Source organism: Poecilia reticulata, chromosome 16, assembly GCF_904066995.2.
Source record: "Poecilia reticulata chromosome 16, P_reticulata-male-v2, whole genome shotgun sequence".
Classification (NCBI taxonomy): domain Eukaryota; kingdom Metazoa; phylum Chordata; class Actinopteri; order Cyprinodontiformes; family Poeciliidae; genus Poecilia; species Poecilia reticulata.
Window position 1 is genome coordinate 25,528,262 of NC_088845.1, and position 142,567 is coordinate 25,670,828.

General features: G+C 39.4%; 9 protein-coding genes across 14 annotated transcripts; 5 read left to right on the forward strand and 4 right to left on the reverse strand.

Moving 5' to 3' along the window:
- Positions 1–19,127: 19,127 nt before the first annotated feature.
- Positions 19,128–56,449, reverse strand: LOC103478308 (basic helix-loop-helix transcription factor scleraxis). Of its 2 annotated transcripts, none has more exons than XM_008432055.3 (5): positions 56,322–56,449; positions 55,266–55,359; positions 34,308–35,486; positions 34,010–34,226; positions 19,128–19,880 (listed from the first exon to the last, which is right to left on the reverse strand). In XM_008432055.3, the coding sequence occupies exons 3-5, from the start codon at positions 34,697–34,699 to the stop codon at positions 19,842–19,844; spliced, it is 648 nt and encodes a 215-aa protein (XP_008430277.1). In that variant the 5' UTR covers positions 34,700–35,486; positions 55,266–55,359; positions 56,322–56,449; the 3' UTR covers positions 19,128–19,841. The 2 variants fall into 2 exon arrangements, with proteins under 2 accessions (XP_008430277.1, XP_081453686.1); XM_081597560.1 differs by lacking the exon at positions 56,322–56,449 and adding an exon at positions 55,568–55,701.
- A 1,567-nt stretch (positions 56,450–58,016) lies between these two features.
- si:dkey-33i11.1 (B-cell receptor CD22) lies at positions 58,017–70,807 on the forward strand. Of its 2 annotated transcripts, XM_008432052.3 has the most exons (21): positions 58,017–58,648; positions 61,621–61,741; positions 61,937–62,179; positions 62,274–62,339; positions 63,044–63,142; positions 63,302–63,413; positions 63,484–63,629; positions 63,715–63,835; positions 64,435–64,568; positions 64,847–64,969; positions 65,560–65,706; positions 65,875–65,980; positions 66,260–66,423; positions 67,108–67,257; positions 67,366–67,500; positions 68,281–68,362; positions 68,474–68,522; positions 68,724–68,810; positions 68,892–69,025; positions 69,509–69,627; positions 70,541–70,807. In XM_008432052.3, exons 4-20 carry the CDS (start codon positions 62,291–62,293, stop codon positions 69,603–69,605), a joined length of 1,935 nt encoding a protein of 644 aa, XP_008430274.2. In that variant the 5' UTR covers positions 58,017–58,648; positions 61,621–61,741; positions 61,937–62,179; positions 62,274–62,290; the 3' UTR covers positions 69,606–69,627; positions 70,541–70,807. The 2 variants fall into 2 exon arrangements, with proteins under 2 accessions (XP_008430274.2, XP_081453688.1); XM_081597562.1 differs by having other exon boundaries at positions 58,019–58,648; positions 61,621–62,179; positions 67,369–67,500.
- A 1,813-nt stretch (positions 70,808–72,620) lies between these two features.
- Positions 72,621–77,802, forward strand: LOC103478305 (B-cell receptor CD22-like). The gene is made up of 10 exons (XM_081597353.1): positions 72,621–72,627; positions 73,166–73,567; positions 73,643–73,867; positions 74,790–75,068; positions 75,609–75,899; positions 75,976–76,054; positions 76,761–76,848; positions 76,966–77,109; positions 77,188–77,276; positions 77,453–77,802. Exons 1-10 carry the CDS (start codon positions 72,621–72,623, stop codon positions 77,514–77,516), a joined length of 1,668 nt encoding a protein of 555 aa, XP_081453479.1. The 3' UTR covers positions 77,517–77,802.
- Positions 77,775–91,609, reverse strand: hpn (hepsin). The gene is made up of 13 exons (XM_008432049.2): positions 91,396–91,609; positions 89,805–89,984; positions 82,652–82,759; positions 82,459–82,500; positions 82,147–82,276; positions 81,536–81,655; positions 81,332–81,372; positions 80,952–81,117; positions 80,600–80,790; positions 79,876–79,971; positions 79,617–79,759; positions 79,352–79,516; positions 77,775–79,125 (listed from the first exon to the last, which is right to left on the reverse strand). The coding sequence occupies exons 2-13, from the start codon at positions 89,839–89,841 to the stop codon at positions 79,081–79,083; spliced, it is 1,284 nt and encodes a 427-aa protein (XP_008430271.1). The 5' UTR covers positions 89,842–89,984; positions 91,396–91,609; the 3' UTR covers positions 77,775–79,080.
- A 250-nt stretch (positions 91,610–91,859) lies between these two features.
- Positions 91,860–98,139, forward strand: LOC103478303 (opioid-binding protein/cell adhesion molecule homolog). The gene is made up of 8 exons (XM_017309741.2): positions 91,860–92,366; positions 92,491–92,633; positions 92,813–92,883; positions 92,973–93,178; positions 94,624–94,887; positions 95,031–95,333; positions 96,408–96,510; positions 96,803–98,139. The coding sequence occupies exons 1-8, from the start codon at positions 92,315–92,317 to the stop codon at positions 96,861–96,863; spliced, it is 1,203 nt and encodes a 400-aa protein (XP_017165230.1). The 5' UTR covers positions 91,860–92,314; the 3' UTR covers positions 96,864–98,139.
- cd22 (cd22 molecule) lies at positions 98,126–105,232 on the reverse strand. 4 transcript variants are annotated; one of them, XM_081597564.1, is made up of 9 exons: positions 105,129–105,232; positions 103,101–103,226; positions 101,550–101,765; positions 101,418–101,465; positions 101,110–101,331; positions 99,806–100,087; positions 99,588–99,666; positions 99,445–99,481; positions 98,126–99,353 (listed from the first exon to the last, which is right to left on the reverse strand). In XM_081597564.1, the coding sequence occupies exons 2-9, from the start codon at positions 103,135–103,137 to the stop codon at positions 99,315–99,317; spliced, it is 960 nt and encodes a 319-aa protein (XP_081453690.1). In that variant the 5' UTR covers positions 103,138–103,226; positions 105,129–105,232; the 3' UTR covers positions 98,126–99,314. The 4 variants fall into 4 exon arrangements, with proteins under 4 accessions (XP_081453690.1, XP_081453689.1, XP_008430266.1 ...); XM_081597563.1 differs by having other exon boundaries at positions 101,418–101,762; XM_008432044.3 differs by having other exon boundaries at positions 101,418–101,765.
- Positions 105,169–108,277, forward strand: LOC103478301 (uncharacterized). Its single transcript, XM_008432042.3, has 6 exons — positions 105,169–105,279; positions 105,818–105,941; positions 106,754–106,980; positions 107,077–107,224; positions 107,319–107,441; positions 107,545–108,277. Exons 2-6 carry the CDS (start codon positions 105,866–105,868, stop codon positions 107,589–107,591), a joined length of 621 nt encoding a protein of 206 aa, XP_008430264.2. The 5' UTR covers positions 105,169–105,279; positions 105,818–105,865; the 3' UTR covers positions 107,592–108,277.
- An 8,422-nt stretch (positions 108,278–116,699) lies between these two features.
- Positions 116,700–129,430, forward strand: LOC103478300 (phospholemman-like). The gene is made up of 8 exons (XM_008432040.2): positions 116,700–116,856; positions 124,521–124,571; positions 125,695–125,736; positions 125,934–125,957; positions 126,125–126,199; positions 126,302–126,338; positions 126,415–126,458; positions 128,769–129,430. The coding sequence occupies exons 2-8, from the start codon at positions 124,538–124,540 to the stop codon at positions 128,786–128,788; spliced, it is 276 nt and encodes a 91-aa protein (XP_008430262.1). The 5' UTR covers positions 116,700–116,856; positions 124,521–124,537; the 3' UTR covers positions 128,789–129,430.
- A 652-nt stretch (positions 129,431–130,082) lies between these two features.
- On the reverse strand, positions 130,083–132,720 carry LOC103478299 (uncharacterized). The gene is made up of 5 exons (XM_008432039.3): positions 132,130–132,720; positions 131,903–131,932; positions 131,535–131,814; positions 131,261–131,397; positions 130,083–130,548 (listed from the first exon to the last, which is right to left on the reverse strand). The coding sequence occupies exons 1-5, from the start codon at positions 132,275–132,277 to the stop codon at positions 130,202–130,204; spliced, it is 942 nt and encodes a 313-aa protein (XP_008430261.2). The 5' UTR covers positions 132,278–132,720; the 3' UTR covers positions 130,083–130,201.
- Between the last annotated feature and the right edge of the window lie 9,847 nt (positions 132,721–142,567).

Genomic DNA, 142,567 nt, shown 5'->3' on the forward strand with positions numbered 1-142,567 from the left:
TTCTCAGCAAGGCTGAAACTGACTGTGGAGGCGCAGAAACCTTACAGATTTATAATGATGCTCCACGGATTCTGAAGAAACAATTAAAATATGATACGTGTGATGGCGCTTTGGTAAAATAGTTTAAAAAGCAGCAGCAAAAATTACATTTGGTGAGAACTAACAGTAGAGAAACATAATTATTGCCTTCATATTAGATTGTCAGATTTTTTTGCAATGCAGTATTAAGAGAGATAATGTGGCAGTCATACTAATGTGAAAATATCTCTAGTGAAGACAATATTCAGTATTTATTGTTTTTGGAATAGGGCAGTATATTTGTTAGCTTTGAAATCTGAGCACATCAGAAAATGGCTCATATTGCATAGGTAATGTGTTGTAAGGAAAAAAAAAAAGAATTAAAGTGCAGATGTTTTCATAAAATGATCACCTTCTCTAAAATCTTTGTTAGAATGTCTCCGGCTCAGGCCTGCTTATACTTGCCATTTTGTAGCAGAAATAGTGCTGCTTCAGTCATATTTTGTTTTTGTAAAAAAAAAAAAAAAAAAGAAAAAAAAAAGAAATAGTCATGCCTTGCTCGCTTTGTTTCCATAACACGAGTCAGCTGCAGCTGCCACTAAACCGTACATTTACCTCTCAAACATTCAGCAAAAAAAATTCCCGTCCCAAAGCCAGCGTGCTCCCAAATATGTCCCACAACAAACTTTCCTACCACTTATTTTTTCCATTTTCATCTTGATCTCGTCTCAGATTTTACAGCAGACTGTTTAGTGGAACCTCAGTGATAATCCTGTGAATTTTCACCATAAAAGTGTTACAGCAATATGGCAGGTTTTCGTCCCTTTTTTTTTTTATTTTTATCAAATTTGGTTCCAGTTGGACAGCTGAGTAAGTCCTTGGGCTGCAGCACACATGGCTAGAAAAGTAAATCTACTGATGCTTAATACTTGTCTACTTTTCTCTTCAGCGCTCCAAACGCAAAAAGTATAAGTATACATTTAAAAGGGTAACTTAAGTCAGACAAAGCAGCTTGAATCATACATAAAAGAAAAATGATTTACCTTGTATTCCTGCAAGTTAAAATGTTAAACACAAGAATGCCTCAGACAGCCAAGAGTCGACTGTACTCCCATAAGAGATGGTATATCAAGAGTACACTTGAAATGTTTTTTAAAGATGCTCTAAATGTCTCAACTCAAGATTTGTCTTTGGGACGTAAAAGGATGTTCTTTCATGAAAAGCTTTTAATTCTTGCTGATCAAAATATTAGCATTTGCTCTCCTTACCAACAGACAAGGGGATCCTCCTAAGCTGATTGATGTCTCACGCAGGACCGGAGATCTTATTCCTCCTTTCCTCTGAAAGCTTCCACATTTTTACTAAGATCTCCATCTCATCCATCTTTATTTCTGTTGGCGGGGACGTCTTGTTCTCCCTGAAGATCCGTCCTCGCTCACAAGGAGCCCCATTGTCTGCTTAGGAGAACGTGGGTTTATTGTCCATACCGACACAAGTGGCACAGGCGGATTGCGTTACTTATTGAGACCTGGAATCCCATCACTCCCCACCTGCCAGGCTGCGCTCGTACTATATACGCCGCCGGGTCTGATTTACTATAAATTCAGTCTGCTTGCTGTGTAAGAAGACCCCGATCGGCTCGTCTTGTATCACAATCGCATTGATGTAATGACAACATAAACTGAGGCCGAGATCTCCACTGTAGAGCCAAAACCTATCGAAACGTAAAGTGGAAGTGACTCGGGGCAGTCGTGGTTGTCAGTGTCTTTATTCATCAGTTTCATATAATAAGTAGAAGATCGCTTCCCTTCTGCGCGCTTTAGTGGAAGCATCTTCTTTTCATTATGTCTAATCCTTCTTTTTTCCCCTCCTGTCTTCTCTGTTTTGTCATTTGAGACTGTGCAGAGTTAGTTCCTGTTACTAAGCCAGGTTTCTGGGAAGGAGAGTTTTGAACAGTCTGAGCCTTCCTGCTCAGACGACTTCCTTGCTGTGGTGTACGGACACACCTGTGAGTGTCTTTGTTGACTGCGGGATCACCCACAGCGCCCTAGACGGAACGGGAAGCTTTGACAGATGCACAGAATCCTTCCTTGCAAAGAAGATCAAACTCAGTCGGATCAGATGAAGAGATTCTACGAACGTCGATTTTCAAGTCTCGCCCCAGATTCTCAATTTAATGAGTCTGAATTTTGACTGGGCCCTTGATTTGAATCATAAAGCTCTGTCTTTATGTTTATGATTATGATGTTTATGATATTTCTTATCTTGCCACAACATTAAGTGTGTTTAAATATTGTGTTAGCAATCAAATCAATGTAGTTGTTATTTGTTTACTGCCACATTATATCAATCAGTTCCTCCAGTTTCCTCAGAATAATCATGGAAATTCATTCAAAATCAACAAATCCCCACACTTTTTTGTGCTGTTGCATAATTGGGAGTTAATTGCAGATTTTTTCTCAAAAATTGTCAAAAACTTTCTTACATGTACTTTACAGCTTTTTATAGTAGGCTGAGGCAGCCAATTAAGGCTATCTCAGCCTTAATTGGTGTCAGATTATAGTCCATACATCTATACATATATATACATATCTATACATATATACACATATCCTGAAATCCTTGAGAGACTGTAGAAATGTTCAACAATATGATTTAATTTGAAGAATTCATTGATATTTAAACAGTATGTGAACAGGTTTTATTAAAATACATTCTGGCACCACTGGCCCTTTAAGTGCATTCATGATCTTGATTTGGACCAAGGCGAAAATGAGTTCAACCTCCCTATTAATCTATTAATGCCTTCAAGAGATACAAAATGATAAGCTGTGTGAATCTGAAACAAATCCAGGTAATCTGCTGTGTCATTTGTCAAGCATACAGTATGGGGAAATGAGTAAATCTTTGTTAGTGCAGACAAAGCATCTGGATAGCTGAAGCATTAAGTGATGTTATTGGTGGCACCTGTCTGTTGTACAGGTGAGCATTTAAACTCTCCCAGTTTAAATGTTCATCCCAGAAAACTTTGTAGCACATTTCAATAAGTGTCATCTATCCATCCATCTTCTTACACCCTTGTCCCTCAGTGGGGTCGGGAGGGTTGCTGGTGCCTATCTCCAGCTAGCGTTCCGGGTGAGAGGCGGGGTTCACCCTGGACAGGTTGCCAGTCTGTCGCAGGGCAACACAGAGACACACAGGACACACACTCACACCTAGGGACAATTTAGAGAGACCAATTAACCTGACAGTCATGTTTTTGGACTGTGGGAGGAAACCGGAGTACCCAGAGAAAACCCACGCATGCACAGGGAGAACATGCAAACTCCATGCAGAAAGACCGGGACTGGGAATCGAACCCAGAACCTTCTTGCTGCAAGGCAACAGCTCTACCAAGTGCGCCACTGTGCAGCCCTAAGTGTCATCTATTTAAGGTCAAATATTCTTAAACACAAGGCAGATACACTGCAGCGAGATGGAAGTATTTTTACTTCACTTTTATTTTATCGGTTTTTAGAATCGAAATCCTAAGAAGAATGTTAATAAGCACAGAGTGTCCTGAGAACCAGGGCTGGAGAACTGCTGTTTGCTTTGGTTCGATCCATGAACATTATTTCTAGGATGTCAAGTACTGTTTTTTGTTAACAGGCTTTAACTTTCTAAAAGGTTAAAATTTTAATATTTAGAACATATTTAGAGGTTCTGCATTCTTTATTGTTCTCTCCGTTGATCAAACTGATGAAACTCCACATTTATCTGTTCCTGCTTTTGCAATAAACCTGAACGTTCTCGCAGTTTGAGCAACGTTTACGTGTCGCGGAGCGTTATGGAAGACATATTGGAGGAGGAGATAAACACGCTGTTTGACGTTAATGTGAAACATTCTCTGTTATTTCAGACAATCGAAAACAGGCTCTAAAGGAGTCACATACAGTAGGGCTGCGTTTGTGGGGGTTCTTTGGAACATTTAGAGATAAAGTGATATGCTCTAGTGCTTATAGAGCCAGACCACTCTCAGCTGGATCACATTCCAATATTCAAGTATCTGAAATAAGATATTGCACTAACCTGAACCTTTTTGTCCCAATTGGCCAACAGTGTTGGCCAAATAAATCTCTGCAGTTTCTCTGGGATAAATTAATGCCATACAAATGCATACAAGAACCGAGCCATTAAACAATAGGCATAAAGGTGGGGAGGCTTCAAATCAAAAGCATACCACCATAACAGTAGGAGAAAGCACTAAAGGGACTGACACACAGCTAAGGTTTATTATTTTTGAACTACAAGCTTCTGCTAACAGCGCTAATACTTTATACCCAAGCTTAAACTCTGTAATTAAACTTGTTACATTTTCATGTACTGTAAAATTATAAGTGTTGCACAGTTTGGAGTTTGGAATGTGCCAAATTACAGAACACACAGTGCAGTCGCTTTTTAATCACATAAATGTGCTAAAGTCCTATTTTCCATTTAGCTCCTGCCAGCACAGGATGTCCATTTCAGTTCAACCTTTATATCAAAGATTAGATTTAAAATTTCCATCTAGGCGATTTTATGCGTAAATAAAATCTGTACTTCATGTGGTTTTGTAATAAATAAAGAAACTGATATTTCAGCTGATTTCATCCCAGTGGACTATTTACAAATGGCCTGAACTTTGCTTTCTCCATGTTGAGCTGCTTCCTATCTTTTCATATCTGTTTATCTGAAATGTGCTCTAATTATAAGGAAAATAAGCACATTTTATATGACAGTATATCTAGTAAAGTGTGTTTGCCCCCCTCTACTTATACAGTTAGTGTGTTTGAATGAAAGGTGTCTAATTTAGTGTGTAATGTGCTACGATTTATAGTTTTCACTTTTATGTATATCTAATTTCCCCAATCGCTCCGATATTTATTAGCCAAATAAACTAGGAAGTAGGTCAAGCGGCTGTTAGCTGGAGCTCCTCCAAGCATTCAGCATGCAGAGGTGAGTGAATTTTTATCAGAACGGACTTAACATTTCCACAGTGTTGCATGAGATTAATTGTTGTATAATAACCAGTTTCTTTAGAATATTTTTAAGTCTGCAACTACACCAGTCGCTCTGTTTATCAAATTTTAGTCTATCAATGAAATAACTTAATCAAAAGAGGAAGATGTTTCTTTAGCCTTATATTAATTCAAATAATAGACATGAAATATATAGCAGTTATCTGACAGATGATGGCTACCCTTTTATGCACAAAAATAATTATCTAAGCAATACAATAAAAAAGCATGGCTAAAAGACTAAATGGAGCAGAAAATAAAATAGTCATCAAGAGAATTATTAACTATTCAATGTCCAGACTAAGATTATTATTCTTTTTTTTTTTGTTTAATCTGGTGTTGATATAAACTAACACTGATTTTGAAGATCCTCATTATGACATGGGTTGAGCTCTGGTGCCCAGCGATATTTTTTGACTTAGACAGAATCTCACTCAGTAGTAAACATTAATGTGTTGCATACAAGAAAGAGACTAATACTAGTTGAAGAAAATAAAGACTTACCATGAATAAGTATTCATTTTTACCTCAAAAGAAGGTCCATTGCAGCTTCAGGTGGTTTTATATAGACAGCAACAGCGAGGAGTGCCAGAAAGACATCATGATATGAAAAACTAGTGTAATGTTTTGAGAAAAAGTATTTTGTTTGTCTAACAAAAATTAGCTGGCCAGCCAATTACCATAAGAACTTATTTGGAGCTGAAAAAGTCGAAGTTTAAGGGTTGATTTGCACAACGAAAGACATTTTGTTGGATCACAGAAATCAAGTTTTTGCTTGTTTATGGTGAGTTAACTGTATCACTACCATGTTTAATCAAAACCTCAAATCAGTTTCAATTTCACGTTGAGTTTAAGAAGAAACCTGATACCCTGAATGCATTTTCTGACATACCAGAAACCCCAAAACATGCAGGTCACTGGGAGACAACAGCAATCCTCAGCCGAGCTGAGAACTCAGTCAAGGCCTTGATAATTATGTTTCAGCCTGTTTTTCCCAACTGAATGGCATGGAACTTGAGCAAATTAGTCAGGAAAGACTGGAAAAAAGTGCAACATCCAGATGTGCAATGCTGAAATTATGCATTTCAGAGTCAGTAATTGGTTCCAAGGGGTCCTTCCAATTTTCACATTCTTAGATGGAATATTTTGTTGGCCATGGTGCTCATGCTACTGCTTTACCTAGTCTAAAAAGTGATTTACAAGTCTAAAAAGTTGTCCAAACCAAATGTTGTTGAAAGTACATAGAAAAGACAACACCGCTTTCCACTGAAATGAGACTAAAATGTGGTTGAAAGGCAACAAGACATCATCATAAAGATATCTCATGATATCTGTTCATTATCAAATTGCTGGTTGATCAAATAAGCTGAAAAAGCTTTGCTTAAAATAAAAATCTAATTTTAAACATACCTATCAATGTGGCCAAAGAACGAATAAACTGCAAAACGGGTGACAAGTGTTTGGAGCGTGTCTTCACGAATTGCTTTTGTACTTTTCCAGCACGCCAGAAGAGAACCAATCAATAACCTTGAACTGATTTTAAAATTTTACAACCAGACGTTTAACTCGGACAGGTGTATTGAAGCTGTGAATCAGCTAAAGGTAATAAAAACCAAACATCCATAAACACAAAAATGAAGAAAGTCAGGATGACACAGAGCTTAATGGAGAACAAAAATCCAATGACACAGGCAGTGTTACTGACATCAGTTCTTATCGATACGCAATGACCACAGCCCTCCATTCTTCTCGACAAACCGTCACTGCAGCAAACAGTAGCTTGTGTGCAGCTCTGGAGCTGCAGGCCAACTTTTTTATCATCTCCCTGAAGAATGCTTCCCTCAGTCGTCCCGCAGTGACTTGCCTTGACACTGATCATTTTCTCCTGTTCTTTTATTTTACTTATTTATTTTCTTTGCTGGCTCCAGATCAGTACCAGTCAAAGATTATATATTTTACAAATCTCTGCAGCCAGGTTTGCATTTGTAGTCAGGAGCTGGAGTCGGATGGAACATATTGTTGTTATTATGAGCAGTGGAAGGGGTCCAGCTGCCAGAAGAGGGAGAAAGGCACACAATCGTCTGGTCAGAGGAGGGGAAAAAAGCCACAGTGGTTACTATGCGCTGTTTAAATCTGCTCTCGTACTCTCAGTCTCCTACACACACACACACACACACACACACCCACACACACACACACACACACACACACACACACACACACACACACACCCCCACACACACACACACACACAGCCCAGAACTTTTACATAAACAAATGGATGCTCACAAGGACACCATGCAGGAACACGTACAAATCATCTAAATGCACAGCACACATCCACGGACAATTAATGCTGATATAAATCAGCTGCCCAATTTCTGGTTGGAGCGTAGAGCAATTTCTCCACCGCCCCCCCCTCAAATTCCACAAAATGATCTGCGGTAATTTATGGTGTGTTTTCCACCAAGGGGAGTGATACGGGGTTCTGGGCTGTAAACGTTGCGCTGCCATGTTTATTTTCATTTCATTTTGCTCTGCCTCTACTAACACTTTACCTTGGTGATTTAAGAAGGTTAAAAGTGGTTTTGGAATCCCACCAGCTGGATCAGTGTGTGTGTGGGTGTGTGTGTGTGTGTGTGTTCGTCCTTCATACCAACAGCAGAGTTTTTTTTGTTTTTTATGGTTCTTCCAGACTTAATTAGAAATATAATATTTTACACATTCAATTCTTGTGATATTCTGCTGTATTTTTCTGACGGATGCAGATGTATTATTTATTGCTACCCGTGTCCTGTCGTTTGCTTGCAGATGGATGGATAAATTTGATGTGACGATTCAAACACAAATTTATGGCTACTTAGTTGCAAATCATCAGTTAATCAGCTTTTTGATCGGGCATTGATATGTTCAGAGTTGTGCTTGACTCAGGCACAAATGAAATATTTTTATAATTGATGTATGCCTAAACAGGTACATAAAAATTGTGAAGAAAATGTTGAATTTGGAATTTCATTATAAAAATAACAAAAAGGAGACCATTTTTTCCAGTTGTCTTCTGATTTACACCTCCTTCACACTAAGATCGCCCCAAACGCTGAGAGACCTTAACACTCATTCGAACACGGCTGGTCTGCAGCAAATTTGAAAGATTTAACTTCAGTGTGAAAGGAAGGTTGGGGTGGAAGATCTCAGTGAATAGGTTTTTCACAAAGCAGCGACATGTTTTAATCGGAACTGTTTGCTCAAAATTTATGCAACGTGCAAGGAGATTTCTCATGCATATAAAAGGGAAGTTTCTGCAGCTATTTCTAGATTATACAACATACCCCATTTGCTGTCACTTTTAGTTTTTCCTCTTCTTAATCACTAAATACCTGGCGCCTATTTGGGTGAAGTGAATTTGATATTTAAACTACTGCCTGCAAACCTTCTTTGGTGTTCCACCAAGCAGCCAAACCTTGCTTATGGGCAACTTGGAGGAGTGTGCGCTTCTTGCTATGACAGTGTGCTACTTCAGCTGAGCTCCCACCACTTTCTATTGGCAATATAGCACTATCTGATAATAGCGCTAAATTAAGTGGAATCAGACTGGTGCTAAAGTTCTGCCAACAGTACAGAACGGGAAGTGGCTGTTGGCCTTGGCATGTAACACGTGTGTCCAACTTTATGCCTGATTTTCTGTTGGCCGATCGATTCAATTTCACACAGGTCACTTGTCATACTTACACATCGTTCTCACTACTGTGCTGCCTCGCGTTGCACCTGGGATATGCAACCATCATATATGCAATATGTACCTACGGACGTTTTGTGAACTTATACATTGCCAAGTGTGACTGTACTGCACCAGTCTGCAGCACAGCTACATTCTTATTCCATGCCAGAAAACTTTGCCAACACCTGGCAAAAAAAAAAAAAAATCCCAGTTTAGTCTGAATTTTTTATGTCACACTGCATTCTCAAAGGGGCCTGGGGCTAGCTTTTCTGATTTGACTGCCAAAGTTTCATCTAAAGTACCAAAGAAAATCTTACTAGATTTACAATGTCCTTCTGCTTTTATATTTCTTGTAACAGGCAAGAAATATGTGCTGCAAGAAACTCTTGAAGCATATTTAGTGCTTCTGTTTGGAGTTCTGAATCAAAGTGTAAGTGAAGGTCATAAGGAAAGCCTTACACCGGGGACACGCTATAGGATTGGCTGCCCAGTTTTACCGCCGATTCTGAGTCGGGGAAAGTTTGCGCCAGTCTGGAGTACAGACAGTACAATTCAGCTACGATCAAATGGCCAGTGAGTTGGCACATGAAATCTGTTAGTGAGATAAGAGGCAAAGACTGGAGTCTCTAAGCGTGTGAGGGGAACCGACCTGATCTCAGCTGCAGGCAATTGAACACGCTTACATTTTTATTTTAACAAAAATAAGACATTTAAGACTAAAATGCAGTAAATTACGAATTATTATCCTGATAATGTTATTTTAAGTATATGATATCAAAATTAATGGTAAAATTGCTCTGAATGTGAAAGATTTCAGTGGTTTAATTGGAGCTCAGTAAAAAAAACTAATTGCTCTGAATAAAGTACTTTTTAACTTTATTGTTATTTTATTTATTATAAATTCAATCATAAATACTTTTTTTCATACAATGCAGTCCAATCATGATAGCAATAACATTTTCAGAATAAAATCGACATTAAAATTAATGAAAAAACCAACATTAGGTGAAAAATTCAAAAAACGAGTCAAACTCTCAACACAAAAAACACAATCGACACTATCTGAATGAACTTTTCATTTAAGAAGTTTAACTATTGCTATTTATCAGATTTTATTTCTTTAACTTAATAGAGAAGTGAAACAGAACAAAAGCCAATCCAGATTCTCACATGTCATTGTTAACCCTTCAGAGTATTTCAGTCAATTCACTTTTTATCTTTTTTTATTCGGTTTTAAGTAGTTGAAAAACCTAACGCAATATTGATAATCCCTCAGCAGGTCTAATTATTAAGTGTGCAGTTCCTCCAGCTCTCTTCAAAATCTGTGAAGACCGTGACCGTTGTGTGCTGTGTTTTTCTCGTAATTTTTCAGGGAACGATTTTCTCCTTCTCATGCATTTCTGACTGACAAGGTTTTACAAGCCTCTCCTCACCAATAATAAAGTCGAAGGACGGAAACCACTGTTTACCTCCCACAGCCAATTACCAGTTTTTCGTGCAAAGCCTACTTTTCAGATTAAATAGACAAATGCTTCACACTGATCGGAGGTATGCGGTTATTTATTTAACCAGCTTGAAATGCAGCCTTTGCAATACCAATTTAACCTCAAGGAACATATATCAGACTATGTGCTGCAGCCTGCAAGCCGGCCACTGATTAACTCCAATAGTTTGGACATCTACTGAGTGACAGCGCAGTAGAAAGTCACATATTTATAGTCAGATGTTGGATTTTTGCTGACCCACTCTTTATTTTTAGGTTTGTGTAATTTATTTGAACTTTTTGCTTGCACAAGTTCATGAAACTCGACGAGGAGATGGAGGGGAAAGGTCCGTGGGATTCGGTTTCAGTCTTACTGGATGGCGCCAACCTAAAAAGATATTCTCTTTTCCAAGAGATTTTTTATTTTTCGCCTACAGAATATGTATCAGAAGAAAAACTGGACTGATCTGCCGGGTCAGAAACAGGTCCGCATCACGCTGGGTAGGTCTACCATATTATTGATGGCTTTAACGTCAGGGTTCATATCCTACAATGAGCACTGATGTAAAAATATTAAGCAGACATGGCTGTTGAATGACTTGCAGTCTGCTGAGGCCCAGAAACCAACATTTGAAGAAGTTTTCTTAGTTCAGCTGGTAGAAGAAAGAGTTCATTAATCTTACACGTGCGGTACGATGCCAGCTGCCACTCAGCTCGTCCGTAATCTTCACTCGTCAGTCAGCCGGTCAATCTTTCATTCTGTCAGCCGTCTTGGCCAGCTTGTCAGCACCCAACCGGTCCGTCAGCTAGTCAGTTAACCAAACAAATGAGCGAAAGAAAAAAAACACCCAACCAGCCAGTGAGTCAAATTGGATCCCATCGTGGACATTAGGAGTAGTTTTCCTCGAGCAAATCTGATTAAGCATGAAATAGAAATCGAGAGAAACAGGAAGATACATAAACCATGTCTGGAGCTCGCTCGCACACAAGTGAATGGAGGGAGATACGTATCTGTGTGCGCAGGCAGATCCTGGAGTTATTTTCTATAATACCCCCAAGTTTCATTTAAGGTTTGGTCAGGGTCCAGGTGGTTGGCTTTAATGCTGTCCAGATGGGAGACACGGAGCGGAGAGTGGCCAGATTTTTCCAACGTTTTTGTCGAAGCAGGATTCCTCTAATAAAAGCGGAGGAGATTTTCACAGTTCCGCAGACAAAACCTTACATTCTGAATCTCAAAGGGGAAGGGAGAGCAAGTAGGACCGCAATGTTATACTTTGTTTTTATTAAAGGGGCTGATTGACAGCTTGGAGAGAATTTTCCAGCATTAAACCAAGGGTCTTATTGGAGAGGACATAGCGGTGAGCAAAGGGACCTGGCAAAGCAAAGCAACTCTTTGGCAAGCTGCTACTGACTGAAGGCTTGGCGTCCTCTCTGATTCTCTTCTCCTACCATCTCATTCTCACTATAGTTGCTATCTATCGCCTAGGAGCAGATTGCTGTGGGGTGCCGCTGATCTTAACCTTTGACCCACCCAAATCTTTCCTCTCAAAGGCAAGATCTCCACTCGGTTTCAAACACCATCGTAATAATCCTCCACATTTCAGGAATATGATGTATCCTTATTTAACTTTATCCTCAAATTTAGGCACCTAATAACTGTCTGTGATGCTCAGAGAATCACTTTGGGAACTTCGGTGCAACAGCACGGTTTCATACTTGCCTGCTTAGAGCCTAATAAAACCCAGAGTGCCTCTTGATTCAAACAGCCTATAAAGGATAAAACACTTACTGTCCTTGCATTAGTGTCTGTGGATATGTGGGCGAGTCTCAGTCTCTGTCTTATCTCTGTTATGCATCTCTCAAAGCCTGGAACCAGTTAAAAAGACTGAACCAGTCACTCAGTGTGTCTCAGGGTCTGAAAATCACTATCAGAATGAAGGAACAGCAAACGGGCCGCATGTCGAAGAGCTATTGGATATGCTGTTTTCTTTTTGGTGCTAAGATTTCACACATTGTCCTGCAATTGTCGGCGGACTATCACTCAGCAGGCGCAGTGTCAACATTTGGCTCCGATTTTCATTTTCGACTTCAAAGTTATGTCATTGCAAATCTATTTGTACATCTTGGTGCGCAATACTTAATTGTGTATCCAAATAACTGGATGATAAGGTCTCTACACACACACACAATGACAAGAGACAGTCAAAAGCTGTCGGTAGCAGAGACGGCAGTTCAAGCTGCAACTTCCTTCCGTCGTGTCGCCAGAATGCGCACGTCTACGTCTACGAACTCGAAATTTCCCCTGCACCAATCTCACCGGTCACTTGGCTGTTGGAAGGCAAGTGTTTGTCGTCTCGTCACACAAGTTTCATCGGAAATTAATGGAGAGGGAGCAACGTTGCCTCTCGTGTCAAGCCCATTATTCTTTTCCAAACGGTGCATTGATGAAGGCTTAAAAAAAACCTCTAAAGACTTATAAAATGCATGTCAGTAAATCTTTTATGTTTTTGTACTGGATTTCTCTAAATGTGATCCTAACTAAGCCACTTTTTTTTTTAAACATAGTTTTCTGTTACTTTTGCAATTATTTGGAGTCTGATTATAATTGATGTGTGCACACTTAGCCATGATGCAATAATCACTGAGGCCTCCCTATAGCACGGCTCTGTGATTGCAAGGTTGTATCCTTGTCAGCGGGAAATGTCTTTTTAACAACCAATTAAAGATGAGCCAGGCTGCGTGCCTGCAAGGGGAATGTTTACGCAGTGGACCTCTCGGACGCAGAAAGAGGGAGGAAAGATTTATTGTCGGGGAAGGCAAGGAGAGAAAGAGAGACCAAAGGCAGGAGTGGGTGGGGGGGCGGAGGGAGGACGAATGCTGAACAGTCCGAGATTTGGCACTTTCACAGGTGTGCACAACAGGGGTTTTTAAGGCGGACGGAGTTTATGCGTGCATGCGTTTGTGTGTGTCCGTGTGTCCGAGTGTGCGTGTGCATGTGTGGAGCTGCCAAGCCGGCCACCTGTCTTTCCCTCGTTGTAGTTTTAGTGTTTCCTTTCATCCGGACCTCGGCAGCAGAGCTCCCACTTGGAGCAGTTAGCCTCCTGCATTGTGTGTGCGCGCGCGTGTGTGTTTGTGTAGCTCAGGCCTCAGGTGGATTGAAAAGACTAATGTTCCTAAAGGTGCATTTCGCTCTTTCCTCCACCTTTTTATATCTTTTCTTCTTTATATTTTATAGAGACAGCTCGGGTGGAAGCAGGAAGTTGGCCTACAGGGCCGCAGAGCAGAGGAGGACACCAGAGGAAACTTCTGCTCCAAAGTCAACAGGAGGTCATGCTTCAGGAAAAGTACTGCTACTGATCCATCTTTAATTAATAGGCCTTATTCAGCTGGGTGCCATCAGAGAGCAAGAACATGGATGAGTTGGAAAAAGAGCAGGAAGTGCTTCTGTCTCCTTCACTGATTCTCGTGTTTTGACAGTTGAGAAATGGTGAAATAACCAGTTTATGTTTTTGAGATGTGATCCAAAGGCCCGTCTGGCCACTTATTCCTGAATAATTTGCTTATTTATAAAAGCTGTGGAGGGCGGTTTGAGAAATTCCAGGCTTTATTTTCAGTTTCCGACTCGGCGGTTTATGGGTCTGCAGCGTGAGAGGGATAACCGAGATGGATGCTCCGCGAAGCCAAGCAGTGTGGAGGGGTGAATGTTTCAGCTATTTCAGAAGTGACCCATAAAGTGCTGCATTCATCAATATTTTCACACACGTAGTGATTTAACAATGGCTCAGATGATTCTGCGTGACGTGGAAAAAAAACAAAGGGAATCCAGAAGACTCTTTGGCTCAAACAGCAAATCAACATGAGAGACGAAGAGGCAGAGAGCGCTCTGAGCTGCCCTGTGTCTGTCTGTCTGTCTGTCTGTCTGTCTGTCTGTCATCACGGCAACGTTATACGCAGTCAAACAGATGGAACCTAATAGAGAATCGCTCTTTGGACAAAAAATAAATAAACCCATAAATAATATTTGCTTTAAAATGACACATTTTTGTAGCTGCACCTACGAGCCAGTTAAGTCTTAAACCTCTGAAAAATAATCAGTTATTTAACTACACTATCTAATAATTATTATTAACTATTTTTGTCTTAATATATAAATGAGTAAATAGTGAGAAGGGGTTCACTGATACAAATCAGCCACAATTTTTTTACTTTTGTGAAATCGGCGACAGGTTGACACTGAGATGTGAAGCTGATCTCTTATTTCCTCGGTACAGGTTTAAAAATCAACCACTGTCCTTTTTTGTTCTGCCGTCAGAGAGGTTTGACTGAAAGCCCCACCCACCATGGCATTCCTGCATGTTTGCACTTAACAGTAGTCACCCCACTGTTGCCAACTCAGTGACTTTCTTGCCATGTTTAGCAACAAAAATCAGATCAGGTCATGTCAGGTTTTTTAAAGATCAGCGGTCGGACATAAAACTACAATCGATGCGCCGCTCCAAAGTGACAGAGGCTTAGGTCAGAGCAGGGGTCACCAACTCCAGTCCTCGAAGGCTACAGTCCTGCAACTTTTAGATGTGTCTCTGCTCAAACACACTTGGATCAAATAAACTGCTCATTTCCAGCCTATTGCAGAGAGGAATGAATGCTGGTGAGGAAATTCAGACATTTTGGAGAAGAGGTGAATCTAAAAGTTGCAGGATGGTAGCCCTTGAGGACTGGATTTGGTGACCCCTGGATTAGAGTATTAATGTAATATGAAAACATATTGACTGTTTTTCCCATCAGGATGAGAGGGAAGTGTTCTTATTTCACATCCAACTCGATTCCATAAGTGAGGGTTATACAGACCTTTATAACCTCAGCCAAAGCTGACGCCCTGCCAGTCTCAGAGAGAGCGCTCTGATACCAGCGTGTTGGAGCAGAATCGGACTCTTCATATATATATATATATATATATATATATATATATATATATATATATATATATATATATATATATGAATTCTTGGCTTCAAACCAGAGACACGAGTTGGTTCTGTGGAAGTTGGACCAAAGTAAGGTCCTGTTTTCAGGTTCTATTGTGATGGTTCTGGTCCTGACAGATCAGCCTCCTGAGATTGATGAACTCTTGATAAATGTTAGATCTTTGGTTGAGACTTAACTATTTGCACATTCATTTCTTCAATTCGTTCTTCAATGAATTGGAGTTGTAATTTTCATTTTAGATGTCTGTCTATATAATCCACTGGCTAAGTTAATCATTTTGTGAAAATATCTTAGTTTTGAACTTAAACGCTTGATTACTAACCCTTCTTATAATTTTAAATTGGAGTATTTAACATACTTGTTGCAAATTTACAGAAGTCTCCTTCTGCTTCATTTCTATCAGATTTTGCTATGGAATGGAAAACTTTAGTTTTTGCTTTGAGATAAAAAAAACCCAAAAACAATCATTTTTGATGCAAGCATGTCTTCCACTTCCTGTGCTCACGTTCGGTCAACATTTTGCAAAAAAATTAATGGGCTTTATCAAATCCATGTTACTTTTATTTGTCCTCTAGATTACATGTTTGAAACCAAGCTGTCGATGTTTTGTTTTGTTTTTTTATCACGTTTTCCTTTAAACTTAATATCTAGTTTTGCAAAAGTTTAAGTTTTATGCCTTTTCCAATTCTTTTGCTAGTGTGAAAATCCTGTGACAAAAGCTGCTTTTTTGATAACTTTTGCTAACTCTATTAACATAAAATCCGTCACAGACAGCATCCTCGTCAGGCCATTACGTTGATAATTAGAACCAGTTGATTCTCCAACCTCCGCTTCACCTTCTAGTCCAAAACCTCCCACTTCAACGCACCGCAGCAGGCTGCGTACTCAGCTGATCTGCTTCATCGATGTGAAATACAGAGATCATTATACGGCTAAGCTATAGCACAGACTCCCCTGCTGCAGATGAGTGTGAGTGCATGCAAACGTGTGCACGTCCATTCATAAAGTGTGCTCATCTATTTGTGCATAAGTTCATTGGCTCACTAGTTGCATAAATGGTCATCTGTGTGTGTTCAAGATTATGTGAGTGTGGGCGTAAGGGGAACCTGATCTGATCTGTGTGGGAGGAACCGGTTCCTTTTTTCCCCCCACTCACAACTGTTCAGACAGACGGCCTGCTAGAGAGATCAGACTCTCAGACTAACCGGACCAGAAGCCATTAGGACACACTAGACACACTGCAATTTTTTTTATATTTTTCCCCCCAAAAAAGCTGATACTTTCTTCTTAAAAAAAATATTGAGCTCCTAAATTATGAGGGGGCAATAATAATAAGGAAAAGAAACATTTTAAAGTAAATTCACAACACTAATCAAATCATTTTCACGCGATCCGACGCACAGCATGGGCCAATAGAGGCCAAAGTGTCCTGAGATTTTGCGCTTTATTTTCCTATGTTCTGTCTTTTTGGGAAGGAAAACAGCTCTGGCACTTGAGTGTGAGGGTAGTTCAAGCATGACATGCCAGAACTACATTTTGTCTTTAAAATACAAGTGATTCTCCAGACCTCACAACTATCTTTAGCTCGGGTTTTCTCTGAAACTGCTTTTTCTAAAACTCTAAATATTGCCAGAAATGCTATTAGTATTAATGATATATTATTAGTTTCTTTTTTAGTATATAACTTCTTTTCCCCCTTCACTTCTATTACCTTTGTGAATCATATTATAATGGCTGATACGACGTCTGCGGTGTCCCCTCAGGCACTGTTTAAAGCTCTCAAAATGAATCTGTTTAGTTTCCTTCAGTATTTTTTTTTCTGATTCATGGTGTATTTATTTTTTTTTATTTGGCCTTTTTCACCCAACACATGTCACGTTGAAGAAAAAAGTCAATACAAACTCAAACAGATTCTTTGTTTTTAAGAAACCTTACCCACTGTCCGATATTATCCGTCGGTTAGGATTACACAAACTATTTCTGCTCGGATGCTATAAATGCTCGGATGACGAGAAAATATTTATTGAAAAAGTTTTTAAAGACAGCGCCTCAAATAGATTGTTTCCATGTACGAAATCGTAAGAAAATAAAAATAAATCGACCTAGTTATCAGGGAAGTAACGTGGACCTCTACAAGTCTGCTTCGCTCTTGAGTACAAAGTCCAGATACCTCAAAGTGCCACGTTCATTTGTTCAGACAGTTACATGCAAGTATAAGAGAACATCTTTGGTTGCAAAACGTGCGAGTCAACCATTAAATAAAGTAAAAAAAAAAAAAACCTTGTAGAAATGCTGACCAAACCGATGTGAGCTGAAAGGCCACTCAGAACGGAAGAAGTCATTATTAGAAAGCAGCATGAAAAGCCTTGTTATAGTTTGTAAGTGTAACAAGAATAGAACTTGTTACAATTCTTGTTACACTTAGGGATACAGAGAGAAGTCCTACGGTTTGATTAGACAAAAATGAAAATGTCTGAGCATAATGACCATTGTTATATTTGGAGGAGAAGCGGAATAGTGTTGCAAGCCTGAGAAAACAATCCCAGCTGTGGTGGCAACGTCGATTTGCTGCATAAGGAAACATTTCACACAACGCATGGCATCGCGACAAAACAGTCAGAGCAACACCCAGACATGCCGAATAACCAAAATGTTTGACCCGATCCACACTGCTTAAGGCAGTTCAACCAGACAGAAACTGTACGTAAACTTCTTAATACAAAGAAAGACTTTTTTCTTTTAAATCATGTAAGTGTAGTTTAATTGAATGTGTGACAGTGAAAATAACATGTTATTCTTGTTTCTTTCATTACAGTGTACGTAAACATGCGGTAAAGTGTATTGTCCATCGTAGTATTTATTTAGTTTACTTTAGTTATTTATGTTGACATTTTGAACTATTCACTCCATTGGTCCGACTCAAATTTATGCTAAATGCTTGAAAGTGAGCCTCGGTTAGCCCGTACGGTCAGCCCCGACCCGACGTCAGCGGACCTCTACATGTGGGCGTTTCTTCACCGTTCAATTTTCAACCATAGTTAGACGAGAGGCACCATCATGTTCTCTACGGTCATCAGACGAAGGTTTACTCAGATGAAAGCCTTTGTCTAAACAGAACAATTAAGAAAATGTAAAGAGCATCCTTTTTATTTTTCACAAAGCCAAAATCAAAAGAATGGAAAATAAAAAATAAAATACTGTTTCTCGTGTCGGAGAAGAGGCTGGAAAGATGGACAGACAAGGTTATGGGAAGGTAAGCGCGGTCAGGATGCACACACTGGAAAGCCATCACCAACCAGATTCTGGTCAGTGGCACTCCAGGGAGAAAAGAGGAAGAGCAGAGGAGGAGAAAAGAGAACAAGCATGTGGAAAGGTAAAGAAGAGGACAGCAAAGGGACAAAGGCAGATGTCCAAGTAGCCATACCTGCAGATGCAATTTTGCAGCCCACTTCAACCCTTCCTCCCACCCCAGCTCTTATGCGCGCCTGTTTCTCCGCTTCTTAATCTTGCTTCTTTTTTTTATTTCCTCTTTAGCCTTTCTTATTTATTTTTACTTCAACTTTTATTTAAAAAAAAAAAAAAAAAAGCAAATAATGCTTTTTCAAGATCATTTTGGCCAAGGCAAAGAGCGGCAACAAAAACATCCAACTTAACAGATTTCATCTGTTATGTTACAAACAAACCAGAAGCTTGAAATTAAAGAGAAATCTAAACTGAAATGTAAAAACAAAAGCATCGATTCTGTTTGTTTCAGATAATTATGCCTTAAATTTGCTCTCGTAAAAGACTTTCGTTGGTTTTCGTGTCTCCCGTAGCAGCGCAAGTATCCCCTAAAAAAAAATCCCCCACAATTTGGTTTCAGAAAACATCTGCGTGCCATCATAAATTCAAAATGGAAACTTTATAAGCTTTATTGGTTGGAACCAGCAATTACTGGGACAAGATTTGAAAATACAGTATGCTCAGAAAAATATGATTTACGCCCAGATTTACAAACATTTTATTGGTCAGCTCGAGTTATTTTCCACTTTCAGGGATGAATATTCGAAACAACCATTACCACCATAGTTCCAGCATGTTCTCTGTGATGCTACAAACTGAGTCAGAAACCAATGTCTGCACTTAAAAACAACATCAAAAATGCCATAAGTCTGTTAAATAACACAGTTTCATTATATATTGTTATGTTACATAAATATACATTTTTTTATATCAGTTTACATTTTAATAAGACAACTTTTAATGAATACAAATTCGTGGGTTTGATCATGTGCCGTATTTCTGTTTTTTTAGAAGTACTGTTTTTTTTTTTTTCCTCTATAGTCTTGATACGCTGGTGAAAATCCATGGAAAGTCTTGTTCACGATTCCTCACTGTAAAACAAAGAGTTCGCATAAAGTAATAGAAAAAGGAAACATTAAAAAGTTCCTTGTAAAAGGAAGTGGAAGTGCTACATAAATCCTTCAAAAGTCTTTAAAATGCATCACAAGTCTGGTTAGTCTTCAAGCTGCAGTGGTTGTAATAAAAAAAATGTAAAAAAATCACATGAAGCCCCGTCAGAGTCGTGAACATTTTGTCCGTGTGGTTTGTGCCCTCGGCGTTAGCTTCGGATGCTCGTCTTCCTGTCTCTGTCTTTGTTCTGCGACAGAAAAGAGAACACGGTGTCAGATCGTCAGGAACGTTCAGCTTGGACTTAATGATGCAACATTGAGAAGGCGACACCAGAAAAGGCAGGGATTTTTCACATTTCTGCCGTCGATGTTAACCTCCGGCGGCGGGACCGGGAGGGGGGGTGGGTCACGAACTTCCACTTCAGACAACTTCCCCGTCTGCTGTGGCAACAGAATCTGGTTTTCTGCAATCAGTGTGGTTTTGTAAGCATTTCGCCTCTGGTTGCCGAGAAAGTAAATTAGCCCTGACTGGCTGCAGTAAACTCACAAACACATTCCCACACAGTAGCAAGGCAACGTTAGCCGCCGCCGCGGCAGCATGGAGCAACACGTGTTTTGCTTAATTCGATCGCAGGCTGAACGATGACATCATGAGCTGATTTATAAGCGCAGCGTAAGACGATATATTCCTCATTTATCTGTGGTATCGGAACAGAGGAGCCCTGATTTCCTGGCTGGTGAGGAGCCTTTCTCTATCTGGCCAGGAAAATAACATCACTTTTTCCCTCCTCACCTAACCTCTCCCCTGCTCGCTGCGCCGGCCATCCGCCGCCGAGCCCGGCTCAAAGGTTTTTAATGAGGTTATTTTCTGAGTGATTTGCAGCGCAGTCAATCTTTGCCGTGTCTCAAAAATGAATGATATCTGATCTAATGCTGTTAAGACCTAATCCCTGGCTGTTGATAAATGTTTCCCAATCAGAAATCTGTTCTCATTCAAATTGAATTTGGATGAGTTTGTTGTATTTTCTGCCAAAAAAAAAGTTTGGGAGATTTTTTAAATCTTTTTTATTACTCCTTGCACTTTTTCCTTTCTCATATCATCTCAGCTAACCTTCTCCGACTCCCAGCTTGGCCTCCTGCTCAACACCTGTAACACATTTCCTTTATTTCAGACGGAGCACGAGGTGTAGGTGTTTGGAAAAGTCCATGTGACTGACATCAGCGACGGTGGGTAGGTGTTTGGACGGGTATCAGGTGGTAATCGGAGGATGAAATCACAGGATTTGGACAGGAATCGGTCCTCCCACTGATTGGGGCGCCGAAACGATTAGTGACGATCCGTCCTCCAGCTGGACAGAGATGAGCGTCGTTACTAGACTGGGATTGAACCACTTGTAGTTGGCTGCGAAAGCGAGCGTGAGCAAACACGCAAACATTTAGAGGTTGGTGCTTTGTGTGAAGGAATTTATGTTTCAAAAGAGCAGCTACTTCATGTGACCTTTACATGACAGTTTAATCTCAGTTGTTTTTTACACAAGTTCACTGCTCAAAATATCCCGCTAAAAAAACCCCCCCAAAAATAATTTTCATTTTCACCCTGAGGCTTTCGCAATATGCCGACGACCATTTTCTTTTTTACATACAATAAAATAATACAATCAAATTTTCTTAACTTAAATAGACAAGGAAGTCAATTTTTAAAGATTTTACAAACTTCGTTGCCTGAACTTCGTTGCCTGAACTTCATTCTGCGCTTGAGAGATCTTCAGGAAATACCTGAAGCTCAGATGCTGCACTTTCATCCTGTCTCATCTAGTCAATTCCTCACACAGGCCTCGTTAAAGTCGAGCCCCGGGAACCGGCTTTAGACAATAATTTGGTCAAGACAAACCCAAGGATGTTGCACAAGAAGCAGCATTAAGTTTCAATGCATCTGGCTTCTTGAGATTCAGATGGAAAAAGTTACCGTTTACTGCAGCTTAGCCGTAAAGGTCAAAGATCGCTTTATGCGTCCATTTCTGACATGTGTTAGCTTTGTTTGAATGTGTGTGTGTTTTTTTATGGGAGATTATTTTTACTACTAGTCTTTATTTAGGGTTTCTATTATCTCTGTTCTTTATTATTCTAGTGACTCTGCATAAATGAACCTGCTGCACCGGAGAAACTCTTACAGTTTGAGAGCATCAGATGTTTAATTTTACCACCAGCAGTATTTGCTCAGTGTTGAAGGCTTAATCTGAGTTTTATACATTTGATTAGATTAGTACTTATCCAATACCATTGAATGTAATGCATGGGGGCTACTTAAGTTACATCCTGAAGTGCAATAACTGGACTACCCCACCACATTGGTACTTTACGTATTGGTTAGAGACGGAGTGGTCCTTCAAGAAGCTGATGAATCTGCAGCTCTCACCGTTTCCTGATAGGTGAACATTTGTGATCTAATTTATCGCCTAATGTATCGTAAAAAATAAACATACTTCAATGTATGTGAAATTTATTAAGATTTTACTAAATAAAACTGCTGAAGCAAACAATATGCTCTGTGGTTGTTCTAAAATGGCACTCTTTATATATAAAAAATCTTTATACGTGTATGAAAAAATCTTTAAACGTGTATGAGTTATATTAGTCTGGCTGCACCTACACATACATACAACAAAATGTAATCTATATAACACATTTACTTTTCACCATGGTAACAGATCAATTAATTACAAATAATTTTTTTCAATGGATAACAAATAAAATACACACATGAAACTACAATAGTTCTTAAGACGGGAAACGTCCCAGTTAAACGACGTTTAACTGAAGTCCTAAAAGGGGTGCAGGTTTTAATGTTTTTATCTTTTTTAATCTTTTTCTAAATCTTTTTGTCTTTCTCACTGTTTATTCAATGTCACATGCTGTTTTTATTTTAATTATGTAAAGCACTTTGAAATGCCTTGCTGCTGAAATGTGCTATACAAATAAAATTTGATTGATTGATTGATTGATTGATTGATTGATTGATTGATTGATTGATTGATTGATTGATTGATTGATTGATTGATTGATTGATTGATTGATTGAGACGGCAAAATATTTTAAAATGAAACAAGTATTTAGTACTGATTTATTAAACACTAGTGATACCAAAAATACCAGCACATTTCAAACCAGACAGCAAATATGCTACCATTAAAAATAAGTTGAATAGATATTATAATAAGCTGAATAAAAAAAACAAAACAATGTGACGCTCTACCCCATAGAAATATAGAAACTAGAGCTAAGAAAGAGGGTTAAAGGGTAAAATGTGGTTCAGCTTTTAACTCTCAGACCTTACAGACTCCTTGAATTGTGGCGTAATCCAGCAATGCGCACTTCAAAACTAAGAGTAAGGCAGTGGGCGTCATGGGATTTTAGCCAAAAATGTTATAATTTTTTTTTTTTGTGAGAATGAATTTAACACAGCCTGGGAAACTGCGGCCAAACTGTAGCACTCCTGTTATCGTACTCGCTTTCCCAACACAAACCATCAAACCAACAGCTGCGAGACACAAGTGCAGCCCGCGCTCTCCGGTGTTTGCTGGAAAGCGCTGTGGAAAATTGCAGGCATTTATCAGTGGAAGGAAAAGTACTCTGGGTTGGAGAAAGAGGATACACCACGAATTTCTCTTAAAACCTGGGCGTTGAAATTAGCCAATTTACCAAAATTACATCAAATTAGTACGGAGTCATTAGACGAATCGTCCCGCGTCTCGTCGTGAGCAATCAGTGACAGCTTGGAAGCTGCATCTGTAGCTGCGGAGGCTGGACATGAACTGGTTCAGTCCAAACAGGAGGAGGGGGTCGCCTTCAGGCCGGCCTGGTAGTCAAAACAATCTGCTAAAGACTAATAGGTCACGGTCAGATGACGGTTCTGCTCTTTCTTCCCTCTTTCCACACACACATACCAGGAGCTTCCCCAGAGGGTGATTTGTCCGACCCTAATATGATTACCTGATGATGTTTGCTCAAGATACAATATGAAGATATCACCACCCTGAAACAATATTATTGTTCTATTAAGGTGAAAAGCAGCCTGTTGCAGTCTCGATGTGAAGAAACTAAGCACTTTCATTAAAGTATCTTAACTCACAAATTTAAACTTCAATATCTTTTTTTTTTTTTTGCGAAACTCAACCCTGCTGATTCTTTACCTATAATTGTGGATTTTCCATGCACTCTTTTTTTTCCCCCTGTCCTAAGCTTGGTCTGTCAAATAAAAACATCTTATTTAGTCCCTGGCTGCATAAGGACAGGACTGACTAGTTGGAAAAAATAATTCCACTTGGGCTCGGGCCTGCATTCATATAAGGACGTTGGTATTTAACCGTGTAATGAAAGCGGCTTATATCCTTTTAGATTATTAAGTGAAAATATTTAAGACTGTGTCACTGTCTCCAGTGGCTTATATAAGCCGTAGTTACCCTCATAAATGACAATCAATTAAAAAAAATCACACATCAGGCCTTTAAAGTGAGCTAACTAGCAGACCAAAATGTCCCAATTTGCCATTATGTGGCTTGGACCTAGACGTGTACCGATTATCGGTATCGAGGTTTTAAAAAGTTACAGTTTCAAAACCGCTGAAACGTTCCTTTGTAGCGTTTAAAGTCCTGTCAGTGAAATACCAAAGAAGAAGTGGAGTTTTCTCTGGCCGTGCAGAGGATGTAGTAATGCAGGGCCGCCCCTACCCCACATGTTGCTGCTCACTGCCAAACAGCTGACTTGTTATTGACTTCTAAGTTGTCCATGAAGTAAAATAAACACCAAACTTAAACAAAAACAAAGCTATAAAACTGACACAAAAACCAGCAGCTTGGAAAAGGGACATTTTTCCCTTTTTCTGTGTCTTTATTTAAACACAGGAGAGTTTAAATAAAGACATTTTAACAAAACAACAATCAGAAGAAAGTTTATTTGTAGCCATAAACAGATTTACTTTTGGATTGCACGACTGTTTGCTAAAATGCCAACATGAGCTTCCACTTTGCTAACAGACTGTCGGGTTAAATGTCTTTGCAGTGGATGCCCACAACTGGGCCAGAACGCAGCGCCCAAGATGCTTAAGGTCACAGAGTGTTGGAAGCGCAGCTGGAAAAGAGGAAAAATGTGGATCCATCACAAGTGATGTCACTGCAGTTTTCAACAATAATATCACCATTGCATCACTTTCTGATATCATGCAGCCCTATTTTTCACTCATTTTTGGCCTCCCGTGATGCTATTCCTCTGTTACGGTTAGAGCACATGAAAAATTAGTTGATGATTTGATTTGGCTACGTCAAGCAACTTGTAGGACCGCCTTGGCTGCTGGAGTTGACAGCACAGTGGTTTTTTTTCTACTTTGTGGCACTGGTGGCCTTTTAGGCCTTTATTATGCAGCAAAACATGGCTGCATTAAGGACCGACGGCCTCCAGGTCTCGGGCCTCCACTCCAACACCACACAATGTGACATCATGACAACTCAAGTTTTAAAGCCATAGTTACCAAGCTTTTCTCTACCTGGAGAAATACAACTGATTAACCAGCTAATGTCACTTTGTTATATTTGTGATGCTCTAGGAAAGGCAAAAGCGCAAAAAAGGAACAATATTCTCCATATTGAACAGTTCATATACTCATAATTTTATGTGCATGCTGTGAGCGCTTCAGAACAATACTTAATCATCAAAAAGTAAATAAAGCTTCAAAATAACATTACTAAGGGAGTAATATTTAATATGTTGTATTGTTTAGCAGCAGTAAGGATGACTGTAGCTGATCCTGTAACTTTAGACCGGTTACAGGTGGTCATGAGAATCCAATGCCAGTCTCTGTTTTTCTTGGATTAGAACACATTCATGTTACCTTACTATATCTTCTTGATGCATATCCTGACAAACAACTGATTGAGTTTAGATTGCCCAGTTTGCACGTGTATTTTATTACCACCATATTTTAATGCTTTAATGAGTAGAACAAGCTTGATTTCATTCCCACTTTGTTCTGCCCCATTATGCCGATAGCGTTACTTCATCATCGGCGCTAACATGTCCGCCCTCCAACAGCAAATTTGTCATTAGCTTCAGCAGATATTGTTTTAAGAAGCGGCCTAATTAAAAGCACAGACTTCTGCTTTCCTGTTCGCCATGTTGTATTTCTCCCTGCCAGGCTCGGAGCTCCGTGTTTGTGTTTTAATTTGCCCTCCGTCCCTGGAGGCCAAATGACAACAGAATGATAGTTTTGCTAATAGATTTTGTTATCGGACCCGACTTCTTCTGTTGGTGTTGAATTAGGGGGTTTAACTGCTTCCATGTGTGCCGCGAGCGGACAGACGGCTCTGCGTTTGACTGCTGAACGTGGGGGAGAATACATATAAAAAAAAAATAAAAAAACAGCCGCAGAATACGACCCTAGCCTGATGCACCTCATTAGCATAGGTTCAAACGAAACGCACGAAGGCAATGCTGCCGCTTATGAGGCACAAATCATTAACTCCCAGTCAACTCCGGCTCCATTGCTTTTCATCTATGACACTGAAACGTCAGCTTCATGCACGAGAGTGACGCAATGCTTTTTTCCAGCTAAAGCGGTCTAATATTCCAAATAGCTGTAAGAACCGCAGCCATCGGCGTGCTTTCTGAACACGTCCCAGCCACGCATTTAAGCCCTCTTTAGGCGCACGCTTGATTAGGCCTCCATAAAGACGCAAAGCGCGGTTTAAAAGCAAACGTCCAAACTGGAGGATAAATAGCAGAGTTGATTATCCCGGCTGACTCGTTGGCCACCTTCCTCCTCGTCTCCATCTCCGTTTCCAAAACTTCCTGCCCGCCATTAGTTTTAGAAAGCGTTGAAAGCGCAGCGGCGATCCAGAGCTCCTCAGCTATCATACATGGTTTGTTTATGCAGTCTAGATATACGCAAAGAGCTGCCATCTGGCTGACATGGAAAGGGAAATAGAAGTAAAACACTTTTATTAAAAAACTCTCAAGAAAGGTTGTGCACCCACGTGTGTGTGTGTGTGTGTGTGTGTGTGTGTGTGTGTGTGTGTGTGTGTGTGTGTGTGTATATAAATGTCTGTATGGGTGTGTGTGTGTCATTTGTGGAGGTGTGAGTGTAAGCAGAGAGGGCGTTCCACAGAGCGCGGTTTCCAGGCTCCTTTACCATCACCATCAAAGCTCAGCCTCAATGTGTTTCTAATAGCAGCCGCTGAATTAAACACTGGCTGCACTGCCTCAGCAGAGGATAAATCATTTACAGAACAATTAGCTCATTTGTTGCTCTGCTCCGTTCTGCCAATGACTTCCAGACACAGAGAGCCAGCCGAAGGAGGACGTGTCTGTGTGTTTGTGAGGTGACTGTGTGGGCAAAAAAAATATGCAAAAGTCACCCGATTCAACTGAGTCATTCACCAAATGACACGACCCGCTTTGATGCACGAGTCTCCGCAGCAAGTCTTTGCTTTCATCCTGAAGAGTAGCAAAACAGACAAAATGGAAATCAGCTGCTTTCTGAATTCACCGCAAAGATTTGGCCTTTTCTTTTCATACACCCACAGATAACTGTGCGTCCAAAAACGCTTCGGATCAGCCACTCCGAGCGGGAGTGGAGCGCACGCATCATGTTTTGTCTGCTGTGCCACTGACTTTGAACCTCAGTTTTTAATTTTAAGACATTCACTCAAATCATAAATAAATATGGGCTGCGCCCTAAAATGCCAATAAAATTGCCCATTTCAAAGGGAACAATGGTCTATTTACAGCAACCACACCATAAGTACCAAGATAATTGGATTTTTTCCAGCGTTTTTATGTTGTTTCCAAACATCTGACAGCTCTTTTATGCCATAAAAAAGAGCTGTAAAACCCCCGATATTGGGCAAATTGTCTCGACTTGTAATACAGGGATTAAAAGGAAAGAAGTTCTCAATTGCAGTCATTGGCAGACAAATTACCACTTTTATTTTCTTTTGCCATTAATTTGAGCTGACCCTCTTCCTAGTTTGAGCCAATAGAAATAGGCCACACTTGTGGAAAAAGCTGTAAAAATATACAGAGTTCTGTGCCCTTAAAACAGAAGTAGACAAATTAGCATGGTTAAAGTTGTTATGTACGGAAAGACCATCTTAACTACAAGCCATCACCTTGGGCTCACCTCGACCAGGAGCAAACAGGCCTCCAGAATCTGCTCCGGTAGAGCACGGCTGTGCCGACCAGGATTTCTACATGCTTATGCAGCCTCCACGCTCCCCACACATCAATCTGATGAGATCTGAAGGGAGCAAACCGAATTCATGGGGGCCCCACGCACCATCCACGGAGTCCAAAGGGTCTGCTAAACCTGACACTGTGAAGATCTATAAAGATCTTTTACTGCAGAACTATAATCGCACACTGAAAAATTTGCTACAGCTTTATTACTTGTGAGTTTTGAAAAAAATAAAAATAAAAAAATGTTCTGACGTCCTTTACCGTGCTCATCATTTCGAGATAAACCTCCCTGCTTTGTTTGTCCCTGCTCCTTTAAACCTGTAATAACTACTCTGATGGGTTAACAGCTCATTTTATTGTAATCGTTTTCTGGCTAATGACAGACAAAACACTTTGGTGCTATGCTTTTGTGTCTTACCCATTTTGAAAAAAGAGCAATTGAAAACATTGATCAACTTAAAAAAAGTAAAGTATAAATAAGAATAATGCTTTAGGGGTTCAAAATGACTGATGATGTAAAAACGCGCTTATGTTGTGTTATGGGATTTTCTTTCCATTTGTCCAACATATTAAAAAAATCTTTGCTAGGACCTCTGATGACTGCTCTGGTTATTGACTGTAAATCCTTAGTTAGCTGTGTGTTATATGTTGACTCCAGACACCTGAGAGTGAAGGTGGAGTGAGACATCCTTCACCAGATACGTGCATCAGACGTGACTCAAGAGGCAGGCCCAGTTCTGCTCATTCACCGCCTCCCCATTTTAGTGAAAACAACTATCAGAGGCATTAATACAGAAACTCTCTCATCATCGTTTTATTGTCGTCCTGTTCTGACAGTATGATTAAACAGCTTAAAATAGTTCCAATATTCCAATATTTTACACTTTGAAACAACAATGGTATTTTTACCAACTGGCATTGTAATCAATTGAACTTCATAATTGCATCATGCTTGAATTGCATATAATTAGGTCCAAATATGGGTAGTAATTAGCTACATTTACTTGAGTACGGTAACTTTTTGGACTACTCATGGTTTTACTTTTACTTCAGTAATTTTATTATTAAGAATCATTATTCTTACTGGCGTAAAACTTCTGGATACTTTACCCACTGAGAGTAAGGTCACTGAATAAGAGTTTATGTCAAAGTGAGGCTTCGTCTTTAATCACACAAGCTTTGTTCTTCTAATTATGTTAATGGAAGTTCACCTTATTCTACCATTATAAGTATTAGTTTAAAAGTTTTATATCAAAAAAATAAATTATATACTTTTTAGTCTTTAAAATACCAGAATTTGCACATAAAGTTTTTTTGTCTGTGAAGTCATCATTTTATAGTATTAAATCAGATGTTTTTATCAGTTTTTATGTTTTTATCAGTTACTCAGCACCTTTTAATCAAATACCATTTTACTTGAGTAAATACATGGGGAAATAGTGCTACTCTTACTTACAATTTTTCTACCCACATCTGACTAGATTTTATTGTAATGAAGTGGATTTGTCTGACAATTTGTATTCAGGCAGTTGTATTGAGCAAAACCGCACATAAATTGGAGCAATTTCTAAAGTAGAAAAACAAACAAAAACAAAAAGATCAAATGGGTTCCCAGTCTTAATGAGTTGCCAAACTGTTTCTAGAATCCAACTCGCATTCACCAATCTGCAGTCAAAAGGCTTCACAAAGACTGGTGAACAGCTTTAAGGTTTAAGTAGCAAAACGAAAGCTGAAATCAAATTTGCAACTTTTCCAGTTGACAGACTACACATCACACTGACCTGCATCCATCAAAGTGTGAAATAAAACTCAATTTCCTTTCTCCCTATGATACCGATATAAAAAAAATAATAATCATTGTATTTATCTTTGCTTTACTTCACAGCTTTCTTTGACCCTTGGATCAAGTGCAGCAGAGGAATAAATCACATTAGTATTCACCTCACTACCTGCCTGAATATGTCACATGTGACGCTGTGTGCGCAGCCGTCATTAGTAACAAGGCTGCTTGTTTTGAAACACTTACACCGTAGTCACCCATAATAAGAGGAAATGACTGTATACTTTTCTCACTTTCACCCTCTGCTGCGTTGGAAATGGGAGTAACTGAAGCGGCTGGTTTAAGCAGAGCTGACAGCGGTGATGAACCTCAATAACTATGAAAACATACGAAGAAAGAGCTGTGAACAGAAACTCCCCTTTTACCTCTTCTGGCTCGTTCTCTGTAATCACCAGCGCTAACTCTGCCCTTCAGCCCACTCCTACACACTCCTACACACTCCAGAAATTTGGCAAAGAAACGCTCCAAATTAGTGCTAATCACAGTTAATCGTTTACATTCCAGGACTAGATGGACTACTCGTTTTTTTTATTATTGTTAAAGTAATAAAATAAATTTGATCTCGAGAGTGTTAATAATATACACAGATATGAGATCTTATGCAAGCCGAAGAGAAACACGGTTAAACATTTGCAATCCATCATAAGGCTTATTACGAAGTCTCGTTCTGTGTGTATGAATGCAGATGACTTGTAATGATTTTAAAAACAGAAGTGATTCAGCATTTAAGCGTTTGAAACTGAAACTTTTTCTGCATTATTCCAGCTTACAGTCAATAATGACACATTCTCTCTGCAGTAAACATGAGTAATGTACTTTATTATGACTCCATCCCACAGACACCCTCCTTTTGTTACACTAAGCTTATTGCAACGCTAAAGTGAGCCAATGGTTATTTAAGCATAAACACAGACAGATACGAGACAAACACAACCACTTGCTCCTCTAAACAATTACTAATCTGGTATTAATCTGTGTAATAATGCACTTAGTTAATATCCATTTTAAGGAGTGTATTATTTTATGCAGGAAGCCCAAAACACATTCAGTCCATAGATATTATAAAAAGTGATAATATAAGAATTTAAGACTAATTTGTGCATTTTGTATTGGAGGATGAGCCTCTTCAGTTGAGTCTGACAGATGATTGGCTTATTCTGCAATTACAAAGGTAGATAAAAAAAAATGTTGTAAGTAAATACACTAAAATTATAACGAGGAATGGCTCCCATACCTCTAGTGGATGAACAACATAACAAAAAGTTTGTAGAAAATAAGGGAATAAATCCTCCAAGAGGGAGAGTGGACCTTCATCTTAAGCTGATTTTAGACACTTCAAACAACTCAAACTGAAAACATTCATATCCATGCGATGCAACAATAAAATGAAAATTATTTACAAAGTTTGTCGCCGTTTTTTTCAGCCGTGTCACTTTGCTACTTTTCCTTGCTGGAACTGAATCTATTCACCTCATCAACTACAAATCATCAGTCATCTCAAAGTTCAGGAGTAAACTTTGTGTTTTGAAGCTGTTATTTGTGCAGTGGCATTAAAATGCTACCTTACTGCAGTTTGCAGACTGATAAACTGATGAGTCGAGTTGATACAGCAAGCAGCCTCAGACAACAGAAGCTTAGAGTACAGACATGGATGTATTTTGACTGAGAGGAAGTTTTTGTGGGGAAATATTTGCACATATGGATATAAACTTTTTGACGTATTTTCCAAATGCTAAAATCTGGCATGAGAACAGAGAGTCTGTTAGCTGCACTCGTCCGTCTCATCGACTGTAACTTGACAGTAACTTTTTGGACGTCTCTATGTTCACTGAGTATGGAGTAAGCTTTTGGATTTGCAACAAGCTGCTGTGTTTACAATGGGACATACAGTCATTATGTTCCTGTGCTTTTCCAGAGCAACTAGTTGCTTAGGAATTAGCTAATGGGGTCTATTAGCTGATCAGGCAGACTGTTTCAGACAGCTCCAGTCTACATAACCTCTCTACTAACACAGAGGATGTTTGGCTGAGTAAACAGCGTCAAATTAATGTATGGGGAAAGAAGAGTCAATATTTCCTAATGCTTAATATGAATATCTGAACTTAAATGGTTAAAGTCCGCTAACGTCTAGCTGATCAGCTTTTAGCTTTTCACCGTTTTGAGGTTTTCCTCACATATTTAAAAAACATACTGCAATATAATCTCTGTCATCTAACCAATAAAAAGCACACTGACATACTTTTTTTTTTTTTTTTTAGAAATCTTATTTGAATACTATAATAGGTCAGGAGCAATTATAATAGCCTGCCTCACCCTGAACCAGCCTCCTTTAAATGAAGTAGTGCTTAACTTGTCATCGAGTTGTGGAAGAATCTGAACTGCAGATCTGAACAGATGGAGGTGAAGAAACATGTTTTCATATAAACCAGTGAGTCACACCACAGTATCTAGTAAGCTGCTGTTTTAGCCAATTGAGAAAAGTAGTTTTAAAATAATAGAGTATAAATTCTGTGTTGTGGACAACATTCCCAAAGCCTTTCCCGCTGTGACGGGATGAGCTGAGGGGTCTTTCAGCACAGCTTGCCCAGAGGTCTCTGCCTTTTTTAATCTAACACTGCTTCCAGAAACTTTGAAACACCCAAATGGCCTTAAGGCCTTACTGCTATATCATTTCCAAAATATCACCGGACCATATAACTTTCAAAACTTTGTCTCTAACTAATCTCATATCAGCCCTTATTTGTTTTTCTTCAAAACTTTGATAAAATAACCAAGAAATAAAAAAAAAAAATAGACGATGACTTTCATGTGTGCTCAAATCATCATTTGAATGCGTTTAGCTCAAAAAAGAGCAGTGGGGCTTTTAATCCGGCTGTAATGGGAACCAGTGTAATGTGACTGACAGCCGGTAATGAAGGACTTTATCAAAGTGTCCACGTTTGAGTGCTCTGACATCAGAAAGTTTCAAAACTGTTTTCCGCGCAGCATGCATTTACAGGTCGGTCATGCATCTGCATCTGCAGCTGCGTGTTGGCGGCCGCAGATAGTATTACACATTTCTGACTGACAGCCCCGACCTGCGCAGGCCTGATCGATATGCAAAGAAGTAGTTAAGGAGGGAAGGTTCAAACGAAAGGAGATGTGGATGAGAATAAAACGACAGGACAGACGGAAAACGATTGGTGGTGAAACCGAAACTGGTTTCAGGCCAGTTATCTCCCAGCTGAGAGCGTCTGGGTGTAGACACTCAGGACGTCTAGGCTTTCAGGCGCACAAGTTCAGAGGGTGAGGAGGAAGGGGGGGAGAGGGGAGAGACTTGTGCCGCTGAGACTCTGGTTATCCCTCAGCTAAAGGGTCTCTGGGTTTAGACACTGAGGAGGGTATTAGCTTTCACACACTGCTGGGGTAACTGGGGAGTCTGCCAGATGTCAGCTCCTTACCAATAAATCCTGCTAAATGGGCAGCCGGCTCGGTTATAGAGGAAGGCCTGACTGGACGTCAACTCTCTATCATTCTCCGCTCTGTTTGTCAAAACCCGAAGCGAGCTCGTAAATATTTGATTTCACTCAGCTGATGGCAATCCCTCATTCCCTGTAATTCCTCATCAGACCGATGGTTTCTTATGGCAGAGTGGTCTTGATTATGACAATTTCCTGTGCTGGATCAGACAAACCAAAACTCACACTTTTTAAAGTTTACCTCTGTTTTGTCTTTGAAAGGAAGGCAGTTTTTTGTTCTTCTTATTTTAGGTTTTATATCTGTATTAAATTTTGCAGCAGTTTTGATTAAAACCTTGTCAAATCCCGGCTGAAGAATTTACACACGATTGGACAGATTTTACGCACTCCCGGTAGTAAATCTCTCTGTATAAACACGTATAAACTTTAAATTCATATTTTTTTTGCTCATATTGACTGGAGTTCTGAGAAAAAAAAAAAATGACTCAGGTCTCCCGAGCTCTCGCTGAGCTCCTGTGACAGAGAAACACTCATGTATATGGAGTGCAGAGGATTTTTTTTAGGAACCACCTTGAACTTTCGAGCCAGCTGCTCCAGTAAAACCCAACCCCCAGCAGGACAATATTGCATGGTCGTTCACCCCAGAAAGTGGACTCTAAAAGAGGTGGCGCTTTTAAAGCCCCTTAGGGCCGGCGAGGTTTATGGGCACAGTTGCTGATCTCAGGTCAGGTATTTAACACAAAACTGACCCGACCCAACAGCCTGTCTCTACGACCACCCTGTCGCTGTTAACGCCTCTTGATTTGACCCTCGTACAGCTGATATCTCTCTGACTTGTTGTTTTTCTGCTCACCATTTTCCGCTGGTTGCTGAGGCAGAAGGTACAGATGTGCTTGGGCTGAGCCGATTGGTCGGATCCTCGGGTGGGGGAGGAGCTGACGTGGAAGAATGGAGGTGAGGGGGCGTGGCACGGCTGTCCGTCGTGAAGCCCTTCGCCCAGGAGCAAAACGTTCCCCAGATGGCTTATGTAGCTGCTGGCCAGACGTAGCGTCTCAATCTTTGACAGTTTCCTGCAGTCAGATGAGACGTGAGTTGCAAGAATAATATGAAACCTGCAGCGGAACGGTCGATAAAAAAATGTCGCTCCTTACCTGTCGGCCGGCTCAGTGGGGATGAGCGTGCGAAGCGCCGTGAACGCTGTGTTGACAGAATTGGTGCGATCTCTTTCCCGTGCGTTGGCCGCCGTCCTCTGGCGGACTTCGCCGGGAGGAGACGAGCCCGGGGGTCCGAGCCTGCCCGTCAAGTTTGTGACGCTCACCCCGGCGCCCCCGCACATCTTTCTCTTCCTGTTCACCTTGATGTGGAAGGCGGACTGGGACGACGAGGACAGGCGAAAGGACGCAGAGTTGGAGGAGCTGCTGGTGCGGTCCTCGGAGCCTGAGCCCTCGCTGCAGTTGTCGTCGTCGTCATCGGAGAGGAGGCCGATGTCTCCGTACAAGAAGCGGCCTGCTGGAGGTGGAGTGCGTAGCATGGCAAAAGTCATCTTTGATGGCTATTTGATCAGTCCCGTTCAGGAGCTCTTCCAAGCAGGCTTTGCTCTCTCGTTTGATAGGGTTGCAAAAACGTGTTGATGCTCCCAACGCGTGTTGACTGGTGGCGTTCGGCAAAGCAGACTTGATTTATAACCTCCTTTTACTCAAAGCAAAACATCAGCAGGTTGAGCTTAAGGTCAAGGGTGGAAAAAGTCGGGTCTACTGATCTATACCCACAGGTGCATTCAGACTCCAGCTCTGTCTTATTCTCTTCTGATCTGCTAAAAGAAAAACAGCAAAAAAAACCTCCACATTCCCAAAGTCTGCTTAATCTTCAGTTACTCTGTGAGAGCTCAAAATAGCATCTCAAGATTAAAAATCTCTGTCTTTCTTTGTGTGTCTTTACTTCTACTTTATCACTTGTTTCTACCTGCTTCCCTTCCAAAAGTCCAACTTGAGTCAACTGGTCTGTGCCGGCAGATTCATGCTCTTTTGCTTCCAGCTGGTTTCCCCCCCTTGTCCGTCTTCCTCTTTGCCTGTTTGCTCCACGTGTGCGTGCGGTCTGAGTGTTTCAGCCCGCCTCTGGTCTTATAGTCCGAGGGAGGGCCAAGAGGACTGTCGCGCTCCTCCTCCTCTGAGCGTTCAGAGTCCCCCGGCTGCCGTCTGAAAGCAGACCACAGAGACCGGAGGCAAGAGGCGAGCCATCAGCAGTAGTTTGTTTTGGCTGCATGCTGATGCTTTCCAGGGGAAATCCACCCAAAAACAGTGCTTGCATCATCCTCAGGGGCCACAGCAGCTCTTCAGACAGCCAAGATGAGTAAGGTTTACAGATAGGAAGAAGAGATAAAGCACTATCAGCTGGCAGCTAGAGGGGGCAATGAGATCAACTAACTCTCTACTAAGTTAGTTGTTACCAAAATCTTTTCAAGAAATCTTGAGTACCTTTTTAAGTTTATGTTCAAAAAATGATAGTTTTTGCTCTACATTGCTCCTCTTAAAACAACAGAACAGGCTTCCAGGAATGGGCCTAAAACGTTGTGTTTTGCTCTGCCACATCGTTGACAGTGATAAACTATCGACTGCGAGACGTCAAGAGAAACCTTTGCTTTTCTAATTGGTGTCTTTCATTCACAATGCCGTCCCCCTTGTATTTGTCCTCTGGTTGGGAAATCTGGACGCAGTGCAGCCACAGAGCTGGAAGATGGCCGGCCAGACTGAGCTTATAAATAAAAGCCACTAATGGTTTTACTGAGCCATGGCTGACGACTTTTCAACTTCACAGTTTTTGACACTAGAGGGCCCGAAGTTTCTAATCTTAAAACACATTTAATGTCTTGCAAAGGGATTCTTGCGGGGGAATTGAACTTAGAGCAGCGTACGTCTGTGGATTTTATTGAGACTGTGATACACCCACACAGAGCAGAACATAACTGTGGAAGGAAAATTATACAAGTTTTAAGATTGATTGATGTTTTTTCAACTCCCTTTACAATATTAACCTTGAGTATTGTAGTTTAATCCGATTATATATACACAAATGTCCTGTGAAGGCCTCAGAGTTTTGTTAGGGAGTATTTGTAGAAAAAAACAAAAAAAAACAAATAAAGGTTTGGAGCAGTTCAAAGCAGGGTCATTATATGGCTCAATGTCCTAAACTTAAAATTTACAGGCCAGACAAGGATAGCGTTAGTCCCAAGAGCACCGTACAAACACTGGAGGAGCTACAGAAAATCTCAGCTCAGGTGGAATCATCTGTAGGCAGTGCAACTCTTAAGTTCAGCGCTCTATAGAGTGGAGCCTTATTGGTAGAGAAGCAGGAAGTATGACATTGTTGAAAGAAAAGAATAACAAGTCCTATTGGAGGTGTTCTGGTCAGATGAGATCAATGTTAAACCTTTTGGACATGCAACACATTATGTATAGAGGAAAACTAACACTTCTCATTTCCCTGACCACACCATCCTAATGGTGAAGCATGTTGATGGCATCATTATGCTGTGGAAATGTGTTTTTGACAGCAGAGATGGGGAAGCTGGTCAGCATTGATGAGGAAATGAATGGAGCGAAATACAGGTAAAACCTAGAAGAGCACCTGTTGAAGGTACTCTTTGGTTTCTGACATGGTATAAGATAATTTTATTTTATGTCTTTGTCAGAGTTCATTGTGGTTACATTTGCTTGGATTTCTAACTTTTAGTCATGTCATTTCTCTTAAACTCATGTTTTGCTCATTTATCTTAATTCTCCTTTTTGGTCAGTATTTTAGTCAGTGTCTCCTGAGTTGTAACTCCTCTTTAAAGAAACTTGACTTGGCATATAGGAAAGACGCTATGCATGCAAATGTAACGAACTGATTCAGAACAAACCATATTCATGTGTTACATTGTGAGAATCTCTGGTCAGAATGGAAATGTGTCCATCCGTTCTAATTGATGTCCATCAAAAAATCTTAATCTGAAGAAATTTCAATCTGTGGACATGCAAAACTAGTAGAGACACAACCGAGAACCCAGATTAAACTTCCCTAAACAGACTGTATGAAGGAGTGATGCTACCGGGATAAATGCATATGCAATGTCACACTTTTCAGATTTTCATTTGTTGAAAATGTTGAAAACCATGTATCCTGTTTCTTCCATTACACAAAGCAAGCGCTATTTAATTTGTCTGGAAAAGTGAATAGAGGATCTCAAGAGGAGCATACAGAAACATATAAAAGGCAAGAGAGAAAATCTTAGGATTTTATTGATTATCATTGTGTAGCTGCTTAATCTCATCATGCTTTTCCGTCTTTAAATCAGCAGAAATTAAAGGATGAATGGCAATGCAAAACCTAGTTATGGAGTCCAGAATCCTCAGTGGTACCTTTGTGAAAACTCTAAACCAAGCAGCTATTGCTGGTATGCAACTTCTGTGTAGCTTGGCAGCACTAAGGTGCTGCTGAAAACTGATGGCATAATGAATAATACGCGAGTTTCACAATGTTACAGTCAGCATTCATCACTCTCAATTTCTCTGTCGATTTTTCCTCTTGCGTCCACACTTCCTCCCCCCTCCCCGCCTGTTTCTTTGTGTCTCAGGCGTACTGTTTATGCTGTGGTATTTAGTGAAGGAACAGAAGCCAATGTTGGTTGCAGTGGTTGATTTCAGCACATACACAAAGCGCTTGAAACACTGACAACGGAAACAGTATGTGGAAGTCAAAATGAAGAAAAAACAAAAACTAAATGTAACAAATTTGCTTAGTTTTTAACGAAAAAAAAGTATTACATTTGGAACCGTCCATCAGTCTTTTGTCACTCCAGACACATACTGTATTTGCCTCTTACAGAGCTTACAGAGCACTTGATGCGCATTTTACCATTTACCTGCAACAAACGAATCAGTCAAGAATTCTTCTGATAAAGTTACATTACACTGCAAAGTAATCAAATAATCTAAGCAAGCTGACCAGAAGGTATTGGAACGCTGCACTCCAATTTAATGGCCCACGGCTGTTGTATTGTGGAAATCAAAACTGCAACTAATCCAGTAAACAGTTGACTTTAGGTTCAGGATGCATGTTGGATTTGCTTCCAAATAATCTTCCCTCTTGGTATGTTTGAGATAAATTGATAGAGGCAGTAAAAGCAGATGTAATGTGATGCAGGATACGCCAAAGAATGGACTGCGTCAATGAGGTTCTTGAAAATACGGCAAGTGAAATTTAATATGAAGGTTTTCAGCTCTGGCTTGCAGACAACATACTGCAACACAAGCATGTTAAACAGTTTATTTGGATACTCCTAAAATATTTAGAGGGAAAATATCAAACCATCCGGTAGCCCATCGCCCACTCACCATGATTCAACTTCCCCAAACAGCCGTGTTATCTACGGACAATTTGGAGAAAACTCATTATATACGGACGCGGTTGGCCATATATATATTTTTGAAATATTTTTCCAGTCCAGCTACATCCACTGTGGTCCATTATTACATGCATTAGCATGATCTTCCTCGTATTTGCATCCCTCTAGAGAGTATGGCTGGTCTGACACAGCATCCATTTCACTCTGAATTACTGCCTCCAGGCTAAAACACGTTGGACTCAAAATAATGTCGACTGTGAGTCTTTTTAGAATAGCACATCTGTATTTGGGCGAGGAAGGTTGTATGAAAAGGAAGGAGCTATATTACAGAAAAATAATGGTGTAATTTACATAAAATTGTTGACTTAAGTTCGCAACACAGTCACAATGAAGAAGGACACACCTCTGTTGGAAAGGACTGGCTGTCAATCAGACTGCACTAACAGATTCTAGGGATAAGATGAAAGAAGAATGGTTGGAGTGTTTTTATTGCACATTTTGAAATTATACTTTGAAATGGGCTTTTGGAAAAGCTGGAGATATAAAAATAACCTCAAGAAAATATTGCTCAACACAGTCATGTTTGATTGGTCTGTGAATGGTACCTTAGATTTTTCCAAATCATGTCTTTACCTTAGTTCTTCGTAGGATGCATTTACACCAGCCCTGTCTAGTTTGCTTTGATCAAACTCTAGTTCGCTTGAATAGACGGTTCGGTTCATTTGGGGAAGTGGGAGTGCGCAATTCAACTCTGATGCTTCACAAAAAAGCGAACTCTGCTCTGCCTGAAAACCTAGAGCTTGGTTTGTTTGAAGTGAACTGTGTTGTGGTTCAAGTGCTTATGTGAATGCCAAAGGGACCAGAGACCAAAGACAGGGGGCAGACTGTTGCGTAGCACATATTGGTTAAATGCAACCAAAACAGATGAGCGTGTCTAGTGCAGGTGGAGCAATGGCTCATGGTCTTTTACCAAACGCAAAAGAGAAATCCTACAACCGTTAAAATTTGTCGTATTCCATTTCTGTTCATATTTTGTGAAAAAGGAAGTTGTTGTCAGTGTCACAGGTATTCATGTCGTTTCCTTCAGTGGTTCTTGGTGCGGCGCCACCAAGAATGAAGGGGCAACAGTTTGCTCAGAGGGCTTGTTTTATTTATTTAATTTCCCTTTGGGATCAATAAAGTATTTTTGTTTTGAATTGATTTGACACAGTTCAGTGTGAACACAAACCACCTCAGCTAAAAACGTAACAAATGTTGCAATGGACCATCATATTTTTGAGTTTATATCACACATAGCTAAAGACCTAACATACATGATATAATGTAGGATGTCTGCAGCTGAGATGGGTACTGTGAGCTTTCTTGTTCCAAGAAAAACAAATGTTCAAAGTAATATTATTCACAAAGAGATAATCTCTTGCTGCTGTAGGTAGAATTAAAAAGATCGCTTAGTACGTAAAGTAAGTGCTTTATAAAAGAGTTATGGAAGTAAACGGGCTTCTGAGAAAAAAAAAACACTTTCATTTTATTGTGATCATTCAAATTGGGCTTGAGAAAAATTGGATTCAGAAACATATCAGCTCATTTTTTGCAGATGCAGCTTTGTGTCATAAGTCTAAAAAAGTGTCTGATCTTCGGTATGGGATTGACTCTGTTCGGTCTACTCATTGAACTCTTTCTTCATTTGAGGCAGAGCTGTTCTTTCTCACGCCGGTCGTTCCACACTTCTGGGGTATAATGACAATATACTGTATATAAATTGTAAAACCGAGTGGTTTTCTCCCCTTAAAAGACGCAGCAGCAGTAGTGGTGGCAGCAGCACAGTAGTACTGGAACACCATCTGATAGTCATTACCCCACCCGTCTCCTCCCCCAACCTTTCCCTTCCTCTTCTCCGTTTGCTTTATACTCTTTTCTCAACTCAGACATATTATTCATTAGTCTGATGAAAAACACCCACCAGCTTAGCTGGGTCCAATCTCTCTGAGAGACATACACTCACACAAAAGCACAACTGACACAAAGACAGATATACAACACACACCCACAGTCTCAACCCAGTTGAACCATTCTGGCACGGGTCAGGGGCCTGTCAAAACTCCGATGCAGGGCTGGAGCAGAACACAGGCAAATAGATAGATGGGTAGAGATACCCCAAGCAACTGAGTTATTTATTATAGTTGTCAGATGTTCTTATTTTGCATGAAACGAGTCAGAAAGGAGGATTTGACATTGTTTTGATGCCGCTGAGCAGACGTCTGGAGTGGTTCTTTTCTAAAAGTAATTGTTGGTCTTCCGCAGCAGGGAGCATGGCATGATGACAGGAATAAGAACAGGAAGACAAGTCAAATAGAAAGATTTCGACTAAAAAGACGAATGGGAAAGAGATGGTGGCCGTCTGCCAGCGCTCCAGACTGCATGGTGTATTGCATCGGGAAACCGGTCGGAAGTGCTCGCCCCCCTATAACTTGCTCCCCACCCCAGCCCCAATTTCAACCTCATGCAGCCTCAGCGCCAGCCACACTCTACTGTGTTTCCCAAGAGAGCCAGACTCTACAGCTGGCCTTATTAAACCAAGAGAAGCAGAGAGACAGAAAAAAAAGAAGCAGAAGGAAAGAGAGGTCACACAACTGGAAGACATCAGTTGAAGCCGTGCTCGCTCTCTTAGGTTTTTCCATTCATATCCCGTTTTATGATGGAGTTTCTCACAAACACTCTTGCGGTGCAGCGAGTTCAGGCTCACAGTAAAAAGCTATTGTTTGATTCGACAACCCTCAGAATGCTGTAAAACAATGAGACGAATGCTGGAGAATTAAAAGTCTGTGTGACTTTTATCTCGTGTGTCTGAGTGTGTCTGAAGGCTGTCGTCATGCATGTGGCCCCCGCTGTACGAGCGTGCCTCATCCAGTTTGTGTGAATCTCGTCGCAGTTGTGAACATGGAGGAGCAATAAAAGAAACTCCGCAGGGTGGACGTCTGTTTCCAATCTGTTATCTGGAGCTCATTTAAAATTAGATTCATTTCTCCTGCATTTTGTCTGAGCTGACTTTTCACCTTGAAATGTTTTTTTTATTATTATTCCTAACGTGCTCTTTGTTTTACACAAACACAATTAGACAAATTCACACCTGTGCTCAGTGTCTGCTCAGACAGCTTCTGGCTGAGGACTGACTCGACAGGAGCAACTGGAGGAGAAGCATATTGCTCAAGGCTCTCCCGCCTCCAGTTCATATCAAGTGTCAGGAAGGCATTACACGCTCATTTTAGCGTTGAGGATTTAAATGAGCATCACGGTGATGGGCCTAAACTCTCCAAACTCCAATGATGCTATCCAACCCCATCCTTCAAGGGTTTTCTGTTCTTCCATCTCCTTATTGCTGCACGTACTGCCAAGGCTTTTCTCTAACATGTCTAATTCGTGCTACAATTAACTTCGAAAAACAGGCCACTTCTTCTGCTTTCCTGCAACCAGGCATCACCAAGCAAGGTGGAAATTCAAGATTTACACCATTCTCTTGCACATTGAGCACATACTGCATTGGGAAGGGGAAGACACAGCGCCTCCTACAGAATGAAAACTGAGAAGACAGTGTCTTCAGCTCTTCACGTGTATAAATCTAAAAATTACGGCCCTTTTCCAACAGCGTCTACTCAGCACGGTTTGACTTGGCTCTATGCGGTTTTCCACTAGTAACGGCCACGTGCTGTCAGCCCCTTTTCAGAACCTACTTTGCTGGTGGAAAAATGTGTGGAATTGGGTTAAAAACATGTCAAAAGACTGTAAGTCACTGATTGGCTCGGAGGTGGAGTCACTGGTTGCGTCACAAGAATAAATACACAACACTAATCCAACATGCTGTTTGAAAAAAACTCAGAAGAGCGACTGAGTGGATTTGGAGATTTAAACAACAGTGGCCGACTGAGCACAATCTTCAACATATCATCCATATCCTCCATTGTTGTGTTGTGTTTTTGTGGCCTATAGTTCATGTGGTGGTACTTTTTGGACCCTCGGATAGTCCCACCCACTAGTGCTGCTATTTAGTCCACTTTCTGGTCCAATCTCAAACAATCTGCTGCATTCATCCACCAGGACCATCTGATCTGATCTGATCTGATCAGTGAAAGTGAATTGAATTTCACTGAATTGAAATACAGTGAAAGTTATTTGCCGCAAGCATTAAACAGATAAAATCTGTTGCCAAAGCTTTAATTAAAATATCCCAGACATATCTCTTTAAAACCCATCGTGGATGGATCCGTCACTTGTGCAACACTCGTGTTGTTTCTCTGCGACCCAAATGGAAAGTTCTGTAACGATTAATATCAGGTACGCATTAAAGGAAAATTGTTAGAATCTAATTTTTAGTAAATTAGTTCTGGTAGTTCATTTCTGACCTGGCTAGTGAAATTACAACATAAAAAAGAAGAGTTGCTGTGATTAGCCTCCCTTTATTGGCAACATAAAAGCAATCCCCCAGACTCTGCTGCTCAATCTGGCCAGTAGCAGCTCCAGCTCTCCGTTACAGAGTGGCGGTGGAGCTCCAGCAGCGGTCTCAAAGAGAAATCAGCTGTGATGTCACTGCCACTAATGAGGTGGCGGGAACCGTTTGACCACCTGACTCAGTCCTCCTCACCTCTGCCTGTATTTTTAACTTTCTCTTAAAGTCCTCTCTCACTCACTTTTCATTCGCCCTGCTGTGTGCAACCATCGCTGCCCACCGCTCGTGTTTCATCCCCGGGTCATTCCCTCGGTGGTTACATGAGCTCAGCTGTCTTGGTCTTCTGGTCAACTCCAATCATTTCCAGAGCCAACCCTGGATGCATCAGTCGGGTTGTTGGAGCTGACAGAGATAAACTAATGGCTGCTTCAACCTTTAATCATTGGCAAATGATTTATGTTAACCGGGTCTGTCTACTGTAAAAGGCAACAATAAATAAAATCCTGCACACCACAGTTTTCCAAACTTTTAGGGCTTTGGTTGGCTCTGATATATTCCATGGTGTAATGACTGGCTGCCTCGGATGCCAGGGAGCTCACATCACCAGAGGACAGACAGGGGGGAACAAAAAGGGAGAGTTTACAGGGAAATGGAAATAGACATGGGTACAAAGTGATTATGATTCGACTGACTGAGACTTGCAAACCAAATTGCAGTTTTTATGATAGAGGAGGAGAGAGAGAGAATAAAGACATGAAGCACAAGAGAGGCACTAACTGTCAGTCCCTCTGGAAAAAAATTAAACGCAAATATTCACATCTAGACACCAAAAAAGTTATAGTTGTGAGATGCCAATACAAGCTATTTACAGAAAATATGTAAGCAACATAAATCTACAGTCTTCCTTATTTCCGCTCTAGAAATAAGCCAGTCAGCGCCGAGGAAAGCAAATACAAGTCCCTGATTGGCTGCTTCACAATCGCCAGCCAATAATGTGTAAAGGTGCATTGTGCATCAAAAGCTGCATGATACATATTTTATAAAAATATTTTTATTTTCAGACTCTATATTGTTTAGTTGAAAGTGAGGGATTAGGTTGACCCTACATTTTTATACAATCAACAATAAATACACTAATATGTTTTAGTAGTTCATTTTGTAAGGGTGCAAATCAAAACATAAAACACAAAATTGGCAACTCATAAAAGAAAATTTTGATTTCTGAATGGCGTACAGAATGAAACTGAGCATCGCCATCTGATCAAAGGATTCATTTCATCAAAAGTCCCATCAGTGTCTTTTATAGAGAAGAGAAAGTGTTAAAAACTTTCTTTTTGTATCACATCTCAATGATCTGTACTGGGTTATTTGACCTTCATATCGGTTTAGGTGGATTTCAGTCTGTCTGTGGTTTTACACTTGTGTTATACTATTTCCATTTGCTCACTGAATTGGATCTTCAAAGCTTGGAATATTGTTTCATAACCTAGCTCTGATTTAAAGTTCTTTGCAATTTTAACTTGGCCTTCATACAACACCAGCATTTAGTGCAAAGGTGGCTGAATACAAATGATACATTTTTCAGATTTTTGTTTAAAGCAGAATTACAAAAGCTATGCATCCTTTTTCTTCCACTTCACAATTATATTCAACGTTGTATTGGTCTAAAATGTGAAACCGATGCGTGTGAATACTTTTGCATGGCACTGTAAATGTAAGGTTCCACCAGCTACAAATATAAACAGTTGCTACATTCACTCAGATTGCCGAAGTCTGCATGTAGTTTTTTAATTGTATTTTATTTAATGGAGATGCATTTTATGCCAAAGTCAACACTTTCAAGATGGAGAAGAAAGACACTGTAAATGTCAGTCACCAAAGAAAGCTTTCGTTATGTTACAAAACTTAACGTGGATATGTATTACAAATATAAAGTGTGAAGGCAGTTTTAAGGCAGGTCAAGTGCAAACATTTCGTACTTCATACAGGGTTTTACGACGGTTCCACTGCTGCGCCTCAGTCAGGCGAGTTTCACAGAAACGTCCAGAGAGAGTGAAAAATAATCCTTCTTTAAAAGTGTCACTGACATCACCGGACTGCAGGAGGCTGAAGAGACAAGGTTTTCATTTCCTTATCAGCTGCACGCACGCACCTGCTGAGTCCACGCTGAATGACGGGGGTTTGTCTTAGATCGTCGCCCTGACTATAATCAGTCTGCATCGCTTTACTCACAAAAACAACAAATAAATCCTGTGAGCTACACTGGACATGACAAAAACTGTGTTTTAAACTGCTTCCGGAGAATAAATGGTATGCTAGGAATGGATGAAATAAGATGAGCTCGTTTGATGAACTTGTTAAGGGACTCTGAGGGACCAAGTAAAAGATGTGTCAGACCCGCGTGCTAAACGCGGGAGAATGCATGCGTTTGATGTTACACCCTTGTAAACCCGCAGCTGGAGAGGGCTGCACCCTCTGGACCACCGCAACCTTCTATTAAACCTTGCACACACGCGCACATACATGCACACACACACACACACGCACGCACGCACGCACGCACGCACACCCCCCCACACACACACACATACACACACACGCACACACATAAGCACAGACCTTAATAAAGTTGTTGCTTGGGGAACAGGCCCGGCACGTCCAACTTGTGGCAGAAGTGACGTGGCTGAAATTGAATCCATATCAGTACAAACGATTCTTCAGTTAGGACAAAAGAAATAAACAAAAAAAATAATAATTTATTCTAGCTTATTTGTGCTATTATAGCAATTTATCACTGGTTTAAGCGCATAAACCAGTACATTTCCTGCAAAGCTCCAGCATCCAGATGTGGAGTTAGAAATACAAGCCTCACCAGGAGGGGACACCAGTTTATGCCATGAAGTCAGTAGTTCACACACAGTCTTTAGAGAAGGGGAACACCTGGCAGACCACCTGAGCTGAGCGCCGCACTGTTCTACAGTGCAAAAGTATTCACACCCCTCGTACTTTTTCCACATTTGATTACAATGTAACCACAAAGTAAATGTTGGTTTAGTTACACCAACATAAGGTGGCAGGGAGGAGACATGTTTTGTTAGAATTTTCCACAAAAGTGTGAAAATTGTGACATGTATTTGTGTTCAGTCAACACCTTGGAGAACTTCCTTTTGCTGCAATTACAGCTGCAGGTTTTCTCGGGTATTTTCTCTGATTCTGATTCCAATTGGCTTAAGGCTTCGACTTTGACTAGACCTTGGCATACATGACCCTAAGAGTCATGTATGCCTTTAGTCCAGATAAGACTTCTTTAGAGATGTGAATGTTAGAGAAAAAAAGAGAGAAATGTCTACTTCAGGAAATGTTTTGTATTTTTTAAAGAAACCTATTTTATGTTTGATGTTTGAGGCTTTAAACTAGCATTTATTACTAAATCTATATATAAAACATAAGCTGATTATTTATGCTTTTAAGCCAACATTACTAAGAGCCATTGTGGAAGGCCTAAAGAGCCACTTGTGGCTCTGGAGCGTAAGGTTGCAAACCTCTGAACTAGACCATTCTAACACATACGTGCTTTGGTTTATGTAAACGTATTTTTCTGCCCATTAATTCTGACAAGTTTTCTTTTTAGAGAAAAGCTTCTCCACAACATGACGCTGCTGTGGCCATGTTTGTTTTGGTAGGTTAGATGTTGTGCCACACTCTGTCCATTTTATGTTGATAGAATAATAAACATCATGAGTCATTCAAAGAGTAGAGTAGCATGTGGCCTTAAAACCAAATCCTCCATTACGCTTCTCCACATCGTTTGCTCCGGCCTGTACGATGTCTTCCTTGGTCTTCATGATGCTGTTTGTTCACTGATGTTCACTAACTAACCTCTGAGGCCTTCAGGTGGGCTGTATTCACTAATTAGGCGCTCTTTGAACGCATTTGGTTGAGCTAGATTTTATTTAGGTGTATGAGAGTAAAGGGACTGAATACAAATACGCGTCACACTTTGGGGAGAATACCTGAACACCTTTTTATGCGTTTTAATTTTGGACTGTTTAAGATATTCTGTGGTTGAATAAGGGTAGGAAAACTAAGATGCTTATTTTGTTTTTGTAGCAGTTTATCCCACTCAGAACACAAAAGTCAGGTGCAAAGCAAATTTACAGCAAGTCTGTGTTTAGACAAATTTTAGCGGCTGACAAAGCTCTAAATCAGTCAGCACAACAAAAATCTAAGACATTAAGTAAACCGCTGTGCTTTGCAAATTCACCCATTAAATATCTTTTATTTCCCCTGATTGTAGAAATTATATTGGATGAGGTCATGCCGCAGCTGACTGCGAGCAAACACTCCTATTTTAAAGCAGTGGATTGTTTCCAGGGTGATGATATAACGCAGTCCAGATGAGTCCCCTTCAAGGATTGCCTCATTATCGCACATGCTGCAGCTGCACCCACTCTGTGTGTCTATGAGGAGCTATGTTTATGTGAGAGCACGTGCATGCATGCAAGCTGAGCTTGTGTGCATGTGTCTCTGACTATTTAAACTCTACTTGCAGTCAATTACCAGAAAATGGCTTGTGCGGTTCGTTTTTTCCCTCCATAAGAGCTAATTATAGGGTTTGGGTTAAGGTTAGAATTGGGGTTGGGATAGCAGGAAAGTCCTGGCTGGAGGAGCCTGGTCCATCCAGAGGACATGAAACCAGGGGGTGTAGCCGAAGGACCGCCAGGGAGTGACTAGGCACCAGACGAATCTGATAGCTGCCTCTATGTGGCACTTCAAAGTCTACTTTTAGCTTTGGTTAGGCTGTTGCCATGCTCGTGTTCTCAAAGCCAAGGAAACACAACTTCGTCCAGAATTTACATTGCTGAATCACAATAGTAATATCAGTTTGTCAAAATTAACGTCTAAAGATGAGATCAGAACTTTAAAATTGAGAAATCTCTTTTTCAGAATACAAAGCAAAAGAAGTAGCGCTTTATGCCTGTAGCTCTCATCTTATGACCTATGCAGCTCTAACTTTGTAAGGTAAAGCTTAAGAAGATGTCTATGAAATGTCTGCTGTTGCTGTCACCACCTTGTTATTGTGAGATGGTTGGTGATGCTAATGCCTAATTCGTACCTCCCAATTTATTTTGCTGTCTGCTCGACCACAAAGCCCAGTGTGACTTAAGCTACGTTATTTTCCCAGTGTGGATGATTCGTCCTTAAGGTACAGCGAGGACACTAATTATTCTGGTGAAAAATCATTTTATTCGACACGTTCTTTTATTTTTCTCCTCTTCCGAGTAGAGCGCTTATAAACCAGCGGATTAAGAGCCTGTAATAAAACATTTTATACAGTGGATTTCTTTTTATACGTTCAATTCCCAGATCCCGTCTGTGTTTTTTGCTGGGTGGAAATCATGATGCCCTAAAACTATGGTCTGGACTGGGTCCGGATCTGGACTTTCAGAACCGCTGAGTAAGTGAGTGTTTACAACTGTCTCTAAATGATGCAATTAAAACACACTATAATCAGCCGCATCATTACTGAGTCATACTTTCCTCTAATAAAGCGCTAACAATGATAATGTTGTTAGTGCAGTTTGTGTGAAACGCAAAGAAAAAAAATAAAGTCGACGGTACATAGGAGGGAAAAAAACGTAGATATACGCTATTTAATTATATTATTTAAGTTCCCTTTGGGATCGATAAAGTATTTTTGAATTTGAAGTTGAATTTCCTACTCAACTCAACATTTTCTCCCCTCATGGCGATTCTGGAGGGAGATTTTTAAAGTTTTTCGCCTGAAACTGGTCAGGTTGGGACCAAGTGATTAAATTACCAAAACCAGCGACTGGTAGGATGGCTGACCTTCCTCAATAAATACGACCGTATAACAACAACACTTAGCTTTAGGGCCTAGTTCAATTCCTTACCAATACAAATTTAATGGTAAAACAGTAAAAAATGAAGTCCTATGGCTATTCTGAAAGGATCCAAACTAAACAGCAAATCTATAAAAGAGTGGCTCAGAATGGAACGTGGCCACACTGTATTTAACGTACTGAAGCAGGGTGACCTCATTTTTTTATTTAGTGATAGTTTCAGAATGTGCAATGAGTATGAAACCTATTTATAAAGCCCAGAATGAGCGAGCAGAGGGAAAGGAGGACGTAGCGCTAGCAGAGGACGGATTTCCGACAGTAGCCTGGTCCTGACAGCTTCCGTCATATCCGACTATACTCAACCTCATGCAGGGACTCTGCACATGGTAAAACTATCACAGACAGAACACACACACACACACACACACATTGTCTCCCACATACAGTGAACACACATGTTCTCTCTCAGTCTCAGCCAGGAAACGGCTTTCATTCATATTTGAACACTGAAGAAATACAAACGGACAGCTTCAGAAACAGAAAGTCATTCGGCTCCCAGCAGAGAGTTTGTGCCACTGCAGGCCCGGGATCAGGATTCCCAGCTGGGAATATTTAGGAAGTAGACAGTAGATGTGAACAAGGTGAGCTGAGTTCTCCCGCACAACCATTTGTCACTGAACCTCAGCTTTTCCTGAGACAGCTTAATTTGTTTGTGGCTGCAGAAAGGCTTCTCAATAAAACACGTGGTTGGGAATTCATTGCCATCTCTGCTGAAAAAGTTCCCAAGCCGAACAGAAAAACCTAACTGACTCACATAATTACATTTTTATCTGGTTTTTTTTTTTGGTTTTTTTGCGCAGCTAATTATGGTGAGAATTTGATGAAAACTTTGCGTAATTTAAGCACCAGCTCAAAATCTTCCAAAGTATGTCAGTTTCTTTTGCTGCTGCTAAGAGGCACTCTGTGGAAACAAAGGCCGTCCTGCACAAATTAATATTATGTTTGGATTTGTTCGCGCTACCAAGAAATAACAGCCTGGGGTTAGTTTGTATTTCTTGGACAAGCACTACTGATGAATCAACCTGATGACAAGACCTTGGAAAGTTGAAATGTATCCAATATAATAACATAAAAATCATTTCAACAACTAATTAGGGAGATGACTGGGGTTGGTAATCATCCGTTGCCTCAGAACGCAGTAAGTACATCAATAAGTATATCAAAAATGTTTAACTAAACAACAGCTTAGCATTCACTAGAATGTTAAGACATTACTCTTTATTTTCATGTAAAACATTTCTTACTTTACCATAAAACCGATGATTGGACAATAATTCAGGGTTTCGATAAACAATCGCTGTTGAGCGATAACCGTTGAGCAGTTTTCTACTTCATACAGCGAAACCATTCAACAAAGTGGCTGCTAACGTTGGACCTAAAGGTATGGTATGGCTTCTAAAGAAGATCTTCAGAAAGAAAGCCAAGTTTCAAAATGACTGCTACTAGTTTTTCCTCACAATGTTACGAGAAATAAAGAGATATTATTAGCAGATTTGGGAGTTTCGACCCCCATAGGAAAGGCGTGGCTCCCCCTGAAAGAGGCGACAACAAGACTAAAGCATTTAAGCTTTTAATCTTCAATCTGCGGTAAAATTGAAATTTCAAATGACTATGGAAAAATCTTGTATTAGGTTTTCGGATAATCCATAAAGTGTCAACTCTGAAAACTATTGAAATTGTTTCCTGCAAAGTAATCAATAAACTTTGATTTTTTTTTTTATGAATACAAAAAAATCTTTAAAAAGAAAAAGACAAAACAGGAAAGGTTTAGTCTGGTTTGATATTAGGCAGACTTTTGATTCCTTTTCAGTTTTGCAGATCTCAGATGAGCAGTTCTTATGAATCTGTAAGAACTGCAGAATCAAATACAGTAAGTAGTTTGTTCTGTTATTGTGCTGTATTTTAATGTACAAGATTCCTTTTCATTTTAAATTTGTGGTGCCACAATAACAATAATAAGGGTCTGTGTGTTTCCTTTCCTTTCCTCCTTTTACAAACATAAGTAAGACATTATGATTCTTACCATCTAATAAAACATAAACTGTATTGTGGAAAGTATTAGACACGCTTATGATGCCTGTCTATTTGTCATTAGCCATTAAACTTTGTGTTTTTCAAAGACAAAAGGTTGTAATTTTAGCTTAAATTAGTTAAGAATTCAATAAAGTTCTGTGTTTTTGTTTAACAAATTGCTCACTTATAGGAAGCTCACTGTCAGCATTTCCTTTTTTAGAGCTTTCTTTGCCATCTTCTTCGATGCTGTCAGGTATTCTTACATCACAAAGCAAAAATGCGCCCTTAACTCGTCTTGCCCGGTTAAATGAGAACCGCTCTTCGTCAGCTTAACTGGACGAGGCTCAAAAAACATCATGTAATTTTTGTCTGCTGCCACTAGACGGGGTGAGAGTCGGGGGGTGAGCCAAACGCCTGCCCCATAATAACCACCAGACATGACTCATTCAGCGTGGAATACCACAGCAGCCACAAACAGGTCTCTGGCAGACAAGGAGCAGAAATCCAACCCCACAGCAGAGTTTGTGAATGGGACAGGAATGAGCAAAACCAGGCTAAATTTAATAGAGCTCCAATACGTTTCAGAGATTTAGGAGTTTTAAGAAATCACCAAATGTTTAGTTTGGCTTATTTGTAAAGTCAAGTGTGTAAGTGACTAAAGGCTGTGTGTTTTAGCTGTTGATATTAGTTTAACCAAGAGGAAACTCGGCCTTTCTCTCCACCTCACAGTTTCTCTTTATTTCCTCTCCTAAATTCCCCGGCCGGCTCCGTGATTCTTTTGGCAAAACGTCCTCTCATCGAGTCGTCACGCGCAGCTTTTTAAAAGACAGCGCGGGGACGACATATCACCTTGTCAGATATGATTGCAGCTCTGATCATCGTCATTCTGGCCCCCACCGAGTGCGCCGCTCAGTATATGAGGACTAACACATGTTGGACGGCCGAGTCGTTATTCGCGGCAGTGGAGCTCGTCCAAGCCTGGAAGGGCCTGGAGAGCTCCGAGTCCATTCCGCGGGCATAAGAAATAACGCAAAAATAACATATTGTTCAGCTTAAAGTATGGCGGCCCAGGAGGTGGTGGAGGGGGGAGAGCAAACTGTGAGTGGTCACATTACATGAAAACAGCAGGCAGGAAGTGTTTTGCAACAGCGGAAAATCTTCAGGTCCAGTCTGACCACCAGACGGTCACACTTCATCTGGCCTGCGGTCAGCGGATGGATATCATCCCTACTGTACAGAGCTGGAGACGCTGCCCGGCGTTCGTCTTTTACCCTTTTTGCACGCTTTTCAAAGTTTACGCCTTATCCTTCCATCTCTTTCTCTGCCTCTCCTGCTACATCTTTCTTCTTTTACAACTACGTCTGATCATGTTTAGCGCCCCCCCTTTACCTTTCACCTCAAGTTTCCCCCCCACGCACCCCCCTCTCTCTCTTTCTCTATCTTACCTTCTTTCTCTCTCTCTGTTTGTGGTCAGTCACACTTAATCTAGCTCCATCCATCTGTTTCTCTTCACTCATTTAGTCCGGCCTGCTTTCGATTAAGATTACATCAGGCTTTGACCTATTAGTGTGCCATGATCCTTTTGAAGTCATGCTGTGGTTACAGGTTAAGCTCAAAGCCCACCAATCTTCATACTCAGTCTAACACAGACAGCAATGGGAAAGTAAAGAGAGAAAAAATGAGCATAGGTTTGTAAAAGTTTTCAGCCAGGGACCAAAGTCATTGTTTTTTTTTTTTTTCTTTCCCTCTCTCTGGGATCTGGGATCATTAAACACTATAAGAGTCGTGGTAATACGGACACCCAATAGAGACCCATTTTGGACTCTAACCCATAATCCAACCAACCAAGCTGTGAACTGGAATATATTGTTCATTTAACCCCATATCCTGAGGATTTTTGAGACTTTCTGTTCCCTATTATGGTTCCTGTTTAAAATTGGACTCACAGTTTCCACTAAACATAATCCAGACCGCTTTCATAGCTTTAGGAGCCAAATGAGGAACATATTGAGGCCTATCTACTAGCCTAACCCTCCACTTATAAGTCATTTTAATAAAGCACTAATACTTTTATTTTAATGATACAAAGACCTATAAAAACCTGCAGATGTGAAGTTCTCTCAGATTAAATAATGTTTAAGTTGTGTCCCCTGCTCGTTCTCATGATTCACTTCTTACCTGATCTCTACGAAAGAGAATTGAATGTGAGGCGTTAAAATTATTTACATTTAAATGAGGAGTATTAGATTGCAGGCTGCACAGTCACATGGTTTTTAAAACTGGTGCCTAGCAGAAAGAAGGTTGTGGGTTTGAATCCTGGCATAAAGTCTTGATGGATATATGTTTAATTTTTTTTCCCAGGTAGCCTGGCTTCCTCCCACAGGAGGAAAAAGGGGGATAAGTACAGGAGAGAAAAAAAATCTCTGCAGTCGAACAAGAAAACGGAAGACTGTATGGTGTTTTTTATGACGTTGTATTTTTGTGTTCTTACGATGTAAAGCATTTTGAACTGCCTTGTTGCTGAGATGTGAAATTAAAATAAACTTTTTTGAAAAATGCTCTGGAAAACACTCAGTTTCGACGGATACGCTAAATAAAATAAAGAAATACTGCCTGCTGTACAAAAAAAGACAAGTAGCATTCTTGCTAGCATAGCTCTTTCTTATCCAGTGAGCCTTTTTCTTGACTGAATTTCCTGGAAATGTCAGGATTGTTAAACTGTGGTGTAGTGATTTAAGAAATATATGTATTTTAGTTTATTATAGTCAAATTAGTTAAATTAAGGTCAAATTCTTGAAAAATTAGCTTGTTCGTGCCAATTACTTTTTGAAAAATGCTCTGATAAACACTGTTTCCATGGATACGCTAAATAAAATACATTAGCCATTTAATGTTACTACAATTAAATGATAGTAGTGGTAAACTAAACAATAAGTTTAGTTTGCAGATTTGTACAACAGCGTGCGGATCTAGATTTTCTTCTGACGAAAAGAAGAAAACGGCCGAGTGTTTGTCCAAAATCCTTGCACGAAATCTCCAGTTTTAGTAAGAAGTGCACATTTCACCATTCACACCATGTTGAAACTCTTGAATGTAATTAAATAAAGCTTGCACAGTAAAATATCTGCTCCAATTTTACCTGCATCTCTCCTGTACGTAGACAAAATACTCAATCCCACACAGTCTGTGAGAAAATCCAACTTTTTTTTTCCACACCTTTTTACTTTTCCACAAATATCTGCTCAAGATATCTCTTTCAGAAAATAAAAATTGTGAGTCACTGCTGTATATTTTGGTCCTCTAAAACAGCACTATTCTGAGGGTTATGTGATTGGAACAAATCCATTCGTTCGTATGTGCCGCTGACTCATTTGACTTCACCAGGTTGACCATTACATGTTAATGATTCACTTTGTGTGCACATATGACACATAAGTGAGAAAAGACAGTCAGCCTCAGATGCTGACATACTACGATCAATAATAATAAGGGTTCTATAATAAAAATGCATATATGTAAATTTCCAGAATCCTCTTACACACACCTGAGTGTTTGCCTCTCGTGACGGCATCGCCGTCGTAGCACTAATCTAATCTGGAGTGGTCTTGAAAGCCACCTTTTTTACGCAAAGCTTTCTTCCAGTTGCACTTTCTGGACTGAAAAAACAGAGGATGCATCTTTTTTTTTAAATGCATTAGTTAGTCACAAGCCCTTAAATAAAATTTGTAGAAGTTACTTCATTTACATTGGTTTACATTGGGGCTGCACAGTAGCGCAGTTGGTAGAGCTGTTGCCTTGCAGCAAGAAGGTTCTGGGTTCGATTCCCGGCCCCGGTCTTTCTGCATGGAGCTTGCATGTTCTCCCTGTGCATGCGTGGGTTTTCTCCGGGTACTCTGGTTTCCTCCCACAGTCCAAAAACATGACTGTCAGGTTAATTGGCCTCTCCAAATTGCCCCTAGGTGTGAGTGTGTGTGTGCATGGTTGTGTGTCCTGTGTGTCTCTGTGTTGCCCTGCGACAGACTGGCGACCTGTCCAGGGTGACCCCACCTCGCTCCCGGCACGCCAGCTGGAGATGGGCACCAGCAACCCTCCCGACCCCACTGAGGGACAAGGGTGTAAGAAAATGGATGGATGGATGGTTTACATTGACAGCTTAATAAACATAATAAATGAACTTGGATAAACTTCTTCTTTTTTTTTTTTACTTGTGATCAATTAAAGCAATTTTCTTTTTAAGCTGGAGCTGGATTCCCTTTTTTCAGTGTGTTCTAAATACGTGGGATATGGAAGGGAGAAATGGCAGCCAGCATAACCAAATACAGAGTCTCTACTGATGAGGTACTCCAACCTGATGTAGCCGACTATTTGGGCGACCTCCTGCTCTTGCCATGTTGCATCTTGGACAGGCTGCACAAGACCCCCTGCTCTTGACTGGGGAATGTCTGGTGACAAGCACATCAAACAAAGTTGGAGTCAATTATGCATATCCCTCAAGTTTTCATTTTTAATGAATTAGTGAATAGTTCACTGAAATTTAAAGACAGTTTACACAAGGAAAAGCATATCACCAGCACAACATCCCTTGACGCCTGCACAGAACACCGTGGTTCATACTGGAAAATATTAAAATATATATGTATATATATTTACCGTAAGCCAAACGTAACATATATAAGCAGTTGTTATTATCATCTTAGGATTAGCACTGGGAGTTGCTCAACAGAACGGAGGTTTAAGTCCCCAGCTTCACTCAGGTTGTCACTGTCAAGAGATGCTCCTGTCCCAGTTTGTGGTAAGAGCAGAAATACGTGTCATAATAGATTCCAAGCATGTATTCAGTTGAACCAGGACCATATTGTTATTTATTTAAAGCTGAAGGAAATACTTAAAGGAAATATAAAAGTAGTTAGACATGAAAGTTACCATTTCTCTAATATAGCTCATGTTAAATCATATTTGTTTGTAAATTGTTCTGTGTGTCAATATTAACTCTAATGTTTGGCAGTGATAGAGAATATGCAAAGAAAGCGTGTCTTTGACTATCATGCGGGAATTAAGCAGTTTTAGCGCACTGCCAGCTCCTGAAAATGAGGTCGAGACAAAAAGTTGGTAAAGACCAGGTCAGAAATACCGGTAATAGCATTCAACGATGTAACTCTGAAATGTCACGCTGTAATCTTATGAAATGACACTGACGCTTAGTGAATTCTTACACCTCGTGTTGATAAGACCATATAGCTTTAACCTAATGGCTTTGATTTTAGTTTGCGCGCCACCAAATCTAACCACAAAAAGGGCCTCAATTAGCTTTACAGTTATTTAACGCTGGCTTTGCTTTTTATTTTTCTGTTTGTCAAACTTAAGCTTCATGAAAGCTGTTAGTAAACAGAGATTTATGACTTACCAACATAATATTCCTGTTGACTGGCATGAATTGGTTGAAAGACTTCCTCAGAGTGTCGTGAAACCATCCTACACTAACTATAGACGTGTGAAGCACTTTTTCTTCTTCTGTAAGCTTTAATGTCGTTGCTGGACATTCATATTTCCCTTATTAGCGCCACTAGCGTTTGGGCTTGGAATTACAGGCACCTATAATCTGAACACAGCTGTCGGTCAAAGGACTGGTGAGATGAGTGAGCCAGGACAGGCGAACTTTCAGGTGGGCATATGCTGGGCATTACTAGATCATAGATGTGGCAAAGTTTATGTGGTAACAAAGAACGGAAGCTACATTTACAACACCTTACAAAGGCTAAGATAACAATTCAGCAATAATATTAAAATATTAACGTTATAATCAGGAGCGCCGCTAGGAAACTTGGGTCCCATGACAAAAAATAAAATCCCCCCCAAGCTGCTGTTACAATTTCTTGAGTCTATCTGACCCATCAAAAGCTTCACAATTTTAAAGGTTTGCAACTGCTTTAGTCCAATACTGATACTAGCACAATATTGCTACTGCTGTCTAAAGAAATGCAATGTTCTGACCAAAAACAACCAATCAGAACCAGGAGGACGGTCTTAGTACTGTCAATCAACCTCATTCACTCACTGCTAAGTGTGCTAATGGGAAATTTTATAAAGATTGTTTGAATTTCTGTGAGTAATAAATACATTGTTTTTGTTGTGTAACTGTAAAAAGAGTAGACAGGAAAAATCCACAGTCTCCCTGTAATGATGCTAACTAGCTTATCATTGGACACAGTGTGACAGGGGTGAGTAGTTATGCTGGTATCGGGGGTTAGAGCTGCACCTGTTGTTGAGAATGGTAAGAGGTACAGGGACAATTTAAATGTGTTGTTAAATTATTTCCTTCATTCATTAAATGTTAGTGAAATGGAGGCAAACAGTAGTCTGTAGCTAAGCAGCTAATTATGGTAAATGGTAATCTTACACAGTCTACTCACCTCTCTTGGAGAAAAACTGGGCTATAAATTGAAACTCTTGTCTTTTTCTCTCTTTTTGAAAACCTGACTTTATTATTTTTCTAAGCAGCATAGTAACTGCCGCTAAACAGGAACCAACTATTTTATGTGGATCCAGGGGGGTGTTCAAGGCAAATATGGACTATGGATTTTGTCTGGGAGGAATAATTTTTTTTTAAAAAACAATTTTAAAAACACGATATGATTAATTTTGTAACTGATATGGCCCCCGATTTTTTTTAATATTTCTGTAAGACATAGAAACTATTTTTTGTGGGAGGGGACCCTTGAAAAATGTCATAACACTGAGGAAACGATTATGGGTCTTACTTCCGGCGTCCACCGAAAGTCGCAGTATTTCATTGTAATTTGTAGGGTTTTTGGTTAATCTATATTCATGAGAGAAGTTACATCTCTTTTTTCGGTTATTGTACAATATTTAGTAAAACTTATTTACGGACACACTGTCTGCTATCAGAGAGCTTCTCAGTACAGAGAATCGTAATTATAAGTTTAATCACGGAGAACAACAGGAACACAGCGTTACGTTTTGTAACGGAATGACCGTGAATTAGCAGCGCTGCTAGTTTCTCTGAAAAACTGACAGTAATAAAGAAGAGAAAAGCAGGAACGTTCTGAGCTGCAGATTTGTGCCGACAGTATAAAACAGCAGAACTACATAATATTAGCTTGGTGTGATGTGAATTAGATTTTTCATTTGAATTAAAAAAATTATTAAGTTCACGAAGTGGCTTCAGCAAGCGTGTTTTATCATTATGTTTGGGCCAGTAATGAATTTCTATAAGACAAAATAAAATATCTAGGTTTATTTAGTCCATCAGAACCAGAACCTCGAGGTTCTCCGTTGCTGAGTGACGCTGCAGTCAGCGGAGAAATTACCGCAGCTGCTGCGCTTCAGACCGTAATACGGATAATCTCCCCTCACTGGACTAGAACCGAACCGAATCACACATTAACACCGGAAAGTGTCGTAAGATGCCCTTGTGGAGCTCGGGTAACTGTTGTGCTGTTCGTGGCTGTACTAATCAGACCCAGTTTAATTTGTGGCTGCAGCAACACGTGTGTTTTGAACATCCTCCCGAAACAATAAGGCAGACTTTCTGTGATAAGCGGTAGCTGTCATCACCTAACGACAGATAAGGAAACAAAAAGAATCAGGAGAGAGAAGACACAGAGGACTGAGGAGACACAGAAAATCCTGCTGAAAGTCCATAGAAGTTTCCTGATGCAACAGGAGGGGGACACCTGAGGACACAGAAAAAAGAGACAGAGATCATGTGAAGTAGGTCCTTCAATTACAAACCAAGCATTGCCATAAAATCTTATGCTGAAATTTCACCATTTCATCAGTGAGACATTGAATATTAAACAATTTTAGAAACATTGTAGAGAATCCAGCGTTGGTTTCTGATCCCAGATTCAGATTCTGCAGATCAGTAATGTCTCTGATCATCCCAGGTTGGATCTCCTCAGCCTGTAAACCTCCATCTTCAACACCACCAGTCAGATGAAAATGACTGACAAAGAAAATGTTGTTAGAACGTAGAGAATGGGAATTAACAGATCTACTTAAACTCTCTTTTACATAGATCTGTTAATTCGCATTCTTTACGTTCTAACATTTTTCTTTTGCATGTTCCACGTTTCCGAATTGAAAAAGGGAATCAGCTCCAGTCTGAAATCAAGATGTCAGAATTGATTTCACTGGATTTATTTCGAGCGATTCTTAAAAACAGGCAATGTGATTCTTTTAAACAGTGTCACTGTTTTTTAATTGTTTTATACTGTTTTACACTTGAGCATATGTATTAATTCATTTTATTTTGTAACCAGGTTGCTGGATATTGCAGATTTCTGCCCAGGTCCCTCTTGAAAATGAGATCTGCATCAACGGGGTGGTTAAATGAAGGAAATAAAAAAAAAAATATGGAGGAAGCAAGTAACATCAAGTTTTGGAAAAAAGGGGAAAAAAACAGCAACATATTTTTACAGAAAACATCAAATATAGGCAAAAAGAAAGTAAAAACTTTTTGAGTCCTTCCATCTTAGGGTGTCTTATTTACACCAATCATGTTTGATTAGGCTAACAAGTAGCAGCTGGTTGACTTTTGATACTGTTGAAGAAGACTTTAGGTTATTAGGAATTTTGGAAATCTCTGGCTCTATCTTCTTCTCACGGATCCCAGGTTCTCCCGGCGGGCCGAAGTGAAGCCACACAGAAAACTACGATGAGTGTGGACGTCACAGAATTACAGAGTTTAATCCAATAGAAGACAACGTATGAAATTACAACATAAACTGCAGAACAACAGAGACATACATTAATTTACCTGAGACAAATGGAAAAGAAAAAGAAAGAAAGAAAGAAAGAAAGAAAGAAAGAAAGAAAGAAAGAAAGAAAGAAAGAAACAAAAGCAAAGACGTCTTTGGAGAATTGCAAGAGCAAAATCTAATTTGTTACTCATGTGTAGAAAGTTTTATAGTAAAGGCGTATTCTTGTCTTTAATTTATTCAAATAAGGCGTATCTTTGCTCATCCAACCAGGAGCTGTCTCTGACCCTCTCTAAAGTCAGAAACTCCCTGCAATGTTTCCACAATCAAAAGCCATTTGTCCCCTTTGTCTAAACAGAGTGGAAGCAGAGCTTCTCCTCTTCTAGCCTGGACTCCTGCTGTTTTATGGCTTTTCACAGATCAGTGTAAAAGCTAGAACTTCTCCTGATTGTTTCCCACACAGACAAAGGGCAGATCAGAAGATCTTAGCAAACAATCTGCTGTAACCACAGGTAAAATAAAGGTCAATAGGGAGGAATGTTATTAATTTTAAAACTATAACTAGGCTATTTCAATCAAGACATGTTAAGTTTTAAAACTGGCATATTCTAAATTTATTTTCTTAATAATACCTACCAGAAACTTTTAGGGTCATCCCTTCAAAATGATATTGGCACAAACGTTTGACACAAGTTTAGTTAGTTTTTGGCCAAATGAAATTATGACTAGCTAAATTCTACCAGGTTGCTTTATCTGTGCATCCACGGTTTCATTTCCGTGGAGGGCTTGCGAGCAGAGATTGACAGAAAAGTTAAACTGCACATCATCATTACTCCTGGGTCAGAGCTGGGCTAAGTAGCCTATTGGCTAAACCTGACATCTATTGGCCAAGCCACAGCAGGGTAGGATGTTAAAGTCATTTCGACTCATCAGGCTAAGTGGACACAGTTGACTGAAAGGTCTCGAACCTCCACACGTCTGGCTGCGGGTAGCTTTCATTGCCAACCGTTCTCAATTAGAGCAGAGGATAAGAGGACATCTGGGCGGCGGAGTCAACGTCTGTTTGACTTATGTATATTAATGTCCGCCCACAGGCCTGGTTTCATTTCATAAATAAACCTTACATGGAGCTACAAATGTCAGTCACTCTGTTTACAGCTTGGACTGATGCTGAGACAATATCCAAGCAGAGGGAGAACCTACCGACTTTTACTATGATAACGTGCCTCACTAACTCCTTTACATGAACAGAGTCAAAGTACTTTTGCATAATAAACTAAAACGAAAATACAAAGCCTGCCAAAAAAAGGCAGACGATCCAGTGGTCTCAGGTTTACACACCATCTGTTAGTACTAAATACAATTTTTACAACCTTAACTTTTCAGCCTTTTTATGGTTGAGATCATTTTCTTAATTACTCAAGAATTAAAACCTTGGTTTTTATTCCTATCAGATCATGTAAGCAAAAAAAAAAAAAAAGAATTTTAATATACAAAAAGTTTATTTACAGTGAGCAATGATGAAACACTTTTTTACATACAGTGCAGTAAACTCTCCTCTGTTTTGTTTTTTCTTTGCATTTTGTTTGTTAATCCTTGCTGTGTCATTTGCACATGACTCAAAGCATGTGCAAAAGATGCACAAGCTTTGAGTCATGTGCAAATGTACCTATGTGCAGGTACTATGCACATAGAAAGATGCATAGTACCTGCATCTTTCTATGTGCTTCTATAAAAAAATAGCTTTAGGTTTGTTTGGATTTTAACACATTTATTGGCAGCTTTAGTGCCAAAATAATTGTGAAAATTCTTTTATTTGTCAAATAATCATAATCACATAATAATCACATAATCACATAATGTGATAATCCAAAAGTTCCAAAAAGTTAGAAATTCTGTCTCACTTCGTACATAGTAAACTGATGTAGTATTGAATGATACTGTAAAATATTACTGAACCAATTTTTTATGCTTTACTTTAAGGTTGATCAGCATGTAGAAGCTTTTACTTTGGAAATTCCTATGAAGATTCCAGGCTGCCTGTAGCCCCTTCCTGTGAATATTGAGCCTTTTTTGGGTGAAATTACCTTTTAAAAAAGCCACTGTGAGTATGTTTTTCCCAACTAAGAGAGAAGGAGCAGAAGAAGAAGGAGGAGGAATGAATGCCTGTTACATAACAAGTGAATCGAACACATACAAGTCAAATGTTAATGGCATTTGACTTGTAGCACAGACACGTGTCTCTGAAACCGCTGCAGAAGTGATAAGATCACATGGATGTCACAATTTCTTCTTTTAGCTCATCTTTTGAGACAGATTCAGACGGAGAAGTGGAATCAAGAGCAACAGTGGAAATGGGTTAAACAATGACGGATGAGGAGTCGATCACCCGCCTCACCCCTCCTCCCATCTGACACACGCCAAACACTGAGCCTGTCTCATCGCTATAAAACCTCCTCACCTCCATCACTGTCAGGGACGCAAACATCCTGAAGTGTCTGTGTTTATCTGACTGGCTGAGGTGGATGCAGATACTCTGAGGGTGAGTTCTTGAGATTTAAATAGTTTGATGACGTCTTGTGTGATCGGCGAGTTCTTCTTCAGCTCTCACCCGGTTGTTTATTGTGACATAACAGAGCTCGTGTCAGCGGAGATGTTGGCAGGTGCGTTAGTTCTGGGCACCATCCTCACAGCTATACCAGGTATGAGAGAAATGGCAATATTCTTCTTTAAAGTTTAGTTTTTTCTAAAAACTGGAATCAAACAAGGTGTGTTGAGTGCACAGATTTAAATTTTGGGGGGGGATTGTTCAGTTACAGATTAATTTTTAAATCCAGGATTTATATTTTTTACTTTTAAGTTTTAAAATCAAGTGGTCGATTTTTGAGAGCCATTATGTCCACAATGTCCTGCAGCCAGGTGCCCTTCTCTTTACACTCCGGTTTATTTATAAGTATTGATTGTCTTTTGTGCAAGGTAGTCAGCCAGGCCCACAGTCAGCAGCACAGGTCGACGCCACAGCTGCACATCAAGGAGAACACTTCCTGCTTAACTTTGAAATGCTCACTCTCTGAGATTTCATGTTTGAAATACATTGGAAAAACAATTGGCCATGTACTTGTTGCATGTCACCACCCTGTTTACAGTCAAGAGATGGTAATTCAGGTGAGAACTGGAGAAAAAGTGGTGGAATGGATGCTGATTTTTGTGCATTTTTACCAGTGGCATGCACAGACATTTAGGGAAGAGGTACACAAGTGGACAAGAAGTTCACCTCATGCAACCATGGTTTTTACTGTAACATATGTATTTGTTTGCTTCAAATTGCTACTTGTATTTTTTGTGCTTAGATTCCTAAATTAAGAGCCCTGACAATTGAAAGATTCATAGCGTTTGTGTCACCTAGGTACTCAGAGTGGGTGGAGTGTGTCGTTTTCCAGAAGAGTGATCTGTGTGTGGGCAGGAACTACAGTCACTCTGCCCTGCCGTTATGACTACCCCTCAGGTTGATCATTTGCTCATTTTGCATTTTGAATTTTTTTTCCCACTTCACACTAATAGTATGATGTGTTGGTGTATCTCATTAAGTATCAGTAAAGTATGTTGTTGTTTATGGCTTTAGGATATGTTTAAGTGAACAACAACATTGTGCAAAACTCCCCAGGTCACACTGTGAGGCGCGTTATGTGGTTCCGTGTCTCTGTTGAGGGTCGCAGGGAGTTTGCTCACCACACCGACCCCAACCAGATCAGCCCGTCTTACCGTGGGCGCACGCGGTGAGAACAACTGCGAGTGCTGTGATTGTTACAGTAGAATTACGTTACTGAGCTGCTGCCTGGATTCTAGCTACGCCGGGGGAAGTTATTCCAGCTGCTCGGTTCAGATTCGGGGTGTGAAGCTGGGCGATGCGGGCCAGTATCACTTCAGGTTTGAGACAGACCAGCCGCTGGGGAGATGGACCTCACCTGACACCATTACTCTGGATGTCACAGGTAGGTGAGCAGAAGCTAAAGCTGCTGAGACATTTCAGAAAAATCTCAGTATTTAATGACGTGTGTTTGTCTCTGTGTTTCACAGACCTCCAGGTTCAGGTGCATCCAGCGAGGCCAGGCAACATGTTTGGATTTGGAGAAACTGTCTTTGTAGGTTGCCAAGCCAGAGGATGTGCTGCCCCAGGGAGAAGCCTGGCACTCTACAGGTAAGTCCCATTTTATTATTATGAGCAGCCATCTACTGTGACCAGATAGGGATGGACAGGACACGAAGGAGACGCGAAACACATTACCGAATAGTCACGGGGTCAGAATTACTTTTTAAAAGTAGAGTAAGAAGGCAAATGTAAATTATTAGCAATAGGTCAATCAATGGTTTTATCCAGGAAAGAAGATGGAGCAAAAGCAATAAAACAGAAGTACTTTCTGTGGGAAAAACAAAGAGAATACACACAGTTAATGGCAGCAATAGCTCTGTCAGTGAATGTGTACAGGAAAGAGGCACAACTAAACCCTGGTTAGGTGGATCTTTGGATGCAGAAATAAGAGAGAAAAAGGTGAGAGATCAGAGAAACGACATTTATTTGACATAGCTAAAAGTGGCACCTTTGAGTTAGTTCAGGCCATCCACTACAGCTGTGCTATCTGTCTAACTAGCCCAATGCTAACTGGCTAGCTAGCTGGCTAACTAGCCCAAAGTTGGCATTGTGTCGAGTTTTCTTTCCACCCCCCATCCCTATCTCTTACCAGCTAATGGAAAGAAATCATAGTTCACCATCAGCTCCATTATCATGTGATGTCTTAGGAACGGATTGAACCTCGGCTCGAATGAGAAAAAGATGATTAACCGCTTTGACCAGCAGCACGCAGGTTCATACACCTGCCGACCAATCCCACCGCAGAACGTCCAGTCACCATCCGTCTCTCTGACAATGGGGCGTAAGTAATGTCAGCCAAGAAAAACAGAAACTTTTATGATTTTTGAATGTTTTATACCGTGGACATGCATCTGGAAGTAATGGACAGGGGATAATATTTATTTTGCTCTCATTCTTAGACGAGGACAAATGTCTTACAATTTGAAGAAAGCATGAAGTCGAGATTTTAGGGAAAAATAATCAGACGCTTTACTTCACATAATAGGCTGGAATATTTGAATAAAAAAGCTGTTTATATTTTGTCCTAAAACATGATTTCTCCATTGTTTCTCACCATAGACAGTCCTCGCTCCACTTCCATTGCAGCGTTTCCTGCGGGAGAGTTGTCAGAGGGGGGTTCAGTCACTCTGACCTGCAGCAGCGATGCAGCCCCACCTGTTGAGAGCTTCGCATGGTTTAAAGGTACACAGCAGGGACTACCTGCTGAATGTTGGTCGGTTGTGAGCTTTGAAGATTGTTTTATAATCGCATGCTGTCCTCCTGACTCAACAAGATGTCCAGATCGATATGGTGTCCATCTAATCTAGTGGCCAGTCGCTGAAAGAAATAGGCCGCTGTGTCACATCATATTTATAACCACAAGGAAACTTATTAAGGATATAAAGAAAGAAAGTGCTTCAGTTGCATGTGTTTTGTATAGATAAATAGGAGGGACAACAAATGTACCACCAATAATCTTAAAGTAAAACAATTACTTCTTAGCATGTTATCACAAACAATATTAATTTCACTTTAACTTTAAATATTTTCTTCAGTCATTCTTTTAATAAATTACTTTTAACTTAACAGTGAGTAAATAGGTAAACGAACAATGTTCCAGTTTGTTTACCTACAAAGTGAAAGGGACAGGTGCGCTCGATTCTTTGCAAGTCACACGCCCATTGGGGTGGAGATAGTAAAACCTTTCAAACTGTCAGAATTTCTGGTTTTAAATGATAGTTGTCACTTTTTATGTCGGAGTGTAAATACACATTTTTCTCCTTTCTTTGCAGACATGGAGAGCGGCAGCATTCCAGACAGCTTCCGTCCTCAGCTCCACCTGTCCTACCTGAAGTACACAGACAGAGGAGAGTACTACTGCGTCGCTCGCAACTCACTGGGAACAGACCGCTCCGGATCACTTCTTCTCAACGTCAGCTGTGCGTCTTTTAGCCGTATCGTGGTCCAGATGCATCACAGAGATGCAGCAGGAATATTTATGATAATTAAGTATTCCGCTAACCAGTTATGCAGCAGGACGGCAAAGATTAACATCAGGGTCTTTATTGTTTAACTTTATGTTTTCTGCTCCTGTTCCTCCTGTGCAGACTCTCCCAAAAACACACACGTGTGGACGAGTCCTCAGAGAGACATCAGAGAGGGCTCGTCTGTAAACCTGAGCTGCAGCAGCCACGCCCAGCCTCCTCCCAGCAGGTAAGACATCACCTTGAATCAGACCCATACAACTTTCTTTACTTTCCCCATTTTTTTTTCTAATGATGTTTTTGTTACTTCATCATGTCATGCATTTGTTGTGGCCTTATTATTTTAATAATAATAATAATAATAATAATAATAATAATAATAATAATAATAATAATAATAATAATAAGGCCCTCGTGTCTTCTTGTTGATTTGATGATGTCAAAAATCTCTTGAAATAACTGGGCCCAGTGGTCACCGTCATCATCACTTCCCTGATTTTCTCTGCAGGTATGTTTGGTATCGAATCATAGGTGACCAGGTGGTGCCTAAAGGTCACAATCAGAACCTGACCTTTCCTTCTGTGGGGGCTCAACACGCGGGTCAGTACTACTGCATAGCATCAAACCGACTGGGTTCCCAATCCTCTCTTGTCTCTTCACTAACAGTCCTCTGTAAGTATAAGACGCATCCCTTCACCTTTTTCTTTTTTTATAACCCCCCTTTTTTTCAAACTAATTAACATTGTCCTGCAAACATATTCATACCTGGTGAACTGCTTAAAATCAGACATGTGGAAGAAGACTCCTCGGGTTCTCTGTGACGTTTTGGGTCAGTAATTCATGGAGCGTCCAGCAGGAGCTCTACGCTGGTTGTCCATAAAGTTTCTCTGGGTCAACATGTGGAAGTCCTTACCCACTGAACTAAAACTGAACTCTGACTGGGGTCATTTCAGATCAACCTGAAGAAGGAACTTGAGCTTTTTTTTTTGTAAAAAAAAAACAAAAAGCAAACAGTCTTTAGATGTACAACATGGCAGAGACAAACTAAATATTGATCTTTATATATTTTCAAATGTATCATTTCCATTCTTAGTCCTAAATCTATGTGCTACTTTGTCTTAGCTTTACATAAAATACTCAGCATTTTATGGTTATAACAAGACGAGATGTGACAAAGTTGGAGGGCTGTGATGGTCAAACTGCTGGTCTTTGCTTCACTCTCTGGCTTGACTTGTCTTTGATTTTAAACAGTAACAAGACCAAAATGATTAGAACTGCATGTTGAACTTCAGCTTGTCTTTATGAAAAAATGATTTATTATAACATCAATCTTCTTTTCTTCCCTCCTCTGCGCAGATCCCCCTAAGAACACCTCCATTCTGGCTCGCCCTTCCAGTGTGGTGGACGCGGGCCGACCACTGACCCTGACCTGCAGCAGTCAGGCCTACCCAGCCGTGGACAACTTCACCTGGCACAGACTCGCTCTGGATGGTGGCACTGTTCACTGTTAGCTCTGATTGTTTTTACTTTTTTTCTTTGTGGTGAATGTTTGCAGTCACCGTTTGACTTAAATGAAAACTGTAAAGCTTACCGTTTCCCCTGTTCTTGGTGAAGCAGCATGGGTCACCAAGTCTGGGCCCGTCTTCACCTTCTCAGAGGTCGGACCTGGTGAGAGCGGTCAGTATTACTGCGAGGCCAGGAACCGAATCGGGTCCCACAGCTCTCCAGTCCTGACAGTCAGAGTCAGAGGTACAAATCAGCTCTGATGGATCATCTTGAATGTTGCCATTTTCCTGAACATGTAATTTCGTCTCTTATGATCAGTCCTGTTTTATTTTGTTTAGTTCCTCTTTTTATTTTTTTATAACTATTATGGGCAATCTTTTTGCTTTAAATTACCAACATAATCTACTAAAGTGCAGCCATCTTAGCATTCAGCATTCAAGTGTTTACTTCTGTTAAGTGAGAATGGGAATACTAGGTTTCACTGCAGTGAAACCCACCTGCTGCATATTTACAGCCATGTTTCTGATTATCTCAGACGCTGCAGAAGAAGAAGAAGAAAAAGGAGAAAAAAAAACTGCCTCTGAGTATTTGTCAGTGTTTATACCACCGAAGGTTTTCAGATATGGTTTCTGTTTGTCTGCGGCGATGAGCGATGAAGCCTCCCTGTCACCGTCGCAGCGATCCGTCCGTCCGGCCTCTGGCTTTCATTGTTTTTCTATGATTCACTGTGAGTCATGTAAACCGCTCTCTCTATTAAGAGAGGAGATGATGAGGTGCTGCGGAAAACTGCTACTCGAGTCTAGACGGCTGAAGAAATGGAGCTTTGGAAAGAAGAAGTGGAAATACAAGACTCGAGTCCAGACTGGCGTTTTCTGACGTGCAGATCTTTAGCTCCTCAAATCACTTTCCTTTTCTATTTTTATGACTTCTGTTGGGTTTTAGCCCGCTGAGCTTCCTGCTTTTGCGTTCGGCGACTTCGTGTTTCTGTCGTGCCGGTGACGTTTGCGATGTCTCCGACTGCAGGTCGTTTAAAGGCGATCGCCTTGGCTTCGGCGGTGGGCGTGTCTGCTGGTCTCATCACGCTGACGGTGGCCGTCATGATCAGGTGACTGGAAGTACCTTCGCCTCTGCAGCAGCTGTTTTTTTCCTTCCTGTTTATTCATCACTTTTCTTCATCAAGCTTTGCCACTGACTGTGTCTCTCTCTGCGTTCACAGCAAGAACATGCACAGAGTAGACACGGAGTCCGTAGACGATGTAAACAAGGTACAGCTGTCTTTGTCGTTTTTAATTAGTCTAAGAATATTTCAGCATTTTGTGTTTTACTGAAGCTGACAGTAGGAGAAAACACGGGTTTGAAGAATGAACCAGGTTACCGCAGTAAAGTCTGGAATGGTTTTTCATGATTTGTGATCCTATTTATCTGGTTTATCCTCTGAGGTTTGTGTCTCTTCCGTTTGACCCCAGCGTCCAGCGGCGACACCCGACACCCTGCGCCGTGAGCCGGCCGAACAAACCCTCCCCGTTCGAACAGGCAAGATGTCCGACATCCCGGTGAGCCGCGCTCAACGTCAACTGGCGGAAGGTTCACCGACGAAAGGGAAGAGGAATTAGATGTTTTTCATGTGCACACAGGAGGAGTCGGAGGATTTAAGCGACACCTCCCACCCCTCCATCGTTCCTCTGATGGACGCTCCGCCAATCAAAGAAGTTTCAGGCCGCAGCTCCGCCTCCAACTTCATCACTGTGCACTACTCCAGGATGTCCAGGTGGACACTAACCAAAGCATGCAATGTTTTGTTTTTCCTTTTCCCTTACAAAAAAAGTAACAGCTCCACCGACAGATTATTAAACTTCTAAGTATTATTTCACATTGTGAGTGAAAACAAACTCCTATATTTTGTTGACAAGTTACCAGTTAGTTTTGTCTTATTTCAAAGTGTACTAAAACATTTGCACAAGAAACTAGACCAAAAATACTTAGTAAGGTTTTGTGTTAGGGTTAGAAATGTTTGGGAGTACTACTAACTGTGACACCAGCGATCCAGTTTGTGAAAATGTTTCTTCCCCCACTAGATGAGCCTAATCAGGTTAAAGCTGGGAGTTTACCAAATGGTAGAACATGGCACTGCGATGTGAAAGAATTTCACATCAATCAGTGTAGAGGATTTTTTCTTAACATCGTCTTTTTGTCTGGAAGATTGTGTTTTTGTGAACTTACCAATTTGGTGGACCTCATCTGTTTCCTGCAGCCCGGATCAGGTCCAGGTGCACAACATGAGAGGAGAGAGGAAACCGAGGGATTCTTCCAAAGTTGTTTACACTTTACTGCCCCAGCCGCGGCACTGAGCAGGAGGAAACGCCTCGTTAGGTACGACTCCTCACAGCACACACTGCAGAGGACAGAACCCTCTTCTCTGACGCTTTGAGCTTTGAGATGGTTCCATCAACATTTCACAAATGCAGCAGAAATGGTAACATGTAACAGTGGAACGAGTTTCCTGAACGATTTAAAGTGGCAGAGTTGACCAATGAAAAGAGAAATCAGATTCCAATCTCTCATGTACCTCTGTTAGGTTGTGATCTATTTATTTTTGCCTCTTTTTAGTTTAAATGTACTAAAATAAGGATAAAACTACGTTCCCAACAGTGTGTTGGTTTGCCTTTTGTTTTGGTCTGAATCACTGAGGCCTGGGTTTCACCAGACCCCTGAAGAAACAAGATGTTAGCAGCAAGTGCTGTCAATCCAGTGAGATTTGAAAGGGAGCGTCCATACATAGGTTGAATGTGCAGCACATCCTGCAGATGTTTGATTGAGATCTTGGAGACCAAGTCAACACCTCACATCAGCCACCTCTTACTGGTTCTTCAAAAGAAGATCTGTTCCAGCAGCGCTAGAAATGTTCAACGCTGCTCATATTAAAAGAAAGCTGGTGCTTAAGAACTGGTTTAGAAATGCTGTGTATGGATTTAGTGAACTGTTACTGTAAACACAGCTCTATGTGGTTGGTGTTAGTGCTAATCTGATTATTTACTAATGCCGAAACCGTCTTTACTCTGTTGTCTTGATCCAGAATAAATAAACTCAAGGGATTTAAACATGGCGCCTTCATAGTTCTGATTGGCTGTTGGTCCCCACACTCTCAAATCGTTACACAAAGGACAAATGTCCACCGTCTGCCCTGGGTACCATGAGGAAGAAATATTCACTTTACCCACCATGTTATGTGTGATCAGCGTTCATCCTCCTGATATTCTGTTGCTCTGTTGTCTTTGTCCCACAGAACACCTGGACCGGTCTGGTGTGGACCGGACTCTTTGCTTCCATCACCTGGTGGCGCAGAGCACTTCCTGTATCAGTGAATGGTGTGACACCACTCCAGTTCAGGCAGCTGAGAACCTCTCTGTGAACCCGGCTCCTGAACTCTGCTGCATGTTTTCTCCTCTTTTCTTTCAATGCATCCCGGAGTGGCATGCTGTCCAGTGAGGTGAAAATGCTTTAAAGTTCTTAACGGGTAAAGCACAAATATTAAAAAAAACACCTCACTCTGCCTGGTTTGCACTTCTGTTTTCTTTCTCCAGTGACATTTTGGCACAGAATGTATATTTGCTATGTTATCTTGTGCCTTCTCTGACCATTTAGACTGCTGAATGTTTGTATTCTAACATAATTATCTGTGATAAGACTAATTGTGTGAATTTAGGAATATTAGTATGTCAATCCTTAGAGTACATTTTGACTTTGCAGTGATTGGGATCTGATTGCTTACTCACTGTGTCTTTGTTGAATGCAGATTATTTTAACTAACTGTAACCTAAATGGTGAAAACAAGGATAGTGAGGAAATACTAAACTCAAGTGACTTATCACTTTGTTTTTTCTAGTTTACTACTGATTGTGAATTATAATTTGGCTATAAATATACATTGTTACCCTGCGACAGACTGGCGACCTGTCCAGGGTGACCCCGCCTCTCGCCCGGAACGATAGGTGGAGATGGGCACCAGCATCCCTCCCGACCCCACTAAGGGACAAGGGTGTAAAGAAAATGGATGGATGGATAAACATTATCTGCGTAACGACCGAATTACTAATTATAACTGTCAACTTGACTTTTTTCACAACACATTTGAGAAACTCCTATGACTCTGACCCGCTCAAGAATTTGTTGCCACATGGACGTTTTGTTCTTTCTGTCCGTCTTACAACACAGATATGATGTTACAAAATGTGAGGACATTAGACATGGCAGCTACATTGCTGACGTTTTGCAATGATGTTCTTTGGTTGGTCAAAAATGGAAATGAACAGCAATCATATGCTTACTCAACTTCTGTTTCCTCACATTTTGTCTCAACCTGATCGGTTTCCTCAAATTTCATATGGCTCGACATCAAAAGAAATGTTAATTTCATAAAGTAGAAACAAATATGCATTTTAATCTTTACATTTCCTTTATAATGCAGAGATTCATCTGCAATGTTTAGGACTGAAAAGGAAAAGACAAACATTGTATGCATTACTATATGAATATGCAATTACGTTTTTTTAAATTATTATTACATCAGGATTATCTGAATAGATTTAAACGAGAGCTCAGGTTATATGAGGAATCAAATATGACATAAAACTATGAACAAATAGTATACATCAGACTGTCAATTAGATATCATATTTTTGAATAATGCCTTATAATCCTATGATCAGATTTAATAAATGAAGATCATGAAGGTTAAAACTGAATAAGCCATTGAGTTTAAGAACTCAATGGCTTATTGAGCCATTGAGTTTAAGATGGAACCATCTCAAAGTTCAAATCATTTGACTTAAAAAAAAATCTTCAAGTCAAATGAGTGAGAGTGAAGCTCATCTTAAGCCACGTTTAGGAATCTAAATGGATTTCTATTAGCGGCTGTGTGGATCAGTGTCTCCCTCTAGTGGACACAGAATAGATAAAGCTAACATTGGTCAGCCAGCAGGTCAAAAGGACAGGGAGGGAGACACGTGAGGTCGTGACTTTATTAAATCACAATCTTTACTTTTTTTTAACAGTTCACTGGAGATTTTATTGACCTGTGAGGATGAGAGATGCTCTTCCTCCCTGATCAATTCTTTGTAAGACTTGAAATATATTTAAAGTACAAAAAAAGATGAACATACAAATCATACCAAACAGCCCACATTGTTCATATTTTCCACAGAAGAACTGACGTTGTGATCTTTTTGGTAGTGGCTCTTTGTCCATGTTAAGGAATTTGAAGTCTAGTAGTTAAATCCTGCTGAAGCACACATCCCGCTCTGCAGACGGTGCAGCGGGCAGCTGTGGCCTGTCAGCAGATGAGTAGCTATAACCCTTCTAAAAACATGTCCAGTAGCCACATGTCTTTTACGTATGTTACATAAACATCTCCGCAGAGACATTTCCTAAAAGAAGAAAAACAGTGAAAAACAGTGAAAACCAGTAAACCGTGCATGTCTTACTTTGCATAACCACAGAGTTGCGCTGCTGGATACTGAACATTCTGTACTCTGTCTCAATGCTGTGGTTCAACAAATCAGCTGAATCAGTCTTCTTTCTCCACATCTTAACTCTCCGAGTCTTTTGCCAGTCTATTTTATCGTAAGAAGGTGTTTAGCTGAAAGGTAATTGTAACTCAAAAAGTGTCCCAATATGATAAAAAGGAAGCAGGGGAAGGAAGATGTTCCACTTCTGCTTTCCACTGACCAAAAAAAGAAAGAAAAAAAAACACCCCAGGGATATACAAAGTGAGCTCTTTCTCCTGTCCTCATACTGTACTCTACAATTTCATGATTTACTGGCTGATTTAAACTATGGGAAGGTGGATCATCATTATTCTGGGATTAATTCCAGGTAAGATAATATTTTCTGGATTGTTTTTGCCAATGAGTTAACATTAACTGTATCTTATTTGGTTTTGAAAATGTTTTTTTTTTATATATATATACTGAAGGTGTCTGGAGTGGAACATGGGGGGTGACCTATGAAAACCAGTGCGCTTTAAGAGGGACGTCAGTAGATTTGAAGTGCGAGTACGGCTATACTTTGGGGAATATCGTCACCCGGGTCAGCTGGTTTAAAGCCCAACAGGTCTCTAACGGATTGACTCGGGTTCCCCTCTCACAGCTCCCTTCGCCGCCAAACCATTTTAAATACATCGGTGATTACCGCGGCAACTGCAACCTGAGGATCAATAATGTCCAGCCTTCGGATCAAGGAGCGTATTATTTCAATTTTGCCGCAACACTTGGGAGCTGGGAAAGTGACACATACGCTTTCTTGTCTGTGAGAGGTAATAACACAACAACATATGAACACATTTCCAAGACTTTGAGGTGACTCATGTGTTTCTCTGTATCTGTGACAGAGCTGACCACAGTGGTGGAGCCGAGCGTTGCCAGGGAGGGGGACGCTGTCAGGCTGAAATGCAAGTCGGGCTGTCCTGAAACTAGAAAGATCAACTGGTTCAAAGATGGGCGACTTGTTCAGAGGTCACAGTTCCAGGCCAACAGAGAGGATGCTGGGAGCTATTTCTGCGCCATCCAGGGAGAGGAGACGGTCCGGTCGGCCTCTGTTGATCTGAGTGTTCACTGTGAGTATATGAAGGATGTTAAATATTAAATATTGTCAACCTGAAAGCACGTCTCGCACACCCAGCTCTGCAGTAGGGTGTATGTCCCAATTATTCCTGCTCTTTGTGTGGAAAAAAGTGTTACTGTGCTTCCCCTTTACTTCCTGAGTCACGACTGCCTTCTTGTACAAACACAACTGACTCATTGATGGACATCTTCTTGCTTGCTTACAGATAGAATGGTACTTTAAATTTGCCTGATATTTTAATAAGGTAATTGGAGAGAACACACAACCAACATGTACCAAATATAACAAACCACACATCAACACCAAGATTTGTTCTGTGTTAATTGTTTAATGAACAACAAGTTTATTGCTTAATATTTAGTATTTTATGGAATTCTTAGAACGATATTTTGTCGACTGCAGTTATTAGAGCTAAAATAATTATTGAAAATTAAACCTTAAAAGCAATTCGGGGTTTTTTTTGTTTTGCTTTTTTGCTAAATCTTCCCTTGAAAAATCTAGCTGAAAAATAAGGCTTTAAATTAGATCACCACATTTATTCTTGGTATCCTTTGTAAAGATGTACAAAAAGACACTTTTAACATCACTAGACATACCCCTAAGAATTCTGAGGAAATTAATTTTACTGAAGAATTTCAATGTGTATTTAACCTTTATAAACTTGATAGAGGTCTACAGGAACTTTAAATAAAAAACATGACTTCCTGATAACCCAGAAAATCAATATACATATTTAGACCCATCTCTCTAAGCCCCTTTTCAAAATAAGAACGTTTGGAGAAACTACAGTTCACTAAAAAACCAGCTACTCGTTTAACCTTACGAATCTTACGTAATCAAAGAAAACCTTTCATCATCACCATCTGAAGCCTTTGCACTTGTGAGACTAAACTTCCTGCTCTTCTGTGAACCAGATGCTCCTACGGACGTAACGCTGTCAGTGAGTCCATCTGGAGACGTCGTCAGAGGAAGCCTGGTTACCTTGACCTGCAGTGGCAGGGCCAACCCTCCGGTGGCTCGGAGCGGATATCGTCTCTACAAGGACGCAGCGTATGTGAGTTCGGGGCAGAGCCATGTCATCTCGGACGTCCAGCCCAGACACAGGGGGCGGTACCACTGCCAAGCCTGGAACAACATCAGCAGGAGCGGCAGCGACCTGATCAACTCATCGGCGGTACACCTGGACGTCCGGTGTGAGTAGAAGGACAACTGGAGTGTTTTCAGAGACAGAGTGTTACTGATGAGGATTATTTGGTCTGAATGTGTGATTTTGCTCACAATCATCTCACTCACCACTGGCCTTCAGAACGCTGCCATATCCATTTCTTTTGACATTGACAGATGTTTTTCCTCCCAATAAGTTTCTGCAGGACGTATGGCTAACGTCTTCAATAAACTAACCATCTGACTCTTACAGAGCACATTTTCATGCAGAGGATTTCTGAAGTGAAACATTAGCATGTTTCCTCTCATTGGTATTCAACCAGAACATGTGGTTTCAGTTCATCATGTCCAGGCAAAACTTACAGAAAAAACTTTTCTTTGAGACTGAGGTAGCAGAGCAAGGGGTACGAAACAGAAGAACTGCAGCAGCCAAAACAGTCTCTCTTTCATTGTGAATAGTATTTTAAAGGCACTCAGATTGTGTACAGGCTGGGATCCAGCCTTGTACTAAAACGTATAAGAAGAGCATTTTGCTAATATTTATTTTTAATGACTCTTTTTCTCTCCAGATCAGCCGATGAATGTTTCAGTTTCAGTGAGTCCAGAGCATATTGTTGAGGGCAGCGGTGTCAATCTGACCTGCATTAGCGATGCTAACCCTGCAGCAGAGAACTACACCTGGTACAAAAGGACAGAACCGACCGGCTCCCACTTCCTGGTCCATGTGGGCTCAGAACAGGTGCTGTCCCTTCCCTCCATGGAGGCATCCCACAGCGGCCTCTATGTCTGCTACGTGAGGAACAGCCTCGGAGAGGGCAACTCAACCGAGGTGGTCCTGGCCATGGCAGCAGGGCAGCATGGTTTGTGGCATTCCTCACTCACTGCTGCTAACCATTAACTTTATTAAAACCTAAAATGACTTTGTTTGCTCCGCAGGCAGCCAGTCCCTTCCCATCTTAGCTGGAGTCGGACTACTTCTTATTGCGGCGTTAGTTGCCGTGCTGCTTTTGTTCTGGTGAGTCATCAAACAATTAGGAGTTTGGGCGACTAATTTGAGTCATGCGGTTGTTACTGTTGGCCAACTTGCAACTTGTATGACTTCATTGTCTGGAAATCTCCTCTTCTGCTTGGGACATTGCCTTTCGACAAATTTCAACACAAATCATAACTTACGTAGCATGCATCATTTGAATTTCTATTTTGGACAACCAGTTTGCAGCCACAGCAGGCAAAGAGCGACACAGAGGTCACTCAAAGTGCCTTGCAAAAGTATTGATACATCTTGAACTTCTTGATTTGTGGTGATGTAAAACCCACAGCCATACGTAAGTTGTTCTAAAAATCAGGAAGGGCCATCATTTCAGTCTCTGGATGTGTTAAGCTGTTAGACACATTTCCTGTATCTGGAAAAACACAAATCAGAACTTTAAAAAAAACCAAAAACGTCTGTTTCACTCTCTATGAAAACATAACCTGATAATTCAGATGAATGATAAAAAAATATTTTTAAAAAACTATATTTCTTGTATTTTCCACTAATCTCCTACAAACAGTAAAACAATTGATTGTATGTAATCCGAGTGTCAACTAATAGTTGATGTATTTACCAATATTGCAATATCGGTTAAAAAGATGGCACAAGATAAAGCAAAAGTAAGGAACACGCTGTTCTGTAAGGTTAAAAATTAACGTCCTGTTAACTTCCTTTGTTGTTTTTCCAGGAGGAAACAGAGGTCTGAGGTGGATAAAAAAGTGAGTGCATCTGCAGTAAGCTGTGAAATAACATCCTCGTTTTCCGAATTCAAAGAAGTGAGCTGTGGCTTGCTCTTTTTGCTCGAATAAAATTTTATGTGGCGTTTTGGGGAAAAATTGAATTAGAATTTTAAAAAGGAAAAACAAAGACTTTTCCTCTGGTTTATCCATCAGACTCATTTAGTCTCCAGAATCCATGGAGGAGCATCAAACCCTGAAGAACCAACAGAAACAGTTTATTCCAACATTCACGTGCCTCCAACTTCTCCTCCACCTGCCTTTGACCCCTACAGCTTTCCAGCTTCACGCGGGAAAAATGTAAATATGTTTGCATGAGTATACAAATGAATATCTAATAGTAGTCTGACTGAGACGGTTTCATTCTTTAATCTTTAGACTCCTAAATCTTCTGAGGCAGAGATTATCTACACCACAGTGACAGTCAAACCCAGAGACTGGAGCGCAGCACAACACAAAAACTCCGGGTAGGTTTATATGTACAACAGTATGTTTCCATCATTACACAAATAGTTCACAATAAAATACACCCCTGAAGAAACTCTTATCTGCACTGCAACAGGGGCAATCAGCAGGTCTTAATCAGTGGATTGATGGAGAGTCATAAAGTTTATAGTAATTTACAGTACGATCTTCTCCTCAGGTCTAAAGGCAGAGAAGATGGCGGCTCTGTGATCTACTCCTCGGTCGTCAAATCCAGCAGATGATTTTGTCTCCTGACAACATCTTCGTTTTAAAATACACACTCAACACGTTTCAGGAGAAAGAGACATTAAAAGCTAAAGAATTCAGAATTTTTGTGAAATATAGTTTTTATTTATTTCTTTTAATATTAAATGTTGCGATTACAAAAACAGTTGCTTGTATTAAAACTATATTGTGATTTAAATGTTTTATGTCATTTTTGGACAGCATGAACCACATCATGTCCGTGTTCTGCACAACGGTAAATATTGCATTTGAAAATAAATAATATTTATTATGATTTTGACTAATTTTTTTCATCAGTCTATTTTTGATCAAAAACCATTTATATTTACAACCTGCTCTCAGCAAACACACACTGATAATTCCATTGTTTTTTTGCATATTAGGTTATGTCATTTTTATTTCTGAAAAGTATAAAACATCATATTAATGCATTATTTGGTAAATGTAACACAAAGAGGAACAATATTATTTTGCTAAAAATATTTGTGTTTATGGTTTTGTGGTTCAAGTTTAATATGACAGTTCTGGGAATATCAGTACACATACAAACAAACACATGCCAGTATATTACATTCACAATTCTAAAAAAATCCTCAGTAGAAAAAGGTTTTATGAGATGGGAATTTAATTATTATTGCACACTTGAATGGCAAGATCTGTCGGTATCCTTTTTCCTTTCACCTTGCAATTATTCTCTATTATGTCAGTCACATATAGCTCCATTAAAATACTTTGAAGTTTGTGTTTATAACATGACAAAAGCTGAGAAAGTTCAATAATTTGAACAGAGACAGGAACTGACTAATATTTACAACAACAAAACACTGATTGGGGCGATTGAAGTGGATATAAAGTAAAAGGCACATACTGAATGTTATGTGGAAACGTCATAAAATGTGTTATAAAGGATAAAAGAGAAGGTGCGTATCACATAAGTGAATGTGAAAGCAAAGAAAACTAGCATTTCCACTGTGAGGCAACCTCAGAAAATAATAACCTTTTTTTAATCTTTATGTGTTTGGTTGTTTGCATTGATTTGTTAGCTTATATATAGTGTTGTAGTGGACTTAGCATTCCTACAATATGCACTGTGAACGGTGTGTCCAGCACTGAAGACAGCGATTCACGTTAAGAGTTGATAAAATCTTTTTTTTTAATCAAGTTTACTTCCAGAATAGCTCTGATTGATTGAGCTTCATGGAAGTTCATATGTCCAGTTATCCGTACTTCAAGTCCAAAGTCTACTTCAGATATGAGAGAAAAATAAACTCAACAGGTTTCTCAAAAGCAGAATTCACCTTAGTGACAATATTTACATGTCTTTTGCTTCCATATCTTCATAACTTCTAAGAACAACTGGTTAAACTAGTTTCCTACCAGTACACCTTTAGTGAAGCATAAGGCTCAGGAAGTGGGGAATGTTTCCGTCAGAATAAATGTCTGAAGCCATGATAGGAGGGGAAGGTCACAGTTTTTCACTTCCCTGTCACGGGGTCACAGTATCAGCGACGCAAAAGGTTCGTATTGTCATCCAAAAGATGAGAGATGGATGCAGGAGCCTCATGGTCGAGCCAGTTTGTGAACGCCTGGTGAGTTGTGATAGTTCTGCAGAAAGATGAGAGCAGAAAGGTTCGTCTACAAGCTGAATGACCGTTCTGGTGTGCTGGTGTAAAAAAGCTCAAATGAATCAGTTGCTGGTTTCATTAAAATTAGGATTAAACAGACTAATGTTTTTAGAAATAATGAGAAACATGTAACACTACATAGTTATCAGCATTTCAGATCTGGTGTTTTTTCGTACAGAGGTGTACAGATAAGGCATGACTCTTACCCTCATGGCTGTGGATATCCACGGCAGAAACCTGGAAACTCTGGTGTAGACGCCTGGTTTTTTAGCCATGGCGCAGCCCGTTCCCCAACTCACCACACCGAGCAGGCGATAGCGGCTGCTTTTAGACAGGCAGTCAGCAGCCACAAAAGGACCTCCGCTGTCTCCCTAATGCCACAAACAATTACAGCCAACACAGTAAAATAATCACACAAAATAATCCAAAGTTGTTGACACGTTTAAGTTTATAAACCCATTGATATCCGACCTGGCAGGCATCGATGCCTCCTTTCTCGTAGCCAGCACAGAACATGCTGGTGGTGATCTGGTTGTCATAGTAATCAGGAGCGTTACACACAGCATCACTGATGATGGGGACGTTTGCTTCCTGAAGAACGTCTGCCAGATGACCTGAGGGAGAAAAAAAACAATGAATGGCAAGAAAATGAAAAAAAAAAAAATTTAATGTAACCCTTAACTAAAAAAAAAAAAAAAAATCTCAAAGTATGTTAAGGGTTTAAACCTACTGTAGTATCCAACGTTTCCCCATCCTGTCACTGTTCCCATCTGTCCATCTACCAGCCGTTGTCCATATGCTGGCAGACAGACGGGCTGGATGTACTCTGCAAACATGGACACATAATGCATTGTTGCAGTTTAACTGAACTTTTATGTCATTTTTTATGTTCAATTCTTGTTTTTGCTACATCCCCTTAAAAGTTTTTCTTACTTTAATTCAGAGCATTTACTAAAATTAAAAAATAATTTCACAACAAGTCTATAATTAACAAAGCTAGATGTCATCCTACCCATAGTTTTGTACTGAAACTAAAAACCAAACACAACAGAGTAAAAAGATGGACTGAGATCTCTTTACCTTTCATAAACCTTTTTCATTTACATATTTTGGAATATTCCATTTCAGTTCATTCCAGTTAATCTATGACGCGCCAATTCAAAACAAGGCTTACGAGAAATATCCAGACCATCACTGTCTTATGATTCAAATGTTGATTTTGTAGTTATCCATGTTGAACACTAGGTGTCAGTCATGTCCCACTGGAATAATGGTTGGTTTTCTATCCTGTACTGCAGCAGTGCACACTGTACTCTTAATGTAACCAAACTAATTAGTCAGAAAAGTGGTTGTTTTGACAATCTTTGCAGCGTTGACAGGTTAAAGAAGGTGTTAATCATTACAGACATCAACATGTCAAAAGAATATAGCTTGTTTTTTTTATGACGTCTTACCGTTGAAAGTAAGCGGCTGTGCGAGGGCCAACACGGCGATGTCTCTGCTGTTGTCATCAATATTGGCGTCTACAAAGGGCAGGTAGCTACTGTGGTAAACAATGGTCTTCACCTCAACCACGTTGGCATTGACAGGTTTGTTGTAGATGGAGCCCAGCAGCACGCGCCATCGATTAATAAAACGATTCCGCCTTGGAAAAAAATGGAAAAAGTTTTTTTAAGCTCTTCACAAACAGACACATTAACTAAACACATTTGAAATATCTATATGTAGATCTTGTAAGCTTATAAATAATTGGTGAAACGCTGTTTAACCAGTTCCTAAAACACAAGAAGTAATTGCCTCACTTACTCTGGGAAGCAGTGAGCCGCAGAAACGACCCAGCGATTAGAGATGATGGATCCTCCACACTGGTGAATGCCATCGTACTGTAAGCTGACCTGCCAGGGCCAGCTGTCCTGCCTGGCATCCACACCCCCAACTATACGGTCCGCCGCAAAACTACGCCTGCCACAGTCTGCGAAGAAGAGAGATGGGAGGGATGAAAAGGAAATAAAATTCAGCTTTTTGAGACAAAAAGTTTTCTCAGGAATGAAAATGGAGTCACAACAAAACAAGATCAATAAGAACCAGAATCCACAAAAACATGGTATTCTGGTAGCGGTGTCGGGTGGCAGAGCTTGAATTGTGCCAGTGTGCCACACAGAATGAGTCCAGGCCCAACCTCTCACCTTGGCATAACAGTGTAAGAACTTCCTGGCTCTCACAGGCACTGAAACAAAGACAACCAGAGTTAATGACTGCAGGATACTCAAAAACCTCTAAGCATCTTTCATAAATGTTAAAAGAGGCCAAATTCATAAAAACACACAAGAGAACCACAGAGAGGGCACTGTAGCAGACAGATGAGGAGATAAACCAGCGGTGTGAGTTACCATGGGTACAATGAGTCTTTGATTTTCTTTCCATAGCTGAGCTCTTCCTGTCTGACACAGAAGAACTCTCCAACGTCACCACTGGCTTCAGGCACCGATGCGACCGAGTAGTTCACCACACTGAAACAAACACTAATCATGAGTTATGTCTTCTAAATGACTGGATTACTCAAATTTAAAAATGAAACCATGGGAGTTAACTGAGCCCACCGTATGAGAACATGATGATTTCACCTTGGCCACTTGTCTATTTTCTGAATAAAAAAACTTTTACTAAATTTCATCTGTTCTGGAAATGTTTTATCGTTACAAATACAATTTTCAAAACAAACAGAATGATGTGCAACAGGTTTGTGGTGCTGTTTTGGTTCTGGACGTGTGTGCTTATTCTTATATCTATGCAATCTAAATGCCTCTATGCTAAGTTTTACTCTGAGTAACTCTTGTTCTTTTCATTAAAACAAATTGCTTTGGGAGAAAACTTTTTTTAAAGCAGGATTTTCAACCTTTATTGAAAAACACGCACAGTCGTAAGGCCAGCAAATTAAATTCCCATTATATTCATGAAACCAGTGCATAAATAAAAAACATGACGATAACAATGATCTCACCTGACAAATCCAACTTCCTCACAACTGATGCTAGCAAGAAGCTCATTGGCTGACGAGGAACACACCTGGCGCCACCTCCTCTGAGCGGAGTCAAACACTCTGAGATGCTGGTCAGGTGAATTTACCTGAACTGGAGGGAAACAAAATCACTTCAGATACTTCTTATTGTTCTGTGGTGTTTTCTAAATAAATTAATAACTAGATGCAATAGCTTCACTGTGAACAGTAATACGACATTTGATGGCATGTTTGTGATTTAACAACACTTATAAATGGATTAATTAATTTTGATAAATGTTCGATCAGTCTTACCATCATACAGTCCTGTGTCCTCCTCCATAGTGCAGAATGTAACTACAGCAACACAATAAACAACAGCAGGTCAGTACGTTCTGATTGGAAATCAAGTGAAAGCATCAAGGAATATCAAAAGCAGCTGATAATTGTCGTCACATGCTTGGAGAAATGTGTAATATGATTATGCATGAAAGCAACGTAGTCTGACCTACGGCCCAGACTGCAGCGCCGATGGCTCCAATGGTCATGAGCGTTGCACAGATGCCCATCAACCTCCAGGGGGTCAACACACAGGTCAGAGAGATGCCTCTGTTCCCTACACACACACACACAGGCACATAATGGACATACAACTTAGTTCAGATTTGCCTTGGCAGAATGAAGATTAAATATTGTATGAACTGAGTGACATGGTTAGAGTAGAGGTCACAACAACTTTGACCAAATCCTGGAGAAAGAACTGGAATAAACGAGTCCACCTTGGTCATGCATACGTTTTCTGCTCTTCTCAGACATTTTCTGGAACCATCTCTGAAAAAGAGTCTCTTCATTTTTTTTATCTCCAAATATAAAAATTGTCATTATGGTCAAACAATTCAGTTGTAGTTTCCACAAACCACTGGAATTGTCTCTAAAGATTACAGTCTCTGTTCCTGAAAGCATTTCCAATAAATAACCTTATTGTTTGTGTTTCATTTGAAGCAATGTTTTATTCCTCTACAAATGACCTTCTAGCCCATGTAGATACAGAACTTGTTTTGATTATTAAAATGACACCAATCACACATTTTGCATCCAAACACTGTCAACCAGAACCCGACTCCTTCCTGAATATGATGGCTGAACTGTTCATATGTCTGATATGTTTAGACATCTAGAAATTATACCAAAGGATGAATTATACTAGTGCAGTTTCACATCCTGACATAGTGACAGATTCATTACAGTTTCTTTATGATGTCTCTAAAGGAATCACTGTGTTTGTGTGTGGATGTGTTTGAGGCAACACTTCAATTAAAGGAGATTTTATTTATTCAGAGCCATGACATTGTTCATTAGGATTTCTCTAATCTAATTATTCAGGCATTAGCAAAAATAATAATAACGTCTGTAATCTTAGCATGCTTTTATGTCAATAAATGTTAGTTGCCATATTGGTGGCTAATCTTTACCTGTAATGTTGAATAATACACTTTCGGTGAAGTTGTACACATACTTTATTCTCCTGTTGAAGCAAGTTTAGTCTGAATAGTTTTATTTACTCTATCTAGGTTAAAGTACATTTATTCTGAAACACTGACACCTTTATTTTTTTTTACTTTGTACCTCAGAAAAAATGAACAAAAGGGACGACCAATGTTTAATTTAGACAAAGCAATTTTTGGACTCCAAGCAGCCCAGATGGCTGGCCAGATGTGAAGAGGCAGACAGTTCATGTGCTGGCACAAAGTGAAGAGTACAGATCTGATCAATAGTCTAAAGTCTAGCATTTACCCACAAAGCAAGAACAAACTCCTAAAACTAGGATACAGTGCCATGTCTGCCCCAGGAGTGTGAACCTGTGTACCCACGCTGTTCCCATCAAGCACGTTTTAGCTCCTTTTTAGCAGTGAAAATATTTTCAGCTGAATTTTACATTTCAGTGATCAGGTTTGTCTGTTCATTGACTCTTTAAAAAGGAATTTCAAATTTTTTGTTACAAAGTTGAATATATATCTTATCCCTATTACTCCATTTGGAGCTACATTGAATTTTCTAAATTGAAGTATGCACATACACTTTCCCCACACAAAAGCTTTTGATGTTTCATTTATTCATTTATTTATTATATAACATTTGAGTCTCCGGGACACGCTGTTTGTCTTTCAACACAGGTAAGCTGCTATCACTTTCCCACTTTACACCACATCCCATCTACACAAACCAGTATCATTATCAGGGTTAGAGCAACAGAGCAGACAATAGCCGGGGCCTGAGGCAACACCTCCAAACACAAACGGACATTAAATCATCACACAGCATGAGAGCTTTATTCAGCAGAGTCAAAGCTTTCTCTGCTCTGTCATCATCTGGAAAGGATGAAGGAAAAAAATTTAGCTTATTTGTGTTTCTTTAAACATTTAACAATCATCTTTTTAATCTTCTAATTATTATAATTGGCTCTGAGAATCTCTGGAGACGATGGTGCAAAGAGGTATTCTTAATAAATTAATGAACAACTTCTTCTTTATTAGATGGTCATGCAACTAAAGAGTGTCTTCAGTCAGAGGCTTCTTCAGAACTGCTTTAAGACAGGCTGCTACAGCAGGTCCTTCTTGCCTACAGCAATTAATTATAAAATATGAGTTAAAACAACATTTAGCTTCCATTTAGGATTATTAAAATATTTATACAAATTTAATTCATTGTTTAGCTCTTCTCAGTTGGTTGAAGCTTTAGATGTGGAAATAAAGTCCGCCTTGTGAGAAATTCAGCACACTTACAGTTGATGCTAAGCAAGTTCACTTTTGTTTAACCAAAGCTTCAATTTCCTTGCTTCTTTCTTTTTAAGTCTTCCAATCTTCACACTCTGGATTCTTTCTTTTAGCTCCATCACAAGGAATCCTTTGTAGTAACTTATGCAAAAGTGCTTAATAAAGGGTAATAACAGAATGAAAATATATCCAATTCTGTGCCGTTAGATGTGGTAAAACATGCACAAAAAACAAGATATCTGAAAAGAGATTTAACACTTCCCGATTGTTTTTATGTGACCGAGCAAATGTTGTTACAAGAAAAAGCACAGATTGATTCACATCTAAAAACCAGATACACAAATCAGGGTGAGATGAACACATAAATCGCAAATTACAGTCGATATAACTAATATCCAGATATGAAGAAACTGAAGCTAAAAAGATGAATTAAAATAAGTTACTATATCTTGACAAGTATGAGGAGAGAGATTCACCGAGTTTCAAATGTACATTTTCAAAATGAGAGAACAAAAGCACAAAAACTTTTCGCAGACAGTTTTACATAGCTGGAGGAAAACATATAGATTCTGATTATTTTTTACTTATTTAAAGACCTGCAGCCAGACTAAAAGCCTAAATGCTCTCCTTTTGCAAAAAAAAAAGAATCATAGAAGAATGGCAAAGACAGAATCTATGCAGGAAGATTGTGTCTTATAACAAATGTACTGATATAAATGTGTTATAAAAGTATTACTGATTACACTTTAAAAATGAGGTATCTTTATGTTATTAAAGGTAAAGTTTAAACAGTAATGATTTCTTGGTTAATGTCAAGTTGTCATAACAAAGACATTTTGAATAATGTCAACTTTGTATTAAAAGTGTCATAATTTACCGAATGACACTTTATGACAACAGTCATAAATATTCATGAAGGCTTATTCATGTTCATGACAGGTGTTATGTCATGTTTATGAAAGTGTCATGACAGTCTTATTCACCCCCTTCAAATAAAGTGTTACCGAATATTTTGGTGTTACATGTTCAGAGTGTAAAATCAAAGTCAAATTAGAGAGAAAAATACTTAAAGACTGGATTATATTTTAAAACCCACCACTAGTGTAGATTTAATACATTTTTGCCAGAAGATGTGAACCAGAAAGACAAACAAAAACATTAAATTAACAAATATTACCACCATTTCAACAAGATGTTAAGAAAAGCTGTGAGGTGCAGATATTGACCAACACCAGATCTGAAAAATTATTACTGCAATCTGAACTTCATGCCATGCTGTGCTGATTACGTGGATATGGGAAAAAAAATTCTAAAACCCAGACACGTCTCACACTTCAACTTAAACAATCGACTGAACAAATGATTACAGAAAGTGAAACAGATGCCGGTTTAATATCACATAACCGTCACATCAATAATGATCCACTTTAACAACATTATTCTAACTTATACCAATATGAAACAGAAATCTACTAACTTATCAGCTCTCTGGCTCAGTTATTGTTCGATCAGCCATTGCTACTTAAGGAAATAAGTAACGGCATCAAGCTGTCTGAACAGGCACCAGGTCAGGGATTTCTCTTCACAACTCGTATTTATCCAGAAATTAATCTAGGATGAATTCCTGATATTTACTCAAACCATTATCTCAGGTTTACTTATTAAAAAGCATAAAGTTTCTTATGGCTCTTATTGGCCAATTAGGCTTTTATGTTGCGATTACAAAATCCGAACCAAACACACAGACTTTGTTCCAGGGAACCAAACATTTTTTAATGTAGGAAAAAATGCTTGACTCACACTCAGTAACACAATCTTAAATTATTCTAGGTGTTAAATCATGAAAATCTGGGCAGTATTGTAAATCTGATGCTAAATACAACTCACTGCTCATTATTAACTAGATTAAAACATTCACTCCATCAAACAGATTTTAAAACCAATTTAAAAAGGAAAGAAGGAAATATTTCCATAATAGTTTTTCAAAGAGTTTGCAACTTGAACACTTGTAAATAATCCCAAGGCTTTTAGCAGGAAGTGGAATAGTGGGATCAAGCAAAGACCTACCTCTGACTCCCACAAGGAGATGGAGTGAGAACAGACTCTGAGTCATTCATGCAGTGGTCGTCAAGGAACAACAGTAAAAATAAAAAACAACGAGCGGCACATGTGCTCATGTCTGGGTTTCTGATTGCTCACACCCACGTGATAAATAACTATGTCTCGAAAGATATAAACACAGATTGTCTCTAAAAATAAATAGCAACCCTTTTGATTTTAGCCCAGAACAAACAAAAATAAGCCAGGCAGTGCGTGCCACTCCTCAACGAGGCTGTTTTTCCTCTAATTACACGCAACATGATTCACTCTGGGCTGACGCCCCTCAGTCAAGCAGCTAAGCAAGCTGTTTCAAGGCTGAGACCATTTGCTGGCAAGAAATAGTAGAAGGTGTTTGGGGTGAAGACAACTTCGTTTCAGTCCGGATTAAAAGGTAAGCTAAGTCATGTGCATTTTGTGGTTGCATGTAGCAAAAACAGCTAAAAAGGTGGAAGTATCTCACTTATACAGTCAGCTTTGGTTTTCAGTGCAACAGAAGTTTGATAAACATTTTTCTGTTCAAATCCGTTTAATACTTTCAGTTTATACAAACGTGTACAAATGTGCTTCCTGTACATACAGTGGTCTCACTTTAATAATAGCCATTTATAAGAGTGAACTCGTTTGGAGAAGTAAGACAGGAAAATATGTAAACAGTGCTGCAGCTGGGTAAAACTAAGACAGATCTTTGTTTCCTTCTCTGTCTTCCTTTGGGCTACACTGATGGTAGTAGCACTGGGATAAGGAAGCAAATCCTGTTATTTATTATACAAAATGGACGAAATACATTTTGCCCTTTTATTATTTACATGGAAATCACAAATCTGTCAAGCACAACTGAGATTTAACAAATAAACCAACGTATTTAAAATGTCATTTCAGATTTTTTTAATTGATCTATTATTAAGTTATTATCACTTTGAATATTCAGTACATCCTCGAAGGCGGTCGAAGTCTAGCAACCAGGTCAGACATCTGATATCAACACAAAGCTGGCTTGGCGAACCAGCTGATTGTGAGTCTGTCTGGATAATTTTTAAGATAACGTCATTAATGCCACTAAACAACTGACACAAAATCCAAAAGATAAATATGTTCTTGGTAAAGCCGAGGTGCACATGGGTAGCAGATGATCTGGAGGAACCAAAGCACCTGGCAGCATCAACCACCTTGACTTCACAAAGAAACATGGCGGCTATCTGGCTAGAAACAACAGCATCAATTATAAGAATGGATGGTTGCAAAGTTGTACACTTTTAATATCCACTTTATCTATATCTATGTCTATATCCAGTGTGTGTGTGGGTAATATCCACTTCCAAAGCGCTGTATTCGTCTAATATTAACTATTTCATTTTGAATAGATGGTAAGGTAAATAAATTGCTAAAGTCTGCTAAAACAGGCAGTGTATGCCTGGCAAAAAAGCTTACAGTGATCTGATGTCGATTTGCTTCAGGTAATAATAATAAAAAAGTTAACTAACTCTTTAAGACTTGAAGCACAATCTGTGTCAAACTGTTTAGTCTAACTCAAAAGTTTTTAAATTTAATAGAAAAAAGGGTCACTCGGGTAAAGTGCACAGCTTCTACTTTTGTATACATGTTATTCTTAAGAGTATCATCATTAGTTGTTGTATTAATAGTAGTAAAGTTTTTCTGTCATTTCACACAGTCAGAAATAAACTCTCTCTCCAACACACACAAATTATGCTGGGTGAAAAAATAACAGTCTCATCCAGCATGTGTTTCTATGAGCAGGGTAGACACTGTTAACTGCTTTAGAAACTTGTTTTTATTGTTTTATTGTAAAGTCTTGAAGTTGTTTCTCAGTTCACTGTCTTGAGGTCAGAAGCAGAGGGTCTGCTAACCACTTTAGGTATAAAGCACAAGAAATACTTGTGTTGTTTCCTTCTGAATGTACTAAAGAAACGAAAAAAATCCAGGAAGTCGTCCTTGGACAGCTACATGTTGCTAAATACAGCTACATTGGTTATGTGTGATTGCTAACATACCCATGTTTTACTTTTACTCACTTCTGTTAGCATCTGTGGCAAAACCTCCAAGACCTCCTTCTTTCGATGATCATTCAAAGACCCACAGCAGCCAAATGGATATTTAATATTAACTTAAGAGCAATGGTATAACATAAAGGTTAGCTTAGAAAGTTGGAGACATAAAAGGAAAATTAAACACAGAATGAGCCCAATATCAGGCATGTTCTAGTCTTTCACAATATGTTATCATCATATTTCCCAAAAATGGCCTACAGTCATATGGTCATTTACGGTATATTTAATAAAGCATGTCATTCTCTTCCTAAATATAATAAGTACTTTGTTATGATCATCATTATTATGGATCTATTTGGACTAAAGAGACAGCAAAATTAAACAAATATTACAACTAGTCCAACCATATGCTGACCCAGCTGAAAAACAAACGTCATAAAAAAAATTCAGGGAACAAGAAAAAGACAGCAAAGCAGTTTTGAACAGGCCGGTTAATCATTAACTGTAAGGTGGACTGATGTCTGGACACAAATACAGAAAACAGGCTGCATGGGCAGCAGCATTTTGATCTGTACGTGTGTAGCATTGGGTGTGTGTGTGTGTGTGTGTGTGTGTGTGTGTGTGTGTGTGTGTGTGTGTGTGTGTGTGTGTGTGTGTGTGTGTGTGTGTGTGTGTGTGTGTGTGTGTGTGGGTGCGTGTGCGCGTGTGATGTGTGTGTGTTAGAGGTCTTCTGTTGGGAGAATGGAACAAAAACAAGCGTGTATTTAACCAGGGCACTCACCCATCTTCCCCTCTGTCACAACTTTCTCAGCGTACATCTGAAGCCAGGAGGAAGCACAAGGCAGCAGCAGACAATGATGAGTGTAGCTCCCCCTTCCTCTCCTCTCTCAGTAACTACGCTGGGCAGGTGGTCCGAACTTAGGCAGTTGCCTTTTTGTTTGGAAACGTCACCCCCAGGGTCCTTAGAAAATAGAAGGATAAATCATAAAACATTAAATCCATAAATATTTACTAAATATATACATAAACAGACATAGGATTAAGTGTGAAACTTCATTTTTTGCTACATTGTTTACATTTTTTTAATTCAATGTACATTGAAATTCCATTTCAAAATCTATTTTGATATGTATTTCAAATCCTAAGACATAACTGTGTCCACGTTTCACTCATCTGCCACCTGCAATGATGGTAAATTAGCTCAAATATACAGGAACAATTCAGGAACTATTAAGGCTGTCATAAACAACAAGATGCTGTAACCCAATGTTGCTGCATCATGATGGTAAGAAATATTCTTGCAGGTCCTGAGGTGAGATTTTTAAAACTGTCAAATATTGTGGTGGTAGCATCATGCCAAGGGTCTGTTTTGCTACCAGTGTAACTAGTGGACTGCAAAAAGTAGATAGAAACATCCACCAGATTTATTTTCTTCTAATTCTTCCACTTCATCTTAAATGAACAGGCTGGTGGTTGTAACTTGTAACATATTTGGGTGTTTCAAAAGGTCAATGATCCCAAGCAAATATAAAACACATTTTAGAACAAACAAAGAGAGCAACACTATCCACCTGTATTCGCATCAGCATCACCCCTACTGAATATGTATGAACTAGGACTAAAAGATGGGCCTATGGCTGTAAGGAGTGGTTAAATATGCAGCCAGAGCTATACTTGTTCATGACTTCAGAAACTATACGGCTATTTGTAATTTGCCAATGGGGTTCTATCTAAATATTGTTGGGGATGTGCAAATATTTTACTAAATAATAAAAATATACTAACCACTGAACAGATGTTCATATTAATTTAGCTCCATATTAACCAGCACTAAGGAAATCCAAATACATTGTCAACAGGAAGAGAATATATGTACAGTAGGACGCTGTACATATATTATATACAACTCCAAAGGACGTCCGGAGTTTCATTTGGACGTCGATCAAACGTAATCACCGGACGTTCGGCGGACGTTTAAGACAACGTTCAGCGGACGTGCTCCAAACATTCAATGCTAGCTGGGTACGTATGTACGTACGTACGTACGTACGTATGTACGTATGTACGTATGTATGTATGTACGTATGTATGTATGTACGTACGTACGTACGTATGTATGTATGTATGTATGTATGTATGTATGTATGTATGTATGTATGTATGTATGTATGTATGTATGTGTATATTACGTTATTACATTACATAAGCATGAGTTGCTTCCACTCATTATTTCTGTTTAGTTTGTTTTAATTGGGGATTAGCTTAATTTGACCAGAATTAACTTAGTGACTTAATTAATTAACTTAGTTGTTACTTTGTACTACATACTTTTTAAAAAATCCAGTTGAACGTTTTTCCTCAAGGCGACTCACCTGTATTCCTTAACAGCAGGTGAAATGTTGTTGGGTTTTTTTCTCTTTTGAAGTAAAACAAAATTGTGCTTTGGAAGTCCCGTTTAATAAAAAAACAAACAAAAAGCAACAACAAAAAAAGTTTACAACCCCGACTACTTCTGCTAAAGCCCCACCGCGGGTAAATCCTTATTTTTCAGTAAATCCTCCTTTTTCCTCTCTTCACAGGTTACTGACCCCGGAGAAAAAAGTAGAAAAAACTGAAGCAACGTTTCCTACCAAAGTTTCGCCCGCGTTCATCAACCAAAACCACCAGCGCCCGCTTCTAGCTGTAAGGGGAACAACATTTGAAGGTCTGGGGTCATAAAAACGAGGTTTGCCGGAGGTTTGTTCGTCGCTTCTTCGTGTCTTTGCGGTCTGCTCCTTCTGTGGGCGCTCTGCTGCGCACGAGAGGGGTTCGAGTGACGTCAACGGTCCTGAGTGGACGAAGTGGGCACGAGCTCTCCCTCTGAAGTGACTGAGTGGACTCCCTGTCCCACCTGAAAACATTTTCCCAATTAGACACATTTTAATAGTGACTGTCAACACATATCAGGTAGTTTTCATTTGGTAAACTCAACAGGTGCGCTACCTCATATACACACCAACAGGCGCACTCTGCAAAAAGGAAGAAAACCTGACTTGGATGTGGTCATTTCTTTGTAATGACATGAGAGCACTGACATTAGCCAAGTTCCCCATTATAGAGGAAAAATAGAGGAAGCAGAAGAGACTGGACCTACTGGTTTTGTGACAGAAGTGAACACAGCTGTGAAAAGACACTGACAGAGAGCAGTGGAAAATAAAGGCAAAAACAAACGAAAAAACTGAGGTTAGTAGAGGTGAAGCTAAAGGAGGGTGAACAGAAAACCACATCAAGAGGAGAACATCAAGTGAAGTCATGGCACATCATCACCAAAGCTGCTGCTTTCTCATCATTCTGTGTGTGAGAGGTAAAAACATTGCTAATGTATTCCAGCATTACCACAGGACAAAGTCAGTGAGACCGCTACAGTTCGATGATTAACTCCTGAGTTGTATTTTATAGTAATGTAACACCTACTCTTCCTTCTGCAGGTATTCTGGCTGGTGATTGGTCAGTTCTTCTCACCTCTAGTCCCATTTGTGCTGTGGTTGGTTCTTCAGTGGTCCTCCCCTGTTCCTATGACTACCCACTTAGCTCTGATGAAGTCCAGACAGATGGGCGGCTCTCTGCACAGGTAATAAAGGAGGCATTGTTTCTCGTAGCAGTAGAGATCACTTTCTGTGTAACCTTTCCGTGGTCAGAATAAGTAGATATCACCATGCCATGGTTGCTGACAAACTCTAACGAAATAAACTGTTCTCATAAGCGTCCTGGTAATACTTAGAGGGTATGTAATCTGCTGCTCTTAATTAGACAGGAAGCAGTGAAACAAAAGTTACGTCTGAGATGTGGTGTCTCAGAGACAGTCGCTGCATTACGGAAAGGTAAAACACTCATCAGAGAAAAACAAAAATACATCACAGGGTTTTCTGCAAAAACACACAGTTTCTAAGTTTACGTATGTTTGTGTCAGCTACGTGTTCCACAGCGCCGGTATTTTCCAGGATCCATCTTATCAGAACCGGGTGCAGTACCTGGGACAACCAGGAAGCAAGAACTGCTCTCTGAGGATTTCTAATCTCAAAGAGTCGGACAGTGGAACATACGTGTTTTACCTCATCACCAACCATAAGACGCAGAAGATGCCTCCACAGACTGGCATGCAGCTCTTAGTGGCAGGTGGGCATATTCTCTCTGTTCTGTAAGATACGTGACAAACACAGTTTAATATTATTTCAAGACAGTTTTAACCATCTGTTTATTCCTTTTCCTACTAGAGGACTTTTAATTTATTCTTCCAGTGGCTGTTGTCTAATGTTGGTCTATTGGTGAGTCTCACTGTTAGCGAACAACACAAGGTCCACAGTATGTTTGGTTTGCCACAAAACTGATCACGGTTAAATAAAAATGAAATATTTGTTATAGCTTTATATCTAAAATATATGGAAAGCAGAAAATTAGTGTTTGTATTTTTTGTGTTGACATGTAACCGTTTCCTTTTTGAAAGTTTGTGTTTTTCGCAGGAAGCAGAACTGAAACCTGCCAGTGGCCGTTTGACATAATAATCACTATATATGAACTCATGACATTGCATTACTTCTGTAAAGAAAAAACAGCCAAAAACAAATGTTACAATGCTTGTTTATTCAAATTACTGTAGAAAACCCTCTGAAATCATAGGATTCAGGGTATTAAAAGGTTTTAGAACTGAAATAATCTCCTGACACAAAATGAGTCAGCTCATGTTTTCTGTTTTTGTCTTTTTTAACCACACAGACATTCTTGTCTAACTACATGTAGTAGCAAATACATCTGTAGGTTACAGCTTTGTGTTGTGGCTTCCTTGTTTCTAATGTAGTTTTGTCTCCTCATTTGTAGGATTATAATCCTCAAGCAACATTTTTAGTCTGCATTTCATGAGCGTAAAATAATCTTTGCTTTGCTATGTGTAAAATGCAAGTTATCGCCCAAGCCCCAAACTTTGAATTATAAGCAATTAATTTAGCAAAACTTCTAATTTATTCCAGAGTAGTAACTAATATGTTATAAAAAATACACAAATGCTTCTTAATTGGTTTATTTATTTACAACAACAAAAAAAACAGTAAATAGAACTGATGATAAAAACATCTGAAGTGCTGATATTGCTTTTCAGTGTAAATATTCCAGCATTACAACAGGATTTTTCAGGATTTAATTGTGTTAATTTAATCTCTCATTAAATTAACACAATTCAAAAATAAACTCAACTTTAAAGTAACTATTTAGAGGCTTAAAGAGAAAGTAACTTCACTAATGTTTGCTTTCTACAGTTAGTATTATGATTTTTGATTTGCTTTGTTTACATGAAGGTGAGAGCCTGCAACACCTTTTTAGCTAAGTTGTCTTAACTTTAGCTAAGTTTAAATGTTGAAGGAAGGTGGTAATTATTTTTTCTGTTTGTTCTGTCCACAGAAACTACAGAATTCATTAAATTCAGTCAAGTCTCCCTTCATTGTTCACGATTCTATCAAGTCAAAATTTATTACATTTGCTGGATACTTTTAGAGTTGTATAGGTAAGGCCCTGGAAAATAATGAGGTTCTTCATTCAGGTTCCTTTTCTCTCCCTTTTTGTCGCTGCAGGTTCCTCCACTGCAGTTGCAGTCTCGGCGGGTCCATCCCGCGTCATCCTGGAGGGGACAACGTTAAACCTGGCCTGTTGCAGCCCAGCTGCCACTTCACAAAGCCGCTTCACGTGGTACAGTACCAAAGGAGCCATGTTGGTAGGTGCTGGACCGGTGTGGAGTACCCCCAAAGTTGCATCGGGTCAATCTGGCAGCTACTACTGCCAAATCCAGACTGGAGACAAAACGCAACGCTCAAATGTTCTGGAAATCGATGTGCAATGTAAGTGAAATGTAACTCTGATACCAAACTACATCATCTTCAATTATACTGAAAACATGTTTAAAGATATGGCTGCATCTGTCCACTGCTTGATTCACTTTTCATGTCCTTTAAATCTTGTAATATTTGAATAAATTCTGTAGACCCACCTAGAAACATAATGATCTCCACCTGGGGAGCAGAGAAGGATCATCCTGTGACTCTGACTTGCAGCAGTGAGGCCAACCCACTGGTCCACACCTACGTCTTTTACCAGGGTGCGGCTTGTCTCCCAGCAGCAGACTTAAGCTTTCATCGAGGAAGATCCCCCCAGGCTACAATAACAGGAAGAGCCCCAAAACTCACCAGTGCCAACATCACCACGAAGGACTATGGGCAGCACTGCTGTGTGGCACGCAACAGATACGGCTTTGAGAAAGCCAGCGTGACTCTGATCAGCTCCAGTGGTAGGTCAATGCAGAGACTCAGATCACATTCAAGGGATTGTTTTAAGTTCTGTTATGAGTACAGGATTCAGAGTATAGGATCCTTGAAAATGTGTTTTATCTTTAGATACCAGTCACAGCACTGATGATTCAGGTATTGTTTATATCATTTGCTGCATGTCAAAATGAACCATCTTTACACAGTAATCAACCAAATACAGCCAAATATTGTTGGCAATGAGGCTGGAACATAGTAGTGTTTACAATACATCTCAAAAGTATTTATTATAGTTCAACCACACATTTGAATATATTTTAGTGAGATCTCATGTGGCCGATTAACACAAAGTACAATAATTTGTGACGTGAAAAGAGATTGTGGATGGTTTTGATGCTTTTTTACAAACATAAATCTTAGAAATGATGAAACACTTTGACACCCTGTTCCTACTGGGTTATACAGAGTTAGCAGCATTATGCTATGGAGGTGCTTTTCTTCAGGAAAGATGATCAGAATGGAGTGATCTTAGAAGAAAAGCTGTTATATGCTGTAAAGTACTTCTGACTCAGGCAGAGATTGAGCCTTCAGCAGGACAATGATCATAAACATACAGCCAGAGCTGCAATGGAATAGTTTAGATTGAGTGAGAGTGGCCTAGTCAACATCCAGAGCTAAATAAAAGTGATAAGCTGTGGCAAAATTTGGAAACTCATACAATCCTGTGGGGTTTTAATTTCATTGGAGAGAAGAATAACCTTAAATTTCAGTCTCTAGATGGGGGCTATGGTCTCAAAAGACCAGCAACTATAGCTGCAGTGTAAGATGTTTCTGTAAACTATTGACTTTTGGGGCTGAATAAAAAAAGCTTGTCACTCTTCAGATTTTTATTTGTAAAATAATTGGAAACTATCTATCATTCTTCTTCCACTTCACAGTTATTTGTTGCTATTATTTGTTGATATATCTCTTAAGATTCTCAATAAAACATTTTTTTATAATGTGACAAGATATTAGAGCTTCAGATGGTATGAATATTTCAGTAAGGCTCTGTGTCTGTATGCGTTTAGTTTTCTGTAATCTTCTGCTCTTTGCAGAGACAAATCTGTCCGACTCTTCAGGAAGTACAGTGGTGGTGATTGGAGTAACCATCGGGGTCCTGCTGGCTGTTGCTGCTTTAGCTGCCTTTTTGATGATGAGGTGAGTGAAGCCTTTGCTCCTTTCACGATAAATAATTCATATGAACAAGACCGGGACTGCTGCGTCCAATAAGCATCAGGCATAACACAGTCATATTTATAGGCAGTGTGGTTGTAGTTCTTGTCTGGATGAACAAAACAAATCAACTTTTGTGAAGGCGTGGCGTGTCCAAAGCTATGCGTAGTTGACCAAAAGAGTTGCAGGGTCTGTGTTATGTGCATAAACAATCTATTAGCTAAAAAAAAAGAAAAGTTACACTTCCACTATAAATCTGTGTTTGTTCTGCTTTCAGGAAAAAGAAGACAGCCAGACGACAGTCATATGTCCTCACTGGGACAACTGCGACAGAGTGAAAGAACTGCTTTGATTACGTTTGCCAACACACATGTTGGGTAACACAACAACACAATGTTGAGACCTAATGGATGCATGTGATGTCGGGTCATCCTGCCCTGTAAACCCCCCACAAAGCGCACTGCCTGGCTTGTTTTAGAAATGTCTCTGCTTTAACACACCTGATCCAGATCATTACAGTTCAGCAACAGGACTCTAAATGACGTTCCCTCTACGGGTGACGTTCCCTCTACGGAGGGCTAAAAGTGCCACAATTCCACCCAAAAACCGAAGGAGAAAATACAATTGGGAAATTTAAACAAAGCTTAAAATAGATAATATATTGAACAAATATACATATTTTACCCAGTCCAAGTGTTATTCCTTCCCGGATTTTACATGAAGTAGGTCACTGTAAACAATTGTCAAATTGTCCTTTTAATGATTAAATAAGTTGTCCGGACCTAGATTTAAACTGTATTTTAACGGTCTACATGAGTTATTAGAAGTAATTAGATGTGGAAATCTAATTTCATTTTGAAAATAACTATGCTGCATATTTATTTATATTTTTTTTTTACATATCTGTATATTTAGATTTTCACATGAATAGATATTTTTTTATGATTCTTTTTATGTTTTGCATTGAGGCTGTTTCGGCCTATCATAAAAACATACTTGAAGGTGCAAATGGTTTGTGTTTGGGATGCCTGCTGGTTTGACATGTTGATATTTGAGCTCAACATGCCATGTGCCTGATTTTACTTGTAGCAAATTCATTTATGATGGTTTTTAAGTCTAGTTTCTTGGGAAGTTGACTTTCTGTGGGAAGAAGATAGTTAATTTTACTGATGTACTTCCAGTCGCTGCCAGACGGGTAAAATATACACGTCTCATAACAGTTATTAGCATTACTTCTTCTTTCTCTACTTCCTAGCAATTTCTTGCCCAGGATCAAGTCTAACCATGAACCTTTTATAAAGATATTTGTCGTAGTATCCTCCAAACTTTTACTGTGCACTACATTGAAATGGACCAAGCATTTTAAAGAGTTACTGCATGGCTAAATACATTCAAAGTCTGAAGTTGTCAGTGTGTTGGGAGCGCAGTGCTCTTGATCAGTTCAAAATATATCAAGGAAAACCTAAATATTTCATAAACAGACCTAAATTGAAATGACTTCTTATAAATCGATGTTGGGTTGGACCAGTTGTACATCTGGTTTCGCTATTTTATTTTTTTTTGTCAGTGATTGTACATGGCTTATAAGAAAGCAAATAAACACATTTTGTTGTATTTATTTCTTAATAGAAGCAGTTTTAATCCTGACAGTGATCTGATGTATTGTGAAGGAAGTGCTGCAAAACACAGATGTGAATTTAAATACAGGAAGTCCTCCACAGATCATTACAGATGCAGACCACAAACAACACGACTTGAATAAGAATGCTATGTTCAATTTCCTGAAGAGACTCTTACTGAAAAACTGATGTTTCATGTTTAGTGTAATAAAGATGACAGAAAACATGGTCATCACAACCATGTAAAAAAGAACTACCACGTAAAAAAGAACTACAGATTAATTTCTGTATTTGTAGTAAACTTTAGGTTTCAGATACTGAGCAGGGCCTGAAGAAGAGCGGGGCGAGGATGAACACCAGGAGGACAGGGACTCTGCTTCCTGCTCTATCCGCTACTTGGAGATTTTAGCGTCAGTTTATTTTTAGAAAAGACCTTTTCAACCAAGACTAATTCTGTAAAGTTCTCTCCTTTTTGTGTGAATGAAGTTACATTGACTTTTTTTTTTTTTTTTCCCCACGTTTCACTCTTTCTCATGCAGTATATTCACATTTTAAACTTTGAGGTCCAGTATGCACATTATGGAAAGTACAACATGTCAAATAAATTAAAAATAATAAAAATTAAAGGTGTGAAAGTTATGTGTATTAAAACCACACATTTATGAAGCTAGAAATTTTCAGTTACCATTAAAAACAAACTCCGATAAAAGGTAAACCTTATCGGATCTAATCCAGACCACTGGACTTTCATAAATATTTTCATGGAGAACTCGTAATAATTTTCAAAGTGACAGAACATTTTCATGTTTGATGGGATATGCAGACATTAATTCAAACTCAGGGGGGCAGTGTTGCGTAGCTTAAAATGGAACCGTTTCTACCAATGACTGCAACATAAACCAATATTTGAATTTAGCACACAAATAAATAACCTGTATGAAAAACATCAGTATGGTTTGAAATAACAAATATCCATAATGCATTCAGAATCCATTGAATGTTGCACAGAAAAAGGAAAATGCACATTGACACTGCAGGTCGTCCATGCAGCTTAGCTAAGCGTCAGGAAGCATTTTCTGTCCACATGGCGAGACTTTTCAGTGCAAAGTTACTTTGATTCCTTTCCTTTGGTTCCTTTCTCATGCTAGGGATTTTAGAGCAGTTGTTCTTTCATCCAAAAATCACATTTTCATAGTCATTGCTGGTATTCTGAGGAATAAAGAAGACTAGATTAGGCGTCACATGTATCTGGTATCATTTCCTGTTTTGTTTTTTTCCGAAAACTTGTTCCTCTTCTCACCTCTTCGTTCTTTGCATCAGAATGAGACCGACATTTCCTTTAACAAGAAAACAAGAAGCTTCTATGAACACAGTTTGTTTCCTGGTATCCCAATTCAGCAAAACAACCAGAGCCAACTCAAAGTGATGTTCTGCGTTACCTACCAGACCCAGATGAGAACCGGTGGCAGAACAAGCAGAATAATCACTTTAATTCCAATTCCAAGGACAATTAAAGGATGAACTGGGGGGAAAAAACAAGGAATAAACCATTACAAATAATTCAAAGTACCCCCAGTATCTCGAAGCTCTGAAGTTCAAATTAACATGAATGAATTAAAGCTTTAACAATGCGAGTTCTTCCGTTCCTCCAGGATTCCTACCCGTTTCTTCCACCGTCAGCAGCAGCTCAGCTGAACGGCTCTGGCCCACACGGTTCTCGGCCTGGCAGACATACGTCCCAGTGTGGGTCAGCTCAACGGAGGAAATGCTCAACACCTGCCCTGAGCCCACCTCGGTGCTGGAGTTAGAGCCGTTACTGCTGTGCCACCAGGTGTAAGTAATCGCAGCAGGGCGGGCAGAACCTCTGCAGGTCAAAGTCACGCTGCTACCGACCAGGAGAGGGTCAGAGCGGTTCACCTCAACGGATACGTTCAGAGGAGGATCTGGAGAAAAAAACAACCACGATTCCAGTAAAAATATTTTGTAGTACATACAGTGTCATGCAGGAGTAGTCATGCTATTTGAATTTTTCTTTTGCATTTTATAACATTTCAACTACAAGCCTCATTTTGTTTTATTTTTTATGTGACAGAAGCAGCTCATGTTTGAAGTGAAAGGAAAATGAAAACTTTCATCCCATTTGCAGATCTTTTAAAGCCTCCACTAGGTTTTTATATTTGTTATAATGTTATTATAACAAATATAAAAATATAAAAATATATATTATATATATTATATATATATATATTATATATATTATAATATTTGTTTCACCCGTTTTTCTATCAACTCTTACCAGCTTCCAAAATATCCCCACAGCATGCTGCTGCCACTACCTTGCTGCAGCATGGCTAAAGTGTTCAGGGTTATGTACAGTACAAATATCTTTTTAGTATTCTTCCAGATTTGTGGTGGACAACAAATGATTGTCCTGCAGACTGATTGCCCCACCTGAGGTTAGATGTTTAAAGCTTTGGATATTTTTCAATAATTAATTTTTAAACATTGTTACATCTTTCTCCTTGACCTGTCTGCTGTGTCTCTTGGTCTTCTTGATGGACTTTGTTCACCAACGTTCGCCAATAAACCACTGGAGGCCTTCACAGAAAAGCTGTGTTTACACTGAGGTCAAATGACATAAACGCGAACTTTGTTTACCAACTTAAGGGTATCAGAGAAAAGGGGTCTAAATGAGAATGCACCCCAGTTGTTCCTCAAATTTTCTTTGTAATCAAGTTGAAAAAAAAAAATTCTTTCAATAATGTTCTGCATTGGTCTGTCGCATGAAATCTGAATAAAACGCATAGACGCTTGTGATTATTATGTTGCAACATGCAAAGTCCTCTTATCAATACATTTGATTTCTACTGACCAAATACAATGCTTGTGAGGCTTATTATAAGCAGAATATCAGTGACTAACATCAAATTTATTCATCTTGACTTAGCATCATCATGGTACTTACACCAAACATCCAGAGCCACAGGATCTGATTGCGAGGATTCTATTCCCTCAAAAGCACATGAATAGTTTCCGGTATCTGTAATCTGAGCCTTAAATGTTGGTTCTGCCACCGGACGTCCATCTCTGAACCAGATTATTTTGGTGTTTTGGCACTCTGTCCGACAGTCAAGGGTCACACTGTCTCCGAGTCTCACTCTGTTGGGGCGTACGCTGGCTTCCAGCCCTGGAGATCAAGCAAAGACAAGACTTACACAACAAAAAAACATTCAACCTGAAAAACAGAATCCTGTGAACGTAAAGCTGTTTTACCTGTGACAGAGAGATACACTGACTTCTTACTGCGCCGTCCAAACTTATCTGTGTCAAACCAGAAGAAGTAGTATCCAGTGTCGTTCTCCTGCAGGTCACGTAAAACCAGGCTGCAGTTGTGTGCATGATCACCTTGATACTCATATCGGCCATAATATGACGGAAGGCCTGAAAGCCTGACGCGTTCCAAGACGCCATTTTGAATCATTCCTTTGTCCCATGCAGTCTGTCTGACGGATTCCTCGTCTGGGTAGTTGTACGAACACCTGAACTCCGCCGAAGACCCCCTCAAAGCACAAATATCCGGGTTCTCAAAGGTCACCAACCAGGCAGCACTCACTTTCTCTGCTAGTAAAAACACAAAATAAAACTTGTGAGGACCGTTTTTAAATCATTTATACAGTCACAGGGGAAAAGAAACTTAATTGACTCGAAAAATTAATACGCCCCATGATTTAACAGAACAGCCTTCAATAGCAATAATTTATAAAGTCATAGCTTTTGGTGTGGCTTCATTGGAGTCTTTCATGAACAGTAAATGCATTTAGCAGCAGGTGTTGCTGCTTTCCGTCTTGACCCTCTCATGCATAGTGGTCACTACAGTGGACAGCTATATAAAAACCATTTTCTTGTGCTTCTTTTTATGTGGATTTTTATGTTATAAATGCACACAGACCACTGAAGTGGACACTAGTGCATCATAAAATATACCATCAACTACTGGCCATCAGCTGCAAATGCAAGAAATTCTTTTTGTTAAATCCAATATGGCCGACAGACAAAAAAGCATGCCAACTGACCCAGTTCATCCTTCTGCTGTAGACAACTCTTGCAGGTAGAAAAAAATATTGTGACATCCGATAAACACTTAAGAACAAAAAACAACTTTGTATTTGGAGAAAATTACAAATGAACAGCTAAAAAAATTAAATAATAAAGGAAATGTTTACAATTTTTTCCCTACCTTTTTTATGCTTTAAGAAAATAAAAATAAAAATGGAAAAAAATCCTTACATAAAGGACCATAATTCCTGCATGAAAGGGTTAAACTCTATAAATGCATCGCAGGAAAAACAAACAAACAAAAAAAAACACTTCTGGCCTTATGAGCCCAGCTTTGTGCTTGAAGTTCATTTCACTTGTTTGTTAAATATTTCCTCCCCTCTGAGCCAAAAATCATTATAATGCTAATTTAACATGACATTAATAGCATTGCATGTGGGAACAATTTACACAGGAAGTGCATTTAAATAAAAAATGTCATTTCATCAACATTAATTTTGCAGTGCCAGATATGCGTGATGATACATCTGTAGACAAACAACATTTTTTCAAAGTGTTTCTAAGCCAATAGTGAAACTTTGACAAAAACAACGAAACTGGAGAGCTCCCATCGCCATAGAAACGGTGCACTGTTGCAATGAAAGGAAACAGTTTATGTTGAGGCTCAAACAGAAAACGCAGCTTCTCTTCAGTTTGTGTTTCCTAGCATTGGTGCTTGATTTACAGACCTTATTTAATATATTTAACCTGGAATGAATGTTTTGAGCAAATTCTTGGTCTAAGCTCAGAAATAATCAAACATTAAGACGAGCCTTAAGAGGTTTGCTGCTCTTGCAAATGTAAAAAATGTTCAAATAGAGCAATGCATTTCATATTTAGAATAAAAATACATTTTCTTACCCTGCTGCAGCAGAAGAAGTATCAGCACTTGAATCATGTTCTACAAGAATAAGGAACTGAGTTGATAGTTCATTTGTCAACGCAAACTGTAGTGATCAGGGCCCAACCCATGACTGCTCAGCACTTCTAGAAAAAAAAAAAACAGATTTGAAGAAGTTTTCGGTGGAAGTTTGTCGCAAACATGATCAGTAAGCATTATGTAAATCAACCAGGAGAGGAAGGGAGGAATTTGTTTGTCCCTGATCATGTGATGAATTTGAACCAGAATCTGATGCTTACGATGAAATAAGGAGAATAAAGAATGAAGGTTGGTGAATGTCCTCAGGGATAGCTGAAGAGCTGATAGAGATAAAATGGGCGGTGCTGATGTTTTTAGGGTGGTGGAGTTTCTTAAGCAGGGGTGGGCAACTCCAGGCCTCGAGGGCCGGTTTCCTGCAACTTTTAGATGCATCTCTACTTCAACACACCTGAGTCAAATAATGAGGTCGTTGGCAGGACTCTGGAGAACATGACTGCATTTAGGAGGTGATTCAGCTGTTGGATCCAGGTGTGTTGGACCAGGGAGACATCTAAGAGTTGTAGGACTCCGGCCCTCGAGGACCAGGATTGCCCACCCCTGTTCTTAAGTCTCCGGTTAAAAGAAAATGAAAGAAAAACAACACAGTAAACTTGAGTTTTGTTTCGTTCTTCAGTCCCTAAAACAAATTTTCTTCATTATTTTTCCTCGTGTGGTGTATGGGATGTAATAATCTATCTCAATGTAATAGTCTCTCTCAGTGTAATAATCTCTCTCAGTTACATAGCAGGATCTTGAACACAGGAGGTCTCAGTTTCATCATGGATGACTGGAGCCAAAACCAGCTTTCATCTTTCACTACTGAATCAGAGTATTTTTAGAGTTTTCATTTTTCTCCTTCAACCGTTTTAAAGTGGCTGCCAATATGCCACTTTCCCCTATTTTGTGACATTACAACCTCAAACCTCAGGATGTTTAATTGGGATTTTAGAACAGTCTAACCCCGCCTCTCAGTTTTCCCAGCCATCCCTGAACTCATCGCTTACTGTCTCCATGATTCCCAGACTGATCACACCTGATCTGAGGTATGTTAAATTCACCTGTTTTCTCCTGCCTTCTGCTGGACTTGTGTGCAGCCCAGTCTTAGCACTCCAGAAATTAGCTGAAGTGTCTGGACTTTGACTGGTCCATTCTAACAAGTGAATAATATCTGATCTAAGTGATTCATTTATTTTTTGCAGCTTCTACAAATGTTTCCTCCAGTGTTTCCGTTCATGACAACCATCTGCTCCCTACGGTGAAGCTTTTTTCTCTTCTACTCATGTGAAAAGATGTTTTCACCTGAGTCGTGGCTTTCTGCAGCTCCTCCACGGTTACCACGGTCGTCTTGGCTGCATCTCTGACTAATGCTTCCACGTTCAGTTAGTCGACCATGTCTTGATACGTTTGCAGTTGTGACACACTATTCCTCTTTTTGGATGAGGACGTATAACCTAATCCTGCTTTGACCTCTTTGCTGCCGTCCTTGAGCTTTATTAATCCCAATAAAACACATCAAAGTATAAGTGAGAAATACTAAGAAAAGGTAGAAGGGTTGTAAAAACCTTTAAAAGTCGATTGGGCCACAGATGTTGATAGTTTGTTGTCATCAACAGGCCTCTGAGCTTGGTGTTTAGGCAAATGTCTAGTGATGTTAAATTAATTTATCTTCCCTTCAGGTTGCAACAGGATGATGAACCTGCTGAACAAGTACGCTGGAGGCGTTTAGGTGCAGCATTGTTGATGTTGGAAGCAAATAAAAGTGAAATCTTTTCATGGCAAACATGCATGTGGCCACTAACATAAAGGCTTTTCATGGAAGGTTTTTTTGATTTTCATTCTCAAGAGAGCAAAAGATTTTGTGATTTACTCCTGTCAATGTAGAAAGGAAAATGGAGAGCAGAGAAAACTTAAGCATTTTTTGACTGCATATCTTTTCCTGCTCGACCTGTTTGCTGTTCTCAGAAATCTACCTGGCTCGTCAGGAACTCTTCCACATTCCTTCAGGTGCCTCGGTCGTCTGACGTTCCTGTCTTATTGGGGACAATCGAAGAGATCAAGGAAGTTTAGGTGCAGAAGGAGACGCGAGGCGCGCCGGTTCCCAGGTGTCGGTGCATTTCTGAGGTCAGTTTGAGCAAGAAAAAAAAAGATTATTTTATATCTGTAAATAGGGAAGCTGTCTTCAGATCTAGGAAGGATCTTCCTATTTCTTGTGTAATCAGAGTTCTCTTTCTTTATCTGGTATTTAACTAGAACGTATCTGTGTGTAAATGTAGAAAGAATGATTCCAGGCTGTAGTTTTGCTTTGATTAAGCCTTCAACAAAAGCATCTATGTAACATTATGACTGCCTGAATGTGTTTTTAAATATGGTTCTACCAAGAGTAGCTTTGTGGTTGTTAATTATAGAAAATGAGTTTATGTAATTAATATTGGTTAATGATTTACAGTCTCAGTTTAATAATTTGGAATTTACTGACGTAAAACCCAGTTCATTTAAGTTTATGCCAGGGAGAGTTTGAGTTGACAGAAGTGTCTAAATACACATATGTGTCGTCACAATGTCCAGCTGCTGCATTTTGGCAAACATATGTGAAATTTATTGCTGTATTGGTTATTTAACCTTCACGAAAAGAGCCATGTACATTTTTCTGACTCTCCAGAGATAATCTGCATGGAATAAGAGAAACTAACTGAGTCAAGCAGAAGAAATGGCAGAGAAGAGAAATATTTCTCAGCTCTGCTGGCTGCTCCTGGCGGTGCTTCAAATCTCTGCACCTTCTTCAGGTAAATAACAGCACGAACGTCACAGAAGCGTTTAGCAGCTACCTGAACTGAATGCGTTGCATTGTGTGTGTTGAATTTGAGGCTTAAATCATATCACTGCAGATGTAAAGAGGTGACTTTACATATTTCAGTCTAAAGACTTGTGGTGCCAATCATTCACAGAGAATCTTCATTATTACAGGTTAAAAGTTAGCAGTATGTTACATTTAGTGAATAAAGTGTCAACTAGACTGTAAATAAGAGGTTATTTTATGACAACATATTTTACACAATGAAGCCAAAAATTATTCTTATGCCTTCAATTATTTTTATTATTATTTTTACCAATTATTATGTTACCAACATGTTTCTTAGGACTGGAACTAAATATTTTATTTTTAATTCAGCCAGTCAGAGTCCCAGCTTAAATATGATAAATACCTCAAAAAACTTGAAGCTCTTCAACTCTTTAAAGCACCTTTTGAAAACAGGCTAAATAAATTGTTTGGTGAATATAGGTTTTCATTAACATGCCAATTCACCCCCGCTAACTATTAAGATGGATATCAATCTTCTAAATGTCATTCTTTAAAATAAAATGTAAATAATTTTATTTTTTCAAACCCAATCCCATTCTGTATTTTATTTTTCTTTGTGCCCATCTCGTTTCTCCTCAAAAACAAACTTTTAGTTTAAACAAACATTCAATTATAATGCAAATCTGCAGTTACATTTCAGATGTATAAGTATGTTTCTAGAAAAAGAAAGGAAACAAGCACCCTTTCATCCTTTTTTGATGTGCTTGTTTTGTTTTTAATCTTCATCTGCCTCAGCACAAGACGCCACGACCTCCTCGGCTAACTCTACCAGCACCTCACCTTCAAGAAATATCTCTGGCTATCGGACTCTTCCCATTGATGTGAAAGTGGCCGTGGGCGAGCCTGCAGAGTTCAGGTGTGGAGTGCCTGAAGCCTCCAAAAGCCTCACATTCACCTTTTACAGCAGCCATGGAAACTACACTCTCACCTGCCCCAACGGCAAGGTGGAGGACATTCCCCAGGTGAAATGGTCACGACGTTGACGCTGTTAGTTTACCTCATACTGAAATGTTAATCTCTACAAATGTGAGCTTTTTCTTCTGCGTCTGTCGCCTCAGGCTCTGTATGGGCGCTGTGAAGTGAAGGGAGGTGAACTGGTGGCGATTTGGGCCCTCAAAGGAACCTCGTACTCTGACAACGACACGCTAGTTGTTTGTCATCAGTCAAACGATCCGGAAGACTGCTCTGCTGTCCTGCATGTCTATGGTGAAGTCAGGAAACATTGTGTAAATTACACATTGCATATGCGATGTGAACAGTCGAAATCATTCTGCTTAAACTTCGTCACACCTGCCTGCAGATAAAGGTGAAAGCTATGCTATCCTGGTTGGATGTTTGATCGGAGGATTCTTCATGGTCCTTTTGATTTTCGGTCTCATTTTTCTCCTGTTGCCAAAATCCATGACGATTCAGAACTGTCTTGGTAAGCAGCAACTTAATGTTTATATGGCCAAAAAAAAGAAAAGAAAAGATTAAACTGACAAAATCTTAAGAATTGATGTAATATACAAAATTGTTGTGTTTAGGTGAAGATGACATCAACGATGACCTGGACTCAATCGTAAAAGAGTGAACCAAGAAAAAGAAATGACACAAAACTTCTAATTCCAGTTTAACCAAGTTATACATATGATACTGGCTTTTCTCTACCTGCTGCACATCGTCCTTCCACATTCAGTCATTTGATGATGGCCATCATTACCCAAATATTTAATAATAATATAATATATAATAATGCTGAGCATTGTCACTTGCATGCAGTACCATAGCTTTTCCACTTGAGGGCAGCACTTCTATCTCCCATCAACAGAACGTAAACCACAAACTGCAAAACAAGAAACATGTTTTTCTGCACTAATAGTGGAGATGTGAATAGCGATTACTATATTTTTTATTTGGTTTATGTGTAGAAATGTACAAACTAAAGCCATCTGTTGCATTTATGGTCAACGCCCAATTACTGTCAAACCTTATCTTAGCGTCTTTGTTGAGGACACATTAGTAAGACAGAGGATACTTGTACAATTCTTCAAACTAAACTTTCCTCTCCACTCAGATCTGCGTCTTCTATTACCTTTTTTTTTTTTTTTTTTTTTTTTTTGTTTTACATGCACCCATCTTTCATTTTAAATTTATAATTTTAGATTTTATCCAGTGAATAAAACTATCTTCTCATTGTCATTGTTGCTCCTGTCAATTCACTCTTTTGTGATTTAGGTGGTTTCTGTAACAAAAATAAAGTTGTTTACTGTCACAATATTCATTCAGCTTTTTGTCAAACCTTAAATTGTTGGGCAAAGCAGCAAAATGTGAATTCTGAAATGTCACAAAATTATGTTGTTAAAGACAGCGCTAAAAAAAAAACCCAAACCCTAATAGTTTATCAGTAACAAAGTGAATTATGTTTAATCTGAACTCTATTGCAGTAATAGTTCATCTTTACATAAAAAAGGCACACTGAAAACTGCGTTTGAAAATGTGAAGGGAACAGATGAGTGTTTTTTGCCCACCTAGTGGTGACAGGTGGAGATGTTTAGATTAGACCAGATTTCTTTCAAATGAAAGTCATAATTTATCTGTGATTAATCCCTGTTTTGTTCAGTTTTACCACATCCAGGCATGTACAATCAAGTAGACTGAGATCTTAAAAAACAACCACACTCCTGTTAAAAGATATATATGTATATATATATATATATTCCCTTTATTTTTTTGAGCAGTATATATATATATATATTCTTAGATTTTGATTTTGAGACTTTGCAGTGAGAGTTATTATTTACAAATGGATATAATCTTGAAGTTTCCAGCCTACTATCACAATTATTCCATGAGCACAAAGACCTGTCTCACATATAACAAAAAGCATCTTAATGTTCCACAAGAACTGCTGAGACAAAAGCAAAACTTTTAGGTACAAGTGCGTGAAAAATCTAATACAGTATTTATGAAAAGAATATCACCTACACAAGGTGGTGGTAGCGTGAAGGCCAGGGCCTGTGTTTCCTCTGAGGGATTTAAACAACATGTTGTAAATGATGGTAGCATCAATTTCACTCTCAAGTACAATTCCTGAAGGATATCAACCAACTATCAGTTTGTGTTAAGTTTAAGCCTACTTGGGTTATTTAGCTAAACAATAATCCAAAGTACATCATCAAATGCAAATAAAACTCTCAAATGTAGTTAATGAATAGCCTCATTTCAACTGATCACAAATGTTTGACGGAAGTTGTTGCTGCAAAGGTTTTTAGGTTAAGGGTGCAATTACTTTTTCACTCAGGCCCAGGTTGGTTTAGATAAAAGAAATCCATCCATCCATCCATCCATCCATTTTCTGTACACCCTTATCCCTTAGTGGGGTCGGGAGGGTTGCTGGTGCCTACCTCCAGCTAACGTTCCCTGCGAGAGGCAGAGTACACCCTGGACAAGTCGCCGGTCTGTCGTAGATAAAAGAAATCATAATTTGACAACTGCATTTTGTACTTTCTCGGCTTGTCTTTGAATTGAAATTTGCTTGCCGAGACAGAAAGCAAAAACAAAAGCAACATGTCAGGGGGGCAAAAACGTTCTCAGAGTACCGTACCGTGAGATCTAAAGTGGAGAAGACACACATGCACACGCATGCACGCACGCACGCACGCACACACACACACACACAAACACACACGCGCGTGCACACACACACCTCCACACACACACAGGAGAGAGTCAGCAGGAGAGATTTCTCCCTGGCCTTTTAGCTGATACAACAGAGTTAGTGTGGAGCAATGTGTTGATTCAGCTGCTCATCAACTCCTTGGTTCACTGTGAGCTGGATTCTGTTCCTCAAATCGGATTCTGGTAAAGTCAGAACCACCGAATGGGAAGTCTGTGGTTGTTCCAGGACACGACAAAGTAAAGGCATGTGTGTAGGAGTAAGAGAGGTCATGCTAGCTGTTGGGCTGCTCAAAGTGTTCTGGGTTTGACTGTGAAAAAAAAACAACAAGTTTTTTAAGTTTGTGTAAAAGCAGTACAATATATTGATTTAAAAATGAATAGGAATGGATGAATTCCTGCGTATCTGAACGGGACAGTAATATGAATTCAAGTCAGAATGCAGCTGATGTTTTTCACTAAATAAGTATATAAACCTATTAATGCAGACAGAGTAATGTTTGTGGCAGTTTGTGCTGCCAACACCTCTTCCTTTTCGGGTTAATTTATGTGACCTTTTTTTTTAGTCACTGTGAGTTAACCTGTTCTTAGACCTTTACTAGTGCTGTTTATGGACAAACACACTTAAACACCACCATAACAGAGGTGTGTGTCCGGCCAATGCCTGTGAGATAACCTTCACTGTTTCGTGTGTGTTCACGTTGTGACCTTTCGCTGACAATAAATGACTTTGGGGACATTATGTTCACCAAATATCAGGAAAAAAAGGTTAAAATATTCCAGAGGAAAGTCAAAAACAAACCGAGAAAGGTCAGAGGTGGAGCAGTTAATTAGTTTTTACAACTTTTAGTACAACTGTGACCTTCTACTGACCTCTGTATTTGTTTTGCTTGTCGTTTTAGGTTGCATAATGAAGGCAAAACAGAGATCTGCACGGTTCAGAATATCTTTTTAACCTCAAGATATAGTTTAATGATTAAATGTAAAGGACACATATGTCGATTGTAGCTTGAGTGTGTCTATGCTATTATTAATCTCAGGCAACTCTAAATAAATGAGTTTTTGACCTTGATTTAAAGAAACTCAGCCTTTCTATTTCAGTTTTAACAGCAGTATTCCTGCAATGAGTATCTTCTGTATATTAAAGCAATGATTGTGTAATTTAATCTTTGGCATAATAGATGTCTTAGAGCACAGTGACCATTACCTAATCTCATTAGCAGGAACACAGGAAGCCAGCAAACAGTCAGACAAATGGCCATAGAGCAATCAGATGTTTTCCTTTTCTATCCCACAGAGGCGACACACACTAGACTCGATTTCAGTCTGAACATTTCAGCACTTAAACTCTTAGATATTTGGTTAATAAGGCTGAAAATTGTTAACATTTATGGAATAATGTGATAACAAACAGCAGCAATGACCAAACAATGATAATGTGACACAGACATCTTAGTGGAGGTGATTAACTCTGGGTTGTATCTTCTTTCTTTGCTTTGATGTCACCAGGTATCTGCTGCTAAATGATTCTGATATCACTTACACACAAACCTTGAGGTGTGTGTATTTGTCTTTGTGTCTCCATCAGACATGTCCCAGCAGCTACCACTTGTTAAGACGCTGCTTCTTTCTGCGTGACAGAGGCAGAAACAAGACTCAGAAACACCAACCTGTATATTTTTGCACTTTGTGGAAGTGCAAAAATAAGGAAGGAGAAACACCTGAAAATCAAATTAACTGAGAACAAACCGCTTTTCGCAGTGTTAAAGCCTAATGTGACTCAGACAATTTTTGTAGGAACAAAAAATTAACGCCCTCTCCTGTTCAGGTAGGTAAAGGGAAAATGTCTGCCCCGCACCAGACCAGCAGAGTGAAAGTTAATCTACAGGGTGTAGGGCGCTGGGTGACACCTGGATACCTGACGGAGTATGGATACCCCAGAGACCAAAACGGAAACAATAAAACCTGTGGAGGAAGAGAAAGAAGGAGTGGAAAAACACGTCGTACAACACAAACTCTCTCCCTTGTGTCTTTGTGTTGCTTTTACATGAAACGATCTCTCTGAAGATGAAGCACAAGAATATGACTATAAATTATATTCTTATTCTGATGACTCAATTGTGGTGAACCAAATACTGATGTTGAAACAGGATAACTCCCTAGACAGGTGACTTCATCATCTGAATATGTATCATAGTGAGCCATTAAAACAACGACGAGGATCAGCTGAACCTCCGCAGGTTCAGTGATAGATGAGCCGGATGATGTTTGTCTTGTTTGAACTAGCTGGACAGCAAAAATATAATATTCAAGGATTCGCCAACTATTTACACATCTTGTGCTTTATATTCATGGACAAATTTATTTCAAAAATATGTGTTTGAAGTAAATAAATAAATGAGATTTCAGGGTGTAGTAGAACATAAGATAAGGACAGAGATGATAAAGCCTACCTGTTGGTTTTACGCTTCAGGTTGGCGTAAGTTAAGGGATTTGCAGCTGAGTGTGATGCTGACAGTGTGAAGCAGCACATCTAGATCACCAACACATCCGTTTCATTGTGTTATTTTTTCTTAAAACTTGTCAATGTTGAACACTTGCTGATTGTTTGTGGAATAATACTACAACTGGCCTTCGATACATACTGTGCACACGTCAGGCCAGCAGTCATGACCCACTCACAATGCGGCTGTGCACATACAAATGTTTCTACCCCAAACAAAGAGGAGGAGCTGACAGTACTTATTCAGGTAAAAAGAAAAGACACTTTTAACATTGGACAGTCTTCACAAACGCTCCTCTGCTCCTGAATCGTCACCTCAGGTAAGCCCAAGTAGGGTGGGGTGAATTCGAAGCTAAACATGGAAGGTCATGCTTGTTTTTTAGCAAAGAATGAGTTTTTTGGTCTTCTATCTTTACTTGATCACAAGTAGTAATTTATTTTGTGCAGAGGGAATATGCAAAAAAAATTGTCCGTGTAGTAGACTGTGTCTGTTTGTGAGTACAGATGATAGTCAAGTGCTTTGATGAAAATGTAAAGTTTCCTTCCTGAGTTAAAAAGACAGATATATCCTCTCATATTTATTCATTTTGTACTGATGTACATTTAATCGACGACTGAGTAGATTTCTCTTTGTTCGATTTGGCAAAATCCACTGCTGCTTCAGGTCGGATGATAAATGCTTTCATGTTGTGCAAGGCGTTTTTTTTTTTGGTTTTGGTTTACAGTTTGCATCTAGAAGACAAAAGTCTTTGTCAACCTTGGCTTGTTAAGTGCAACCTGACACTGACATTGAAAAGTCACCTGACGAAGGTCATAATGGAGTGACGGAAATAGAGTCACAAAAGGCCTCTGCTTTATCCTGGCGTCCATTTGATGCCCACCAGGGAAGATGCTGATGCAAACTCTCTTTTCAAAACGTTAGCTAATGAGGATGCAGAGAGCAAAATGTGTTGAGGTTTCAACAAATCTTCCAGTCGAGCAAAAAGAAAAGCATTTCATGAATTTAATTACAGGGTCCTGTAAATTCCAAAATGATAAATGCACTTTAGGCAGAGGGAAAATAGAAGAAACAGAAACCAGAACACATTTGATTTCCCTCTAGCCCAAGGTCAACACCAAGTGACAAGAGAGCCTGGCTGCAGGCGGGGACAGGTTGGCCATCTGGGCGCCAACCCACATAGTTGGTGTACAGGTGGTTATTTATTTAAAAATCTATTTAAATCTTTCAACAAAACTAATGCATAGTGTTTTACTTCATAATGTTAGCACCCACCTTTGCTTTTTGTGGTGTAACAGACGTGATCATTAGCGTCAAAGGCAATATAAACTGACAGAAAATGTATTATTAAGCCCAAGGAAACCTGAAAAACTTTTTCATTTGTACTACTTCCTGTATGTATGCTGGACAGCTTCAGTGCAAAGCAACATTTACCAGTAAATGTTGGTCAAAATCAAACTGTTATTGGTCAATAATTGCCAAAAATCACTTTGGTTCATTGGCAAGTTCAAAAAACATATTACAATAGCTGTGTAGTCAATATTGTTTTTCATTATAACTATCAATTTGACTGATTTCCATAAAATATCAGCCTAATGAGAAGTAATATTCTGTAATGAATCCATACTTATCATGTGATGTTCAAAATCAGATCAAGATCATGAGAGGTTGAACAAAAACTGTTCCGTAAATCACATGACTGACTTGGCTGGACGCTAAAACACTTTCCCCAGTCAAGCCGTAGGAACGTTTTCTATAGACATGCTGGGTTTCGACCCATAACAAAAAGCGATCTGCTGTTTACTCTACAAATATCCAGAATTCACCCCTGCTGACGAGGCACTGACCTCTCTCAGCACAAGGACGTTCTTCCCGAGGAAAGGGCAAAGTACACGGTGTTGCTGGTCTGCACGAGTGTAAGAGAGCGAGCAAAAAAGAAGTGATGAGAAAAATGTGTCACGATGCTGTTATCTCTCTCTCTTTCTCTCTCTGTGCGTTTTCCTTTGTCTCTTTCCAGCTGACTGTTTGTTGTGTTCAGGATGGGGCATCTCAGTCTGGTCACTTTGCTAGCAGGTAACCTTAACCTAGAAAGCATTATATTGTATTTAACACATGTATTACACATGTATTTATAGCAGAAAAAGCACTTTCCTGTGTGTTATTATTAGAACAGATGGATGAAATGAATAATTTTCAATCATTTAATTTTTTTTTAAAATAACGTGCCTTTTCTTTTTCTTTACTTTTTTTCAGTGCTGTTCTCCATTTTTATGGAAACTGAAGCAAGTAAGCCCATAACTTTTCTTTTTTTCCTCATTAGCTTTAGCTGATCTGGGAACCAGTTTGTGAATAAACCAGTTCAAACGAGGCTTGAGACTCACATTAGAGTGGTAGCCTTGAGTGAAAACATCCATCCATCCATCCATCCATCCATCCATCCATCCATCCATCCATCCATCCATCCATCCATCCATCCATCCATCCATCCATCCATCCATCCATCCATCCATCCATCCATCCATCCATCCATCCATCCATCCATCCATCCATCCATCCATCCATCCATCCATCCATTCATTGGATAGGTCTGAGTGAAAACAGATATGATCAAATTGTTTTTATTTGTAATGTAAAAGCAGCATCACTAACAATGTAACATTTATAATGATGTTGTTGCTCAAATTGAATTATTGTTATTTTTTATTTACTTTGACATTAGACAATCTTAACTACAGTTTGTTGTGCAGAATATGGTATTTTTTTGTTCTTCATAGAGTAACATGATAATGGGATTTTAACAGATTAGTTAGTCAGGTTATTTGTTTAACCAGCATTCCAAAGCTTTCAATCCTAAAAGAGAGACTCCTCAACATTAAAGTGTTTGCAACTTTTTTTCTATTCTTATTTTTTTTGCATTTACGACTACTACAAATAACTCCAAGCAGCTTAATTTGTCGTTGATTTAAAGCATGAAGAAAGCAGAGTTGTATTATTTCAGATGGTTGACCTGTTGTGTGCAGCAAAAGATGGGATTGAGACCACAAACGCCACAAATGATGAGAAAACTTCAGGATTTTCTCTTGAATCTTGACGGATTAAAAACTGTAACTAAACGTGTTTCTTTCTTTTCCATGTCTCTCACTATTGTCTTCAGACCCATTTGTTTACAGTAAGTATGAACCCTCGTTTTTCCTTCACACTGAAATATGAAACATAGTTTCACATGATTAAATATTTGATTACAATTTCATTTGCGCACTGCGAAAATATAGAAAAGTGAAACTTATTAACAGCTTTAACTCAAAATATGACATTCAACAAAATTTCCAACTCAAACTCAAATTGTTTTGTTATCTGACAGACTATGAAAGGCTAAGGATTGGAGGCCTCGTCTTTGCCGGCTTGCTGATCATTGGATCAGTCTTCCTTCTTGTCTGTAAGTTATCCAAAAACAAAAAATATACATACATTTTCAGCTTTTCCTCTTGATCCAAACTGTCCAGATATCTGCAAATCATTTAAAGAACAAATTTTCTGTCCTAGATAAAAACTGCCACTTCAGATCCAGGTGAGACATTTCTACAACTCGTGACTTTGTCTGAAATTAAATTTGCTGTCCATGCTGGCTCTTTCTTTGCAAGCTTCCTTGCTAACTGCTGCCACTCCCTTCTCCTTCTTTACCCAGTCAAAAAAGGGATAATGAAGGTGATATCTGATCTTGCTCCTGACAAACCGGTTCACGAAGAGGAGCTGGGAGGAGGCTGGCTGGTGGAGAGACAATGGTGGAACATTAAGAAGAAGAAGCACATCAGCTCAGAAGATTAGGCATAACCTGGACAGGCATAAAAAAACAGCAACCAGAAACCCCAAATTTATATTTTTGAAACACCGTCAATAATTAGCCTTCTGTGATGGTTTAAACTTGTTGAATCTAAATATCCTGTGACATTTTCCCCCCCAACATGAAACTTTATTTTGTCCAAATATGTCCTTACATGTCTATTTAATAACTATTTCCACTGTCTGTAAATATAGATTGATTAGACAGCATTATTTTTTCTTTCATAGACATTACTGCAATGTCGCATTCATGCAGGCTAATTGTAAGCTTTATAAAACGGTGTCAATTGCAAAAGGTGATATCTGATCAGTAATAGATACATGTAGTTATATTGTCTAAGTATTTAAAGAATTTGGGAAATAAATATCACCAACCTAAATGCATATAGAAATTCTAATAAAGATCTCTGTTGTAAAAGTTAGCAGATGTGTCAGTGTGTGTTCAATGCAGATCTGATCATTATGTCTTTATTTTTAAGCATTTAAACGTGAATAGCTAAACTCTGCTCGACTTAGCGCTTCTTATATCCGACGTTTTCCTGTGAGCAGACTCTGGATCAGCTTACCCACCCACTCGTGTCCGGTCGCTCGTTCTGAAGTCAGCGGAAACCGACCCGGGATCAGAAGCTCTTTAACAAAGCTGTAGCAGCGCTTTGAACACGGCTCCCCCACCCCTTTCTCCTCCTTTTTCTTTTTTTTAAACGAAAAGCCAACCTGTTGAGTGTCAGAGGGACGTGTTGAAGGCTGGGTGTGGGCACGCACAGTGGAGCGAGGACGCTGCTTCAGAGTCACGCATAGATATCCGCTCGCTTTCTGCGGCTGAATTTAACGAGTTTCAGGGTAAGTTTTCACCAAAAATGACCCTTTAGTCTCTTTACGTTGTTCGTGTTGTTTCTTTCCTCTGACAAATGGACAATTAAGTCCATTTTTTGGGAAACTTGAAACGAGAAAAGGCGTGTTGCGACTTTTTTTTTTTTTTAGATAACTTGCGTGCGCGAAAATTTCTCCCAAAAACTTGATGAAACACACACAAAAAAAATCACATTAAGTCATTTTGTCGGTTGTTAAAACGGCAACAAAGACTTCAGAGAAAAAAAAATTACCGCTACATTTCGTGCTACAGTCTGTAGACCCATGATTAAAAGTGAAATCTAGTTAAAGCAACATTTTTACCTTCAGTCCTGTTTATAGTTTCTATCGAGGCAGCCAGTACAAGTGACCGCACGCGCGCACTTACCTACGCGAGTGAGCAGTGGCGGTCCATGTATGAATAGCGACCGGGTGACCCCATCTCCTTCTTAATGGTGCCTTTTGTTGCTCAGTTTTCACTAATAAAGTAGAAGTTTCAGAAGTTCAAAACTTGTTGCGAGGAATCTACAGTGGGTTTATATTTTCTATATTTCACAGTTTACATACTTGTCAATGAAAACGAGTTTGAACAGCATAAACTTCTGCAATCGTTTAAAGACAAAGATTCAGGAGTATTCATCGGGGTTGCACCAATTAGTCGACTAGTTGATTCTTTTCTCTGCAATGACTTTTTTCTGGGCCAGTCGTCTAGTCGCAATCACGTGACAAAACTGATTTTTCCAAGGAAATGAAAAAAGATGGACTAGGTGAGTTTGTCAGAAAGCTCAAATTGTATAAAAATGAAACGAAACGAAAAAATCCTTAAAAAAAAAAAAAAAAGACTAGCGCAGTAATGTGCGACAACGCGAAATGATGTCAGGCTTTTTTTATCCCTCAACTACTCCCAACTGATCAGCGTCACCCTGCATATTGAAGCTTCTAACCTGGCAGCGTTACGCTCTTACAAAAATATGGTTTGACAACATCTGGAAACTAAGTCCAAATTTCATCCTGAGGATCTGATAGAGGTGATCTCAGCCGCCGTCTGCATGTCGGTTCAGAGAGCCGCTCGCTGCTGAGTCCACGGAGCTTCCTGCTGCGCATCGGGCGGAAAAGCAGCAGGTTTTTTCGTTGAATTCAACTGTAACCAAACGGGATCCGTTCATAATAAGTTTGGTTTGTGATGTTCCAAAAGCACCATTGTGGTCAGTGTGATAATTTGACTCCTATGCGAGTAGCTATCCAGAGATCATCAGCACCAGCCTGGAAAAAAAAAAGTCAGACCCGACTTTGTGCAACGAACTTTTCTCCGCTGCTCACGAAGAATGATCTGTTTATTGCTCTTTTAATTCTGCATAATAGACTTAGTAAAAGCTATTTTCACGGCAATATTTGCCGTGAAAATAGCTGATAAAGCCTCCAAGTAGTTGTGAAGCATGTTGCGCTTACGTCACTGTGACGTCACCGCGACTAGTCCACATCGACTCGATTATTATCATGATGTAGCCGACCTTAAAAAACATGTAGTCGTTCAACCCCAAAGTTTGTCAAATTCACAAAGACTTTGAGCCAGAGGTTGGCTTTGATTTCCACCTAAAACAGGATGGACGCCTCAAGATAACAAGTCATTGATCGTCTATAACTGGATCCAAATCTTTTTGTCTTCACCACATTTTCCCTCCAGTTTTATTTCATATTCATTCACACTTTGTACACAGTAAAAACAAAAGCCTTTAAATCAAGAATTTGGTTACAATTTTGGTTTTCCTGTAAGTGACAAACTATACTGTACATATCGTTAGTTTGATTTCACAAAAAGTCTAACTAGAAGTGCTAAATGTACACTTATTTCAATCCAAATGTATTAACAACTGTATAAAAATAAAATAAATGTGATTTCAAATGATTAGATCCATTTGGAAACATTTTGTTCCTAAACCTGATGAAGCTCTCCTTGTAGCCAACCTGTAGCTTGGTTTCTCAAGCTTATAGTGGAGTGTGGTGTGTTTGCGAGTGTGTGAGAGAAAGAAGGCCAGCTGATAAGAGCAATGGTGACTCGTGTTTGCCAAGTATCACAAGGACAGCCTGAGAAAAGGACAAGGGGACAGAAACCGTTGGTGAAGCTGTAGTGACGGAAAACTCTTAGCAGTTCCTCTGGCGAATGTTGATGAAGGATTTAGATCAGGGTGTCGTCTGCATATCGACACGTTCCTTCTGAATCAGTGGTAGTCAGAGGGAAATTAGTGTTGCTTATAGTTGTCAGGTGGGATGAAATGATATTTACATTGCCAGTTCCAATCCTTGAGCCATGCTACAAACTTTGCATTTGTAAAGAAAGAATCGCAAAGCAAGTCAGCAAATTTGAGCCAGAAATTAAATTCTTGCTCCTAAACGTGCGTCAGAACAAGTTAGGTTTATAGCTCTTTCCAATAACAGCAGGAAAGAGTTCGGGATCCAGAATGTGGTGATAGAGTTATTTATTCTTTCACAGATGAGACAGACTTAGCTCTCCGTCTTCACCTCGCCTCTCGTGATCACAGCAAAAACGACGGGAGAAAATGAGAGAAACACTTTGGCTTTGGAGGAGAGGAACAGAGAGCGCTCAGAGGCACCCGCTCCCTCCTCACCTCTTCACGCGACATTTTGTGAGCTCACAAACACAAATTTAGAAACCCCGACGAGGAGGCATTGATTTTATATCAGTATCATGGCCGTGACCTTCACTGCTTTCACCGTTTGACCTCAGAGCTGTAAAGCTCTGCTCTGATGAACCACAGCTAATCCTTACAGATTTAGCAGCCATAAACGTTCACGGATAATGCTTTTAATTCTGTAACTATTGATTCAGATCTTAGACCGAGCATGATTTTCAACTGAAGTCTGGTTGAATGAAATTATAGAAATGGACTCCATCCCTTCGTCCTGTGAGTGTGGCGGCAGAGCGAGGCACATAAAGTCTGTTGTTAGCGCATGTGGTTTCCATGTGTGACTCATGGTTGGAGTATGCTGCACTCCCTCGTGCTTTCTGCCTGTGTCCCTCCTCCTTTCCTCGGTTTCTCAACCTCGCTCTCCCTCATCTTCCTGCCTCTCTCCTTCCCTGAGGTCTAAATTCCTCTCTCCTACTATCCTTCTCCTGTTCACTCTTTACTTCCTTTTAAATGAGCTTTTCCTTTTCTTGTTTCACTTTATCCTTTAACGCACCACCTCCACTGAGTCTGGCTTTTTCCTTCCTGTCTCTGTTGCGTTTTTTTTTTTATGTCAGCCATGACAGAAGTTGCTCCATTTGTTGGAGCTCATCCTTGGTCAGTATTCCTTAGCCGGTATCTAGCGGACAAGTTGACAAGACTTTAAGGTTATCCGTTTCCACTTTAAAATCCTTAATTCCTGACTCTTCTCTCTTTCCAACGATTAATGGGAACTTAATCCTCAAAGAAATGGAAGCGGACTCAGCCGTCGTCGGTGTGTTCAGGCTACAACAAAAACCTTCCCCTGCATATGTGCGCTCCCTGAGGATGTGTTGCACACTGGAATGCACTGATGCTAATTTAGGCATAAAAAAACGCCCCTGAAAATAGACAGCTGCCTTTGTAGTGCAGGAACACAAACACACGTGTCTGTGAGTTCAACACGTTGGAAAAGTACTTCCAAGCTGGACACACATGCTGTCAGACGTTTCATTAGCACACCGACTGCGTGTGATGGGGGACGCCAACAGGGAGGTTTTCACCGCTCTGAGTCAGTTTGCCATTTCGCCAATCCGTGCTCCCATTTCACACTCTCGTGTTGACTTTTTTTTTTTAATCTATTCCTTCTCCCATTTCATAACCACTTCGGCCCCCAAGTCACAGCAGCTGTGGACGTCCACAGTCTGTTCTGGCCAGGCTGTTTTATTGCTACCCATTAGTGTGGGTGCAATCCAAGTGATCAGGTCTGTCGTCTACAACTACAAGCAACAACAAGATCAAGATCAATAACAATGTTCCACTTTATTTTCTGCATTATAATATTTACAGAAACTTTGGCGATTTAAAGTATTAGTTAATAACTTTATCCTGACTCTGCTGTTTCAAAAGAATCTGGAAACATTACACCGACTGTGTTTTTAATCCCAGTTCTGAGATGGAAAATGGTGATCGACTTGAGACATTGTGAAACATTTCAATCACTTATTTTGAGTTATTTAACCGCCTACTGATGTAATTCATCAGCTGAATCAACTGTTTTTTCTAAACTAGTTTACAATTATCTTACCCACAATGCACTTAATCCTTATCCTTATTTAAAGCAGTTCTAGAAAATCAATGCAGGACCCGTATGACCAGCGACAGCAGTGAAGATAATCTAGTTAAATGTAATAACACGATCAACTGCAGCCTTAGGAGAAACAACAGCTAAGTAGACTATGCTAGTTAGCAAATCTTCCACAAGTTTCTGCATGTCTGGTCTTCAGGGGCGAGACGGGTTTGTTTATTTTAGCGTAAACATACCAGTTTTGCTTGCAGATTGTATAGGTGAGTTACGCCTGGATGGTTTGTGCAACTTCACTGATGTTGGAGAGGAGAAGAAGAGAGGCTGGACTGCAGAAACTGATTATGGGCTCAAGAGCAGAAACCCTAGAAGCCCTGCCACTGGGACTTAGTAATGTAATGGATAAATGGGTTGAAAAGGCTGAAGAGAGGGAGGGAAGGGGGAAAATGGCAAAAGTGCAGGGATGTGGACAAGTGTCTTTTAAGAACAGGGTACAAGTAAAGAACAAGTTTAAACAGAGTGTAGAGCCAAAGGGAGGGGACAGAAGCTCATCCAAGGAAGAAAAGCAGTGGGTAATAGTGGCTTTAAACAAACAGGCAATTCTTTCAGCTTTTAGATTTGGCAACAAAAAAAGTAGTGAAAGAGATATGTGAAGCAGGAAAGAGAGAAACAGGAAAAAAGGGGGAAAGTACTGCAGTGAGAGCTGAAAACAAAACCCAGTCAGAGATTGGCTTAGTGGCATGACAAAGCCAGAACAGAACAGTCTTTATTGCTGCAACAGGCGCTGCTGGAGTCGTCGCTGCGCAGGGGGAATTCAGGCCTGGGAGTAAAACAATCCTCCCCATCAGCTGTGATTTCACAAGATTCATAAATAAGTCGCAAGATTGGAAGCTAATGGTGCCAGAATGCCTGGCAGGCACACCCTGGACAGAACCGGTACCGGTGACAACATTAATCTCACACAATGTTCCTTCAGTTGTGTACGTTGGAGCAAACATGGTGGTAAGAATTTGCCTCAAGGCTTAAAAGTTCTTTCCTTGGACGGCTGCAGGTTTATGACAAACATGTCATCTGCTTTGGTTTTCAAATAACCATATTGTAGACTTGATTCCAGAAGGTCTTTATCTATGATTTCTCTTGGAAATTTAAATCCTTCCAAGTCTTTATTTGTAATATTGCAATTGTAAAGTACTTCTTGAATGCAATATTTGGTGGAGCAATATTTGACATGCCTTGGATTCAAATTCTACATAAAGGTAGCTTTGTAATGATGGACAAGACGGAAAAAGAGTCTTAGATCAGTTTTGTCATTGCATTGTTTATTATAAGTATCACAGTTATGTCTTCCTGCTGAAGACTGCTTTTAGCACCTTGTGGTCCATTCTTGTGGTGAACCTGTTTGTACAGTCTAAGACATTCATCTGGCGGCTTTAGTTTAAGTACCTTGTGCGACAGCATGGCTCTTTTCTCTTCAAACAGCTGCTTCATGACACGTACTGACTGCACTCTACTTTCCCAGCAAGTTGCTGGACTTTTATCTTTGCTTGAACACAAAGCCTCCAGCACTTTCCTCCCATGCTCCACCTTATACAAACATTTGCTGTAGAATATGATCGTGCTGGTGGAGGTGAGGAGGGAGCGGCTCCTCAGGCTCCTCTCCGCTTTCCCTGCTGCGTGCTCTTCATCGCTCTTCGTCTTTCGTCTCTTGCACGTCTCTCCCTGCTCTGTCTTTCTCTGCTGGTCGCCGGCCAGCTTCCCATCCTCTGCATTCCCCCGGCGTCGCCTGGGGTTGCTGTGGGGAGGCACCAGGAGAGAAGCGCTCATCCTGTTGTTTTTCTTTCTCCCCCTCCCTGCTGTCAAACTCCAACCGGCAGCCAAGCGGGAAGAGATACCACTTTAATAACGGCCTTTATTTTGATCCCATCAGACTCAGCTTTGGTTTGTTTTACACCTACAAACCTTGACAAATTCATTTAGCTAAAGTAATGAGACAGTATCTTGGGGTATCTTGGGGATTATTAGGTTGGTTCTATAGAGCAGACTTTCTGCCGCTGTAAGTGTTGCATTTTCACAGACCTCTCTCACATGTGACTGTGTGTGAATCTGGTCCCGCTCGAGTATGCTCTTCCCTGTGATGCACCCAAAGCGGAAAAGTGCAGTAAGTGGAAAATCACTGTCAGACTGAGGTGTGTCAGCGCACCATTCACATGGTGCATCTTCCCCAACATGGCAACCATCGCAGCAACTAACAACATGGGAGCTGATCCGCTCGGATGACGCGTGGAATCTAAATAAAGCGCCAGGAAATGAGTTAATAAAGGAAGATTTAAAATGCCCTGCAAAAATGTTCAGATCCCTTTTTTTTCTCTTTTTTTCTTACATGGTTTTCAAAGTTTTTGTAGATATAAAATCTGTAAGGCTTGCTGTGCTTTCTTTTTAACCCATTTTCAACCTGATAACCCTAAAAAAAATGATGATGCCGCTTTTCTTCAGCTAACTAGAGTTAATTTCAAGATAGATGAAGCTAAATGTAGGAAAATCGTGGAGGAAAACCTGATGGAGCCTTCAAAAGATTTGACACTGAGGTGGAAGTTCAGCAGCTAGCAGGATAATAACCACCTAGATCAAAACATATCTTTGTGTCATAATGGGTCATTGACATTCAGGCGTAGAAAGTAGCAAAATGAAAACTAGCTCAAGGCGTATTAGTTCTCCACAGCATTTTATTCCTGTTACATTGATTTATTATCGTCAGGAGCTAGATCTGAGAACGTTTGCACAGACTGAGTGCTCTTTTAATAGAATATCAACATTTTTATGCCGATGCTCTGCAGAAAACAGGATTAATACATCACTTCAGAGCAAGAAAAGCTTTAAAAGCCTGAGGGCCGGATAATAGCAATCTGATGGACAGCTGCACTGAAGCAGGAGCAAAGAAGATTACAGTTCTGAAGCTTTAACATGGGAACCTTGTAATGCAGTTACCACGAGATATTTAAGGCCTTCATCCCTTTGTGGCCATGAAAATCACCCCAATTTTCAGCCCATGTGAAATAATTGGATTTCTTTGCTTGCGAGCGAATGTTTATTCCTCAGAGGTTCGGGTCGCCTGGTGTTTCTGACTCGTTCTGCTACTAGGCCCACGGCACAACAAAGAGTTTTTAACGTCACAAACGCGACACATGACATTTAAAATGTAAACATTTTGGCGACCCTGCATTCATGTTTGAAGCAGCAAATTCATGGGAACATGAGCTTCAAGTTGATTTTCTGCCTAGATTGTCAAACAAATCATCATTTCCACTCAGTTTCTCCGGCTTTTATTTATATTTTCTAACAGAACCTGACAGAGATCAAGAGTTTGCGTTGCATCATATTTAACCTATTGTACCTTTTGTCTGTTTCAGATCTAAACAGAATCAAGATGTCAAAGATCCTCACTTTGGTGTATATGACCTGTAAGTAAAACTGAATATCTTGATTTCTGCTGAGTCGTTTAAACTGTCTTTGAAAAATAGATATTTTTTTTAAATGTATTTTTTAAAGCATGAGTTACTACTCCTCGCTGTTTTTATGTTTCCATTTGTGCAACTATGAACATCAAGACGCATCCAATTTACTGAAGTATTTTGAAGAGCAGCAAAGACTTTTCTAATTGTCATATTTACAGCTGGGGAAACGGGATGTCATAGATTCATATAAATAAATGTTTCTTTAGCCTCGGACGAACTCACAAGAAAGATTTAGTTTGATTTACTTTATAGGATTTATAGGACAGTTTTTGTTAGAAACCTTAGAAATATTTAGTAATGTGAATCTTTCTTCTCACTGAAGAAGTCAAATTAATGGTTGGATTTCTCATATTTTTTTAGTGTGACATTAAGAAGCAATATAATGTGATTTACATATGAAACCAGTCTAATTAACCAATCTTATTTACCTTGGCAAAGGTCTAAAAATCAACCACTGTCCTATTTTGCTCCACTGGAGGTTTGACTGACAGACCGGCCCACCAGGTCATGTCTGGACATTTTCAGTTAACAATAGTTACCCAACATTTGTCAACTCAGTGACTTTCTTGCTATATTTAGCAAAATTTCAGTCAAAACAAATTGGTATTGGCCAAAATCTGATTTGCCAGATCAGACGTCTGAAAAATCGGTTATCGGCGATTGGTCAGAAAGCTGCAATCGGTGCAACCCCTAGACCTTACTTTACCTCTTTTCACAGTGGTGCCAGGACTGTACTAAAAACAGCACAAACAGTAATGAGGGCACATCTGTGCTCTCTACTCTGAACCGTAAAGTTTTAATTAAATATTTACTGTTTAAAGAGAACCTAAAATGTACTGCTTGTGATTATGCAGATTATTTTCATTTTGTTATTGAAGAATCTTTGTAAGAACCTGCCTTAATTGAACCATATTTACACCAACATTAAATGTCAGCTGAAGCACTGATCCTGCAGAGGTTTGCATTTCCTGTGCTGTTCTTTTCCTGTTTGTGAAATCGCGTGAGAGGTTTGAGGCTGTGGTTCACTTCACTGATGTGTATCTCTCTCTTCTTTTTTTTTTTTTTACAGTTTTGTCCCTGGTGTCTGTCAACGCAGAGGCCACGAACTACAGTAATGTTTTTAAAACATTTTTTTGCCCTCACGTCAGGTTTTATATTAGTTCAGGACAACAAATGTGTTACTACTGTGACCTTTGAAAGGCTCAGAACGAGGCCACCATGTTTGCTCATCACACTGTTTACATTGGGTCACTTATTAATGTTGCTGTGCATCCTCTCTCTGACCTTTCTTCTTTTCTACTCCAACAGACGGAGAAGAAGCGTTTACATTTGGTAATTCACTGTCCTATCACAACTGCAATAACAAAAGTTAAATTAGTAACATTAGCTCTTAGTATTTGAACCAAGATGTTTGGGGAAATTAGTTTATCCAGTTGGGCTCCTTTGCTAATATTTATTGTAGCTTACTGTTTAATGATGAGCGGCATTTGTTTGTGCAGACTACCACAGGCTGCGGGTTGGAGGCCTCATCTTGGCTGCTGTCCTCTGTCTCATTGGCATCACTATCCTGCTCAGTAAGATACACACTATACACACACACACACACATCGTGGTAAACATGTGATATTGCTCAGAGATACAGCCATCGTAAAAAATGAGCATCTTTTCTCTTTAAGGTGGCCACTGCAGGTGCAAGTTCAACCAGAACAAGAGGTGAAGCTTTTAAAAGCACACATATAGATCTGTGTGAAACTAGAGTGGAAACGCTGAAGCTCTGCTCTCTTTTCAGAAGGAGGACAGGAAGCAATGCTCAGCAGATGCTCAACGACCAAGGTACTCTAATTTACACTAATCTGCAATTAGTTACCTATCAGCCAACAGATTAATATCAATATGTCCAAAAATAAAACCGTAAGTAATCCTCAGAGCTGTAATTCCCCTTATTTACCTCTTTTACATCAATATAACTTTAGACATCTTCTAGACTGTGTATAAAAGACAGGATTTTTGTACTGAATATATTATCCTCCATATTTATTTACTCAATATTTATTGAGCTGGATGGGATCTAATATATTTTCACGCAATGACATGCAAATGAGTTATTATCTTTAATGTAATACAGTTTTGCAAAACTTTTCTTTGGGGATTAAATACTTATTTCCAGTGCAGCATATAGTACAAATAGGCAAGAGAGTCATTAGCTATAGCTCTACTGATTTTATATTTTAAAATATTTAACATAGGATGTTTTTTTTCAATGAAAAAATGTGATTCTTCTACAATCTGCCCTCCAGATTACATCGCAGTTAAATATTATTTATTTAAAAATATTTAACCTTCTGTGTTACGGATGCCGATCATTGTATATGAATTGACTAAAGCTAAAACAAATATTGCAAAGAAAACATATTTTATTTAAAATTGTCTGTCAGATAAAACAGATATTTTTCATGGAATATAATGTATCAGATTTACAAAATTAGGAGGACTATTGATGGATTATTAGCGGATGCAAAAGGCGTAATAGTGTCTTAGATATTCAGAGTTCCGTTTCCATGTTAGTTAAATTTTTCTGGTTAAAAGCTGAATTTATTCCATCCATCTGTTTTGTCGGAAACACACAAACACACACACACAGCCATGCTGTCGGCGCTGGCCCGAGATGCCTCGGATCTCGCTGTTCAACAGGTGGTGGGACGCCGGGCGTCCGTCAGGTGGAGGAGGGGCGCAGGGAGCGGACTGGAGCTGCTGGAGGTCACCACACTTGTGCTGCAGCAGCTATAAAAAGACTCAGCAGTGAACCCGTTGGAGGGCAGTCTGCCTGATTGTGCATAACTCTGTTTTATGCAATGTGTTCACAGATTTTAGATCTTATTTACAAAGGTCATAAAATATCTTCTGTTTCAGTTAAATAAGCGATTTAATAACTAGTTGCACATCTCACCAATTGCAACATTACAGGGATTTTTATTTATTAGTTTTGACAACAAATATTCCAACAGATTTTTAAAAACTTTCACAAGTCTAATAGAGTAAAAAATAAAACTGGCCGGTCGTGATAAATATATTTTCATCATATAAATCTACAATTAAGAATGTATTACGTGATCCAGACATATTCACTGTTTGTTTTCTTCTCAAACATACAGTAAGAGTAAATTGTTTGGGTTTTTTTTAGTGTTAAGTGTTGGATTTCCTTATAATTATGATTTGTAATATTATTGATTTTATCTATGTCTATTAAGGCTCCCTCAAAAAATGAAATGATACATCTTAAGGGGGTTATCCTTGCATTAAATTAACAAAATATAAGTCAGTCGGTAAACATGATGATGACGATGCAATATATTTTAGAAAACCAAAAATATTCTTGAGTGTTGGAAAACTTGTACAGCTAGTTAGACAAACTCCCTCTATCTTAGCATATCTTACCAACAGACTGAAAAAGCGAAATGTTGGTGACCAGTAACACTTTCACATTTATAAATGGGTCAGCTGAGAAAACAGCCACAAAACTTACTGGTTCTTGTAAAAGTGTTGATCTTCAATAGCTGCTAAAATAGCGTCATGTCCCACAACATTTTGTTTTCGATTTGCTTTAAAAAGTTAAAATCTCCTAAACTAGAGGGAAACTATCCCTGATAACAGCTTTACCAACTATCAAGTAGAATGTAGAGTTATAAAAATGGATCTTCCAGATATTTATATATTCATATAACTGTACATGTATTGTAAAACAAAATGCAGATAGCTTATTGCTACCTGTGCTTGATGAGTTTAAGCCGACCCGACCAACAGGCTACACAGCATATCTTATGAAGACAAGTTTGGTAAGCCATGAAATTATTGCAGCTTTGACGTAAACAAAATACAGCACAGACTCACATGGAACGATCTGTAAGCATTTCTTCTCAGCACCTGCAGGGATTCACTGCAACCATGTTTTCCACTTACGTATACCTGCTCTGTCTCTGTCCCCCTCCCTGCCTGTTATCACCAGCTTTGTCTTATTTACATATTTGTTCCTTCTTGTAAATTGTCTCATTTTAGAGTCAATGTTGATGAATTTTTAGGTGAAGATTACAAACGGGGGGGAAAAGTCTCTGGTCTCTGACTTCTCTTTCCGTGTTGTGCTTACAGGTCGTGCCTGCGACTGCTAGACAACAACCTAAACACACCGACTTCTCAAATGTCCGGCCAATAGAAACCACAGAGCAGCAGCAGCGGGATTTATAAGACCAAGCACAGGCTTTTGCTGTTATTTACAGAAATCCACAGAGAGCTGTCGGCATGCACCGGATATTAGGTGTGAGGCCTTCTGCCTGACAACTGAACTACTGACCTGCAGCCTGTTACATTCAGATACATTGTGCATGAAACTACGTCGCTTTCATTTCACTCAGCTGAACTCTTGTGTATTTGGGAACCTGTTGGTCTGGGATTGACTGAGAGACTGCAAAAAAGTTTGTGTAATTTTCCAAAAAGAGAGCAAACATTTCACAATTCAGCTTGTGTTGGCTGACTGAAATGAAAGTGGCATCGATAATAATGCAAACATACCACCAAAAATGATGATAAAGCTCCCTGCAGGCTGTGTCTGTCGTCACGTCTGTCATGTATTCTGTATGTGTGAGGTGAACACTCATGTAGATATTAGTCACCAACCTAACCTGCAGTCTGTGTTTTTGTGTCAAACCTGTGAAGTGAGTGATGTTCCTTCCCCAGGTTTTGTTTCATGGAGGAGTGTAGTGGATTGTACTGTTAAATGAGTCCTGTTTCTATAAAATAACAGTTAAAACACATGTAGGAGTGGACCTTTATTCTGTGAGTGTGCAGTGATGCTTTGTGTGACGGGCAAGAAATGAATTAAACCCTAAAGCTTAATGCAATGTTGGATTCTGCAGATCACATAATGACCACAAGAGGGAGCAAATAAGTTTATAACTTATATGTACCATAACACGCTAAAAATGGTGTGCAACTTAAATGAAATAACTGATTTAATATCAATCTTGTCATTTTGTTTATCATAATTATTACTAGTTTTTATGGGAGAACACATTTAATTACCAAACCCACCTCATTTTATTGCAGAGGGGGCTCAAATCACTGTTTTACTAATCCCAAGAGGTTCTCATGTCTTTCCAAAGAAAGAAAAAGAAAAAAAGAAACTGGATTAATAAAGCAGAATTCATATAAAGACAAAATAAAATGTTTCTTTATTCAGCAAGTCACAGCATACATTATACCAGTGTTTCTTCATGAAATTCTGACTTATAAGGGTGACTTTGATGTTAGCATAGAAACATTACATAGCCATTTTAGCAATATATAAAGGTGGGCAGAGGACCCAAAAGTTGTAAAGATGTAAGCGTAAGAACTTCAACACATTCTTATTAAAGTAAAAATATTCATTCAAAGGCTTAGTTATTTGATAAAAATTTACTCAAGTACTGAGTGACTGATCATAACATGTTATCTAAATGTAATTGAGTAAATGTCTTATTTATGATTACCAGAACATAATAAACCCGCTGCTAAAGCCTGTCTCACTGCACATTATAGTTGGTTTCTTATAATGCACAGATGAAATTAAACTCTTCATCATCAGACTTGCTGAACCAGCGATGGTCTCCTTTTTTCTCCATGGCTCCACTCATGTCACAGTCTTCTTTATATCCATCCCTACCCCAGAGTTTAAACTCTACAACATTATCATCAACCCAGAACCAGAAGTCCAGAGTGCAGGTGTAGCGAAGGCCGATCCATATGAAGGGACTGTTGGCTTTCTCAGCCTCCAGCTCAGCAAAAGCCTGCATCTGTTCATCCAAGATGGAGGCCAGATCTCTGTGTTTATCTCTGCAGTAGTACAGAGCTTCTTCCCAGGTCTTGTTTTGGTCAAACAGTTCAAAGGGGGATTCTAGAAGATCAAATATACAAATAAAAAAAAAATGGCACAACTTAAAATAAAAAGTACACATATGTTGTTCAACCAGAGGAACATTTTTTAGTTTTTCATATGAGTCTACTCTGGTTAGCCGTCACATTTCAGAAAATGACATAAGATGTGAGGATCTTAAGTTGTTTTGATTTTTTATTTGATTTTAGTGTCATTATTCTGTGTTGGTTTCTCATTTTGATTACATGAGTCTTGTTCCTGTTTTTTGCTCTTTTTGTCCTTCATTTTTTTCATTAAATCACAAAAATCTGCTCAACGCCTCTGCCTGCTGCCTCTGGGTCCATCAACACAACCTGCAGCGTGACATGAGAGACTTTAATCTGAATGTGACAAACTCACAGGCTGACTCAAAGGTCTGAACGGGACATTAAGAGTCCCTGAATGCAAAATATCTGATTCACCTTATTGAATTGAAAATAAGACTCATACAAACTTTTCCAGGTTAAATCCAGCCTACACGCAGTCCAGAACATACAACAGCATCACTTTTGATTTGACAAAAGTTGGTAATTTGCTTTAAGTCTCCTCACATTGTTGAGTTTGCCAACATTCAGCTTTCTTTGATATGCTTAAGTTAATGTTCACACTGATGCATGTCGAGGTGTTGGACCTCCATCTTTTCTCATATTTCAGCCAACGAGCCTCATTTATGGAGGGAGATGTTAATTATTACCTATCTTATTTCCTGTGATGTTCACTTCACAGAGGACTAAAGGGTTTTTTGGCATGATGGTGACATAACGCCCCAGCGCTGGACCAAATGAGTAGAGATTGTTTATTCCAACTTCGAAGTTGGTGATGTCATAAACCCTGAAACAAAATGAGGAGAAGTCGAGAATGGTGATGTGAGAATAATCCTGGCTTTAGCTGTGTGCAATTATATTTAGAGTGATGTTGGCATAAACATAAAGCTGAAAATACGAAATAAATCAATTTAAGGTTCTTACAGCTTGTTGTTGACGCTGTTCTGTAGAAAGTTCCCAATGTAGATCTTCACCCCAGCTATATTAGAATGGTTAGCGATTTTGTTGTATATTGAGATGCAGGAAATGTTGTAAACACCCTGCAGATCAACGCTCCACCAGGAATCAGGCAATTCTTTAGTGTTTGAACATGATGACGGATTTCCATCGATGGCTTTGGCAGAGCTGTAGTCGTCAGAAGAGTAAGTTGAAGACTGGGAGGATTTGGAGTTTGTTAGATCTACAATTTGAGTGTTACACTGAGCTACGGAAGAAAAAGAGGTAATTTGATTGTAGAACTTCAAAATGTCTAAAACAGTATAATGTCTAAAAGTGAATACATTTGGTCCTACCTGTCGTCTGCTGGGACACCCTCAGCCTCCCTGTGAAAACATTTATTTTGAAATATCCTCAAACTGCACTTGTCATTCACCCCTTTCATTGTTTAAACTATAACCTTCGAGGAAAGTAATGGAAAATTTTCACATACATGAAAAAAACTAAGAGAAGGACTGCAAAATTGTTTCATCATGATTTTCTTTTTTCCTGGTGCCAGACGGGATCAAAATGAGCCACTTACCAATCAAACCGATGAGCAACAGACACCACAGCATGTCTGAAAGTACAATAACAACAAAAAAATCAAAGTAGGAATGGCGGTTTGTGCAGATTTGTCCTCCTTCTGTAAAAAAAAAAAAGAAGTAAAAAATAAAAGAATAAAATAGCATCTGCCAGAGCAGGTTATATTTGTTTCAGTAACTGTGGCACGAGACTTCTAACTGAATCGTTGTCCACAATAAACCTCGCTTATTGGTCACTTTCTGAACTGCTTCTGCTACATCCGCTTGTATGAAAGCAACTTATTATCACAGTCACAGGTTCACAGTCAGACTTGTAGGTTCAGCAGTTCAACATTTGCATTTTGTCTGCCATGGGATGCAAGCAATTTGTTTATTAGTTATCAGATCAAATTTATAAATCAACATCTAGTGAATTCACTCTTTGTGCGAAATGTCCTACATAGTTCGCACTACTATCTATAGATAGAAGAGATATATATGCAAAACAGACTTTCTATGAAGCTGTTTCCATGAAGCTACGTTCATCGTGACGTAACGCCTGAAAACTTGCATTAAAAGTGTCAACTTTGGATTGTTTGGTAAATAACAGCACTTTTAATGCAACGTTTCATTAAAACTCGTATTAAAGGTCTATTAAAATTGTCAACTTTGCATTAAAAGTGTAATTATTTACAGAATGACACTTGATGAAAACAGACGTAAACATTCATGAACATGACAGGTGTAATGTCACGTTTATGACAGTGTCATGTCAGTCTTACGTACACCCCATCAAATAAAGTGTTACAGAAAATGCGCTCCTCCACCTTCTGTTTGAGGACGTCCCTAAGACGTTCTATTGGGTTTAGGTCTGGAGACATGCTTGCTCAGTCCATCACCTTCACCCTCAGCCTCTTCAGTAAAGCAGTGGTCATCTTAGAGGTATGTTTGTGGTCATTGCCATGTTGGAACTTCAGTATTTCACAGTACATATTGGAGTTCATGAAATGTAACTCCCCAACACCTGCTGCAGTCCTGCAGCCCCAGACCATGACATTCCCACCAACATGCTTTCCCTCACCTGACAGCTGCCACACATGCTTTACACCATCTGAACCAAACAAATTAATCTTGCTCTCATCGGACGACAGGATCTGGTTCCAGTAACCCATGTCCTTTGTTGACATGTCCTCAGCAAACTGTTTGCAGGCTTTCTTGTGTGCAGACTTCAGAAGAGGCATGTCTGTTGGGGTGACAGACATGCAGACCATCTTGATGTAATGAGTGGCGTATGAATTGAGCACTGACAGCCTGACCCCCGACCTCTTCAATCTCTGCAGCAATGCTGACAGAACCCCTGTGCCTGTCTTTCAAAGGCAGCATTTAGTTGTGACGCTGAGCACGCGCACTCAGCTTCTTTGGACGACCAACGTGATGTCTGTTCTGAGTGGACCCTCCTATATGATCTTGGCCACTGAGCTGCAGCTCAGTTCCAGGGTGTCAACAATCCTCCTTGACCATCTTCATGTAGCACAACAATTCATCTTTTAAGATCCTCAGAGAGTTCTTTGCCATGAGGTGCCAGGTTGGAACTTTCAGTGACCAGTATGAGAGAATGTGAGAGATGTACTACAAAATCTAACACACCTGCTGCATATGCACACCTCAGGCCTAGTAACACTAACTAGCCACATGACATTTTGGAGGGGAAATGACAAGCAGTGCTCAATTTGGACATTTAGGGGTCTACTCGCTTTTATTGCCGGTAGTTTATATTAATAGGTGTATATGGAGTTATGTTGAGGAAAGAATAAATTTACAATGCTATTTAAGCTGCACACAGACTACTTTTCTTTGTGTCAAAGTGTCATTTTGTCAGTGTTGTCCCATAAAAAGATGTACTTAAATATCTGCAGAAATGTCAGGGGTGTACTCACTTTTGTGATACACTGTGTATCCTGCTGTGCTTTTTGGTGTGAAAGTCATGACAGGAACCCTGTCATTTCTATTATCTATCTGCCGTCATAAACCTGAAGATAAGGATAATTTCTGACCCGACGCTCACAGACCAGCACCGCAGTTGCAGAGAACCAGGAGGGAACAAAGTTGCAACACTCCTTACAGCTACATCATGGATTACAGCAAGTCGATGGGAACTCCTTCCACCTACCAGCCGTCCGCTCCACCACCTTACCAGGCCAGCTCCTCAGATCCCCCCCCCCGTACTCAGCACAGCCTCAGGTAACCACCAGCATCCAACCACAGTCTGATAATTGGACCCATTTTCTCTCCTCACAATGTAGGTGAACAGATTTGAGACACAGGCAAGCTGGAGAAAAATAACAGTAGAGATGAAGTGAACAACTTTTCTGTTTTCTTGCATTTTGCCAGATTGTTTTTGCTGTAATTTGCTTTGGTTTTCTACAGCTGAATTCATAACAATTAGGTTTAATCGGAAATATGTTTTATTTAATATCTACTTCATATAATATTCCATGATGTAATCTGTATGAACTGTGTTAGCACATAAATTGTCTAATGAAGCAGGCAATTTAAATTCATGCTAAACTTGAACTTTTTTACTTGTTTTCTGCCTTGATAGTTCAGTGAGAACTGAACCAGAACAGAACCTGGACAGGCAACACAAGAAAATAACATTAAGCGTAATTCCATAACCTGAAACACTAAAATCCCGTAAAATTGGATATTTGTTTAGGCCAGAGTTCTCATCAGTTTGTGTTAAGTGATCAACATCCATATGACATTTTTACAGTTTTTAACACAGTTTTTCTCTTGTGTCTGAGCCACAACATTCACTTCCTCTTAACGACAAAGGCAGCCACAGTTCAGATTTTCTCTAAGGGTTTTAGATCTCATTCTTTCAAACACGTCGTTTTTATGGTATTTTGTAAAGTGCTTTTGTCCTAAAGCACTCACTGGTATTTTCTCACAGCTGTAAGTCATTGATCAAAGGATAGAGCGTTACATAAAAGTCTACTTTTATTGAACATAGCTAGCCACACACTGTTATAAGTGTCTGTGTCATTTCATTTATTCATCCATTCAGCTCATAAAAGCTTTATTACACCGAGTATGGAGTCAAACATACTGCTGCTGCAAAAAATATATTTTACAGTTTTTCTGCAGCCCTTCAGTCTAAAACAACATAAACAGCTCACACACCCAACAGTGAGTTAGCCACGTGTTTCCAGTCTCATATATAGGATTAAAATGATTCAGAACAAAGACACTCGTCACATTGACCTGTTATGTAGAAATGTTGAATTCTGATTCTTTACAAAGGTTGTAAAACTACAGACCTTTAAAAAAAATAAAAAAAAACATCCATTCAACTCCCATTGTATGACTTAAAGATCCTCAAATGTGCACCACTTGTCATGAGTTGCAGGTTGTAGAAGGTGAGGACAGATTCGGTGGACCCAGGTTGTTGAGAAATGATGGAATAAAGTCCAGGCAGCACAGGGGAGCAAACAGCAATGACTCTGACACTGATAGAACTGAACAGACAATGACAATAGACGACAAGAACCCAACAAGGAAACACAGACACAGATGGGATTAAATACACAAGGGAGTAATCAAGGAAACAGGGCACGATCAATCAAGGGGGAGACGGGACAACACAGAGACTCAACTGAACACCGAAACTTAAGTTAATACACTGAAAAACCAAATCCTTACACAACTGAGATTAACTCTTACGTTCAACACAAATAAAACCTGAAACGAACTGGCAAAGGTGAATTAGACCACGTGAAAGGTTTAATCTTTCATCCTCTGCTTCTTTGGGGAAGAGTCATCTTAAAGACATTAAGATGTATTTCATGTTGCTTTCCTTCAGGGTTATGGATTTTCACAGCAGTATGTCACAAGTATTGACCAGCAGCTGAATCAGCACCACATCCAGCAGACTGTCTTCATTGGCCAGCGCAACCAAGTGTGGTGTTACTGCAAGAAAGCCCAGTTAGCGACTACTTTGGCTACTCCATCTTCACCATACTCTGCTGCTTCTTCCCACTGGGAATATTTGCCCTTACCCACTCCTTAGCAGTAAGTATATCTTAACTCGTATTTTGTCAACATTCTTATTAGGTGTCAGTAGGGGTGCCACCAGGAATCTTGGACCCAATGACAAAAAAATAAATTGGGCCCCCCTGCTGTTACAATTTCTTGAGTCTATTTGACCCATAAAAGGCATACAATTTTAAAGGCTTGCAACTGCCTTGCTTTCTTTGGGTACTAGCACAATATAGTTAACTTTACATGCAATAGTCCATGTGGTATGCAAATAGGTTGCTTGCATTTTTTTCATTTGTTTTAGCTTACTGAAAGGTCTGTCCCCATGAGCAACAGTCATAGGCAACATGCAAAATATAAATAAAGTAATCCAGGCTTCTCAAAAAAAATATATGTAGCTGCTTTTTATTCAAGCTGCAGTATATAACTTTAATAAAAATAAATTTTCTCTTCATTTGTTAAAGCTGTCACCATGTTGAGACATTTTGTTATGAGACAGATAATCTGTGAAAAGATTAATCTCCTCCACCTCCTCCCTGAGTTGCTATTGCTAGCTAAAGTAGTACAAGGTTCCAGCCAAAAACAACCAATTAGAACTAGGAGGAGGGTCTTAGCGCTGTCAATCAATCTCACTCACTGCTGTGCTAAGGGCAGAGAAACAACTTATTGTTACAGGAAAACTGTCTATCTTCCATCATTGTTAGCTATGCTGGCTAGACTGAGCATTCACAACATGCTATGCTAGCTCCACAGCAAGGGGGAGGAAGGATGAGCAGCCAGTTGAGATCGTGACTGACAGGATTAAACCCGCCTCCCGCTTCTGATTGGTTGTTTCTAGATAACACTGGGAGAAGGCAGAAGAAATAAATTTTTCACATTTTACCTCCCATGCCATACTTTCACAACATAATTACAGTTTTAACGAATATGTAAAAAAATATATTTTTTATAAACGTTACACTGCAGCTTTAATTTCACCCAGGAGAAGACGGGTCAGGAAGGACATGGTAACAGATTTCTGTAATGTAAATGCAAGCTAAGGTTTGGACTGGTTCCAGTCCAGACAAGACTGTTTATTATTATTATTATTATTATTATTATTATTATTATTATTATTATTATTATTATTATTATTATTATATAAAGATTGTTTGAATTTCTGTCAGCAACAAATATATTGTTTTTGTTGTGTAATTATAAAACGAGCAAAGACAGAGAAATTCCTATGGATTCCCTGGAATGATGCTAACTAGGTTGTCATTGGATACAGTGTTGCTCACCTTTTCACTGGGGCGGTGGTAAGGGGTTTATGCTGGTATCAGGGATTAGAACTGCTGCTGACTGACTCACCTGTTAAGTGTGGCAAGAGGTACAGGGACAAGTTAAATATATGAATATCTTGGTATTTCTTTTCCTTAATTTATTAAATTCTATGGAGGCAAACAGTAGTCTGTAGCTAAGCTAACTATGCTAAATGGTTGATAATCTCACACAGTCTACTCACCTCTCTTGGAGAAAAACTGTGTTACAAATACACACTCTTGTCTTTTTCTCTCTATTTATCTATTTTTTAAAACTTGACTTTATTATTTTTCTAGGCAGCATAGTAACTGCCACAGTCGTTCTTGTCTTCTACTGACTGCCGCTGAAAACAGCTTAGCGTCAAGCACGCTAAGCACATCAAGCATTTAATGCAGATACGGGAGTGTTCAGTGCAAATATGGATGTGTGCTTTTTGGTCTGGGAGGGGTAGCATTTAATTTTTACTGCTAAAAACAATTTTTAAAAACACAATAACAGTAATTGGCAGGGCCCCGATTTTCTTTCTATTTCTGTAAAAAAAATAAAAATTCAAAAAAATTGTGGGGGGCCCTTGTGGTCAAGGGCCCTTAGCATTATCATCACTTTTCCCCCCAATACCGCACACCTGTGATTTATTTTTATCACTGCTCCAATGTGCTGTTAACCATGACATAGTTATCACTTGAGTAACATGCTGAAGTTTACCTGCATTATAACTAACTTACTGAAGGCAACACAATAGTTTATTGTAACAGTGTTTGGAGAATCACATTAAGCACAACATTTGCACACAAAGTTAAAATAAATTTTTACTGTAGGAAATGCAGAAATACATCAAGGCCATTAAAATTTAACATTAAACACAAATAAGAACAGAAAAATGCCAATTTATGACAATTTCCATTACAATTTTACTTAAAATTATTTTGGCAAAGTTATGACAAACTCAGATGTGTTGTAAAGTCTAAGATCACTTGGTAGGAATAATTTTCTGTAATCCAGATTGTCAGAGCCATTAAATACCCGGATCCCATGTTGAACAGGGCCCAAGCCTCATCATGTCCATGTCCTCAGGATCAAAAGGTTTTAGAGAGTAGATATAACCATGTCCTGTTTTGTTTTCTTTGTTTTCTCTAACCCTCAGACTCGTGACGCCAATACCAGAGGTGACAGGCAGACAGCAGTACTGAGCAGCAGACGGGCCCTCATGCTGAACCACATCGCTCTGGGAATGGGGATTTCAGTTATTGTCACCTCGATTTCTTTGCTTATCTGGCTGTTTCTTGTAGCCTATTGAACAATTTTTCTCATGCTTTTCTCTGTCTGCATCAGACACCCTGGCTGTAAGTCATCTGGTCATTAAAATCTGACTGGAAGATAAAAGTTATCCAATTAAAGATTTTTCTACTTAATACTTTAATCTGTATCTATCTTCAGTCTCCAAAGTCAATCGCAATCAATCATCTTTTTTTTAAACTAGAATTATGCAAATGTATTATTATTATTACTATTATTTCAGCCATAGTGGAATTTATAAAAAACTTTTTGTGACTTTAATGACTGCTGCTATTGTTCTCACTAAAACCAAGAAGAAATACTGTGCTAATTTTTAAATCAAGAACCAGAACCAAACACGGAGAAGCAGCATTCAGCTTCTATGCACCACAAATCTAGAACAAACTTCCAGTAAACTGAAAAGATGCTGAAACACTGAGTTCCTTAAATCAAGACTAAAATCCCACCTGTTTAGAGTTGCCTTTGATAAATAACTGGAACACTGATTAACATAGTTGATGCATATTTGACTATGATTATTCTTGATTTATATGGAGGCATTTGACAAAGTGCAATTTATAATTGTTTCCTAATTGGTTGATTTTATGGTGTAAAGCACTCAATGCTTTGTTGCTGAAGTGAGCCATAGAAATAAACTAGAGTTGACTTTACTTTAACTGAGCATAATGCATTTTTGATTAAGCATGACTCTCCATAAAATGCTAATCTTTTCAATAATGTGATGTGACCTGCTTAGTTCTGTGTAAATAATGATTATCATTGCTCTTAACGTTTAGCTAAAGTTAATGAAGATGTTTTATTTTTTATGAGTGTTAATTTATATTTGTTCTTAAATGATTAAATGTTTAAAATGTCTGGAAGAAATAAAACAAGTACCCAGATAATTCTGTGTTTTTCTTTGCAAGGATTAATTTGTAGACCAACATGGGAAATTAAAGATGGAGAAATAGGCATTTGCCAATCCATTCATCCATCCATCCATCCATCCATCCATCCATCCATCCATCCATCCATCCATCCATCCATCCATCCATCCATCCATCCATCCATCCATCCATCCATCCATCCATCCATCCATCCATCCATCCATCCAAAATACTTTTTGGTTTTACAAAACCTTTTGGTTTTGCAAAAGTGAGGTGTCTGGTTGACCTTTTGACCTTTAAACTTTCATTAACATCTTCAAAGCAGCACAAACACAGTTGATTTGATTGACACCAATTTTGTCAGATTTTCAGAAGGTGGAGGGCTGGTTTGAGGTCATCATAAGGTGATGACCTCAAACCAGCCCTTTGAGGTCATCAAAGGGCTGGTTGACCTTTGATGACCTCTGGAAACATTTATTAATGTCTTTAAAATGATAGCGGCACAAAGATTTTTGCTGCACAAACGCAGCCCAAATGCAGCACAAACATCTGACACCATTTTTGTCTGATTTGAAGAAGTGGAGGGTCAGCTTCACTCAGGTCACCAGTGACTTTGCACGAATAAGTGGGAAAATGAGTTTCCATGTGAAAATCTGAGGAGCAAAGTCCTTGTTTAAAAAAGAAATAAAAATAAAACAAAGGCTTATTGAGAGGTTCCATTATTAAAAGGATTTAGTGTCGTGTTAAGATTAATAAAAAATTCTAGAAAAACAATCAATTCACATACGATAACAGGAAACACTCTGCCAGCAGGTGTCACCCTCGGGCAAAATAAATGACATTTTCAGCAGTGAACTAATTTTTAACACAATGTTTCTAGTGTTCATAGAATCATAAAGCCTCATCTCTTCATCACTAATAAGGAGTAAAATTGCATTTACCTTTCCTTTGAAACACTGATTACTGATTAGGGACATCAGAGAACCTGGTAAAGCCTTCAGTTATTTAAATCCTGACTGCCAAACTAACCTCGCTACACAGATATGGTGCTGCTTTAAATGCTTTCTAGATTGTTTTAATTTGAACATTCCAACACTTACAGAAGTAGTATGAGATTTAGCATTGTTGCTGCTAAGTAGGAGACAAAGAAAGAGCGTCGTGAGGCTGTGGAGTTTGTAAAAGAGGTGACAGGATCAAGAGTTGGATGCGGAGGGACAGGAGGAAAGTGCCTGGTAAAGGTGCAGTATGCAGGATTGAGTTGGCGTTACGTCTTTAGGATGATATTATCCTCTTTAAGACCAAAGGATTGTGTTCCTAACCTTGGCTTTTTGCCATATGAAAACAATCTAAAAATGATTCATTTCCCCTGATAAAATTCATGAATAGGTCTGGAGGTTGCTTGTCTTATTAAGTCTGTTATGTGATAAATCAGATTAGATTGCTCTGCCTGTGGTGTGAAAGTCACAAGAACCCTGTCATTTCCATTACCAATTGCCATCATAAACCTGTAGATAAAGATAATTTCTGATGCTGATCTTTCTTCACTCCCAGCCTGGCAGCACAGCTGTAAAGAACTAGGGGGGAGGAAGTTGTTTGAATCTTCACAGCTACACCATGGATTACAACAAGCAAATGAGAAATCCTTCTATGAGATGGAACGGCGAGAATCCCTCCATGATGCGGTCTTCTTCTCCACCACCTTACCAGGACAGCGGCATCCCGTCAGCACAGCCACAGGTAACCATCAGCGTCCATCTGTATATCCCAGTATAATAATCCTACCTGTTTTCCCTCCCAGTGATGTAGATGAAAAATTTGAGGCAAAGGTAAGTTAAGTTGGAGAAAAATAACATTAGATTTTTCTGCTTTCTTGAATTTTGCCAGATGTCTAACTATATAAATTATATTAAACCATAAACTTACCATATTAATCATGTGTTAGAGTTAAGTGGTCGATTTAAATTAATATGGGGTTTTGTTTTGTTTTGGGGGGTTTTTTGTGCTTGTTTTCTTCATAATATGGTTTTGATAGTTCAATAAGAATGGAACCAGAATCGAGGCTGTTCAGACTAATTTTATGTAAATACAAGAAACTGTAATGATGATATTTATAAAGTGAGTACATGTGGAAATAAGAGTAGACAGCACAAGAAAACGACTTGAAGCATAATTTTGTAAACTAAAACATTGAAATCCTAAAAGACAGGTTATTTGCCTAAAGTAGTACATTTGCAGAAACAGCTACATTGTAATTTTCTGATTTCATTCTTCATTTATGCTCTGTTTTACCTCATTTTGGAGTTGCTTTAGGATTCTGCTTCTCCCTTTACACATGCTCCCTATCCAGCTTATTATATACATCATCTACAATGTTTCTATTATCCTCCCTCACCGATTTGCTGCTGTGCCTATAGTTCAAATTTTTTTGCCTGTTTCCCATCGACATATTTGTTTGTCCAGTCAGCAGGTTTTCTCTAAGCCATTATATCCTACATTCTTACAAACAAGACAAATTCTTCGTTTTATAACCTGCGTCAGTCCTAGAGCCCTTACCGGTATTATTTTCTTACAGCTGTAAATCACTGATAGCATGATAGATTATCATATGAAGGCCAATTTTTATTGCAATCTCATAAGGTGTATTGAGAAGTCCACACTCTTATCAGTATTTTAGTCCCTTCCATTTGGACTCACATAATCTGTTGTGATATATATATCAATACAGGCAAAAATAGTATAAGCTATCCGTACTATCACTACAGAATATCCTGCTGTGTAAAAATACAGGGTTGTAAAAACTTTGCATTTTTTATTAGAAAGATTTTCTATGACCAAAAAGCTACACCTTTTCAAAACCTCCTCCAGTATCCTTCAGAATGTTTTCCTCTGCCCTGCACGGGACACAAGTTAGAATTTGTTTTTCCCAAAATGAATCTTATTAAGCTTCACTGAAAAT

Excerpts from the sequence above, each read along its gene's own strand:
- LOC103478308 (XM_008432055.3), bottom strand. The coding sequence starts at position 34,699 with ATGACTTTTGCCATGCTACGCACTCCACCTCCAGCAGGCCGCTTCTTG. Across the intron at positions 34,227-34,307 it reads CCCACTGAGCCGGCCGACAG|GAAACTGTCAAAGATTGAGA; the intron begins GTAAGGAGCGAC and ends ATCTGACTGCAG. Across the intron at positions 19,881-34,009 it reads TCAGCAACCAGCGGAAAATG|AACAAAGACAGAGACAGGAA; the intron begins GTGAGCAGAAAA and ends TTTCTGTCGCAG.
- si:dkey-33i11.1 (XM_008432052.3), top strand. The coding sequence starts at position 62,291 with ATGTTGGCAGGTGCGTTAGTTCTGGGCACCATCCTCACAGCTATACCA. Across the intron at positions 66,424-67,107 it reads CTCTTCACTAACAGTCCTCT|ATCCCCCTAAGAACACCTCC; the intron begins GTAAGTATAAGA and ends TCCTCTGCGCAG. Across the intron at positions 67,258-67,365 it reads GGATGGTGGCACTGTTCACT|CAGCATGGGTCACCAAGTCT; the intron begins GTTAGCTCTGAT and ends TTCTTGGTGAAG.
- LOC103478305 (XM_081597353.1), top strand. Across the intron at positions 73,568-73,642 it reads CGCTTTCTTGTCTGTGAGAG|AGCTGACCACAGTGGTGGAG; the intron begins GTAATAACACAA and ends TATCTGTGACAG. Across the intron at positions 77,277-77,452 it reads GCACAACACAAAAACTCCGG|GTCTAAAGGCAGAGAAGATG; the intron begins GTAGGTTTATAT and ends TCTTCTCCTCAG.
- hpn (XM_008432049.2), bottom strand. The coding sequence starts at position 89,841 with ATGTACGCTGAGAAAGTTGTGACAGAGGGGAAGATGG. Across the intron at positions 81,373-81,535 it reads AAAGACTCATTGTACCCATG|TGCCTGTGAGAGCCAGGAAG; the intron begins GTAACTCACACC and ends TCTTTGTTTCAG. Across the intron at positions 79,972-80,599 it reads ACAGCCGCTTACTTTCAACG|AGTACATCCAGCCCGTCTGT; the intron begins GTAAGACGTCAT and ends CCATGTTTGCAG.
- LOC103478303 (XM_017309741.2), top strand. The coding sequence starts at position 92,315 with ATGGCACATCATCACCAAAGCTGCTGCTTTCTCATCATTCTGTGTGTG. Across the intron at positions 92,884-92,972 it reads AGTCGCTGCATTACGGAAAG|CTACGTGTTCCACAGCGCCG; the intron begins GTAAAACACTCA and ends TGTTTGTGTCAG. Across the intron at positions 93,179-94,623 it reads CATGCAGCTCTTAGTGGCAG|GTTCCTCCACTGCAGTTGCA; the intron begins GTGGGCATATTC and ends TTGTCGCTGCAG.
- cd22 (XM_008432044.3), bottom strand. The coding sequence starts at position 103,137 with ATGATTCAAGTGCTGATACTTCTTCTGCTGCAGCAGG. Across the intron at positions 101,332-101,417 it reads AGTGTATCTCTCTGTCACAG|GGCTGGAAGCCAGCGTACGC; the intron begins GTAAAACAGCTT and ends CTTGATCTCCAG. Across the intron at positions 99,354-99,444 it reads CTGATGCAAAGAACGAAGAG|AATACCAGCAATGACTATGA; the intron begins GTGAGAAGAGGA and ends TTTATTCCTCAG.
- LOC103478301 (XM_008432042.3), top strand. The coding sequence starts at position 105,866 with ATGGCAGAGAAGAGAAATATTTCTCAGCTCTGCTGGCTGCTCCTGGCG. Across the intron at positions 105,942-106,753 it reads AATCTCTGCACCTTCTTCAG|CACAAGACGCCACGACCTCC; the intron begins GTAAATAACAGC and ends CATCTGCCTCAG. Across the intron at positions 107,225-107,318 it reads TGCTGTCCTGCATGTCTATG|ATAAAGGTGAAAGCTATGCT; the intron begins GTGAAGTCAGGA and ends ACCTGCCTGCAG.
- LOC103478300 (XM_008432040.2), top strand. The coding sequence starts at position 124,538 with ATGTCAAAGATCCTCACTTTGGTGTATATGACCT. Across the intron at positions 124,572-125,694 it reads CACTTTGGTGTATATGACCT|TTTTGTCCCTGGTGTCTGTC; the intron begins GTAAGTAAAACT and ends TTTTTTTTACAG. Across the intron at positions 126,200-126,301 it reads TGGCATCACTATCCTGCTCA|GTGGCCACTGCAGGTGCAAG; the intron begins GTAAGATACACA and ends TTTCTCTTTAAG.
- LOC103478299 (XM_008432039.3), bottom strand. The coding sequence starts at position 132,277 with ATGCTATTTTATTCTTTTATTTTTTACTTCTTTTTTTTTTTTACAGAA. Across the intron at positions 131,933-132,129 it reads GTTGCTCATCGGTTTGATTG|GGAGGCTGAGGGTGTCCCAG; the intron begins GTAAGTGGCTCA and ends ATGTTTTCACAG. Across the intron at positions 131,815-131,902 it reads GGTGTCCCAGCAGACGACAG|CTCAGTGTAACACTCAAATT; the intron begins GTAGGACCAAAT and ends TTTCTTCCGTAG.